General features: G+C 42.1%; 1 protein-coding gene across 2 annotated transcripts; it reads right to left on the reverse strand.

Moving 5' to 3' along the window:
• Window positions 1-4,920: 4,920 nt before the first annotated feature.
• Window positions 4,921-88,675, reverse strand: ANO6 (anoctamin 6). Of its 2 annotated transcripts, XM_063323101.1 has the most exons (21): window positions 87,768-88,675; window positions 86,319-86,868; window positions 59,443-59,519; window positions 49,580-49,708; window positions 40,863-40,928; window positions 38,949-39,227; window positions 38,508-38,621; window positions 36,565-36,680; window positions 35,993-36,127; window positions 34,565-34,670; window positions 33,239-33,299; window positions 29,735-29,880; window positions 28,184-28,261; window positions 26,461-26,686; window positions 25,402-25,571; window positions 24,729-24,826; window positions 21,758-21,888; window positions 20,756-20,961; window positions 10,591-10,790; window positions 10,023-10,128; window positions 4,921-9,060 (listed from the first exon to the last, which is right to left on the reverse strand). In XM_063323101.1, exons 2-21 carry the CDS (start codon window positions 86,404-86,406, stop codon window positions 8,854-8,856), a joined length of 2,739 nt encoding a protein of 912 aa, XP_063179171.1. In that variant the 5' UTR covers window positions 86,407-86,868; window positions 87,768-88,675; the 3' UTR covers window positions 4,921-8,853. The 2 variants fall into 2 exon arrangements, with proteins under 2 accessions (XP_063179171.1, XP_063179170.1); XM_063323100.1 differs by lacking the exon at window positions 87,768-88,675 and having other exon boundaries at window positions 86,319-87,205.
• Window positions 88,676-128,916: the final 40,241 nt, after the last annotated feature.

Below are 128,916 nucleotides of genomic sequence, written 5' to 3' on the forward strand. Positions count from 1 at the left end.
AAAGGGACATTAATAATTTTAATAAGATCATACAGAGACAGGAAAAACAAAACCCGAATCACCAACTCATGTTCACTCATCAAAAACGTCCACAGCTGATGAGGTAAAATAATTAGCAAATAACTTACCTTAGACTCTGATAAGGCTAAACTGGATTGTAAGAAATGGATGAACCTGTGTTTCCAAGCCCCTCCATATGTCAAGTACAGCGGTGAGAAAAAGTCCCAGCACCGTTCCCATATGTACCGTAGATCATATTTTAACTGCTTGCTACTTTGGGCATCCTTCTCCTAGTAAGGTCCCCCGTACTTGATTGAGTTTGTAGTGCGGGTGATACCTCGGTGAGCTATGCACACCTTCTGTGTGCCCGGGACTGCTAAAGGCCGTTGGAGAACTAGAGCAGTCATTGTCTTTGATTTAGTAGCAAAACCTGTTTTCATTACTTGGTCTCAAGTCCTGAGAACAGCCCAAATCCTCCAGCACTGGTGCTTTCAATAAGACATTGTTTGCTCTGCTGCAGCTGGCTGTCAATAAGATGTCATTGCTTTAGCTGCAAGATAAGAAAGGATTTGTTAATGGCTCCTCTTGGGGGATGGTGACATTTTTTTCCCCTTATAGATCACTGGGGAAAAAATATGGGAGCAAGCTGGCAAGGAAAGAAAATCAGTTCACCTTATTTTTTGTATTTATGCCTCCCAGTTAAAGCTTTAAGTTATGGAGGGCACAAATGCAGCCTTTTTCTTTTATTTGTAGTCATGTGTGAAAACAGTGATATAACAAGCAATGTGCATGTTGCACATACCTTTTTAAGAGAAAAAAAAAGATACTTTAGCATGTCTTTAAAAGCAATCTGCTGTGAGCTGTAACAGGTCTATAACCTAACATTAACTGAAGTACTGTACTCCTCAAGAGGCAGATCAGTTTTTGCCTTTCCCAGATCTAACTAAGCAGTTACTAATTAACAGCAGGTACGGCAAAAATTTTTGCTTTGGCATAGCTGTCAGTGCCGTAACCCAGGGGCTGCGCGGCTGGGGATGGAGCTGCCCTCGCCCAGTGACCTCTGCCCCTGGCCAAAACCTCCTGTAAATAGCCCTGTCTGGTGTCACCTGTGCCCCCGGCAGCAGAGCAGGCTTCTGCAGGCTGCCCGTCACAAAAATCCCTGGTCATCGTGGGGTTTGCAGAGACAAGGTGACTTTTTGGCAATATTCGGAAATAACGATGCCACGTTCTTTGCAAAGCCGCATATAAGACAACGGTTAAGGGCCCAATCCTGCCCATTTTTAGCTGCCTGTATAATCTTGTCGTTATCCTGTCTAATCTATGTAGTTAAAGTTATGAGCACCCAGAGGGCCTGTCTCAACTTGAAAATTCTCTTGGCTTCAGGTGAAGCTTGAGCTCAAGGCACAATAGCTACCCCTGAATAGGGATATTCAGAGGACCCAGACCAGGTGCCAAGACCAGCCCAGGCATTTGCAGTTGTGCAGGGGACTCTTAAAGGCACAGCCGGGTCAGACGGATAACCAGCTCAGGCAGGCAGGCAAGTCCCTTCTTTTTTTCAACTCATTAAAATAATCAGAGTGTATCTGATTGTGTTTCAGATTTCTGGGGCTGGAGTCTGCCTTGCTGCTGGGCTGCCTCTCGCACTGCCCCATCCCACTGCTGCACAAAGAGAGGGGTTGGCAGGAGGAGGCAGAGCCCTGCCTGCTGATGTTGGCACAACCGCCAAAATAGTTTTACGGGACAAGTCACCTTAACCCCTGGCTCACCTCTTGGGAGCCAGGCTGATCTCAGATCTGTAAAACACAAGAACGTGAAAAATTCATCGACCCTTGGCGTAGGGGACGGATGTTCAGGGGTGAATGCCAGGCTGGGGGTATTGGTCACTATTTCCACTGTCTTGCCAGGCTCCGGCAAGCGAAGACCCCGCAGTGCCCTTGCCACAGAGGCTTACGTGTAACACTGCTCAGGCTGAGCAGCCAGACCGGTTTAGAAAATGACTGCATGAATGAGCACAATACGGCTGTAACTGGAGACCAAACGGGATCCCAGAGAATGGGGCGGTAAGGTGATAGCTGCAGCTGGCTGTGGCTCCCAGCACCACTTATTTAGCCACTTGTTGCATGACATCCACCCAGAAGCTGAGAAATGATGCGAGAGGCTTACGTGGATATCACATGAATAGCTAAAAAAAATAATCAATATTGTATTAATGCTATCAGAGTTGGCTGTAATTTCCCTCATGTTGTACAATTTAAGAATTTGAGTTGTGCTGTGGTTTGTTTTTTTTTTTTTTTCTTTCCTACAATCTCTCTCTTCATATGCTAGAGGTGGCTTTTTGGTTCCCTGGCCTGTGCTCCCTGCACCATGAAACACAGTGGGATTTTCCCCGTGGTCTGTGTCGTATGCTTTATCTTCTTTTTCTTTCTCTTCAGCATTTAGGAGATTACCATAGCCTATCTATTTATAGACAATAATATATTCTGATACAATTGGATGGAAGACTTTTTTCTTTACTGGAAAAGAGCATCCTGCAGCGTGAGGCAGGCTGGGAGTTACGTTCTTTGCAGCTGGCAGAACACCCATCTGTGTGTGCTTGAAAGAGGGTAGGGGATACGTGTTCACATGTGCACTTCCATACCCTGTGCTAGGACTGCCTGGAATAACCGGAGAATTGAAGAATTCATTCTAAAAGAGAGAGAATTGATTAAATTTCTTTGCATCATTGCTGATGGATAAACTGTAACTTTAATCACAGCGATTGGCATTGCTTTTACAGGATAGTTGTATCAGAAAATGCGATAAAAATTGTAGAAAGGAACCTTAAAAGGCTCTTGTTTTGATGCACTTCCAGCTTGCAAATAAAAACCACTTTCTTCAACTTTCCTGGAAAGAATTTGTCACTATTATCAGGCTATTAAGATACATTATTTTCTTATGAGGAAAGTATTGCCCCAAGCCACATGGAGATTATTTATGATTAACTACAAGCATATCTGTGCTGGTTTTGACTGGGATAGAGTTAATTTTCTTCGTAGTAACTAGTATGGGGCTATGTTTTGGATTTGTGCTGAAAACAGTGTTGATAATATAGAGATGTTTTAGTTACTGCTGAGCAGTGCTTACACAGAGTCAAGGCCTTCTCTGCTGCTCACGCCACCCAATAGGCTGGGGGTGGACAAGAAGTTGGGAGGGGACATAGCTGGGACAGCTGATGCCAACTGACCAAAGGGATATTTCACACCATGTGAGGTCATGCTCAGTATATAAAGCTGGGGGAAGAAGAAGGAAGGGGGGAGATGTTCGGGGTGATGGTGTTTGTCTTCCCAAGTAACCATTACATGCTTTTCTGGAGATGGCTGAACACCTGCCTGCTGGTGGGAAGCAGTGAATGAATTCCTTATTTTTCTTTGCTTGCATGCGCAGCTTTTGCTTTACTTATTAAACTGTCTTTGTCTCAACTCACGAGTTCTCTCACTTTTACTCTTCCAGTTCTCTCCCCCGTCCCGCCATGGGGGGTGTGAGCGAGCGGCTGCGTGGGGCTCAGCTGCCAGCTGGGGTTAAACCACAGTATCTTCTCAGCGTTTTGTGTTACTGATCCATGGTTGAGGTCCATATAAATGCAAATAAAAATGAAGCTCGCAGCCACCAGCGCTGCTCCCCTGTATAGGAAATGCAGCCTTATTTATTAGACTCGAAATGACAGGTGGGTATACCAGAGAAAAATCTAGCCTTGGTGTGAATTGCTGATACCTTTGCCGACATCTCTGGTGATGTGCAGGTGGAGGCGAGGAGGGGTGTACCAGGTGGGGCAGAGCACAGCTTGCCTGCACCAGGCATGTACTGGCTATCCAAAATAAGCACAATTCATCTGCTCTGTGACAGAAAGAACTAAAACTAAGCAGGCATCACCAGAAGTAATATGCCACTTTGGCTATTTGTGTATTAAGTTGAAAAATGCTAAAGCCTGTTCTTTGAAGGGTGTTGAAAAAAAATATATTAGTCAGTTTAAAAACACACCGTCCTCATATAGATTTGGCCTATGATAGTACTGTATCCTTCTGCTTCTAGGACAATAACCCTTATTATGCTTCACCACGAAGTTTCTTTTGTTCTTGCTCTGAGAAAGCCAAATCGACGAAAGAGCGTCAGAACAGCTTGGGTACGGGCATCTGTATGACACATAGCCCTTAGTCAGCAGAAAGCAGGTTGGAAGTGGTAGTACCCCCGCTTCCACAACTATCCTAAAGCTCCTGAAAGCAGATCTTGGGAATCCCTAAGGGAAATAAACCCAATGCACCTCAATGCAAAGAAGACCTCAGTTTAAAATTATTCTCCAACCTTCCTGTTCTCTAAGTCTTAGAAATGAATTTCCTCGAAGTAGAGACAAAGGGTCAGAGCAGAAGCTCATGGCTGGATGAGCTGGGAGAACTCATCCAAACTGATGGCTGGATGTCAGGGAGACACAGAGCAAGTGGACTGCCCGGAGGTGGGAGCATCACAGACTCGATCCAGATGAAGAAATAAATGATGACTTTGAAACATAACACAGGGTTTATCATGACAGAAGTGAAAGGGTATAAAGACCTAAACTATTTATTTGTATGAGAACATAATGGTCCTTGTCATCGACTTGGTGTTGAAAGGAATGACTTCCATCTAGAGGATGCAGAAAAACCAGGAGATAAATTTCAGTACGAGTAACAGTTTAATGGAAAAAGATTGAAAAAGAGGAGGAATATGGAAATTAGACAGGGATGACATTGTAAGAATTTAAATGTGACATTTGGCAGCAGCAGTATCGTTCGTGGAAAAACAAACAATGCTAATCAACATCAGATGTATTGTTATTTTAAAATAGACTTTATTTATTGACAATAAATATACAATCTTAATATTCAGAAACCAATAGCAAACATTCTTAGAAAAAATACAAAAAAATACATTCTTACATTCTGAATTTTATCAACATACACAGAGTCTAAAACAGTGGCGACGGTCTGTAATTTATGGTGCTTGTTAAGGCAATGAAATAGTCATTGGTCCAAATTCATCTTGACTTCAACAGATCTGTATAAAGTGAGAGTCTGGCCTACATATCAAGTGTAAATAAGAGTAAAATTGATTCATAGTTTAAAACAAATGTTAATTTTCCCTTCAAGCAGATGTCTAAGTATTATTAAAGTCACCTAGACTAAAAAAAAATAAAAAAGAAGTTACAAATACTCATGTTGGCAACTGCCCCCCCAGCATTTTGTTCTGATGTCTGTGCAGAGCTCCCTGTGAACAAGCAGAGCACACTTCAGCAGTTGGAGGTAGAGGCTACAGAAATTGCACAGCTTAAATCAAACTATTAAGATGCAATTATTAGGCACACTGTTGGTTTTCCCGTTCTTTCTCTCTCAATCAGAACTGGGCTGTGAATAACACTGTGCACATGGTAAGCTGAACTGAATTCCTGATATGATGGCTTCCGAAATGAAATGTTACAGCTACATTAGCACGGAGTGTGGCACTTCAGAAGCAAATCGCCAGAGCAAAAAGTAGAGGTTGACTAGGTGATGCCCATGCAGTACTCACCGCTCTCTTCAGCCTAGCTCTGGTTTTAGCTCTCTGGACCAAGTGCCTGCCAGAGACCATTAAGTGCATATCTAAAACCTGCCTTCTGGTTCAGTTTGAACCAAGAGGAATCCAGTCCATGTGCCCTGAGACCGGTCTGTGATGGGAAGCACTGCCCAGAAAGTGGGGACAAGTGGAAGACTAGTTTCAAAAGCACACTCCTGATCTGAACAAAAACGGTAATGTAGAAACATGCCCAAAGCTGATTAGGATTTTATTATGGGAGGAGCCCAAGTCATAGATACATACACTTTGCTGATGTAGCAAGTTTTTTAAATCATTATTTTAAAGTCAGGAATGTAAACTCTTGATGACACTCAGGGCCAAATCCTCCTTTAGGAAATGCTGCCAAATGATGTAAAATGGGACAACTGAGAGAGGCCACAGGGACCAAACAAGGAACAGAAGGCACTCCTGAAAATCAGCCTCAAGCTCTGCCACTTCATGGCCCCAGGCAAGGCACTCAATTCCTTTGCTTCCTAGTCTCTTTACCTCTCAAAGAGGGCAATAAATGCTTTCTTAAGACCAAATAATTACCTGAAATGGTCCATTTTGTGCTGCACTTTTTTTTTCCCCTTTATCACAGGATGCTTCCTTGCCTGCCCCAGCCCTCCAACACCGCACCTGATAAGGTATTTAAGGCACACTGGTGCTGTGATCACTGATGGGAGTATGAAAACGGCATCTCTCAGCTGAACACAACTGCAGACCAGGAAGGGCCAGTTCAAAGCTAATATCAAAAGCTCCAAGTCTGAAAGGAGCTGACTGGCCTTTCTAACCAAACTCATTTTGCACAGGGAAGTCCTGAGTACTTCACTAAAAGTTTTCCATGAAACAGATTTTTTGGACAAATCTTGCTTTAAAAAGAAGCTTGGTATATTATGCAGTGACCGGACCAGAGCCAATGTGTACAAACTGAAATACAGGAGGTTCCCTCTGAACAACAAGAAACACTGTGAGGGTGACCGAGCGCTGGCACAGGTTGCCCAGGGAGGTTGTGGAGGCTCCATCCTTGGAGATATTAAAAAGCCATCTGGACACAGTCCTGGGCAGCCGGCTCTCGGTGGCCCTGCTTGAGCAAGGCGGGGTTGGGCCACATGACCTCCAGAGGTCCTTTCCAACCCCAGCCATCCTGTGATCTGGGGAAAAGGTCAAAGGTATTGAGGGGATGTATTTTGATATGGAATTCTGTCTTTGCTTAGAAACTTCTGAGCGTTTGTCCATCCACCCAATTTATATTTGCTTACTGGTAAACTAAAGACTTGTCACCATTCTGATGCAACCAAAACAAATGGCAAAGGGTAGAATTCCCTGTGAAAAGAAGCACTGTTTCAATCACTGCTCTGGTTGACTTGTTGTTTACAGTTACGGTTTATCTTCTTTTTCTGTCCTCCGTCTTTTCTTGCCTCAGGTGATACCTGCTCAAAGTTTTCTGGGCATTATAATAAGTAAGCTTCAGTCCTTCAGTGCCAGAAATGCAAGTGGTTCTCTGGAACCTGTGTTTCTTTCTTGCATCTTTCCTTGATTTTTGAACCAAGCTTTCCCCTCACGTTCTTCCATGCAATCGTGCAAAGTCTCGCTGAGTGAAAGCTCGTGTATCATGACTGCCGAAAGGACTCCCCTCCTGTGCTACCTCTTCTGGTTTAAATGTTGCTGTTTCAAAGGATAGGCTTGAGGTACACAGCAGTCAGTATTTGGAAGTTTTGCTACAAAATTCAGACTTTTGGTTCCTTCTGATTATTAGTGGGATAAAGTACATCTTATAAATGCTATTTAGTTTCTACAAATGAATTTCTTAATATATAAACAAGTATATGAATAATCTGCCTAAAAATTCTGCATATCTATTACATTTATGAATAGTACAAAATTAGAAATGCAACAGTAATCTCCTGGTTTACAAAGTACAAGCATTTTTTTTTTTTTTTAAACACAATTTTTGTTTTCAGAATTTGTAGAAATTGGTCCACTAAAACTGTTAAAAGACAAAGCAAGTAATAATCTGGTATATCACTGCTGCAGACACAAAGCAGAGCTCTACATACATGCTTAATCTGTAATTCCCCAACTCCCAGTTTGCAACCGGAGCCAAAATAGCCAAGCAGATCTGCAGCCTAATTTGAAGATGACTGATGGCTCTAGCGCAGGCATCCACACCTCTAACATCTTTCCTACTTATTTAAAGCTTCATAACATGGTTAAGGCATATTAAATGGTTTATTCCAATCTTCAGTTTCAGTAGATTCATGGTCTCGTCAGAATTCACTTTATCACACAATGTTGTATCACAACAGGTCCAGCTGCACGTTCTTCCTATGTCGAAATATTTCAGGGAAGAGCATGGTGCTTCTGGTGTGGGAGAAATGCAAAAGACAGCCCTCCACAAATATTGATTTTGTACGTGAAAAGACTTTTAACACTCATTACTGCTACAGGTAGGAGGCCTTCAAGGCTATGGTCATTCAGAGCAGAATGGGCAAGTGAACTAATGGAAGTACATTGACTGCGGAAAGATAAAATGCCTGAGTTTTCTACTCACTTGGAGTGCTGTAAAGTCAGTTTGTATGCATTGATTTCAAAGGCAATTCTCCTGTTTACACAGAGATTGATGAACAGGATGGGCTTACAGTCCTGCTGCTTCTTCTGATCCAAGTCCATGATTAATTGAAATATCTTGTTATCCATTTAAGTCTCAGTATGCATAGCTAATTCAGTGTAGCACACAACAGCGCTTAGTACGTCAATACCAATGGCTTAACAACACGATTTTGAGTTGTAATTGTCTTCTCTTTCCTTCATGTTTTGGCTTTTCCTCTTCATTTTAGAGTTAGAGTTTGCGTTAGCAAGTAATCAAAACTCCTTCAGAAGACATGATGGCATCGTTCTTGTTCTTGAGTTTTTATTCAAGTCAAACAAGAGATCTAATAGCTGATGCCTAAATAAAGTGGAAAGCACTCTATGTATTTGAGAATTAATCTGCATCGTTTTAAGATGATAAATAATTTTTATCTTCACATGTTAAAAAAATATGTCCACTAAAGCTGTTTAAAAAGTTGATAACTCTTATCTGAGTCACAGTGGTTGCATTTCTCCAAGGGAAACAGGTAAATGAGCAGGCAACAGTTGCAAGACACAATGTTTAGTAAAGGGAATTAATCCAAAGTGTTTGATTAGCTATTGGCAATATCCGGACAGCTATGAGTTGGCTAAATACTGTTATTCCATATAAAAAAGTACTTATTCAGCTTTAGGTCGGAAAGTGCTGTCAACTCTTTTGATAATTTTGTCGGCTATGTTCCCCATGGTTTTTTTCACAACTTTGAGATCGTTCTCATGCAAGAGTTTCTGTGTTAGGTACTTCTCTCGTTTGACCTTGCTCTTGGTCTTTTGCGATACATCCGGAATTACGTATGAAATAATAAAATTCACAAAGTATATGACATGCTGGGGAAGGTGAAAATGAAAAAATGTCAGTTAGGCTGAACAGGACATTATTATTATTATAAATGAAATGTCACATTATCTCTTAAGACTCTCAGCTGGTTCTGTACCGGCATCTATCACAGTGGAACAGTATTTTAAAAAGTGGACATGACTAATGAGTAGAATAATTGTCCGATAAACAAGAATTTCTTGTTTATCAGAATTGATAAACAAGAATTTCTAATCCTGATTTTAACAAGGACTTCTCTACCTGCTTTGGGGAAACCCCGGTATGCAGTGCTTCCCCCCTGCATGTAAATAACAGTTGCAGTTTCTTTTAAAATTGTTTTAGGTTTGTTCAAATGACTCTGGGGCAATGGGCTTTGCTCTGCTATGGGAACTCTGATCTAACCAGTTGCATGTTTCTGATGACTTCAGTAGTGCCCGGATCAGGCCCTATAAAATTTCATTTTATAATGAAATAATACTTAATATTCCTCTACTTTAATCTTGGACTGACCCCCATCTTTCATAAGCCTAGACCGTAGCTGCAGAGCAAGCAGCAATTGCTTTTTGAGCATCTAGAGACTCACCGCTTGCAGTGACCATCTTTATAGACTTAACTCTGCTGGTGCACATGTATTACGTACACGTATTCATGAGGCTCTGCGCAAACTTTCTCTAAGTATATGTAAAAATGTTTTTGGTCTCACTTTCCCTTCTATTTCTGATACCAAAAATAATTTTACAGTTCTTGAGAAAAGAAACTGCAAACACATGGGACAATCCTCAGCTGATGTCATGACTTCAGTGTCTTTTTCTAATGGTGCTACACCTAATTTATGTCTCCCAAGCTCTTGCCCGTGCTAGCACACATCACCAGCTCTCTGTTAGCAGTGTCGGGACAGAATGTCTTTGAAGGATTTTCTGCGTGGAGAGGTGAGAAATTTAAATAAGTAACGCTCAAACCCCTGTAATCTTACCTCCATGACAATGATGAAAGCCAGCTTGGCTGCAATGACATGCCAGTAGTATATGTTGTGCTCATATTGGTGCTGGTGACCAGCAGGGTAGCGGAGATCCCGGTATCTGAAAGCAAGGTAGGAAAGTCAGGAGCAAGTCTCGGGCATCTCTGCAGTACGGCACTGTGGCCAGAGGATGGAGCAAGACATGTCCCCGCTTAATGCATCCAGTTACTGCACAAAACTACAGTAGTGGGTAAAATCATACCTCCAAAGTAAGCTATATTTGGCTGAAATGCCTTTTTTTTTTTTTTTGCCACTGTATTAAGAATTACTTACAAAACTTTTAAAGTGCTTTTTTTTTGAAGATTATCTATTACGAGAAAAACAAATGAAAGTAGGGATTTTCTGCCTATCCCAAACTTATGGGTGAATACTGCCGCTCAGTTCTGCCTTTCAAAATATGCTGGCTTTAACTGTGCTTTAACATTTCTTACTGGATATTGTTAACTGAATTGGATGATTTGGGTATTAAAAAAAAATCATATTTATTTTTGTCATTGGAAAAGAATGGTTATTTGACACTTGCCTGCACGTCGTTTGGTTCCCAAACCAAGGGGAAAAGGGCTTGCTTGCGTTCTTGAAGTCTGAGATGTTGAAGACAGAAAGTGTACTGTTTATATACCCTTTCATAGTGTGACTGCTGTGACTCCCATAAGGAGGGACCGAAAAGGACCAGTAATAAACCAGACGAGGAATCATGTCAGACGTAAAAGCAATGATCATAGCCTGCATTTCAGAAAAAGAAGACAAAAAAGCAGAGCAGTGTTTAAGAAATAAGCCTTAATATGCACGGCTTTGCCATACACTTAGTATCTCAAAAATTACAGTATGAGCTAAAAATAGAAAATATGTACTTTTCCAGCCAGTGGTTCCCTCTGTAAATGAGCACGTAGCCACTCACAGGCATAAAACAATCCCTTTCTGGAATGTGCACTCCGTATGGTTTGTAAATTACGCTAGCTCTGCTGGATCCCTTAAAAAAGTTATACTATAGTACACTTCTTTCCACAGGAGCACACAGTGGAGGTCAGCAGCCAAACTCACCTCGAAGTACTCAAAGGTAACCTTCAGCAAACGTGCTTGCTATCAGATGTACTCACGAGATGCTTAAAGAAATCCTGCCTGATCAAACTCATGGAAACAACAGACGAGTCCTTCAGTAACAGAAAATTAAATTTCACCAGGAACCCTGAGGTTTGAGTAAAGGCATTAAATAAATTATATATATAGCTGATCCATCTCTGACCCCAGAACCATCCCACTCTTTCTGAGGTGGTAGCCAGCCCAAATTCATCTTGGCAGTTGTTGCCTCATAAGTTTCAATGTCAGTACATGTGGAAACCGCTCTTGATGCCAAGATAATTTTTTTAGTAGCAGCTGCCTAGTGCTGTTTTACATATGACGTGACCACTTGTTTTTATCTTGCTCCCAAGAGAGTCCCTGTCCTACTCAGTCTGCTGGTCACAAACTGGGTAGGAAATTGGATCCGTGGGTTTGTTGTGGGAAGTCTTTTCTAAACTCATAAACTTCCCAAAACATCCTATTGTGGAGGACAGGTTAACTATGTTTAATCCGATCTCCTCCTCTGCTATTGCAAATTCAAAAGGTTTGCCTGCGAAGAAGACTTTCCACTGGCAAGATCTGCAGCTGAGTGCCTAGCGGGAGGCTGTCCGGCCAGCTCATGCCGACAGGCGTCTCTGGCACCCAGCACCTAGGAAGGAGTGACGAGCTCCGCTCCAGGGATGAAGGAGAAGTCTTTTGTCCCACAGCAGGGGGAAAAAAAACACTTGAGAACATGGATGGAAAGAACCAGGGCAGAGACATGGAGGAGAAAGGCGTGAAGTAGGGATCTAATGGGATCACGGGGAGGGAGGTTTTGACAGAGATGCGTAAAAGGGGCAGAAAAAAGCCATAGGAAGGGTGTGGGACAGAGGAAGTGGCAAAGTTAAGCAGTAACGGGTAACAGAGGAGAATAAGAGCTGGTTAATATCTGCATTTTATTCTCCTTCATGCCAGTCTGTGATTCATGCCCTCTGTATTTCCTTATTTTCATGAGATGGGGGAAAAATGGTCCACGCTGGTGCAGCATTGCCAACAAGACAGACCCAACCTGAGGAGCTATTTGTAACACCTGAAAAAAAGGGAAGGGGAGAGAGGAAAAAGGCGTAAAAAAAATACAGACATCTCTTCCACAGTTCCTCAAACACCACTCTGGTGGCAGTGCTAGTAGCTAAAACTACCACCCCCCTCCTGCCTGTGCCCCTAGCAGTTCACTCATGCATCCATGCAGCTGTGCAGCAGATCAGATCACGGCACTGATCTGGCGGGGAATCCTGGCCAGATCCGCTCCCTGATCTGGTTCATTGTGTGTTTGTCAAAGCGCTGGTGCCAGCACAAGACCAGAGACAGCAGCAAGGGGAAAAGACGGGGAAGGGAAAGGGCAAAGAGTTGAAAAGGGTGCGAGACCAACCCCACCTCCAGTAGCACCGCTGCCAAATGTTAAACACTAAAACACGACTTAAGATTGACGCTGTGGTCCAAAATCTATATTTGTTTTTCCAGAATATTGTTACAATTGAATTCAGTTAAAAGAAAGTTAATTTGGCTGATGAGAAAGAAAAGGGAGGTGCCCTAAGACTAAAATAAACTCATTTAAAAGTTTCAAGGATAAGGGTTTTTTTTTTTTTGGTACTGTACTTTGGCTTAAATCAAGTATAGTTGGCATGCACTTTTAAAAACTGTTTTTAAGCATTACATGCCAGTGTGCAATGAAGTGAAAATTATGTGTTGTTTATATTTACACGCAGAGGAGTGGGTGTTTCTTGGCGGAAAAGAAATATATATTACTGTGTCTTTCAGTTGCAGGGAGAAGACCTCACACCTAAATTACCCTGTTTTTAACTGAAGTACAAGCACAGAAAGTTTTAGTTACATATAATTTCGTTCTGTTCATTAGCTCATCCAGTCAGACCATAAGTGAACCAATAGCAACCGAACAGTAAGGCAAAAAAATCCCTTCTCCCTTTGGACCAAACGAGTTTGATGCTGCTTCTGTGTATCACTTAGAAAGATGTTGGAATACGGTATTTACACAACTTAATATTTGCTCTTAGTGAATTTTTTTGCAAGGCCCCAGGTCTCTCATCATCTTAAATCTGAACCCCATCCCACTCTCCTCCCTCTCTCGGAATGATCTCCAGATGTGCTCCAGAGAGCTGCAAGGACAGAAATACGAAAGCTAATCCTACGGCATCCTCTCAAAGGAAAAACTTTTTTTTCCTCCTGAATTATGGTCTTCATTTTAGGGTATTGCACTGGAGAACTACAAACAAATAGCACATTCTCTTCTTCCCAAGCTTTGCTGCGCACAATTTTCCACTTATACCATAACTAATTAAAATCAGTCTCCAAATCAACAACAGATGCTTTGGTATCATGCAACAGCAAGTCCAGCGCCTGAGTGGCAAGTCACAAAACCCATAGTTTTGTGCAAAAGTTGCTTGCAAGCTACTAGCAGGTGTCACAGAGGCAATGCATGAAGGAGAAGATGATATACTACCCAAGTCAAATCACAAGTCACACAGAAGAGAAGAAACACTTTCCGTGTGCTGAGGAAAAATCAAGGCAAGGATGGCAAAGGAAAGCCTGATGACCTATGCTAGATCCTGTATGTCAAACAAGAAAAAAAACATACTTAAAGGGAAGAAAACCGCTTCTAGCATTTGATCTGGTATATGGCCTTATAGCCCACACTTCATTAGCAAGAAACACTGGTCTCTTTGAGGTCCTTACAACACCTGCAGCAGGGCCTTTTGAACATGGCAGTCTCCGGCGCTGTGCCCCTCGCACGCTCATAACCCCACCGCTGTCAGTGGCAAATGCACTACATTCATGCCGACATTAACCGTACCTAACGCGTGAGACCTCCGAACAGGGCGACTCTGAAAGAAACATGCCTGCAGCTAACAGCCACAGGAACATTGGGGTGTAGTGGCTGTCAAGGAGGACAGAGAGTAAAACCAAGCTGTCATATATACTTTGAGGACTTCCCACGGTTTCAGCGATGCTTCAAGGGGTCCAGCACATAAGGAGGAATTTGGAGTGAAAAAAGTCGCAAAGCTCAGATTAGCCTCAGGTGGGCTGTGACTGGGTAGCGGCAGACACTTACTGCTGGGTCATTTTTCTGCAGAAAGCAGGGCACAAATACATACCCAACAGCAGCCTACACATGCCTGAGTCACCGCAAGGTCACCAAAGGCACTTTAACTCTGCCCTGAATATCATAAACACTATGACTAAGGTACACGTAACAATATTTTGAAGTAATCTTAAGATGTATATCCAACTTTTTATTTCATAGTGGCATTTCAGAGTGGAGTCAGATCCCTCCTCGGAGAGGTAAGCGAAACCTCTCACGGTCCCCCTCACCATCCCAACTGCCCTTACGTAATAGGTATGAGGCTCTGGAAATTGAGGACCAGGCGATTGAGGATGGAGAAGCTGATCCATCCAGTGAAATGCACAGTGCCGTCACTCACCCCCATGCCTCAGGACGTCCTCAACAAAGAAAGAAAGAAGGGTTATTGTAGTAGGTGACTCCCTTCTGAGAGGAACAGAGGGTCCTATCTGTAGACCGGACCCATCCCACAGGGAAGTCAGCTGCCTCCCTGGGGCCAGAATTAAGGACATACGGAGGAAACTCCCTTCCCTGGTCCAGTCATCAGATTACTATCCGCTACTGATATTTCAGGTAGGCAGTGACGGAGTAGGTACCAGAAGTCTGAGGGCAATGAAGAATGACTTTAGGGCCCTGGGACGGCTGGTTAAGGGATCGGGAGCACAAATAGTGTTCTCCTCTATCCCACCATTTGCAGGGGTAGATGAGGGGATAAATAGGAGGAGCCAGCAAATTAACTCCTGGCTCTGCGACTGGTGCGTCCGGCAGGACTTTGGCTTTTTTGAACATGGGCTGATCTACAGGAAACCAGGCATGCTGGCATCAGGCGGGGGAAGCCTAACCCGAAGGGGAATAAAGAGACTGGGACAAGAATTAGCAGGGCTTATCCATAAGGCTTTAAACTAGGTTTGATGGGGGATGGGGACGAAACCAGGATCACAAAAGTGGTGCCTGGGAGCAACATAGTAGTGCTCATGGGTAAAAGTGATAGCAAGGTCTTGCAGCCTGTCTCAGCGATGGTGGGGGATAGTGAATTGTGTGTCAGCATAGACACAAGGAGTAGTGATAATTTGGTAACTACAGTAGTGTCCGAGAATGATCAGGTGCAAATCAGGGCCCATCCCCCCAAGAAAGTGGTAGGACAATTAACCCAACTGAAGTGCATCTACACTAATGCACGCAGCATGGGGAATAAGCAGGACGAGCTGGAGGCCATCGTGCAGCAGGGAAACTATGATGTGGTTGCCATCACGGAAACGTGGTGGGAAGACACACACAAGTGGAGTGCTGTAATTGATGGCTACCAGCTTTTCAGAAGAGATAGGCAAGGGAAGAGAGGTGGTGGGGTGGCCCTCTATGTTAGGGGTGGTTTTGAATGTCTAGAACTCAACAGTGTGAATGACAGTGTTGAGTGTGTATGGATAAAAATCAAGGGGAAGGCCAACAAGGCAGATATCATGATGGGAGTTTGTTATAGACCCCCTAATCAGGATGTAGAAACTGATGAAGTATTCTATAAGCGGCTGGCAGAGGTCTCGCGATCATCTGCCCTTGTTCTTGTGGGGGATTTCAACTTCCCGGATGTCCGCTGGGAATACTACACAGCAGAGAGGGAACAGTCCCGGAGGTTCCTGGAGTGTGTGGAAGACAACTTCCTAACACAGCTGGTGAAGGAACCTACTAGGGGAAGTGCCCTACTGGACCTACTGTTTGTTAACAGAGAAGGTCTTGTGGGGGATGTAAAGGTTGGAGGTCGTCTTGGGCAGAGTGACCATGAAATGATAGAGTTTTCAATTCTTGGTGAAGGGAAGCGGGGAGCCAGCAAAACTGCCACCTTGGATTTCCGAAGGGCAGACTTTAGCCTGTTTAGGAGCATGGTTGAGAGTGTCCCTTGGGAGGCAGTTTTGAAGAGCAAAGGTGCCCAGGAAAGCTGGTCATACTTCAAGCAGGTGCTCTTAGAAGCACAGGAGAAGGCCATCCCCATGTCCCGAAAGACGAGCCGACGGGGAAGAAGGCCAGCCTGGCTAAATAGAGAGCTTTTCCTGAGCTGGACCTCAGGAAAAAAAGGAAGGCTTACATTCTCTGGAAAAGGGGCTTAGCAACTTACGAGGATTATCAAGATATAACAAAGCTATGCAGGGGGAAGATTAGAAGGGCCAAAGCTCAATCAGAACTCAGCTTGGCCACTGCAGTTAAAGATAACAAGAAGAGATTTTTCCAGTATATCAACAGAAAAAGGAAAACTAGGGAAAATATAGGTCCACTGATGAATGAGACGGGTGCCCTAGTGGTGGAAGACACAGAGAAGGCAGAGTTACCGAATGCCTTCTTTTCTTCGGTCTTCACTGATAAAGCCGTCCCTCACACATCCCATACCCTGGAGGCAAGGGGGAAGGTCTGGAGAGAGGAAGATTTTCCCTTAGTTGAGGAGGACCAGGTCAGAGACCACTTGGCCAAGCTGGACATTCATAAATCCATGGGCCCTGACGGGATGCACCCGCGAGTGCTGAGAGAGCTGGCAGATGTTATCGCTAGACCACTCTCCATCGTCTTTGAAAAGTCATGGGGAACAGGAGAGGTGCCTGAGGACTGGAGGAAGGCTAACATCACTCCAATCTTCAAAAAAGGCAAGAAGGAGGACACAGGGAACTACAGGCTGGTTAGTCTCACCTCTGTCCCTGGGAAGGTAATGGAGCGACTCATTCTGGATGTTGTCTCCAAACACATAGAGGAACAGGAAGTTATTGGAAGTGGTCAGCATGGATTTACCAAGGGCAAATCATGCCTGACCAATCTGATAGCTTTCTATGATGTTATAACGGGTTGGCTGGATGAGGGGAGAGCCGTAGATGTCATCTACCTTGACTTTAACAAGGCTTTTGACACTGTCTCCCATAACATCCTCATTAGGAAGCTGAGGAAGTATGGGCTAGACGAGGTGACAGTGAGGCGGATCGAGAGCTGGCTGAGTGACAGAACTCAGAGGGTTGTGATCAGCGGCACAGAGTCCAGTTGGAGGCCTGTAACGAGTGGTGTCCCTCAGGGGTCAATACTTGGACCAATTTTGTTCAATATATTCATTAATGACCTAGATGAGGGGACAGAGTGTATCCTCAGCAAGTTTGCTGATGATACCAAGCTGGGAGGGGTGGCCGACATTCCAGAGGGCCGTGCTGCCATCCAGCGTTACCTGGACAGGCTGGAGAGCTGGGCAGAGAAGAATCTAATGAGGTTCAACAAAAGCAAGTGTAGGGTCCTGCACCTGGGAAGGAAGAATGCCAAACACCAGTATAGGTTAGGGGTGGACATGCTGGGAAGCAGCTCTGAGGAGAAGGACCTGGGGGTCCTGGTAGACAGCAAATTATCCATGAGCCAGCAGTGTGCCCTTGTCGCCAAGAAGGCCAATGGCATCCTGGGCTGCATAGGGAAGACTGTGGCCAGTAGGTCGAGGGAGGTCATTCTCCCCCTCTACTCTGCACTGGTGAGGCCACAACTGGAGTACTGTGTCCAGTTTTGGGCTCCCCAGTTCAAGAGGGACAGGGAACTACTGGAGCGAGTCCAGCGTAGGGCAACCAAGATGATTATGGGACTGGAGCACCTCCCTTATGAGGAAAGGCTGAAAGAGCTGGGACTCTTTAGCTTGGAGAAGAGAAGGTTGAGGGGGGACCTGATTAATGTTTACAAGTATCTAAAGGGTGGGTTTAAGGAGGACGGAGCCAGGCTCTTTTCAATGGTTCCCAGCGACAGGACAAGGGGCAATGGGCACAAGCTAGAACATAGGAAGTTCCGTTCAAATACACGGAAAAACTTCTTTACAGTGAGGGTGACAGAGCACTGGAACAGGCTGCCCAGGGAGGTTGTGGAGTCCCCTTCTCTGGAGATTTTCAAGACCCGCCTGGATGCAGCCCTGAGGGATGTGCTTTAGGCAATCCTGCTCTAGCAGGGGAGTTGGACTAGATGATCTCTAGACGTCCCTTCCAACTCTGAAGATTCCGTGATTCTGTGATTACAAGATCCAGCTGGACTGCCCAGGAAAGACAGTTAGCTTATCCAACAATATAACATATTTGTTTTTCTTCCAGGCCACCAGAAACTTTTTTGCCTTTTAAGTTTTCTAGCAGCATAGTTCAAAAGAGAATATGGATGCACCAATAATGTTGCCTCTACTTCTAGCTATGCTTCACCTGGGAATTTGCATCATTTGCTGGGAGAGTTATAATTAACAATGTTTTGCACAAGCACGAAACCAGGAGAGCCCAAAGGTATCTCCGGTGCCACCTGACATTTCTAAAAATCTGAACACGTGTTACCAAAGTTGCATGGCTTTTGTTTTAAATTTTAACACAGATTTACTAGTAAGGCCTTGAATGTTTCATATGCCTATGGAACAGCTGGATTTATGTTTGGTTTGCCGCAGCAGAGCAGTGCAAAACAGCTGGAGCATATGCTCAAGCTTGTTGTCTGTCTTCCAGATTCTTTTGTAAATTTTCCACCCTCAAGTTCCCTTTTTTCTTCCGTCATTTCTCTGTGCTCAATTCTCTGCCTTTATGTTCTCCTGAGTCACCACTCTACATCCTAACTATGTTTACCATACCTGTTGAATTTCTATAGTATGAAATAAAAGTTCTGAACAAGAGTAATGGCGATTTTGGGAGACCTTCAAATAACTGAAAATATGTCTAATAGCGGAGGTTGACATACGAAATTTTCCTAATTACTGAAATCCACCTTGGACTCCTGTTTCTATATGGTACCATCCCTAAATGCCAAAATAATGAAAACAAGCTTCTGAGAAGATGATAACCCAATAGGCAGTCAGGTCATGGAAACTCATCCTCCCTTTCACGGAATCACGGAATTTTTCAGAGTTGGAAGGGACCTCTAGAGATCATCTAGTCCAACTCCCCTGCTAAAGCAGGATTGCCTAGAGCACATCCCTCAGGGCTGCATCCAGGCGGGTCTTGAAAATCTCCAGAGAAGGGGACTCCACAACCTCCCTGGGCAGCCTGTTCCAGTGCTCTGTCACCCTCACCGTAAAGAAGTTTTTTCTTATATTTGATTGGAAACAAGGGCCCCCTCCTTTCAGGAGCAAAAAAAAGACTTTTTCAAGTGGGTGAAAAAAAGAGAGGAATATGTAGGGACTCTCATCTGGGTGTGGGAAGAGAAAGTGCACGAAGCTGTTCCATTATTTCTGAGAAGTAGAACCCCTGAGGCTGAGACCCTAGAACATCCAAGCACCCAATGACTATAGAAGGTATCTGAGATACAGGAAAATAAGTTCATGCCCTTATTTAAATTTGAATTGTTCTTTTACTTGAAATAAGTCCCCGAACTATCTGGTTAGTATCTATGGTAAAGTGCTCAGCTCCATCTCTCCCTCCTCTTATTCAAAGTCTGGCATTCTCCAAACAGGCAGAGCCTCCTGTGAAAGCTTGGGCTAAGATGAACTCTTGTCTTCAGACTCAACTGCTTTCTCCAGAAACTCCCACTGAGCACAATAAGGTACTGTTACCGCAAGGACGAGGTCCTAGAGGAAGTGACCATCTTTAACTGTGTCAGAATGGATCCCTGATCTCACCGATAACAGTAGAAAATGGTGACCTTGTTGAAAAAGGCTATTAACCATGGACAGTCTGAGGTGTTGCTGTCCCTGCAGAGGAAACCAGTGGTCACTGCTGTTTTGAGAGAGGCCAGCAGTGGGAATTTTTTGAAAGACAATACATGTTAACTTCTGTTTAAGAATAAGCAATCAAATAATTCACAGTGGTAAAGTCCAATGGACTATTTTCCTCCCCACAATGCGGCCTGTGTATAAGATCTTGGTGAATTAATGATATGGGAAATTTGAAAGGTCTGAATTTAGAAATAAATTCAGAAAATAAATTATTTTTTCCTAAATATTTTAAAGGAACTCTTTTAAAATGAATTTTAAATCCAACTGAAAATCATATTAATTTGAAAATTTTCATATAATTAATTCTGATCTCAAAAGGTAAGTGCTGCAATTTTGAACGCATGTTGTATTTTTAAGTACAGGAGAAAGAAGCTGAATTTCTGTTTTAAGGGCAAAATTGCTTAAAGCCAAATTCAAATATGAAGGCATTGACATAACAATTGTAACAATTAGAGACAACAATCAATTATAAATTAGCTAAGCTGCAACCTAATTTTTTCAAAATTAATGCATTTAGCTGTAGACTATTTGAAAAGATCTCTGTACTATGCGCTATAATTTTAGGAAAGATGCGCTATAGTCTTCATATGTAATAGATTTTTCTGAAGATTCTAGCAACTCATAGGTAAAATATTTTAGACAGTAGCCATATTCTGTTTCCGAAACACCTGGAAAGTAACAGAGCCTGTTTCGCAGGGGGTGAAGTCTTAAGGGACTGATGCTTGTAATTCATTTAGGATCATTGAAGTGCGACATTGCCACATGCGGTGTTCCCACATTTGGACGTAACACCTGCAGTGAAGGCATTTTACCTTCTGCAGTTGTTGGCTCAGTACTTACATTGGTGACCACCGCCAGAATGGCGATGCCTTGCATGATGGGCTGCCAGGCGCCGATGTCTTGTGCCTTCTGCGGAACCATGCGCCTGAACTGGGTCGTCAGCTTCCATGCGTCCAACCGGATTTCCAACATGTTGTTAATAAGAGCCAGAAGAGGAGCCAGGGGGAACGATGCCACAAAGAGAGTGACAAAGCCAAACTGTATAACTGTCAAAGGGAGAGGTCACATACATTGATGAGGCTTTCGCTTACTGGAGATAAGCATATATGAGCACATATACTTTATATACTCAAACTGTGGGAGAGAGAGACAAGAAAGGGTAGCTGAGTTCCTAGTGCATCTTCTGTATAAGAAGATAGGAGCGCAACAGCACCGAAAAAACCTGCCAGGTGGAGAGGACAGGAAAATATTACAAGTCACAACACACCAAGAGGAGCTACTCTAGGTATTTAAACGTCCATTTCTTTCTCATGTCTTCATCATGAAGACGTGGAAATCTAATGACTATCTGTCTCAGCGCTGTGCTGGAAAGCCTGAACTAACAACCATCTTATTGGTGTCTGGGTGCTGCAACAATTATGCTGGCAATGCTGTGACAGAATGGATGGTGGCAACAAACCAGAGATTTGCCAGCTCCCAAGAGACCAGCGACAAGTCCTGGTGACTCCAGATCCCCATCAGAGCAGTCTGACACAGGGCTCTGCTGCACCAGACCAGAACATGGTCTGCCTTCTGGATGCATTTCTCAGAGGATGGGGCAAAGAAGCAGCAGTTCTTCTTCTTGTATAATCATGTGCTGCTTCCTAGTTATAAATTGGACTGAGGCTTAGCTGCTTAATAAAATCTTGGAAAGCATTCTATAATGGCTCATCAAAACTTGTCTTGGAAAAATATTCATGTCCTCTGTCTATATAGTTATTAAGCATTGATTGTACAAAGATTTTCTTTAGAGCATGTTTGTTCCCAGCAGTGATAGCGAATCCGAACTAAACGGCTACTTACCCATTTCAAGATATTCATAAAACAGCCCAAGTTTTCCAATGGGCTGGAGGTGGTAGTCCTGTTCCCAGCGTGGAACAACTTTTTCTGATCTAGCAGCTGCACCGTATCTTCCAATTAGATTCTTAACCCAACTGTCAGCCAGGGAGAAAAAGACCACTAACATTGATAAAATAACCTAAAAAGTTCAGTAAGTAGAAAAAAAATGACATTTGTGCTGTTATGGCTTTGAACAGTGGATTTAGCTATTCTTGAATTACTGAAAACTTCCTTCAAACCTGAGTATAATCTTCTGTTGCTTTATCCCAAACCCAGTTATTTACAACCATAAATAAGGGAGTAAAAGGGCAATATATCAGAATCATAGTGATTTATACTTATGTTGTACAGGTGAATGACCACATAAAATTCAAGGAAACAAAAAATCAAGTTAAATGCAGGCCTGTGGTTAGATAGATTAATACCTTCTGATCACAAAATTCACAGAATCATAGAATGGTTGAGGTTGGAAGGCACCTCTGGAGGTCATCTGGTCCAACCCCTCCTTGCACAGGCAGGGTCACCTAGAGCCAGTTGCCCATGACCATGTCCAGACGGCTTTCCAATATCTCCAATGATGGAGATTCCACAACCTTCCTGGGCAACTTGTGCCAGTGTTTGTTCACTCTTACAATAAAAAGTTGTTTTCGTATGTTCAGAGGGAACCTTCTGTGTTTCAGTTTGTGCCCGTTGCCTCTGGTCCTGGCACTGGGCATTAGTCACTGAGATTAGTCTATCTATCTCCCTCTTCTTTACTCTTGCCCTTCAGGTATTTGTAAACATTGATGAGATCCCCCTGAATCTTTTTTCTCCAGGCTGAACAGACCCAGCTCTCTCAGCCTTTCCTCATATGTGAGGTGCTCCAGTCCCTTCATCATCCTTATGGCCCTTTGCTGGACTTTCTTCAGTATGTCCATGCCTCTCTTGTACTAGTGGGCCCAGAACTGGACTGGACCCATCACTGTGGCCTTCCCAGTGCTGAGTAGAGGGGAAGGAACACCTCCCTCAGCCTGCTAGCAACACTCCTCTTAATGCAGCTGAAGGTACCATTGGCCTTCTTTGCCATAAGGGCACATTGCTGGCTCAAGTTCAACTTGGGTGCCCACCAGGGTCCCAAGTCCCTTTTATACAAAGCTGCTTTCCAGCTGTGTGGCCCCCAGAATATACTGGTGTATGGGATTGTTCTTCCCCAGGTGCAGGACATTGCCCTTCCCCTTGTTGAATTCTATGAGGTTCTTGTCAGCCCATTTCTCCAGCCTGTCAAGGTCCCTCTGGGGGGCAGCACAACCCTCTGACTTATCAGTTTGGTGTCATCAGCAAACTTGCTGAGGGTGCACCCTGTCCCCTCATCCAGATCACTAAGGAAGATGTGAAACAGGGTGGGACCCAGTAGTGGTCCCTGGGGTATGCCACTAGTGACTAGCCTCCAACTAGACTTCATGCCACTGATCACCACCCTCTGGGCCTGGCCATTCAGCCCGTTTTCAGTCCACCTCACTGTCTGCTCATCCAGCCCATATTTCAATAGCTTCTGTATGAGGCTTTTATGGAAGACAATGTCAACAGCCTTACTGAAGCCCAGGTAGACAATACCCAATGCTCTCCCCTCATCTACTAAGCCAGTCAATCATAGAAGGTTAGCAGGTCAGTCAACCATGACTTCCCCATGGTGAATCCATGGGCTCCTGGACTTTCTTGTCCTTCATGGGCCTGGAAATAGTTTCCAGGATTAGCTGCTCCTTCACCTTCCCAGGGATCAAGGTGAGGCTGATCTTCTCATCTGAAAGGCTTGCATGAAAACTTAAGAAAAGTGATGAATTGGCTGTAGCCATTTTCAGCAGTCAAAGAACCATATTAAAAAAAAGGGGGATAGGGGTGAATGTCTAACAACAGAGAAAAAATGGAAATGGTTCTTTTTATACTTGCAGAGATGCAGAATGAGAGAGCAGTTCCAAAAGTGGTACTCAGCATTTCAACACCTAAATGTTACTTATCATCCTGGGAAGTGAATTCAAAATTCTGGTCAGATGAACATATTTCCTGTACACAGAAAGAGGAATCAGTTGTCTATGGCTGGAGCTGACAGCTGGTGGCATGTTCAGTCTAGGGACCCTTCCGCAGGTAAAAGAAGAGGTTGAAAAGAAGATTGGGTCTATGGGTCCATACCGCAACCAGCAGCACAAACAGAGCATTGGGATGTGGAGGAACGGGATCTCAGCAGAGCACCCTAGCCTCCACCCTACACAGAATTTATGGCACGCTTTGTAGTGGGGTCACTGTGCAGCAAAGGAGCACAATTCATGGGCTTGGAAGAACCACAGCCAGAGGGTATACAGTGCTGCGGGCTGGTGCTTATGGCATTCAGGAGGGCATGAGCTAACTGGGAGTCCCTTACTCCAAGCAACATGACAGGCACTGATCAGCATAAAACACAGAACAAGTCCTGGGGGAAGGAACAGAGTCCTGGATAGTATCTTAACATAAACGAAAGGGAGAGCATTCACGGTTAGCACTTTGCTTATTGTTTACATTAAAACATGACCTTCTAGAGATCTGCCCCACTGAAAGAGAACATATAGGCACTATGAATGTCAAATATGACTGTAAAACTAAATTAGTTAAATTAGTAACTTATGCAAGACTTTTAAAAGCCCAATGTGTAACAACGAATCATTCCACTCAATATAAAGCAAGTCTGATTTGCAGTGGAAGGAAGCATTTCTGATTAGAACTAAAATCAGTCAGAACGACAGAGACATGAGCTCAGAGCTACCAGACCGAAAATATCCAAACTGTCTAAAAAGGCCCCAAAAGACTATTCTTTTAGAATATAATATGCGCCTATCAAATTTAGTGACCAAATGCCTGAACACATCAAGCAAAAGCAGTATCTTTCAAATATGAAAGAGCAGATTAGTTAATGGTTTGAACTTACGGAAGAAGCACTTCTTGTATGTTGTTCCAGATTGCTTTACCTCCCACTATGATGGCAAGCTGAGTTGTGAGTTCGAGGAGACATCCACCTGGGTCACACTGAAGGTTGTGAGGGAGACACATCATGAAAAACTTTTGAAGTCGGGTAACTTTTCAGGCATGAATGAAGCACTGGAAATAATGCATTCCTGGTTTATGATGATAACTTTCTTTAAAGAAGACTATTTAAGCAAACCTTTCCAGTGAGGTATGCAAAAACCAATTGCAGGCCACGTATGGTCACATATGAGAGGCTGATAGGACACCAGTGAAAGAGTGAAATACCAGGCGAAGTCATGCAGCTCTGTGCTGTGCTGTCACCAGGCAAGGGTCACCCAGCAGAACAGAAACGCTGCTAGTGATGTTCTCCCCTTCCCGTGTGCCAATTGACACATGGGACCATGGGAAAATAAGTACGGTTCTGGGTACGTGTAATACATTTCTAAGCCCAACTGGTCTCGTGTCATATTCTTTTATGGTAGGGCTTACTAAGGAGGCAATTGGCTTGCAAAGCAGTCGCTTTTTGAACCCTCAACTTAAATAAGCACAACTATGTTATACACTCCTAATTGCAGCAGAATACCTGGACTAATGGCTCCTGCTGTTTAAAAACAAACACTATCATACATTCTTACCTCTTCATTGCGATACTTTCCTAGCCAATAAACTGGATTTCCAGGGTGACCTACAAATTTACCCTTAAAGAAGGCTATGTAGAAGCATGAAGAATAGTAGTTGACAAATTGGAACAAGAACATCTTTGTGGTCAGACTGTTTTCATAATCGGTCTGTGTCCTTGGAAGCTCTGCAATTAAAAAAAAATAAAATTAAAAAAAGCACCAACCTACAAGTAACCTACAAGCTGCTTTAGAGTCTCAGCTGGAAAAGTACGTTTATGCCTTGTATTCCTTAATATGACTGAGAGCATTATAAATTAGATTGTACATAATCCCCATGTATACTGTAACCATTATGCTAATTCTAAAACTATATGGGTTGTAAAAAAGGAAAAAAACTTTTCCCCTGACAATAAAGAAAAAGAACAAGCAAAAATTCTGATAACTCAGGGAAAAAAAAGGCACCCAAATCCAGCACACTCAGGGAAGATGCAAATGTAACACTTTGAACCGATGGAACGGTATTAAATGAAACTATATTAAAACAGCGCACTACTTCACACATCTAAAGTAAAATAGCTACTTTAATGGTGATGGCCTGGATATAAAGAATAATAATATTTGCGACTGTTTATCTATTTAATAACATAGGAATGGTATCTAGCTTTGGAAAAGTGACCTTATTTCATTTATTTACAAGAAAATAGTTATTTTCCCCATAAACAAAAGCTAATGTAATTGAATGTGTTATGCGTTACTGATCTGTTTTCATAAACCTTGGTTATTATAGTAATTTTCTTTGCTTTGTCTGTTTCACAAGCACAAAACTGTAAACAATTGATCTTTCATGCTGGCTATACAAGGAGTTTTCAGGCAAAGAGCTGAATACCATATTCCTTTGATATCGAGAAAATCTGTATTTGAAAGTTTGCAGGTGGTATTGTGTGATGTGGTGGGAAAATTCTGAAATACGTGGTACAGGTGTTCATTTAGTGGAATGCTTATTATACATATAAATGACATTTTTTTCTTGCTATTTTACCCCAAGTTTCTATGTGAGGTACGGCAGCGGCATACCGAAGTCAGTAATCAGGATTGCCACCTTTTCATAGATGATGTTGAGAACCATAATGACTATAAAGCTGATGAGCGAAGCAGTTACTGAAGTGGCTGTCTGCGGCGTCAGGTACTTGCGGATCGCCTCCGTTCCGTTAATGTGCTGTGACAACGTTGCAGAAAACACCAGGAAAACTGAGAGCCTGTAGACAATGATTCCAATAACTGAAGCAATAATCAAAAGAATCTGCCAAGGGAACGCAAGAAAGATGTTAATATTGAACCGCTGGCTTTGGGAAAAAGTGAGTTTGAAATACTTTTTACAATAGGCAAAAGGAAACTGATTGTGTGCCTGTCATTACGTGCCTTGCACCACCTAAGATGAGTGCAAGGGGATGCTCAAATAATATAGAAGGCAATAAATTTAGAATCCATGAAAGGAGCCTTTTTTTTCATGCAGCATAGTCAATCTGCAGGAGAGAAAAGAGATGGTCTGGTTTATGACTAATAACAAGGTTTGTACTGATGCAAGCAAAGATAATGAGATGTGTAATCAAATCTTACGCCTCGAGGCATGTGATGGAAGAAATCTTTTGACATTGGGCAATTGGCAGGATGGCAAATGTACCAGCAAGTCTGCATTGATTATGGAGGGGGCTGTACCCTCTCTTTCACATGATAATATTACAGGGTACAGACCCCTCAAAGGAATAGACACGTTTTAAGACAAGTCATGTAATCTGCAAGGGTTGTAAAATGATCCGTGCACCCCACCTTGCTTGCCATCTCGTCTCTTTCTGCTTCTCCTCCTGCTTTTATTTCTTGCTAGTTCTCTAGCTATTGTGCAGATTGACGTCCACACAGCTGCGAATCTTTTTTTTTCACTGTCTCTGCAAACTGCCATGAACCCACCTACCTCCCCGCTCCCTGCACATAATAAAAGAGTGCAGCAACACAAATGACAAACCCAGACCAAATCTCTTCCCTTCAACCTGAAGTCCTGCCTATTTAAACCCAACAGCAAGCCAGTGTTCTTTCCTTTGTGTGTCAGGCGTTAACGTTGAGGCTCTCCTGGGCTGACAGCCACCACTCTATCTCCTATCTGTCTCCTATCACCTAGAACGAAGTCTTTTCCAGCTGCAGTTTGTGCTACAGGCGAGGAGGACACACAGCACGCTAAAACACTGAGCTTTTCAAGGAGACCTCTCTGGGCATGCTCACCATGTTAGATATTGTTTCATGGGTGACTGGGCTGCTTTCAAGTTTTAGTTGTAATTAAAGCAGCAGCTCTGGAAGATTAGAGAGTGCCCAGCTTTGCTCTGTTAAGTGAAACGAAAAACCTGAAAGAGGCCCAGGACTGTGAGACACGATATTGAAGCAAATGGCTGGAACAAGTAGGATAGAAGCTGGCAGGGAGGAGAGCATATAGACCAAAGTCTTTCCCCTGCTCCCCCCTCCAAAAGCAAAGACATTTATCTTAAAATAATGAGGGAAAAACCAATGGACCGCATTCATCAGCGTAACTTGCAAGCTACAGCTGCAGGATATTTTGGCATATTTTCTATTGACTGTACGCTACCATCTCCATGTGGGTCCATACCTTATGGGCTTGGTTTATGCATAAGATGGAAATCCAACTGAACCTGCTCCTTTGCTACCTCTTGTTCAGTTCAGGATGATCTTTTTTTGAGACACTTACTGGAGAAGTGAATCCATGAGGTCAAAGAATAAGAGGAGAACTTACCCAGAAGAAGATTGCACTTGCACAGAAAGTCATCCGTATGCACTTCCCACAGGCAGTGTATGGCACATATTCTTCTTGCTGTAAAAGATTTAGAAACAGATCAAGGACACACCCAATCTTTTCTTCATATTTTTTGGGTGCTGCAATTAAACCCGTTATGATATTGAGGGCAGAAAAAAGGAAAGAAGTCTCTAGTTTTGTTTCCTTTCCTGCTTTGTTGTCCTGGAAACTCACATTTCTTCATGATTTCAAAAGTCTTGCCTGATTATATGTGTCTATTTTTTTGCTGCCCATTATAAGATAAAAATTACTTCCCCAGAGGCTGAGTGTCCTCAGCTCTTACTGACTTCAGCCATGACAGGGTGCATAGTCCTTTTCAATGGACCCATCCTTCTTGGCTGATCATGGCATCCAAGGTCATTAGCTTTCAACCTCATTGGCTACAATCAGCAGGCACTAAAATTCTGGTCCCTGATGTCTGTATTTCTCAATTTGTCCCATAGGAACAATGGGATGGCATTCCCAAGGAAAATGCCTACCTCAACATGGTGGTGTGAAAATTCACTGAGTCTTTACAGGATCTCTGAGGATCAAAATCATTATGTTTTAGTATGTTCTTCACTCTTTGAACTGTCTGAAAGGAACTTTCTAGCTATGACTTTATACATTAAGGGTAGCGTAGGTTTATAAGCTTTTAAACAGAACCATTTTCTTTGTGGTACAAGGTATAAAAAGAAGATCTATATAGGATAGTTTCAACTATGGCCATTAATTTTGAAAGTTTTCAACTGCCCTCTAATAAACATTAGTATAATGTGGATGAAATGTGAAGGCAATGCAAATGATCAGATACATGCCAGAGAGATATAGACAGAGAATAATAAAAAGCGAAGCTAAGCTGGAGTGAGCTACAGAAGCTAAAGCTACTCAAAGTGTATAATAAATAGAGATCTAAACTAAGGTCCCCATAAATATGAATCCTGTTTCATTGAAATGAGGATTATCCTTGTCCATGTGAGTTTGCCGTTATTGATTGTAATTGTATTCATGTGCACTTAGCAACAATACCTGTTTATACATGTTTCAAACAGAAACACCTTTGGTTAAAAAAACAGTCTTGGCAGGATATATAATGTAACACCTTTCCCGCTATTTCACCCTTTTTTCCTGATGCATTCTTAGGCAAAGATAGCAAATGCTCAGTGATCTTGGCCTCTGGCAGCAACACTGAATAATTTCTTGGGGGATTTAATAAAGTAGACTTAGTCTCCTAAACTGGGGACGATGCCTACTTCTGTTTATTTATGACACAGGAACCTCAGCAGCGCAAGCTCCTCAAACAGGCAGTTACTTTAAGGTGTCTACAGTTAGGTATAAAATCCCTCCCACGCATCTGTATTTTATAAGTTTACTATTTCCAGGCCAGCTTATCAGCTCTCCTTGAAGCACTGCTGATTTATACAGCTCCAGTGCAGATTCACCATTTTCATAGCATCCTCCCACAACATGTCTGTGGCAGTAGCCATCACCAGTTATCAGAATATTCCTTACCTGTATGATTTCATTCATTACTACGTGAGTGCATCGCGCTTCATATTCCGGGCGAACTTGTTCTTCTTGCTCTAAGTACTCAACTGTGTCCCATTCATACTCCAGTTCAGCTTGCCTTCGCTTCCAAAACTCCAAAAACAAAGTAACTATCCAGAAGATAAACAAAGCGAGCAATACCAGGTGAGTGTTGGACACTGCCTCACCCCCTGGGCTATAACATGTGGCTCATGTTTTCCATACAGATTTCCACAGACATGGAATAAACCCCTTATCGGCTACTGTGATGGTGAAAATAACTGTTATCTACTTCTTTATGCAGCTATTGCTTTGGATACATAGGTACTTTAATAGGAGAAACCTGAGGTAAATGGTGGTGTAAGCACATGCTAAAGAATACAAATAAATTTATTTGCTTTCTGCCTAAGGCTAGAATATTAGCACTTTGGTTTTCATACTATAGACTACTTTTGAAAAAGTTTATCATGGGATGCATAAGAAAGCAAGTTGGTTGGACAGGCGAAGGCAAAATGCTGGAGAGTGCAGGACTTCTAGGAAAGAAAAACTCAGTATTTCAAAAATTGCCATGGGGAAAAGCTCATGTTCATTGTCTGCTATTTTTGTGTGGACAAGTTACCAGTTTGCAGACTACAAGAACCAATGATGGTTCAGGTAAAGTGGCTGAAACATGGCCATCTTTCCTCCTCTGCTGGCATGAATCTGAAGGGGTAGCAGCTCTTTATGCATGGCCCAGAGCTTAGAAACTCCCTGGGCTGGGTCAACCGGTTCCCTGGACTGTGCTCCTACAACTGAAAGCACTGGAGGACCAGGTACACAGAAGCAGTGCTGACTAGACATGGATCCAGCCAAACTCTTTACCTTGGCCTGAGACGTGATGCAGGTAGATCTGGCAGCAGAGGCAATGACAGACCCAGGAGCTCAGGATGATGCTGTCAGTACCACGCTCCCCAGTGCGCCCTGGTGCTTTATTACTGAAGGCAGTGCATCCTCAGATTTAAATGAGTGGTGTGGCTCTGCGAGCACTGCCTCCAGGAGTTAGTATCCCATCACTGCACTCCTCATTACTCCCCTTGTCTGGGAGTAATTAACCCTAAAAGTTTTGGGTTTGTTTTTATTAGTTTGGCCCCTCATCCTGAATGATGAAACATCAATGACATGCAGTTACAAGTTCACACTTTAAAGGTTATTTCCAAAATCAGGTGTGGTCGATAGACCCCAAACTGAAGCATTTAAAAACCAGAAAACTCCACGGGCTGGGCTGTGAGATGACCTTGCCATCCGCACACAGGCAAAACCCCAGGAAACCCTCCTCCCCTGATTGTTCAGGGGCCTCTTCCACAAGGTCTTCTCCGCTACTTCATGCTTAGAAGCACAAAGGCTGTTCTAAGCAGTGGGCCTGAGGATCACATCTGCCTTCTCCTGCAGAGCAAGGAGATTAGTCTTCCATGAACTGCTAACTGCTGGTGGGGGCCCCAGCCCAAACCACAGGAAGCTACAGGCAACACTGATTTGCTCCAGCTGCAAATCCAACTGCTGCTGGAGAGTCGAGAGGTGCAGGGCCTCCTTCTGTGATAGCCTCCGTGCTAACAGCAAAAGCAGGGCACGTAACACTGGGACAGCTCTCTCAGCCCCAACGCAAAGAGAAGTTCTACTCGCGAAAATAAGGCAGCAGCCAAGTTGCGTCTTTCAGAGTAGGGAAGGAGCTGCTGCTGGATTCGACATTTTCCTTTTATTTTGAACCAGCGTTTTTTTAACAGTGAAAACAAATGAAGCTTGCAGATCCGAGGGCTCATCCCACCTCACATTGATAATGTGTGGTGTCCCCTTTCACGTGTCCCTCAACACTGCCATTCAGTATGACCCAGGTATCCTGCTTCTGAAACTATGGCAGCACGGACTGAAAAGCAATGCCTCCATTGGAGGACATCTGTTTGTTTAATTGACCTTGTTCAGGCAGGGGATCCTGTGACGGCCGCGAGGGAAGTGGAAGCTGCTGCTAGAGGAGCTTTGCCAATCTGGTCGTGCCATCACGAGAGAAGGGGTAGAAGCGCTTGTCCAGAGCATTAACGTATAGAGACTTAATTCCTGAGGCCAAATTCCCTCGTGTTTTATAGTGTTTTGAGATTTTTGAAGGGAATATACTAAAAAAATTAAAAATGCAATTATTGAAAAGTGTAGTGCTAATAGTGATGCAATAATATATCTAAAAATCTAATATTCTTTTAGTTGTTTGGACCAGGAGGTCTGTATTAGAGCAAGATGAAAATTACAGCTGGAATTGTACCAGAACCATGGGTCATTTGGAATCAGTACAATTTTGACTGAATTTCTGTAATACAACTCACCTCTTCATATAGCGGACTTTTGATAAGAATACTAATAGACCTTGTAGGCACCGCTATAACTATGCAGCTTAACTTTGTAATTATTACTCTTGGAACCATTCTTCAAAATAGGAAACACAATTTTTAATTAGGAAGCAAATTGCAAATAAATTAACTGTTCAGATGACAGAAGATGAGCACATTAGTATCAAACTTCTAATTTAAAAAAAAAAATCGTTTAGAGAATTTCCTGATAGTATTTTGATTTTAGCATATATTTTGAAAGGAATCTTCTTTTTGAAATGATATGTTTTATCTTATAATTCTCTAAAGCAGTAGCTGTTTTGAAGCACTTTAGGTCATCACAGGAAAATAAAAATACAATATGTTTTACAACGAAAGCAAATTCTGTATTCTTGTAATGAATTCAAAGTGCTACATGAGTTATTATTTTGTCTATAGTACCCTGTGTATAGACCTAACATATAACTTATTTTGGTAATTTCTGGAAAAGAAAGTGCAATAAAAGCTGGTTAACAAAGTTGCTAATACCAGCAAACGAAACTGTTTCTGGGAAAATAAACCTTGCCTAATCCCTTAAATATAGCACCAAGCGGTTTCACCCACGGGAAACATCCTGGTTTCATACATTTTCTCTTCTAAAAGATAAATCTAGTGCTTGTAACTACTACGCTTTTTACAATCCGTTTCTTAAATAAAGACAGGAGGAAAAAATTCCTGGGAAATATAATAAAAAGCTATTTTTCAATTGCTTTGCGCAGTCACACAGCTGTTAATAGGCACAGGCACCTCCAAAACCCTTTGGAAAAAACCCTCAGCTCCTCGGCCAGATATACTTAAGCATGTGGCTGGCTCCTGCTGGATGAAGGAGGCAGCTCTAATCACTTCTCTCAGACTTTTCTCCACGTTAAATGAAACAAAACAGACCCTGAAGACCAACTTTAAGTTCTACAACTTTTTGTTTTGTTATGATGCTAAAAAAGAGTTCCTGTGAATGTACCTATCTTCTACGGAACTACCTACTAGTGAATTCCTGAGTGCTGGAAAACGACGTCATTGCAAATTTATCCATGTTTTGTGGCTGATGCTGGATGCTTAGCCAAAATTAGATGACAAACCACAGTTGTTGAAATCAACTTACCCCATATTCCCATAAATACTGCAAACACCAGTGTTCCAAAGCTATCAAATATGCAGAGTTTCTGGAAAAATGGAAAAGAAAAAAAAAGGCTTACAATATAATTGACCATTTTTTTTTCTTCTACACTGACCCAGAACAGAAGCTGCTTACTGAATGTGTTGATTTTTAGCTTTTATGTAGTTTAATAAACAATCTTTATTGATAGTGTTTGCTCAATTTCTGTCAATGTACACCACCCTCCAGTAAATTAAGGAAATTAAATGCAAAGCCCATAATTAAAAATATAAGCCAAATACGCATCAAGAGGATAGTAAAATGGTGTGCTATCAAACTTCCTTCCATCTGTTGCATAGGAAGAAGAAAAACAGTGCTTCTGGTCTGGGAACTCAGTATAGAGCTATGTATTTTTAATACAGCCGCAAAAAGGCAATGGACACATCTGGTTCTCATGAGCAGGATAACAACAAATCAAGCTGGTTAGTAAAAACGCATTCTGATGAGATACCTCTGTAGTCACAATTTGCCTTTTCTTTCCATCTTTTCCCTGTATTCTTATTTCTTTTACCCTTTAAGTGTGCTGAAGCAACACATGAAAGCTGGGCAAAGTATTTTTGATGAATAGCTGAAAAATCAAGTTTTGGGACTGACTGAATCTATGGGAAGGAATGACAGAAGGCTAACATTAGCCTAGTGAGACAAGGCAATGGAGAAAGAAAGCGAGGTTCCTCTAGACAGGAACTCAGAGCAAGAGTCTGGCTGTGTCATGGCTAACGGGACACGGCTGTGTCACAGCTTCTGCCATGGCCAGCACCAGCCCCTCCTTGTACCCCCCTCCTCCTTGACAACACGGGTCAAATTCAAGGCCCGGATCCAGGTAACTTCTTTGTGGAGGGAGGGGGCAGGATTTAGAAAAGTCAAAACATGCTTTAAACATTTCCTTAGCAAAATTGACTCAGAGCTACTGAATCAAGACTTAGCAATTGAATCTCTTTTTTTTGTTTCCCCCAAAAAAGGAAGAAGCATCCCAAAATGAAACTAAAGTGTTTCATTTCAATTAAAACACCACTTTAGCCCTGTATCAAATATTCGGCAGCTATGTGAAATAAAAAAAAACCCAATTTTTTTCATCTTAGGTCAAATTGGAGCAGTTAATGTTGTTGTTTTTACTTTTCAAAGTTCAGTCGCTATGTCAAAAGGAACAACTATTTGCACAGTTGTAGCAATTCTGCAGGACATTAGAGGAGGAACAACATTGTTTTAGGTGTAGTACTAGAGAAAGTGCAAGTAAAGTTCAATAGCGTGTCTATAAGCTGTAAATGTAGTTACCTTGGACGATTCACAAGTGATGGTGAGGTTCCAGTAGGTACATACTTTATCACACTGAGGGCACATTATGATATTACCTCCTATGTTGGGATCACATACTTCTTGGCTAAAAACAAAACTAGTCAGTCACTCACCAACACTAAATTCTTTAGTCCTTTTTCGCACATGAGTACAGTGCAATAATCTCAGGGAACTGAGAAACAATTTACCAGTGACCTGCTCTCAAGGACTCCCTCCCCGCCCTGGCAACATATCCCCATTTCTGTTCTTAGTCCTCATCTCAAAAATGGATCACATAGGAGGAAAATAATTTCCATCCCTTGTATGTGGTGGTAATTCTCAAAACTGCTTAAAACAGCTCATGAAAAACAAAACAACTTGAAAGATTGCACACTTTTCAATAGGAAACGCACACTCGCATGCTCATATGTGCTATCACAGCAAGTCTGAGGGGAGAAGGAAGAGGAACACTGCCTACCTGAGCAAGGAATATCTGCAGAACCGAAACGGCTATCTAGTCCCTGTGGTCTTCTAAATAGGGTCAGGTTGGAAAACGTGCAGAGGGGGGCTGCTAGGGTGATTCAAGGACTGGCAAATCTGCCTCCTAAGAAATGGCAAAAGAATTGCCACCTAACTGGTACCCACTAACCTAATGTGGTGGAGGCTGCAAGGTGATGTAATTGCTGTCTATAAATACATCAGTGGGGTCAACACCAGGGAGGGAGATGAACTATTCAACTAAATGATAACACTGTCATAAGGCTAAGTGGGTATAAAGCTCTGGCACAGCCCTTCAGCATGTTTTATAACTATAAACACCCTTCCAGAAAGGGTTATGCAATGTGATGGCCAGTAGATGATTTGGCACAATGACCCAGGTGTTTTTCCTTGGGTCGTTGTGCCATGGTTGAATTTCTTCATGTTCTGATGAGGGAATCTGTGTCATGGCTATACCTTTCCTCCCAACGTATCCTGGGCAGCTAAAGCCCCCTGTGCTGTTGCTCTTCCTCTATTCTTCTCTCAAAATAGAGGAAAGAAATTTTGGGGGTTTCATCAAGGTCATTGGATACCTCCTTTAAGGATTATCACCGTGAAAATGATGCATTATGGCAATTTGTATTGACTTCTCTTCGTCACTCTTTTTGTCCTGTTCCTACACTAGGCATGGTGAACTTAGTGCAAAATATAAATAAAAAGATGAAATAACAAACTCTCAGATGTCTACGACCATAATGGTCCATGGACATCCATTACTCTTCTTATCTCATATTTTGTGCTTTTACCTTCAAATCCACAACCATTGTTGTTCTCAGCCCCTTTTCATTTTGCCTCTTTTCTTATGCAGTGTCTTGCAAACCCTGTACAGTACCCCTCTGTAGGGGGCTGATCAAAATTGCAGGTGATATTAAAATAGGCCTGATCAGGTACCTCCATGTGCAGTTGTCCTTTGTCAGGCATCCGTACAGAAAACAGCCAACTCCTACAACCGCAGCCACGATCAGCATATTAGTGTAAAAGCCCAGCCAAGCAAAGTAGATGCCAATTTTCTCTCCGTAGTATTTCCTGTGGAGGGGAAAGTTTTGGGTTTTTTTTTCCTGAAATGCATGTAAATTCACATTTCTTTTTCAAATGGCTCTTTATGTAATACATTTTCTGCCAACTCATATTGTCATATTCCTCTGGTTTGAACTTTGGGATTGCAGAAGTACTGCAGCTGGGTATTTCTATCACCACTTTAATGCTTTCATAAGAGAATAAGAAGGGGAAAAAAAGGAAAAAGAGAAAGATCATACCTTGCAAAGAAAAAATTTAAGTGGTTGCCTTTTCTTGAATTGGCTTAGCATGAAACCACGCTCAAAGGATGCTCCCACGCATGAGCTGATATGTGTGTATGTATCTGCCTTTAGAACTGAGGTATATCTCTCTGACATCCCCAAAACCAGACCTGTTAAGTAAATTCCTAGTCTCCTCTGCATTGGTCCAGCCCCAGTCACACCAACCTGATGAAATCCAGGGGTTGCAGCTTGAAAATGTTTTTAGGATGAGCCCATTCCCTGTAGAGAAGATAGCGCTCGCTTGGGCAGTCAGGATCGGTTGATGGGTGCCTAAAACTAGACTGCAAAGCGGAATGAAATTGAGAAGAAGACACTGTTAATCAAGCAGCACAGGTCAGCTCTAATCTCTGCAGACTCTATGCCATGAAGCCAGAGCCTGGAATAGCCTTTTGGCCCAGTCTCACCGCAAGCCAGGAAAAGAAGCGGGAAGGCAGCTCTGGGATGCAGGATAGGAGTTTATCAGAAAAGCACTGAATGCCAAAGCAAACGCTTTACATGTGCGAGCTGAAAAAATCTAAGTGCATGTCAGCATCTTGGCACTTAGGAATAGAAAATAGAAAAGGATCCATTCTAATTAGAGAACGGGACTGAATTAAAATGGATTTTAAGTACCTCTAACACACTAACATGCTTTGCTTCAAAATAACATTGTGCTGGAATGAAGGCTGGAAAGTCTGAGGGATAAATACAGGGCTTCTAGTCTCTGTTTTAAATTTAAAAGACAGCTCACATGGAGATAATCCTGTGGTTTTTCTAGGTTATTGGAAAACCTACTTCAATAAAGCTTATTTTATTTGAGAGAATTTTCCATTCTGTAACTGTGATGCAACAAGGCAAGTGACATTTGTAGAAATCTATAGGCTACTTTTGATTTTCAGAGTAGCTGTGATATATAATCTTAATTGTCTAAAAAGACAGTCATTAATTACTAGGCATACTGAATCCAAATTCCCCATGCCACGATAGAAATAGCCTGCAAGGCCGGTTTTAAATCTTTAAAAGGAAACCTTAAAAATGGATAGTCACAAATGATAGTAATTCTATCCTGTAAAGCTTTAGGTTACTTACGAGAAACATGATTTGTCTTGATTCTGCCTTAAATATTTCCTTGAAACCCTTGGAGGCCTCCTGAATATTTTAAGCGGAGTCCAAACAGCTGAAGCAGTTACCATTCCTGACCTCCCACGTTCTCAATGTCTTCTCAACAGAACACACCTCGGACACAGAGCCGTGGCTCTGATGGGGAAGGAGGTGTGGGGGTGTGGGTATATAATAGATATGATGCAGAAAATCAGCCCTCAGTCTTTGATTACTCTAAACCATTTGTGGCCTCATACAGAGCTTTTCCTTAGACAAATACTCTGAAATCTGATTTTCTTTCTCCTTCATTTTCTTTTTCTGTGCTATTCCTAGCCTTTGTATGCAAAACAATTTTCAGATAACTTTCTTCTTTAAATGATATGCTTTAAAAATAAAAAGCTTCGGAAGCGTAGTTAAAAAAGCTGGATTTATTATTATTGCAATGTGAAATTCGACCCAGTTGAGCTTTTCTCCACATGACTCTGACGTGTTGGACTGGCCAGACAGAGCCTCCCTGCAGAAACCTGGGTTTCCCTGCATGTGTGTCACAATGTTTGGGAACAGCGGGAATGTTTCTCACTGTGTGAGACTGTCACGCTTCCTGAGATGAGGTCTGTAGTGTACGTCTTTATTAGCAGTGTTGATATTTGATAGGAATTTTAATACTGAAAAATTGAATCCTAAAGAAAGGGACAACGTTAAAATCAGTTTAGAACTGATGATACAGAGCCTCACGGGAACTATCACTCAGGCCAGGCTCTTTACTGAACTACATCTCCCAAAGAATACAAGGTGAACACCTACTAAATGAAATACAGTGTTTTTCAGTTATGGAGCTACATTTTTAGCCAACAGTGCTTCGGAAGAAAATCTGTTTAGCCAAACTATCTCCTGTTCTACTATGTGGATATAATAACCAGTCAAGGAGCAAGGCAATCAATAGCGCTTGTATCTTTTGATATAAACCCCACAGATGTAGTTCAGACCTCTATCTCAAAATATATTTTAGTTACAAGCACTGGACTTACGTCATGAAGGGGAAATGCCGCTTTGTAGATGCCAGTGTCCAGTAATTTGTTAATGCCAAACTTTTTCACATTGTTTTTGGTTGCATATTCCACACGGGACAGGATAAAATGAACCTGAAATATATAAAATATTTATTTGTTTCTTGCAATATGAAAATAATCACACACAACTATACCTGCTTCAGCACATAATTGAGTTAGGAAAGGGTGACAAGTGCAGACAAAATTAATTGCACAGTGTATATGAACCATTCAAATCCCTCCTTTAAATTCAGAAGGAAGAGAAATGGGACAAAAGTAAATAACACAAATGACACAAAACTGTTGTGTCCCAAATACTGCTAATGTTTCAGGATGCTTTCATGAAGGTAATTGCACTGATTTGATTAAAGGAATCTTTTCTTTTTAAGGTGAAATGTTAAAAATACTCCATGGACTTACAATTCGGCTTCTAGTTGCAGGATTAAAAAATGTGTCTTTGTCTTGAATATAAAAATTGGACAAATGTTCCTTTTGGAAAGGGGCAGTGAAAAACTCTTGCTCAGGTTTGATGATATTTTCATCCACTCTGAAGAATCTGCTAAACCAGTTGAAAGCCGAGTCTCGAGTTTTCAGGTCATTGGGTTGCAGAGGCAATTTGATGTGCATAACCTCGGCGTATGTGCACAGCACTTCCCAAGGTGCATGCACTTTCACAAAAATAAGTTTTTCATCCAAAACCTGAAATGAAAGAATAATAAAAATATGTGTGTGAGAATATGAAAGTAAAAGACTTTTCACAACACTTCTTAAACTACCCAGAATTTTCTTTCTCTTTACAGCTCCTAGATGACTTACTCAAAGTGACATTCATTGTCCATCTTAGCAGATATATCATTAGCTTCTGTAAAAGCATGGACATGAGGTGGAAACATGTAGGCAAATAAAGGCATATAAAAAAAGGCAGCTAACTGTTCCCTTAATGCTTGATGTTTACATCTCTGCACAGTAGTTTACAGAGCAAGTTAAGCCTAACAATGCTTCCCCCATACGGGTTCGTTAGGAGCGTTAGCACTTGCAGCCTGGCAGGGCAGCTGTGGCTTTGGAGCTGTCAGTGACTCCCCAGCAGCTCAAGTACAACCCCAGGGTGACATGGCTTGACGGAAGGAGGCTAGGCGCCCATGGGTGCTCCTGGGTAACATGAATTCCCAGCTTCACAGGTAGAATGGGGAGAGGGAAAGGAAAATCAGCTGAGACTGCTGAGAACGACAGCATGGGGCACATTCGCTCCCAGTTGCACGCCCAAACCAGCACCAGTATGCAGTGGGAACCCCGACAGCCACTCTTGTCTCCTGTCTACACATTGCCTGTAGACCTTCTATTGACACCTTGGATTAGTGAGTGTCAGCCACATGAAATTACATTGTGTAGCTCGTTGGCTCAGGAACATGGGTCAGATATCTGACCCAGCCGGGGGAAGCTTCCAGTTTCAAAAGTTTTTCAGTCATGACCGTGGCAGAGCGATTGAAAACTGCAACATGTAAGTATAGCAAGAGGGCCACGTCAGGCTTCCAGCAAGGGGTTTACTTTCTTTTGAATGTGAAGAGCCAGGCTGCATCCTTGGACATGCAGCAGGAGCCCTCGCTGCCGAAATCAAATAAATACCGTGATGCCATGGATTCTGAGCCTAATTTGGGAGGAAGGGGCAATGCGACCTTTTCTGGAGCTCACTATAGACAGCCAAGCAAGGACAAATTTAGAATGGCAGTGACTGTGCTATACCTCCCCGGGAGACCCGGCCGGAGCTCTGCAGCCCTGCAGGGCAGGAAGGAAAGGGGTTCTGAGGGCTCCAACCCTCCCTGAAAGAGACGGCAGCTCTGGCAGCTGGTGTACCTTATCACAGCGCTCTTGAGCTGCCCACAGGCCACATCGCAGCCCAAAATGCACAAAGAACAACAGTTACAATCACTTGTACAGTGCCAGGCCTTGGGAGGAGCAGGGCCACGTGCTGAAGCCTTGTGCTGCTCTTCTGGCAGGGGCATTCTGCCCTGGACAAACCACAGGCTTCCCATGCCAGAGTAGGGGGAGAAGCTCTCTGCAGAGCGTAGCCAGTAATTTTTATCTTCCAAGAGCTGAGCAAACATGACCTATGTAATCTCACAATTTTCCATCTTTTATTTTGCAGCGGAAGGAACAGACACAAAGTTTAAAAGATTTCGCATCAGATCACAGAGACAGTACTAACGGAAGAAAGGTGGGCCTTTTTCTCCTGAGAGGAGAGAAATGTTACAGTAAATTCATATGTCCAGTTTCCTTATTCCCACAGGGGGGGCTTTGTTCTCAGACACAGACGTTCACACAGAGAAGAGCACTCACCGATCTCGTCGCTTCAAGTTGCAAGCCGTTGTTTATCAGGTTTGATTCATATACTTGTCTCTTCCTCTGTTAAAAAGACATTGAACACTGTAAAACATCTGTTCCAAATTTCACAAATATGTATGCATAGAAGAATGGAATTGCCTCCCAAAATGAAGAATCGTTGGGTCGTTATCTCTATAGTCCACTTGACAGCTACTGTGCTGATAGGTACAGTCTTACTTACTAATCCTGATCGGTTGTTTTTGGTCTGATACGCAATATTGCCCTCAAATGCAATTGTGGAGAGTTCATCCTGTTAGTTTCTGGTACATTACAGAGGTAAAAATGTGCCCCAAATTTTGAATTTTGAGAGCAACTGCCTCTGAAACTTGTGATCTCCTTCACCTTTAGTCACAAATTGAACTACTGATGGCAGCCTCCCTCCCCCCATTAATCTGCCCTTTAGAAAGTCTTCACCTCAAGGGCTTTCCTTCCAGCAACCTGTAACTGTATTCTTCTTTCACAGTCATCATATGAGTTCACACAGTGCTTTAAACTGTAGTAGCCCTCTACATTTTAGTCCATGGATAAGCATCCTCAAAGGAAGAAGCCAAGAGCTGTAGCACTTGGCAAGTCAGCGGTGCTATTCTAGGAGCATTCTATTCCCCCAGAAGAACACGACAAGTTTTCCTCAGTAAAGATTAAATTAATGGATCGTTTTAATTTCACTTCACAGTTACCAGCACTTGGCAGGTAGCAAGTTACAAAAAAATCTGAAATGTCTTTGCAATCTTCAATTTGCTTCTCCACACACACAACCTCTCCCCAAAAAACACACTGAGACAAGCAGCCCCTCTCCCCTCAAAATACTAAACATACAACTCCATAAGCGATTTATACGAAATTTTGAAACTTCATGTGAAGTAATCCAATTTAAAAGCTATTTGTATCAACTGCCTAGCTCTCCAATGAGCTATTTGTTTATGTAAGTCGCGGGTGGCCAGCTCTCCCTGGCCTACAGGCCATGCTGCAACATATCAGCATGGGTGAGCAGCTGTAGGCAGTTGGGGCCGGGGGAGGGCTTCTGGGAGCAGTTTGCCAGGAGGAGAGGACATTAATGCACTGGGGACTGATGGATTTATTCTGAACCAGGCTAGACTGCGCATGCAGTGAGGTTCTCAGAGTGACTTGGTGATACTACTTTCTTACTCCCAGATTGCTTTCATGCCACTGGCCAATGTTTTGGTTGTTCATATGCCCTGTGCTTAAAGGATTCTGCACCTACCACTACAGGAACTTAAAAGAAGAATGGTCCAATGGTTTCTGTGACCTGGTTCTCTATAGCTAGACTAACTGCCTTAAGATCTGTGCTTAAGATCCAGGCCTGTTGCTACTGTGAGGTACTAGAGTCAATGAATGACCCTTTAGATAAAGTCTTAGGCACTTTGATAGGTACATGGAAACTGGTCTTCAGGACTAGACCCCAAATCCACTCGCTCTTGGGAGGCAAAAAACAGATGCTTCAGCAAGAAGGGCAAAAATCTTCAGGAGTTCCACAGGAACAGGTCAGTTGTATCTCCACATAGGTTTCATCCAGTTCTTTACTGTTTAAAGACTGTTGTAAATCCCCAAAGCAGAAAAAACCAAATTTTCCAAAACTCTAGCAAGTCTTGGGATTAATAATTATAAAATTGAATAATAACATAAACAGCCTACCCCATTTATTCTTTGTTAGTTCTCAGCTGCAGTACCTGCATGGGGCAATGGTCATGATGGACGAATTTCATATTTTGTTAAAAGGTGTTTCTTTTATCTGTTTTGGGTTTTCTGCCTTTTTATTCCAGTGAATACCACCTTCTTCTCAGGTTAGGGACAGGAAGAGCCAAATCTGTTTTCTACTTTAATCAATACTTATCACATTTCTCCTTATTCCTCCCTTTTCTCCGGATAAAACCACAATCCCAAACTTTGATAGCACTCTTCATGGAGGTATCTCTCCATGTTCCATTAACCCACTTGTTTATTGGTGGTAGTATAATGCTCTTTGTATTTTTTCACTGTGTATATAACATTGTGTATATATATGTAATATGCACATTTATAATATATTGTATATATGTAATACTTTCTATTATCTAGGATTTTGATGGTAGCTGAACCTTCAAGAAGACACTTAATACAGCCATTTCCTGTGACATCTAAGTCTCTTCCTTGTACTAACAATGCTAACTTAGAATTCCAAATGTGAATGAGTTTTTTCCTTGCAGTAATATATTTCCTTGCATTTTTCAACATTTAATAGGTAATAGTGCTCTCCATTCTCCTTCAAAGCTAAAGGTTCAGAGTTATCTTAGCTTCTGAGCAAACTACATAATGATTTCCTCTGCAATTTTTCTTATATCGTAACTCAATCCCCTTAAACAGATCATTAATAGAGGTAGTACACAACACAGGAGGTGTTTGTTACTCCGCTATTAACTCTTCTGCCATTTCATCCTACCTCTTTGCTTCTTCCATATTCACATAGTTCTATGTATGGTGAATAATACTAAACCATGAAAATATTTCAACATGAGTTTTGCCTTGTTTAAGCAAATAAAAAAGGCAGAGGGTTAAATACCTGCTTTATTTTTTCCTAAGTAGCACAAAAATGAATGCAGGGCAACTGTGATTTGCAGAAGTCTAATACTTTTTTTTTCAATCTTACCATTCAGATTGCTTTAATAATTTATTATGGCAAGGAGTTCCCCAAATTAATTTTGCCCTCAAAATCTTAAAGGAATGTTGACAATATTAAGGTTTCTAATAATGCATTAATGCAAGTAGTGAGAAACGAAGCCCCAGGGAGGCTTTGCTAATTAGGGGCTTTGCTATTTTATATAAATGATTGAATTACGCGCATGATGATCTATGGAGGAGCTAGACTTTTACCCAGAGGAATCTATAGTGGTTTTGTGTTGACTGGGGAATACAGCATAACGTTATGATAGCTTATTAGGCTGGAAGGTGGAGACTGTCCAAAGTTTATTTTGGTATCCGGCATTTTGCTCAGCTACCCGCAAGGCCAAGTTGTAATAATAATGTAATCATGGTAATGCTGCTGATCTAAACCTGACATAGATTTTGATGATTGAATGGCTAGCCAATAGACTAAGACACTACGGGATGCATAATCATATAAAATCTTCAGAAAGTGAAAGCATAGTGTAAGTAAATGCCAAGTATTACAGGCACGTAGAAGGGTTAGCTCATGGGAGCTGCTTTTTCACCATGATGCTTTCAATGTCTGGTGATTGTCTTGCCCAGCTGAGGAGACTAATAAGATTGTGGGTCTGGAAATTGGTAGCAGACCACTAGCAGTTTTTTTCTCTGTGTTTTGTAAACGCTAGGGCGCACTTGCTTTGATTACAGTGACAGAAGAATGCCAACTCGTATCTTTGTTTAGTTTTCTTTTGTGCAAAGTTAAAAGTTCCCCACAACAATATCCGTGTGGCTTCAGGGGAAAAATCCTAACAAGGTCGGAGTGCTTGAATAACCACCTTTGCCTTACCTGACAGGCAACAGATAAATCACAGTCAATAAGAGAAAGAGCATGGGGCCCAAAGCCTCCCCCATGGAAATCGGCTAAAGGGAGTGGAGAGGATCACTGTATCAATATTATCTGCCAACTCTCACCGTTTCTTTGAAGGTATTTGAAAGCTTTTCTGAAAGTCCCAGCTGTCAGCATCAGGAAATTAATCGATTGAGAAGCTCTGCTTCTGTAAGCTTCTTTCCCTTATCTTTGAAGATAATCATAAAAATGTGAAGCAGAATATGCTATAAAGGCTGACAGAAAGAAAGTAAACCCAAAGAACTCCAAATATGTATTTTCTGAGATACCCTCTGATTTTAAGCCAGCCTGGTGATTTTCTGAAACCTGATTCATGACCACAGAGAACTGGAAATACTGCAGTCTAGCCCTGCTCTCAACAGTGGCCTCTCTTCACCCTGTTAGGAAAGACCTGTTTCTGGTCCTATGAATGTATGCAGTACCTTCGGAGTAACTCCCTCCTTCCATTTATCTTCCCATCCTTCTGTCATCTCTCCTTCCATCCATTAGGCAAAGAAGTAGAATTTGGGTTTGGGGTTGCCTCAGGAACAGAGATTTTATTTCAATGAGTTCCTGCTTCAAAAACCAACCCATCCATCAGAGACCAGGGCAGGTGTCGTTGCCCTCCTCCCAGTTTCAAAGGTCCCTTTCATCTTTGTTATCAGACTTCCTGGATAGGTCGGCTGGGCACACGGTGGCCATGTGGAGCTTGCCATCCTCTACTGCCTCAAATCACCGCATAAAATGGCACCGAGGTTCCCCTCTTTCTGTAAACCCAAGTATTGTTCTGTTGCCGCGGGTGTGATGCATGCTAAACAGCGGGAGAAGTACAATTAGTTTTTTAAGTTATCCAAGCTTTTTGTTTGCCGGCTATGTAAACTAAACAAGTCCAGAGGCAGGAACTGTTCATTGTTTGCTTATGAAGACAAACTTCTCTAGCCCTGCTGAAGTTCTCCATAAGACCGTATGTAAAAAAAAAAACCAAAAGTATGATGTATGAATTACAGTTTTCATCTAATTTGAAAAAAAAAAACCAACCCACAAAAAACCCCCAGCTATTTATGTGAAGCACAGATTACTTCATGGTTGGAAATGAAGGTTTTGCCCACATTCCTACTTAAGTTACTGACGGTCTTTCTGTTTATTTCTGTTGGGGGAAGCAGGTGGACTAGAATGACATTCTGCATCGATCTATTTTTAATTCGTCTTTCCGGTGCTGACCCTTTAACTTTCAACAATGAGCTCCTGGAGGACCCCAGTAGATAAAACTGGCATTTTGGAGCATTCCTGGAAAGACTGGTGATATTTAATTTCTATTCTGATGGTAACCTATCCTGACAAATAGGGTACATAAGTTGTAGATTTAAAAAACATGCTTTGGGCAGGGATTTTAATTGCTTGCAAGGTACAGTTTCTGGAATCTCCTCCTGACGGTTTGATTTTTGCTAGTGCTTGTAAAATTAATTGTATACCAACTTAAAAAGGTTTGGAGTTTGAATTGAGTTGCATATATGAACCTTCTCTGCTAACTTTTGAATCTGTAAATTATATTAGAAACTTCCACAAGGATATTATTTCAGGAGTTTGACTTTACCTCCTTTAAACCAGATTTCAGAAACACACGAAAACATGAAAATGAGGGAAGCACAGCACAGCTGCACATCTGCAAGTGCTTCAGAATCCCATATTTTTGTTTCTTCTATCCAAATCACCCCCCATGCTTTTAGTTATTTCCTTCTCTTCTCTGAGATGTTTCCCCAAGAATGCCGCTAATTAATATAAAGTAATGCTGGGACATTTTCTCAGTTACAGTCACGCAATTCTCTTGAAAAAGGACAGAAAGCCATTCAAATCAAATATGGTGGACCCAGGACCCGATTTTTCTCTTGCTGAAGAAGAATAGATGGATCTGTGCCCCGTTTCTCTGAATCCAGTCAATTGGCTATCTACGTTGAGGTCTGATTTTCAGACCCTTCTGACCTCAGTGAGGTGAGGGTTTCACCTTAGGAGAACAGACTTCACTGGATCTGCTGTTCTTTAATAATCTGGAATTTCCAAATTCTGTGAACAATAAACCACTGGGTAATAGCTCTATAAAACTGTCAAGAGAGTCAAAGAAAGAGTAGCATGAGCGAGGAACCTATTCAGGCTTAAAGCACCTTACACAAGATGCTGCTTATAAAATTTGGCATTTTCAGTTAATCATTGATCAGAGACAGACAGTGACGTATGCAATATTTAAAGCTGACAATAAATGGCAATACTCCTCATTTTGGTATCTTGTATATCATCATAAGGGTAGAAGTCTTTTGCCACAGAAAAAAGCTATAACCAAATAAAAAATGGTGTCAGTAAAGACAAGCTATCAACTAGGTTTTACGTCAGTACTGACAAAACCTGTATGTATCTTGGGCAGCATCATCCCCACACCATTCTGGGAATGGTGATAGGTCAAAATGTTAATTCTCTCCCTGGAATTCCAAGGATGCAAAACTGTACCATAAATGTCATAGAATCATAGGGTTGGAAGGGACCTCTGGAGATCATCTAGTCCAACCCCCCTGCCAGAGCAGGGTCACCTACGGCAGGTTGCACAGGAACGTGTCCAGGCGGGTTTTGAATGTCTCCAGAGACGGAGACTCCACCACCTCTCTGGGCAGCCTGTGCCAGTGCTCTGCCACCCTCAAAGTAAAGAAGTTCCTCCTCATGCCATCTTCCTTTCCACCTCAGACATAAGGTATATGTGATTTGTTTCTTCTTTTCCAACGTTCTATTCACATTTTTTTCTTTTGTTACTTCTCAGTTTCTCTCCTTTTGCTCCTAGTATGAGTGTGAGGTAGATCCCAAGGCAGTGTCCCGCATCCTGCTTGGGAGGAGATACAGGAAGAAAAAAGTTATCAGCGCTGCCAATGTCTGTGCAGCATTTGCTTGGGGAATGAAGATTTGCAGCACATACATACAACTTCTTCCACTTGCACAGCAAGCGATCTCAAGTGATATGAAAGACCTCTCTGTCTTTGAGATGACTAAAGTGTTTGTGTGCTTGGAGCTGACCTGCACCTATCCCATCCTAGAAAGTTAGAAAGCTTACATCTATTCTCATTTTTAGAAGTCTGTTCCTGCAACAACAGCTAAAGGGAATGCATTCCTAAGCTGATGGCACCTGTATGCGAGGCATTAGAGAGAGGGAGTCAGTACTTCTGAGTCGTCTCACAGGAATTTGGTTAAGACCAGGTGACTCATTTCAGCTTATGTGACAGACTCATTGAACAAAACCCTCTCCTTACTCCCTCTTCTCCTTCCTCCACCTTTCAGTGCCCTCTGGTACTTTACCCAATGTGTAACATTTTGTCTGTTTCATGGTTGGCTTTGGATTTTTTCATTTGTTCTCCATCTCAGTGTCATCACACTTGTATCCTTTGTTCTTATCCTTGGAAGACCTCTGTAACTGCCATTTCTTCATCCTTGTCTCTTTCTATGCTTTCTACTGCCCTTTCAGTACCGTATGCATTCCCAGTATCAAAATTCTTGCCTACGTCTTCCACAGTACCCTTACGGCTTCAGATTCTCCCTGTCCATGGAAAACCTGGCTCTGAAAACTGCTATCGCTGCTATTTTCAGCTTCCTTCTGACACATCCACGTCACCCTAATCACATCTCTCAGTCTCCTGGCCGTACTTCTGTCCATACAGCCTTTGTTGGCTGCCAGGCCACACAGACGGCTCTTGTTCAGCTTGGTGTCCACCAAGACCACGAGGGTCTCTTCCACAGAGCTGCTCCCCAGCCACTCAGTCTTCACCTTATCTGATCATTATTTTAATACACTCTTGTTCTCACACTTGTTGCGTGTAGGTAGACAGTAGACTGCTTCCTCTTCCTCAGCACACCGCAGACTCAGTGTGGCTGCAGATCTTTGTAGGACCGAGACCTTTGAAAGTAAACTTTTTTTTTTTGCAAGCACCTAGCGCATTACCCACGATTTCCTGGTCTAATTATTCATGGTTTCATTCTGGCTAATGTCCTAACATTAATGCTGCACTAAAAATACTAATCCATTGCTCACACTTAATTTCCATCACTGTTTGGAAAAGACACTCATTATATTTTTAAGTACTTTTGGGCAATGTCCAAATATTACAAACATAAATGTTAATTGATAAAAACAATTGTTTCCAAAGGGGCAGCTTTTTCTTTCTAATTACCTCTTTCAATTAATTTTTATTGCTGATCCTGTGATCATGTGTAATGCAATATCCACCCACTGCAGGACTTCCTCAAACCCTACTAACGACACTCCTTATGGCTGCCCTGTTAATGCCAACGACAACACTGTGTAATGAATATCAACCAATTTAGCTGCAGGCCTTTTTACTCCTACTCTTCTCTTTCCTAACTGCAAATCATTATTGGTATATGAGCTGCTTTCAGCAATATCTTTGTCCTTGCCTGGCTCTACCAGAGGGTGCTGCTGGAATGTGGAGAGTTGCTAAATCAAAGAAGGAAGTGGGTGGGTGGGAGACCGCCGATGCCAAGGGAACTACAGTCCCATGGATGGATATTTCTCAGGCAGCTCACAATTAAAATAGCTCATTAGCACGGCTGAGCTTGTTTTTGTGGCCCTGGGTGTCATAATGAATGTAGTCCACTGATAAACTTACTGGAATAATTAAAAACTAACAGTTAAAAATAATCTGTGGTTGTCACTCATAGCTGCTAAGGAGCATCAAGCAGTCACTGGCTTGAGTCAGAAATTTTTTGCAAGGTACTAGGGAGGCCCAAGCTGTTGGAGTCTCGAGGGAAGGAGCGCTAGTCCGAAGATCTTGATGTCTAATTCTAACCGGGAACCTGATACCAGATGTTTCTGCTCACATCTCCTGAAGGGTTCCCTCCCAGAAGGATGCTCTGAGGTCACCTAGAACACAATGACAGACACGACGTGCAGTGCTCTGCCCATTTACACAGCAACCTACTGGCTTGAGCTCACCCCTGTTCCCTGCTTGGTTTGATGGACTTCAGTCTCCCAGCTCCCAAGAGTACTCCAAGGACAGGGCAATGCAATTGCCATTCTGGGTGAGGGCACGGTCCTTTCTGTCCATTGCTCTTAACACCCAACAGGTAATTCAGATTTATATTGAAAATAACTTACCTTTTGCTGTTTACGACCACTCCTCTTATGAGTCATTTTTTTGCTTTCATCTTCATACACCAAAACAAAGTCAATTCTTCGCTGCCCATCGCTGAAGAACAGGGAGTCAGGCTTATCTTCAAAATCAGCCTGGAAGGCAAGTAGGATAAGTTAATATGGAGAGCTCGACTTGCTGGTTCCTTACTCAGTTCCTGTTACACAATATTTCAGCGAACAGAGAAATTCAACATATCAGACTCATATAAAACAAAGACCAAAGTGACAACAAAAGTAGCACGGAGTAGAATGGAGGGGGAAAAAAAAGTTTGGGAGGTCTCTGCATGACATAAGAACAGCAGAACTTTGACCTAATTTTGTTCTTTCAAAATAGCATATTAGCTTTTGGCCATGGGAGGAGCGTTGGGATGCAGCACCATCCCCAAATAGTGCATCTGTCAAGCAACTTGCATGCCATCATGGATACAGTGTTAGATAGTCTGTCTGTCTAAAAGATATGTTGTTGCCTGATGGGGGTCTCAGAATTAGTGCGTTCCCATCTGTCCCCTTACCTCCCAGAAATTTAAGCATCTCTACAATTAAAAAACACCCAAAATAAAAAGCCCGATAGCTTCATGCACCCTAGTACCCAAACCCACCATTGCCCAGAGAACAAAGAACATGACCAGGCTGCAGATGAACTCTCAAAATGGACACATCCTATGTGGATTTATTTCTCTTTTTATCCACAACATGTCAGCAAGCAAAGAACATTGTTGTATGTCACATACCCATCATGTCATAATATATGGCCGAATCAAAAGGATTAATATATCCATAAGCCATTATCTAGTCCCCGGAGGAAAACTGGATAGATTGTCATATCTACTAATAGCACCTTAATGTGTTATTTCATGTGTGAAACAATACAGACACATTGATGACAGGGGAACCTGAATCCTCAAGTAATGATTTTGTAGTTTCTTAAGAGTACTCTGAGGGCACTATCACATGTAACAACCCCTCCTTTCAGGCAATATACAGCTGTAATGTTATCAGAATTGTCATGTAATGAGCACCAAACTCTCAGGTACTCGGCCAAATCCATCCATGCTGTTAATGAGGGCAGTGCCACCAAAGCTGACAGATACCAAATGTCCAAAATGGGAATCAGCATTGCATTAGAGATGCTAAGATCTCCAAGGCTGGCAAGACCCCCATACAGAACCGCGGAGGAGGCTTGGCTTCCAGATGGCTGTGCATGCAGGGTGGCCCAGGGCAGGAACAGGCCAGGCAAAATGACCCAGAGCAATCTCTTGAACACGCTGTGCCTTTGAGGACATGGAAAAGATTCCCAGATATCCTTCCTTGAAATTTCCCTGTCAGTGCAGACTACACTTCATGAGGGATGCCAGGTCCAGTTTTGGGAGCTTTTGGGAGCTCCGGCCACACGGAAATGTGGTTATGGGGTCAGGGACCCCTCAAGTGCAGACTGAAATGGTGGTTCTTCAACTGTGATAAAACTGAGAAGAATGCCAGTCTTCAGTCTGGAACACCCCAGTTCCAGGGAGCATACAGTGTTTTAGGAAAAACATTTGTCAGTATTTCCAAAACAAAAATTTCCCAGGAGTTTTATTCTAAACCTCTCCCTGTAGACTATTTTGTTACTGTTTATTGTCTGAGTCAAAACAGTCAACCAAGATGTGTCTCCCCATAATTATGACAAAATTTCCATATTTTAAGTAAACTCAGGGGAGTTTAAACTCTCTATTTTTTTATGTTGTATGTGCAAAGGCCAGGTTCTGCTGCAAAGAGGCCCTGTTAGCTTAGTTCTCTTTGAATCCCACCTGCGCCTAGAGATTTGTGACAAACCTGACAGCAAGAAGCTGCCGACGTACATATAGGCACATATCTATATGTATGTAGGCTGACATATGGCAAATATACACATATATTCTACGTTAATTTCACAACCTGGCCTAGGATTCATAAACTCCACCAAAAGCCACCAAAGCAATTCATAAAAGCCACCAAAGCCACATACAGCTGCACACTGTGGATAAAGTTTTAGGAAAAAAAATGCTTTAAACTTTCAGATGGCATCACCAGACCACAATGACACGGAGTATCTCTATCACCCAAAGCACGGGAATTTCTAAATTCTTGAGAGCTGGAGGTGGCATAGTCCCATCAAGCAATCAGGCTTGACCCTGGCAATTTTTCCTCCTGCTGAAGACTAGCCCTGGGTGTAAAATGCAGCCCTGCTGTGGCCATTTCCAGCCTTATTTAAGATGTAATCACGATGATTTCATGTTGACCAGACTCCCATCGGGAGGAAAGCATCAACAACAACAGCTGACAGCCCCTCTTGGGAGACGGCTTGGGAGCAGCAGCGGCAGCAGAGAGGAGGTGGGGAGGTGAAGGTGGCCAGGCACAGAGCCCAGCCCCGTGGCCACCGCTCTCCCCCGGGACCCCCCCAGGCTCCGGACAGGGCTAAAATTGCTCCCTGTCGCAACGCTGGAAACACAGAGCCCAAACCTTGTGGTAGTGAATAAGGAGGGGAAGTATTGCCACTGCATAAACCAGGAGATTATTTTTTTTAATAGGGCTTCTTCATTTTTTGAATCGTAGAAACAGCTTTATAATAACTTCCGTTTAAAGAGACAGAGTTTCATTGCGAAATGCAAGCACTTGAAAGCATAAAAGTAGTAACAGCTTTTGAGGTTTTTTTCACTACAACCTTTAGCTCTTTTTCCTATATGACCTATCTACAGGACGGAAAAGGAAGAAATGGCACACAGCAAACGTCAGATGAAGTTTTGATCTAACAAATTTTGACCATAATTTGTAATTGCATAACTCCACTGCTTAAATAATTTTCCTTTAAATGTAGTTTCCTTTAAGCTTATAAAATTAATATGCAATTTAGCCATGACTGGCTTGACTGGATTGTCAATAAAGACTGCCTGTTAATCAGTATTCTGACTCATGAATTTACTTACATGATTTCATTCACGTGAGTATATATGCTACCATATACATACACCTTTCTATACATATATATAAAAACCAAACTATGCATATATATAATGGAATATAGTTGAAAGATTAATCAATACTGGACTGCATGAATCTATATGCACAGAAGTTCATACTTACGAAGCTGACTTCTTAAATGTAATCTCTATTGCTTTTAATCACAAGGGCGTTGTTCAATTGACCTATCCATAGACCCTTTATATATAAATAAAATAATAAAGAATCAACTCATTAAGCCTGAATACTTAAGAGATCAAGATAAGACCCACACAAATAAACTGTAATGGAACACTAAGTGTTGCTCAATTAAAAGTAAGAAGTAAAATGTGAATGGGAATGTAATAGTTAAGGTTCTGACAGCCACATTAACTGAGATGTGTGGTGTATCTCATAATCCCTACTGGATATCTTGTAATGAAAAATCATATATTATTCAACATAATTACCAGGGGAAAAACAAGACTGGAAACCAAAAAGATGTGCTGTACTCTGAAGTTAATAATTCCTTTGAGACAATGTTTGTTTTTTAAAAAAATACAATTTGACAGTATTACAAATGTTATTATGATACAAATGCACACCAGCCTGTCTGCATAGACACATAAGTTAAGGGGTCTGAAATTCCAATACATTATTTTTCTTAAGTATTGGTAGCAAATGATAATCCAAAATAATGAACAGGCCCATTGATACCTCTTTGTTTTGGAAGAAACAAACACGGGGTCTATTTACTGCACTTCCTCATTTTCTTAACCTCAGCGTAATCGCATTTTAAGTACTGATGGAGGCAATCGGTTGTGCACTCTAATGTTATAATAATACCCTAGTGGACAGCAGGTTAATATTGATTAACACCATTAATAAATAAATAAAAAAATATAATACATTTAGCTGTAAAATACTCATTACATTTAGCACATACTCTGAACTCTCCAAGTGCTGTACAATCAACTGCGTGCCAACCACCGAGAGACGGGGAACCATTAGCTGCTTTACTAACAGAAGGAATCCAAAGGAGGGGAGGGCCTGGCTGTGGATAAAGCTTTTTTTTGGAACACTTAGGTTACACCCAGAGGCAGCACGGCCACGTTCATGCGGGTATACCTCTGCCCTTCAGTTCAGAGCAGGGTCAGATCAGGTGAGCATCCGTGGCTCTTCACTCCAAGGAATGAGGCTGGAGGCAGCCTGCCGTAGTAAAAAGCCCAGAAATATGTATAATGCAGCCACCACCTCCTCAGCACCAAACACCTAGTTCTACAGACCCGCTGCTTGGGTCCTCACCACCAGGTGATGAAGGCACAGCTGGTGGGGTCCTGTTGGAGCTGGGCAGTGCTGCACTGATGCAATGACGCTGAAGGTCTCCGGCCAGCCCTGAGCAGCCTCTGCCATGCACATCCCCCTGCTCACACACCTTCTTTTCATCCTCCCTGACTCCGGCCCCCCGCAGACACCTTGGCAAAGGAATAAGGAGCTTCCTGCGCTCTTCGTTAATCCAGCACAAGCAGTCATTGGTAAACAGCATCTGCTCTCCCAGACCTCAGGACAGAGTGGCACTTGGAGAAGGGACAAGTGGAACACAAAGACAAGCTTGCCCCTCCACATGGGGCTGTAAAAGCTGAGGTAACTGGCTTGGCTCCAAGTGACCACGTCATGGAACCAACCCTCAGCTTCTTGACTCAGAGCTGCTTCTCAGGAGGGAGACTACCGTCTGCTCCTCCCCACATATAACCAGCCTTGCTGGTAGCTAAGCGGAGGTGCCATCTCTTGCTCTTGAGACCGTTCCTGTAGCCATGGCTACATGTGACGCCTGCAGCAGAAGATGAAAGGAGACCACGCTTGTGGGAAGCTCCCTTCAGCAACAGCGATGCTCCACATCAGGGGAGAAAAACTAGTGGCATGACAAAGAAACCTGTCTTCACTTTTCCAGGCTTCTCCAGGCATTACATCGTTAAACACACAGCGGGGATAACGGTGGGAAGGGCAGCATGGAGACAAGCATGAAGAAAAATATGTGCACAGGAACTGCAGTTATTTATTGTTTACTACACCCTGAACAAGCACAGTATTGTAAGCTGTTTTTTTAAAAATAACAAGAGATCCTGCAGGAATGACTTATCTAACTGGAAGGATAAAAGAAGTGCTTTATTTTGTCCGCTTGAGCCTTTGGTGTGACTGCCAATAGCACCAAATGTAATCATTATTGGAGGGACAAACTACCTCTCTGTGACCTCACATAATTTTCAGATAGGCTTCAAAACAGGTTCCTGCAGCATGCCAGGGAATAAATCAGTACTGGGAAAGAAGAGAGCCGAGCAGAGCCTGTGTAACATCGCCTCTGCTGACAGGCACCAGCAAAAAAAATCCTTGGCTGGAGCACGGCGACGGCCTTCAGGGGGACCCGCAGGTTACGCTTCAGTTGTGGGTTTTACGTAGGTGAAAATTTCAGAGTCCCTGTTTAGGAGCACAGTTATTTCTCGCTACAGGCCTCAGGAAACTTCAAATCAAGTAAATAAAAAAGAAACAAATTATATTACCAGGATATAATGAAACATGATTATTTGTAAAGCGCTTTGAGATCGTCTGGAGAAAATGTTACAGAAATGTATAAAGTTCTTACTATCACAGTTATATAAAACATCCTTTTATGTTCTAAGTGATCAATAAAGACAACTTTCTGACATTAAGACCAGGACAAGGATTTCTTTCTGGAAGATATATATAATATGTAAGATACTTCAGGAAGATGTAAGTTCATTTGCATACCGCATACTAATGCTGGTCTGTTTCCATAGGGCCATAAAACTGTTGTACCTTTAACATTTTTCCTTGTGACTCATATTTGCTAACAACAACAGAGGACTGTTTTAGTTCTGTTTTTAGCAACAACGAGATTATTAGCAAGCACTTAATCAGAAGAAGGTGGGTTGGTTTTGGTTTGTTTTGGGTTTTTTTTTCATTTCCTCAACATGCAAAGAAAATTTTTGATATGTAACAAACCGAAATAAACTGAGACTAAAGACACAGAGTAGAAAAATGCGGGGCGTCATTACGGTCATACATTTCTGTCAGCAGAAAGCGGTTGGTAACCGGCCAGGCATCGGGATGCCTCGTCCCCTGAGCTAAGTTTGGACCAGACACCCACTTGACTTCCTGCCCGCGTGTCACGGCGCGGCTGGCTGCGGAAGGAATTCCAGTCACTCCTGATTAGAGAGAGACCACATGTCCCTACTTTTAAAGAGAGGTGAAGGCAGGACTCTGCTGAAAACCTGCTTTTCAGCGCCTCCCATCCTTCTCCGGATGCAGGAGCTGGGAAATGCACTCTTTCAGACTTCCCTGAAGCCTTGTCATGGCAGAAATTGTATTTGAGGGGCAGCAGTAATAGACAATTTGAAGAAGTCATCCCCTCCTCTGCAGATACTGACTCTCAAAAAAAATCCTACTGTTACATCCAATTCAAACTATCTGCCTGTAAAGCAGGTAAGACTGCAAAATGAAACATCTCAGAGCTGGAAAATGCTTGAATTAAGGCTGCCTATGCAGTTTCGTCTTCCTTGTATGCATTGTTTATGATACATTACTTAATTGCACAATCACACGCCATACTTCTACCCTCCTTTGTAGTAGTTAGGGAATAGTCCTTCTTATCTTCTTTATTCAATGTCTTTTTGTTACACCTCACGTAAATAGCCCACCTAAAATGGGGATTTCCCTCACACTATGCCTAAGGTACTCTCCTCGTATAATCTCAACATTCTACAGATGTTGAGAAATTTAATTTCACAAGATCCCCCAGGAGAGAAAGTAACAGTCTAACCCTCATTTTAACTGCGGTCACATAAGGCACCCAGAGATCAATGCCAAAACCTGTTGACTGTCTCCTAAATTTGGAGTTCCAGCTTGAGACATCAGGACATCTTCCCACAGAGCTCAGCAATTCTCTCTGTTCAAAGAGCAGTACACTCACTTTCAGGTCCGTATGTGACTATTTGAAACAAATGCAAAGAGGGTCCCAGATGTTCCCCTTTGACACGTGGTACCAAAGCTAGATGTGACTTCGCAAGTCTTGCACAGAAACCCTGTAGCAGAAGCAGGGATAAAATCTAATTATCTAGGACTGCATTCAGTTTCTCTACGCATACGAACCTTTCATTTTTTCCCCTGTGATTTCCTGCCACATTTACACCTTGCTGAAGTACTGCAAACAACACCCTTGCAGAATTTGGGCTTTTTGGAGATTAATGTCCTACTTGTGTGCTGAATGAGGCAGGGATCTTGCAGCAAACTTAGCATGTGATCCTCTAATTAGACACAGCACCAGAAGTAGAGCAGGACCATTTCTATTAGCCAATAACTTACTCAGTTTTGGCTACTCCAGGACGACTTGCAAAATCAAATCAAATTTCCAGAATACTTCCAGCTGCAAAGCACGATTTAAGTTTAGACAACAGGCTCAGTACTTCCTTTCCCGTCAGTTGTTTAAAGTCAGGCTTCCTATTCACTTTCCATTTCTAGCTACAGTTAGTACTCATCCATTTCACAGACAGGCTCACTAGATCTCAATTTTATCTTTCTGGCCCCTCCAACCCACTGAAACTGCCCAGCGGCTGACAAGGAGGACCCGACATGGAAGGAGCAGTGCAGAAAAGATGCTGCTAAAACTGAGCAGAAATTACAACCGCTGGCAAACACGAGGAGCCAAAAAATAAAAATTTATTTTAACGGTTGATTTTCAGTAGAAATAAAAATAAAGTCTACCAAGACTGCTTGGAGGAGACTGTTGTAACCACAAGGTATATGACATTCCAGATGTTTTGATGCTATTTCCCTGCATATAAATACATAAAAATTTTTTTCATTGAACCACAAGGAGAGTCTAAGATGGATTTTTATAATGTCCTAGTCAGGGCACTCAGTTGGGAAATGGAAGCTCTTGGTTCCACCTCATGCTCCAAAAAATGATTAAATATTTTTCCAGACACCGAATCAGCTTGCAACCAGGAACACCCTGCCACAAAATGCTGGGGCAGGGGAGGTGATAGCATCCAGCTCCCAGAATAAAACTTATTTCCTGGTACTTTGGGTACTTGTTTTCTACAGCAGAGGCAGGAACAACGCCCCCGACCCATAACTACAAGTACTTTGCCAACTAAGCTGCTAGAGCAGCTCCCCCCAGGGCGCTGGTGCACCTTGGCGCAATGAAGACTGAATCCTTCCCTTCGTTTACACTGTTTTCGAAACGCTCTGCTACGACAGCAGTCCTTTGCCTCTGTCTTTTATGATTCTGTTTCCCATTTCAGTCCGACATGAATCAAAATAGCTGCCAGTTTGGTGTCCAGGCTGGAAAATAAATTATCTAAACATCTCCACTCATAATATCTACACGTAAGACAGCACAGGCTTAATTCACCCCCGTGAATTTGAATGCTTGATTTGCATATCTTAACTTTTTAGCTCATTTTTCATTGTATTGTATGTTCTTTTAGATATATGAAGAAAACAATGTATTTCCTTACGGACAGAGAAATCAGCAGGGCCTGGACCTCCTCAGTCGTAACACAGACCTCCCCTGTACAAGCTAGAGGGATAACTGGTAGCAGCAGTAGCCGGCTGTTGTTTCTGGAGTAGGATCTAGTGGACAGCAATGAAAGAAACACACGGGCAGGTACACAGCTATGTGTAAATAGCCAATAGCTTAAATGTCCCCTTGGACTGGGCTGACTGGGAACCAGCTCCAGCTCTCATTGCTTGGTGGCACCATTACAGTACTCTCCCGAATGATTTCTCTATATGAAAACTGTCACGAAGCTCTTAGGTGCTCACAAGTAATTGGTCCAATGAGCAATTCTTGATACTGTTGAAACTGTTTCTTTATGCCTTGTTCTCCCGTAACACTGATCCACATGTAGAGGCACTTTGAGTAGAAAAGACAATCTATACACCCCCAAAGCCAGTGACACTAACCTCTGTCATTAGAGTATGAAAACACAGAACAGGCTTTTTTGATTTATATGGAGTTGCTCTATCAGCTTTAGGATAAGTACATGATTTTTACACCTTTTTAAATCCAGGCTTATAGCTATCTCCTTGTGTAACTGCAGACCACACTTGTACCTTTCCAGGGGAAAAAAAATAAAATTGGACTTCTCAGCATGCCAGTTGGGCATCAGGTTGGTAAAGCATGTGCCACGGCAGGGCTTGTTGGGGTCAACTGGCCAACCCTTAGAGATAAATGAGATCTGATGAAGGGGATCTTGAGCTACAGCCAGAAGCCTATTAGCTGCAGAAAACACTAGGTGTGCTGGGGAACCTGAACTTTGGATAATGGGAATGGATACCTCCAGGTCTTTTTTCTTCTTGACACTTAAGTCTCTGATTGGAGTAAGGAATTTCTTGGTGTCTCCAAGCTTTCTGTAAACATGAATCCTGAACTCGTATGTCAGTCAACTAACAGCTGGGTGTGTATGAATCTATAGGGTATGTGTGTTTATATGTAGGGTGTGTTCATAACTATTTATCCTTGCATACACACACTGAAATCCTATACATGCATGTACAAAATTATATATAGAGAGGAGATGTATATGCACGTCTCAGTTTATAGCAAATATATACTGGTCACTTTTAATTGAGTCCAGTGCCCGGGTCAACCTGCACTTTCACATCTGAGTCAATGACTTCAGGTGCCTTGCAGGAAACAGGGATACAGCAGCTCAGATTCAGTCACGCGGATGAACTGCATGTGCTGCAGATGCAAAGGATTGCTAGTCTTCTGGAACAGCTACTGATGGCTGCACATCTATACAAGAAAAAATTACAGGTAGTCAGAGTTAAAGTAAAGAAGTACCCACCCATTCAGGAGTATGAAGGTTTTGCTGATCCGGCACAGTTCCATAAGTGGGAATAACCACCTGGTTCAGTTCCAAGACTAAAAATAAACATAAAACATAAAAAAATTAAAACATTTTAGCATTTCGTGTGGTAGGTGTTTTTTTAAAAATTTTATTAATGGTTTGTGGAGAAGCTACACTTCCCCACAAATTGCGCTTATTTAGTGTTTCAGAAACGGAATGTTTGTGTTTCACAGCTCAGTTAGTTAGTTATAATCAGCAGGTGGCAAGAGAGCTTGTTAGCAGGATGACAAGCTAATGCTAGGAGAGCATTCTGACCGAGCTACAGTGATGCAAAGCATCCCTTTGCTAGGATGTGTTATTTAGTGTTTCAGAAACTCTGACCACACTCTAGCAGTAGTTACGTTTATCTTTCAATGAATACGGGTACCAGAACTGGCTCCACCTGCACAAATAACTCTAGCTTATGTTGACTGTACTTGTCAGGCAATAACAAATAAGAGTGCCAGGGAATTCTTCAGAAATCCTGGAATGGGTGTGATAAAGGCAGTGATGCTGTAACGTTCACTCTACAACCGGAATGGTTTTCACATAACCTAATAACTCACCTACAAGTTCAACGTGTATTGAGGTCCCAGTGACTCCTCACCCATTTTGCCAATATCTATTAAAAAGCAACAACCCGCAAACTTAATTGCTTTGCTGAAAATACAGCATAAAATAAAAATGATCTTGTGCAGTATGCTGCTCCATGATGCCATTATCAAGCACACTGGGGAAAACTGACCACCAGATCAAGCACTGGATAACACACAAATTCACCCTAATAAAGCTGCCGGAAGTAAGTGACAGAAGCTCTACAATCGCTGCAAGGTTTAGCTTCTTAACAAACATTTTTGGATCTTAAGAAGAAGTCAGATAACATCCCAAGGCTGAAGATAACATCACGTGGCTGAAGGGAAAAGGCTGCTTTCTGCCTGTGCATGGCAGGTAGATGGACCCCGTGTGTTATTTTTAGATCCTTAAAATAGAGAGGTGTCTCAGCCAAGTCTGTCCTGCACTGCGGAAAGGGTCATGGATATCAATGGTAACTAAATGCCAGTGTTGTCTAGAAAGGATAGTCTCAACTTATCAAAAAATACTATAATACTATAAAAGAAAATCCCCCAAACTCTAAAATAATCTATATTTTATCTATTTAATCTAATATAAAATATTCTATAGTACTCTTAGAAGGAAAGCTAAACATGCATTAGGTACAATGCCAGGACAAACATAACTGATACGCCTGTTTGTTTGTTTCGGGTTTGGTTTTTTTTTTTTTTGGCTTAAAAGCTTCATTGATATGTGGCCAAATTCTCAAGAATTTTTAAGAAGCTTTTTTTCACTGATGATGCTCATTTATACCAGCTGAAGATATGTCAAAACACTTAGAAATGGAGCACAACAAGACTGCTCCTCACAAATCAGCAGAATTCTCTCCCGGCCTCTAAGCAGATGAATTCTCTGGTTTAAATACTCTTTCGTAGAGTTTGGTAGGGACTTCCTTCCAGATGTTGAGCTGTCAGTTTCCAGATCTCTACTGTGGTGATAGTGTATACTCTCGGGAGGAGACAAAAGCAAGTCCATGAATTTTTCCATCAACATCCCTTCAGAAACTTTTGAGTCATAACCCAAAGGTTGTCCCAGTTGAATAATCAAAGTCCGTGAGGTCTCAAAAACATTAAGAAATGTTTGCCAGCACTTAAAGAGAGAGCAGGAAAATGTGGACTAGTGTAGCGCACAAACATCACATGCTGAGACCATAAGGTGAGGACTCAGAAAACATGAGTGTATCTCAGCAGCTACTGCAAGACTGCTGTATGTGCACATCAGTATATTTTAACATGTTCGGCTCAGACTAGTGCGAGAAGGGCAAATACATACCCTTGATGTCAGTGTAATGGGGCATCACCCTGCGTTCCTTAGGGCATTCCTTATTCTCTATCTGGACAAAAAGACGCCCAGATACGAAGTGCTTCTGAAAACCCACAGAAGAGGGAACGTTTCTGCCCGCATATAATGGGGAGGGTGAAGGAGAAACATAAACAGCTTGCTTTGAAATACAAACATCTGCTCTGAAACTCTGGGTGCCATTACGCGAAACAAGCAGATGTGGCCACAGACGCGAAGATTTCTGCCAGCCACTGAACTGCAGTAACGAGAATCGTGAGTTAAGATGGCCTTTTTGCTCTCACGATGTGTAACCACACACCCCTCATCACTGCTGTCTAGAAATCCCTTCAGCCAGAACTGAAGAGAAGGGGGAAACGTCGCATTCACAGCAGGAAGGACAACTCCAGTTCTCCCAAATCCTGATGGATCTGGGACTGGCCAGGAACACCCTCTGGAGAAATTTATGCATGAGTACAACTTGCTTCTGCTGCAGTGTCTCAGGCCCACGTATCTTCCCCATGATATGGTAAGTGTCATGCACGCTTTACCATTTTATCAATATTTAGCATCTTAACACATTGTTACTTTAAATACCGCTCAGTACAGTCCCCGGGCCAGTGGTCCAATGAAAGGACTCATCCAAAAGGGACCTGCCACTCTCACTTCTTATGGGGCATCAGCCCAGAACTTCTCTCAAATGAAATACAGATTAATGCTTGTGTGAAGCCAAAAATACAAAGCCTTGACACTACCTGAATGTGTACCTAGATAACATTTGTTCTGGCAGTGGTTTGCAAGGACAGCTGTGCCAATTTGTGCGGTTTTTAGCTGGAAAAGAGCACTCTAGTCTCTCAGAAATACAAAAATGCTACCTGCAAAAACTCAGCTTTGCGAGAAAAAGCTGCAGCCACAAAAAGTGCTTTCCCTACCCCCACAGACACTTAATCTGTTTCTCCCACCTCCCCTACAGCATTATGGTAAGGTCAGTTTTAAGTATGGAGGAAAGGAAAGAAAATTGCCGCACAGAAGTTTGAGGCTGGACATTAGGAAAAGCTTTCTAACAGGGAGAACAGTAGAAGAGACTGCCTGGGAAAGCAGGTGAGGTCATGTGAAGCCTTCAGTTTCAGAGATTCTTCAGTACAGATTAATTAAATACCCTGGAACAATCCAGGCCAAACTGAATCTGGCATGAACCTGAGGGGGATGGTGCAGATGAGCTTTTGGGGTCCTTTCCAGACCCAGTTTCCTCTGAGTGTAAGTGGGGTCCTAGTGTTCTCATAGTTATGTCCAAAAAAGACCACTGTGCTGAGATTTTATATTAAAATAATAGTTCTGCTTACCTATTTCTTCTTCAGAAGCATTCTCACTCCTGTTAATGTTTGGGTCGGAGAACTTCAAGTGTAGATGCTTATGTTCTACCACTCAGCCAAGCAAAGCAAAGAAGGTGTAAGGGAACAAAGAAATCTCTCGGATTTGTGCTGGCATACTCTGATTTTAATTGATTGATAGATCAAATTCTATCTTCAAGCAATCCTGGCAACATATACTTTTTTCAGAACACTTTATCTCATTTCTTTGAATTGTAATCATAGATTTTGAGTTCCTCCTGAGTGATACCAGTTGGTCTTTGATCTAGTCCTTACAAAAGATGCTGTTGTAAAAACTTGAAGTGTTGAATCTGTGCATACTACTTTACAAGTACGCCCCAGTGGTACCCGAGCTACCAATATACCAGTGGTATTTCCAGCTGCCTGGAGATCATTCTGCAGTCCAGGACACTGAATTGCACTGTCAGCATTTCACATCTTGCCTCAAATATGCCTATACACAAGTACTAAGAAGTCTATGTTAATCCCACACTGCTTCTTTATAACCTGTGTACATCCCATGCTTTGGGACAGGCCACGGGAGATGAATCCTCCTGTTTTCTGAAAGGAATCCACTGAATTCTACCAGAGATTTGTTTTATGTACTTTCTCTATGGCTTTGCTTTCTCACAGGCTGGCTGGCATTTCTGACTGGATTGAATAAATTCCTTGAGAGCAAACGTAAAATGTCCAGTCTTTTGATTAGCTAATTGATATTGACACTGAATAGTTTTGCAAGTTCAGTGATCTCCCCATTGAATAATTCAATTTTGAAGGCTTTCATGAACATTACTAGTAGCAATCTCTACATACTGCTATGGCAGAGGTGAGAGGCTATGGCACACTGATAGGCACGGAAGCCGCTCTTCCTTTGGAATAAATAGAAAGAAAAATTAAAACTTTCCTTGGAGTCTGAATTGTGAAATAATAGAAGCTGCCCAAAGCACAGGCAGTAGGGATGAAACAGTTTTTTTGAGACTGTAAATTAAGAGGCCTGAGAATGGAAAAAAAGCAGTATCCAGAAGTGAAAAGAAAGATGCTGTCCAAAAAACATTAATGACAAGAAAACCACAAAGATATTGGATAAGCTAATGTTTGAAAAGACCACTGGGCTTGGCTCTATAAGCAAGGGCATTGCCAAACATGCCTGAAATTGCCAAAGAAATCCTTGGCTACCATCTACTTTCTCTCTAATGGAAGTAATCAAAGGTGAAAAGGGCAGCAGCGCTCTTTAAGCTTGTAAATCACCTATATAAGCCAAATTAATAGGCACAGAATTATTCTGAGAAATCAAAAAGGTTTTACAACACTACGCTCGTAGTACCTGGCACTTCACTTCCCTCAACAAACCTGTGAGGTTTTGCAAAGGACAAGATCTCAGCCCTGGCACTGAACATGGTACCTCATGAGCAATCATGAACGTAAAGCCAGAAAGCGATGTCTGGGATCCTCCAGGGTCTCCAGGCATTGCTGCTTTGCTGTACATATCACATCACGTATTTGTAAGTGTACTGACTGTCTGTCACGGAAGTTTTAAAACGTGTAAGGCCCAAATCCTGTTCTTAGCGAGGGAAAAAATAAATTAGTAGAATATTGTGCTCTCCTAAGTACAAACTGATGCGCTCAAGCATACCTGCTCAGCCCCTCAGTGGGATTCGCCTGCTGCATGGGCTGCTTCCTCCATAAGCAGGGAAGTTTACAGGATGGTTCCAGAAAACGAGTTGCTGCAAAGCTAGACTACAGTGCTGGGGCACATGAACTTCTCTGCATCGCCTGGCTGCACGCACGCACGATGCCGTCCCATGGCCAATGCAGGTGGAAAGCAGGGGAGGAAAGGGTAGCAGGCATTTCCCACAGGACAACACTGAATAGGTGGTGTGCTTCAAACCCACACCCCAGCTTAGCTCACAGCACCGCCCTCGTGGAGCCGTGCCTCAGACAACGACATTCACTGCATATAGAAATGTAAAAACATAAGTACACAATTAGACACGGTTCAGTCTTTTAGGCCTCAATTGGATTGCAAAGAAAATTAAAACAGTAACAAAATACTTCACCGACTGGAAGATATCATGAAATATTTACGTGCAATTTTTATCTGAAGTGACACATTCCCTGAAATGTTAGTTTGACAGCCCTGTCACCACATTAGAACAGAAAAAATAGTCATCAGTCAAGTCTATCTGTCCTAATGAAAATCAAATGAGAAGATCATATCTGGCATGCCACCGCGAGGCTCAGGGAACTGGATGGAGTCAGATTGTTCCCAACTACTGGCGTAAACACGAAGATCCAAAGACGGTGGGGTTTGCCCAGATACTGCTTTCCAAGTAGAGCTGATCCTGCGCCACACACCTCCTCAGAAAACAAACCAACACTGTGGTAGCATCTCCCCATCTCGGCAGGCTGCAGTCATGCTAGCAGAAGATCGGTTTCATGATACCATCACGCACGGCACCCAGGAGGCAACCAAGCAAAAAGCCCCACCTCACAGGCACTGTCTGAGAAGCCACGAGAAAGCATGAGGTAAAGTACTGGATATGAACTGAATCCTGGAATGAACGAAAACGACTCTGAAGCCCATCATCTCATCAAGTCAAATTACTTTCACCTTATTTCATAAAAAAGAACAAACTACTGCTGTCTGGAATAAAACTAAAATTTCAGAGAGATCAATCTTCTCAAAAAGGATTATTGACACATCCAAGAGAGGGTACCATGTGAAGAAATGTCAAATTACTGTATCGAAACTGAGGAAATAATGAAGGGAGAGCATCCTTAGCAGGTGGATCAGTCTAAAGTTCCAGAGTCATCCCTGACCATGAGCTGGGGACTGCGGTAAAGCCACTGTCCTGAAAGGGACTTTACGTAGATGTCAGCTTCCTTAAGAATGTCCAGCCCTCTGTCTCTTGGTCCAAAAATAATAAAATTAAGGTACTGAAGTACATGATTCTATCCTGGCTTTTGGGGAGAGAAGGGAGAGAAATTTATGCCATGTTGTTTTAGATGCCCCAGAAGATCAAAAAGGCAGATCAACTGACAATATAAAGGAGTTTCCCTACTGAGCAAAGATTTTGCTTTTCCAAAGCCTAACACTTACCCAGAAAGTGAAGATATTGTTATAAACATGACTACAAGTTCTGGGGCTATGAGCAAAAAACATTTTGAATATCTGCTATTTAGACTAGACAAAACAACTGCTTTCCTTCCTGTTAATTTATATCAGATTATTAACATATTCATTTTATATATGTATACATAAAATCTAAAAATCACTCTAATAGTTATTACTAAAAAAAGCCTATCAGAACAGGTCACAACCTGTTTTAAGGTTGGTTTTTTTTTCAGTTAAATGTAACCTATTCAAGCCAGATGTAATATTTGCTGAAAACTGAAGTGAAGTAAAACCTTTGCACAAGTGATTTTTTCTGGAAACAGAAACTGTTGGACTGATATACTGTTTGTTGACAGCCACAATCTCTTTTGCTGGTGCAGAATATTTCTTTATTGTAATTTATTTCATATGTTCAGTTCATTGTATAGGAGTACTCTCAGAGCTAAGAAACTATTTAGGAGCTGAAAAAGCAAGAATATGTATTTTCTTTTTTAAATCTATGAACCAAAGAAAGAAAGAGACAATGAGATCCACAGCTCTAAACCAAAATTAATCAAGGTCATCAACTTCTTTGAGCTGCTTCCTTCGTTAAAAAATATGGTTTTAAATATAAAATCCTTATGTATCAAGCCACATATAAAATAGTTTCATTTAATTAGTTAAACAAATTTAAACAAAAAACCCCATCAAGTCCTCCTTAGCTAGGATGATATGTTAACCTAATTTTTTTTACTTTGCAGAGTAAATGAATAAACACAAAGAGTTAAGAGAAGCACGTCTCAGGTTATCCTTCCTAAATGTAGGTCTGATCTTTTTACCTTGCTCCTTGTTAGGTGGAGACATTATCTTTTTGTTGGTTAAAGGGCTGCCCGGGTTGAAGTGACTTTTCCAGACCAGCTCTTCTCTGGGACACAGTCTCTTCTCCACTCACACAGGAGGGCAGCCGTTAGATCACAAACTATCAATGTCTTCACCTCATTCCACCAAAATACTATCGGCTTGCATTTAGTAGCATTCAGTCTTTTAAGTTCAGTTATATGATTGGAATGGGAGTAAATTAGTTTTATGTCGTACTGTAGACCTTATCTGAAGAATACATGCTACTAAACCCCATAGTCTTCATTTTCTGAAAAGTTATGCATTTGAAGTGAAATTGAATTATTTTTATAACAAACTACACTTAATAACCTATTATTTATAGTTAATAAGAGATCTACACAGCTGCCTTCCGTGTGAAAGTCTTGCTCTCTTCTAATGGTTGCCTGCAGTCTTACAGTACATGAGAAAAACAATGACAATTAGTAATGCCAAAATGGCTTTCCAGGCTGTCAATAAATTACAATCTCTGTGCACTCAAACAGAGCAGATCTGCAGGTATCATCAACCCCAAACCTAATCTATGCCCCATAATAAGAAAAACATCGATTTTAATTTCAGACGCCCAAGCATACCCAATATGAAGCTACAGACGCTGTTGGATCACAAAGGAAGTGAAATGGCTGTCTCGGAAGATGATTCTTTCTTGTTTGAAAGACTATTCTTTCCATTAAGTTATCTTCTCTTACAGCTGTGCAAACAAAGGATTGGGAACATGTGGCATGACTTTCAAAAACAAATACTCTTTCATGACTAACCCTAAACAGGAAAACGTTCCGTTGGGAATATAATACAGAGTATTGCTCGTTTCAGCACCCCATGTCATGAAACAGCCAGCTCAGAGTCAGGGTAACTCACCAAAAATAATAAAATAATTAGCAGGCAGTCACAGAACAAGAAATTGGACTTTGTGGAAATGATTCTGCTGATAGCAGTGCCTAAATATTTAAGAGGCACAGAGCTGGAAGGTTTACGGGGCTCAGTAACCAACCTGTCAAACAGTTCTTATGTGTCCAGGGCTCGAAGTGGGACACTTGCCCAAAACCTATGGCAAAAACCCTGAATCGTTTCAAGGAGACCTGGACATGCCCCAACTTCAGTTTCGAAAACAAACACCGGGCTAATGACTTTTTAGTTACAAGTCTGTGAATCCAGACTAATCCCCTGAAATGCAAATGCTGGCGCTGCTGCGATGCACGCCACAACCAACCCGTCTGCATCCAGCCTGCACATCGGACACCAGCTGACTGTAAATCACTGCAGAAATTCAGTTGCTAATTAGACTATTCTAAACCCTTTTCCTGAAGATAAACAATTTACCCACCTTCAGCTGAAACGGCCGTCAGAAAGAACTATTTTGGCTCTCCTCTGCCGATAGGTAATAGATAGATATAGAAACCATTTTTGGTTTTAGAACATAACACACCTACCTGCTATAATTTTAAAACAATATTTGGTGTGCTTTTTGTTTGTACACTGAATGCATACATGTCAAATAGCTAGCTAGCTTTGTCAGAGTATAAAATAATGGAATAAACTAATTAAGTCAGAAGGCTTCAGACTGATAATCTTTTTAGGCATTAATCTTAGGTTGGAGTATGGGCTTGAATCGTTCTTTCTTCTCCACGTACACCTTCTTATAATCTATTAAGTAATTTAAATATATTAAAATGATGCAACAAATGAGCCTTCTTCAGTTTTTCAAGTAAGGGCTGCTTTGTTTTAATTATATATGGAATCAGGTAGAAAACTGCTGTAATGTTGCCTGTCAAATAAGCCTGTTAAATTATTGATTCAAACTATGTCACATTGTTACACGCTGAAGCACACATACATACATACTGTATTTCTTTTGTTTTTAACAATAGTGTAAACATTGCCATCCCTACTGTCAAAAATGCAAGTTCTTGGTTTCTAGAGTTAAGAAAAATAACTATCTCAGTCGCATTAAGAACGTAAGACATAAGGGATCAGCTGGGTCACTGAGTCAGCACCAGCTTACAGGCTACTTTGATTTTTAGTTTTGTTAGTATGTTTTAAGAGAAAATTTTCCTTACATGGAATAATCTGTTTAAGTCTGAAAAAGGGATCAAGAAGAACAGGCTGCTGTTTTTCTCTTGCGGTGAAGAAAATCCAGGTGGCAGAGGATGAGATCCACTAATTCTAAAAAACCCGAAGGGCATTAGGAGAGATTTGCAGAAGGTGTTAGGCATATAAGGTTACAGATAAATTCCTGCTGAGGTATTCAAAAGTGTCCAAGCAGATTGACAGTTTTTACGCCAAATTATATCAAACACAGCATATGGCCCTTAGTGACCAGAATCAATCCATCAATTTCATTAATCGAGCCATCAATTTCATTAACTAGAGTTAATATTTCCCTTGCTTAATAAATTATGTTAAATGTGAACTGTTTTATAAACACCCTTTCTTCTTGTATACAGCGTATTTAAGATAACTAATAAACATGTTTGCACACTGTTTTTCTCTATGGTTAATTAACTCTACTTACCAACAAGTTACATCTAAATACAAGTTCGAGTTCAGGGTAAATAGTTATTATCTAGCAGATAAGAAAGAAGTCATTCCACAACAAATTAAAAATCAGAGTAAGTGTGCATTGAGCTATACACCTGCTGAAATTAAAACGTGTCTATGGAATTAAAGAAGGGATGTAGGCACCTAAACCAGCATTTGTGAGCAACCCGAACATTCAGGTCCAGAAGTACAAACCAAACCCACGGCTGTGCAGCCGCTGGCTAACAGGAGCCTCCTGCATTTCCCTGGGGGTCACCAGGGACCAGGCTGGGTGAAACCCCTGTGGTGCCCTCAGCACTGTCATTATTCAGCAGAACGCAAGGGGTTTACTGTCTCAGCTGCTCTATCATTCAACAAGAAAAAAACCTCTTTCCTTTAAAATAAAAAATCAAAACATCATTAAAAACTCTATATAGTTTACTACATATTACAACCTGTAAATTAAGTCACTAACTTCAGTCATTCTACTTTGGTTAATACTGCTCTACATGGTAGAATCTGGTTTTCAGGGCTCTTAAAAAAAAATAGAAATTTATAGCTAAATGCCGCAAGTGAGCAGATCAGTAAGACTCCTAATCGCAGACCCTGGTTCAAGATTGTCAGCACTCATGCTTATTTTAAAGAAGACAGAGGACTGGATCTTGGTCTTCCCGTTTTAGAAGTGGTTCTTACTACATAAAAGGTAAAAAGCGATACCACTTGATCTAGCACAGGAGCTGCTGGTGGATTTTAAAGCAAAGGAAGTAATTTTTTATTATAAAGCCCAAATTGTTATCCTTTTTTTCTTCAAGACCCTACCTCCTATAAGATAGATAAGATGGGGCTGCAATGAGAATGACTCCAGGGCTGGTCAAGGAGGAAGACTTGTCCACCTAGACTTTTAACTTGTTTTTGCAAAAGATGGATAGGCTACAGAGACTGTAGGAAGATTGAAAGGAAGAAAGATTATCTGATTGTTGAAGATTATCTGATCGGATTATCTGTCCAAGATTGTCTTCGGTCTTGGAGAAGTGGCTTATGCCACAGCCTCAGCATCTAGTAGATGTGATGGTGAGCAAGATACCTCAACAAAGTTTTGCCCAGCTTGCTTCCCATCGCAGAGTTTTCAAGCGCAGGGTGTTACAGCCGGGAAGCTCAGCGCTTTTACAGCAGAGCTGGCCATTTGTCACTAAGTTAGCTGGAGAAGTATGGTACGGTACTTGGAATTAGCAAGCTTGGGAAACGCTCTTATTTCTGAAAAATCAGTCCCAAAGCTTTTGTGATTGATGAGCATTTTTTTGACAGCTTCATATGAAACACAGAGAGTTTATCAGCCATAAACTCAGAATGGCGTTAAAACCTAATTGTACAAAAGCGGTTGAAAACGAATTGTTTTCTCGTGTCCCTGCTGCAGACGTGGGCTGGGGAGGCTGGCGGGTGGGATGGGGGTCTCTCTGTTCAGCGCCTTGTCTTTGCACAGCCCATTCAGAAGTGTTTTACATTCCCCACATCTTATCACTTCAGCAGCCTGCATTCCTACCACAGGGCTCTGGATTCCTGAAACTCCAGCTCTCCCTAAAAAGGGAGTTAAGGCAACCTGACACTCGCGTCCCCTGTCGGATATACTGTCAGATGTGGGAAGAGCACCATAGAAACACAGAGGGGGAAAGGAATGAAAATGCGCAAGGCTCAGATAATTTGAGTTAAACAAGGCTTGGAGCCATGCTCTTAATGAGGAAGATAAAAAGAAATCTGCAATTACTACCAGTTTACTGAATGAGGCAGCAAACTTAAGAGGAAAAAAAGAACAGTATGATTGTGTAATTAAAAACTGTAACATGCGTGCAAGCAAATGGCAGGGAAATTGGAGTTGCCTGGGCAACGTTAATGCTGACTTTGCCCAACTTCTAAGTGCTTGACTTCACAACCTTAATGTTAACGTTTTTTAGACATAATACATAATTAGCCGCAGCCAATTAGGGATGCTATGGCTCCTGTTGCTAACCGGTAATATTTACATTTAAATATGGAGAAAGATTACTGCTGGCTATAGTGTATTATTTAATTATACAGTCAGTTTAGAAATGAAATTACATCTGAAGCATTTGAGAGATTCCCTTGAGCAGAAGTGATGGAACAATTATTACTGCAATTTGGCATGAGGAAACTTTGCTGAAAGTCTAGAATTTCACCTAATCAGACAATTTGATTAGTGATCCATGTGTAGGAGCACTCTGTGCTGCTGATGAGTAATTTCAAAAAGCACTGTAAGAAAAGTAATCATAATAACTATGGACACTTTTCCTTAGCAACTTGCATATCAAATTTATTAAGTTTTAAAAGTCAATTCAGAATAATGTAATTAGTGTAAATTCAGTACCATGATGGAAAAAAAAACCCAGTGTATTTTAGCTTATTACAATCACTATGAATAAGAAGTTCTGGTTTCTGCTGACAATTCAATTCATGATGCCCAGCAACTACAGCTGGTCAAGGTCTGACAGCTTCGTGCCAAACAGCTGTGGCTTTGAAGACACAGAGGTTTCTAAATTACTTTCTGGGAAAAGAGGCATTAACAAGAAGGATGCCTGTGCGTACACAGCTTTCTAGAAACAGTAATGTGGGCAGACTGATGGAAAATAAGAATATGCTCTCTCCGCCTGGCATTGAAAAGTCGACTATGCCACTAAAGGAAAAAAAAATAGATGCATGTGAAAATACCAGCTCAAGAAACTTAGACGTACAAACACATTTGGAAAATATGGAGGCAATAAAAGCAAACTCCAGAGTGATCACAAACATTTTTCCCTGGACTTTGAGAACCTGGAAGTAGCAGGAGGTAAGATCTCAAGAGTTATTCCAGTCCTCTTATAAGACAAGGATGGAATAATGCAGTGGATTCCTTTGGCGAGAGAATGCTGTGTTGAAGGTCCCGGTCATTTCAGCCACTGGTAAAGAGCCCCCAGTTTTAAGTGACATGAATATGCAGATCAGTCATTGCACACTTACCAGACCAAGCCTTGAGCTTAGGCAGGGTTGGTAATGCGACCAGCTTCCCAAGGTAATGCTGCCATCAGACCACACCTTCGGCTGCAAACAGCCTCTTGCTGGGATGGGCGATCTGTGATCTGGCTTGTGAGCCTGACTGGTGGCTTGTCCTTTCTATTGAATGTATGAAGGAAATGCACCACTCGACTGCAGTCATTCAGCTGCAGGCCTTACCTCTAGCGCCTGGCTTTTGTCCTTGGACAGACGGCCTGCTCCCAGTCCTCAACTTTATGTTATCATGGAGTCTTTGGCCTATGGTCTGCCTTCTGTCCATGTTCTTGCCCTGCCTTTTGACTGCAAGGCTGTTCACAGGTTTCGCACAATGTCAGTGACTTTTAAGAAACAGAGTGTATGTGCAGCCACAGAAGAACAAGGGCACGTAAGAACACAAGACCGTGCTTATGGATCATCTCAGTGGTCCACCTAGCCCCCTGTCCCCACGAGTGACCAATGGTGGCCTGGGCCAAAACCATCATTCAGTGTTCTGAAGTGTAAGATGAGGGCACGGGGGCAGTGAAGCTCCTATAGTATGTGATCAGACAGAAGCAGTATATTTGTGGTTTAGATCACATGGCTTTTTAATTCATCAATTTCTCTCTACAGCTTTTGAACCTGCAACTGCTTCTTCCACTTTTTGGCACTGGGAAGAGCGAGGAGCGGTAAGTTTTTATTCACTTCCACAACGTGAGGTGGCACATCAGAAATCTTCTCAGGTATATTACATATTACTACACACTCTGAGGCAGATGCCACAGATACCTGAGGAAAAGTATCAACAGTGCTGCCGATGGGACAGCAAGAGCTTTTCGACTGCTTGGTGTGCAACGATGTTAATAATGTACTGGGTATCCAGATATTACGTCACCCTAAGATATGTGCTTGTCAGCAACACATATAGAAGGATCATTCCCTGGATAATGTCCTACTTCAGATTTCAGCATGGTCACCCACCACTGTTGTGAACAGGGTTTTCAGAGCGGGAACAGTGGAGGCAGCTTTAGACCCAACAAAGTAAGCACATGATAGTGCAGTGTAAAGTGCCATTTCTAGACTTCTCTAACTATTGTTGCACCTTCCTAGAAGATTAGCCACCCCAGAGGGAGTAAATTCAGTCTAAGAACTTGTCAGAAAGAATGCAGGTGAATTTTAAAGCACAAGTCTCCTTTTGATTGGCAGGTAGCATAAAAATGTGGAAAATAAGTATTTTGATAGCTTATCTCAGAAGGAAGCAAAGTCAGGACTATACACTAATGACGCTGATGAATAATGACTGGCTTTGAGTCTTAGATACCGTTCAGCTATAACAAAACCAAGCAGCAAGAATAATAAGGAGGAAAAAGCCAAACAGAAATTCTCTTCCTCCTATCTCACCTATACCACAGTGTAATTCCATGGAATCTTAAAAAAGGCTACAAAAGAGGAGATGCAAGCTTTGCTTTGGAAAGCATGGGAAGACATTTTACTTTGGTATCTACCAAGTCCTGCTGATCTGTTTTACGATGTTATAAACATACCAGACGGCAGTAACACAGGAACAACCATAGGGCTTGCTCCTGTCGTACAACATTACAGATCTTCGTGGGAGTACAACCAGTGCTTGAGAGACCCAGCCATACCCCTCTCCACAAAATCATTTCCACTGAGATTCTACTCCATATCTCCAAAACTGTGGAAGTGAGAGGATGTAAAAAATCAGTTTTCAGGTGAAAAAAACCGAGCAGCCTCTACAGAGCTGTTTTTCGTTTAAGCTTCGGTAAGATTGCTTACGCATCTCAGGATAACAATAGGGAAAAGCAAGTGTGATGGTCTGTTAAAAGGCTGGTCATAATCCCTTGACATTGGCTATGCTGAGTTTTGTTTTATTTGTTAAGAGAAGACCACGGTGGCTTTACTGCAGATTCTATTTTTTGTTTCAAGGAGAAAAAATATGACCTTTTGAAATGTGTGAATCCAGCTCATAAGACTGTAAGGCAAGAAGTTACCAACAAGGTCATCCAGGCTGATCCCTGTAACACAAGCCTGAGGATCTGACCATCCTAGCTCTTGTGTCAACTCCAACTTCTGGCTAAGGTGAATAAACTTCTCAGTTCCAAAGATTTTACTGAACTGAAGACTGATGGACTGGTATCAAGGAGATCTCTTAAAAAGGACAACAAATTAGGATCCAGTAAATGCATCCAGAAAATGTTCTCTCTGTGCCGTACATAGCACTAATGGGATATGTTCATGCTGAACTCACACAGCTAGGATTTCGATGATCACCTTTCCTGAAGCCACAGACTTTGGTTTAGTTTGGTATCTGCAAAATGGAGCAATCCCTAAACATGAAATCACCGAATGACTCCTCTCTCTCTGTTTGCTGGAGGTTGGCACTTTGGCTGTGCAGTCTGGACCCTGAGAGCACCTTATGTCACTTCTGAGTGACATTTCTCTTTCACCTGGGTCAGGTCTGCTCATATGGAGTGAAACTCAGCACTCTGAAGGCCAAGAGAATCACTGACCCTAAAGGTGGCAAAATAAAACGGTGAAGAAAATACCGAAGGGGATTAAAAAGAACTGAAAGACTTCCTGAAAGCAAAAGGGATTTCTCTGGAGCTTATTTTTGCATGCAAGGTGTTCTTGTGGTGTCCTGAGGAACATCCTGTTGAGGAGAAGGGTCACTGGCTTTTTTCAGTGAACTGTACGCAGTGAGAGATGCAGAAACTCCTCTGATAGACACGTTTGGTCTTATCCTAGAGTGCAGGATAAACATCTATCCCCAAAACATTTAATTAAACTCAGAGGAAACAAACAAAAAAAGAAAGGTGAGGATACACCAGCCGCAACCGATTGATGGAGTACCGCTGTTTAGACAGATATTTATCCTTCCACCATCAATAGCTTTGGAAGATAAACCACTGAAAAAACCCACTGGAAAACCCCACTCTGAACAGCAATATACAGTCACTGGGAGCTGAGGCTGCAGCATTTACACACTTATAACTATGGATGCTGATGGTTCCACGTAACTCAAAAGGATTGTTCTCGTGTTTGTGTCATGTTTGGCTCCTAATAACATCCCTACATGGATTGGTGTGCAGAGATGAGCGGCAGCTTGCTACCTCAGAAGTTTAGGCTGTTGTGTGAGGACTATAGGATCAAACTCCAGGTAAACCTGTAAAAATCTGGATTCCTGCCATGGGCTGAGAGGAATACGTGACATTTTGACAATGTAAGAACTATCACAAGCACTACACAACTTGGGTCCAAACATCATAAAATGCCACTGTTTATATGTGTTTTCTTTCCCTGAGAAATTTCAGATGAGTTGTTAGTGAGATTTGATTTAACTCAGCCCTGCTAAACTGTAATATTGCTGATATTTTGAGAGGTTCAAAGGACCAAAACGAGGAAGCAGTGCAAGCTGTTTATCGTTTTTGTGCAAGCACTCTGCCTTCCCTGCCTAGATCACGTGCGTGCCCAGAACCTGGCCTAATAAACATGCATATCTCTGAAGGCTGATTTGCTGAAGGACTGTGACCTAAAGGTTCAGTGGAGAATTAACCCTCTGGTCAAGAGTATGATAAGCTGTTTTTTCACCTGCTCCAGCACTGAAGCACATCATCACACAAATGCACCCGGACTTCTGCCAGTCCCTCAGAGCCTTCTTGAACCTGACGGAATTTTCCTTGCTTAAATTAACGTGAGATTTATTTTTTGGTTGGTTTTCTTTTTCCTGTCCCAGAGCAACTGACCCAAATCAGTTGTCCTTAGGCAGGAAACATAAAGAAGACAAACCACTTTTGCTTTTGCCATGAGATGGGCTTGCCAAGATCAACCCCAAGCACACTGTCGAAATTCCTGCCCAATTGCACGGGGAAGGAGCGTACCCTGCCTTCCGTGGGTTTTACAGGGGGGCAGCCCATGCGCAGCGCTTGCCCCAAGCTACAGACACAGCTTTTTTAGCAGCCAAGCTGATCCCATGGTGTTCCTCACCAATGCCAAGCCTCCGGGCAGCTGTGAAGCCTTTTCATTGGGAACTGAAGTGATTAACCAAATTGTAATTGCAGATCGCTGTTTGGTTAGACTTCAATGCCTGTGGATCAATGAGCTATCTAATTAGAAAACTTAAGTTTGAAATATGTTTATAAAATTATACCCGTTGCTCTTAAATTTACATGTCTCCAAGGAGAGATATTTGAATTTCTGTAATGAGTTTCTCAGAATGTTTGCTTTAAAGTATTTCCTACGCTCAGCTGTTATGCAGTGTGTTTACAAGAGGGTCCCAAAAAGATACTTTTAATTACTTCGACTATGAAAATATTAAGTTTAAAGTCAAAACCTACAGGCATTTTTGAGCTACTTCATGCATGTAGATGGAAAGGCTCATGTTTGTAAGCACTCCCAGTGTCGAACCCAGAGTTTAGAAATAAACTGTATACTTTTGTTTCCTAATTAGAAAATATTTCGTAGTTTTAGCAATTGAGGGACTCTTCATATTTTTCTTCTAAAAGCTGCGGATTAATAGCCCGCTTCCACCTAAAACCACCTTCTTCTGTGCATAAGAAGTCTGAAAGAGAGTTTTGGTCTTCTTGCAAACACCAATAAACTTAGAAAAACCTCTGGAGCTCTATTTGGCCTGACTGCATTACCCTTGAAGCTTTTTCTCTCCTAACTTTATTATCATCAAGGAACAAGTTAAAAAAAAGAAAAATACAGCATTGGCTCATTTATTCTTCAAGTCACATTGATTTTTTTTTTTTTTTTTTTAAATAATACGTTACATGTTTAAGTCTTACCAATTATTGTAGGAGTTTTTGCTGGGCTGTTTGCCTTTAGCACAGCCATTACTTTATAGATTAAACTGTCCTTTTGTGCAAATTCCTTCTTGTCTTTTATAGACAGCAGAATAATTAAATGAATTTAATTATTTTTCCTAGAATAAATCAGTATATGCAGAGATGATGAAAGATTTAATAAAGATATTTCGTCCATTAGGGACTAGTTCTGCATTCTTTACTATGAATAGCATTTACAAAAATAATGCTATTCCCACTCCAGTCAATGGGACTGCTCACAACGGTGAAGTGTGCATTGTTTGACCTCATCCTTGTTCATTAATGCCTATAAAAACTCCATTAGACTACTTAAGGAAAAATCACATAGAAAGAGAACACTAATAATTTTACTAATATTGCACACAAACTAATAAAACTCTCTGGCAATGCTAGAGCCCTCTGGATCATCATCTCTGTCTTGTTTTTTTAAACGTCATTATCTCTAACTGCAGTGCCAAACCTAAACCAGTGGAAATTTCTTGCAAATAATTAATGGTATAAATATAGCCCTTTTTTTCCTGCTGGATAAATTACCTATGAACACATTGTGATTTTTACTATATATTAAAAATATGCATGCAAGCACCAGAGATTAATTATTTCAATTCACTGCACAAGTTATATTACCTGAGTCCCTCACCGTACCTTATTTTCCTGACGGACTTGGAAGAATCTTTATGCCACTGCTTATGAGTTCCTGACCAGATAAATAGGTGAATAGCTGCACTGGTTGGCTTTACCCTTACGAATGCTGTCATGAGTTCTTCCTCTTTGCCCTTTACTTACTTACTTTTGTAGTCTGTACCCAGGCCTCAACAGATATTTTGCCTTTACTTCCATCTCCTCACTCTTTCCATGTCTTCAACACTTCTTATTTTACCAGACCCTTCAGTCACGACCCCAGTCTGTGCTACAGGGGTCTCTCCACTGGTCTAAGTTCTAGGCTTTGGTGCTTATCTCAAGCTCCCTCCACTGACATCGACAGACCCCAGCTTCTCCGCAGGCAGGACGTGCTGCTTCTTCCACTCCTCCACTGTGCCAGATCACAGCAGCATGTCCTTGGATTACGAATATCAGTTCCCAGCATCTTCAGCAGGGTTGCTACACCGACAACATTTTATAGTCAGCTCTCATACTTTCCACCCTGAGCTGCAATCCAGGCGACATTTTCTCAGTTAAATATTCCTCCCACAAAGGAAGAAATCTTTCACTCACTGAAAAGTCACTAATCTCATCTCTTCTCCTCACCAAAATGCATTAGCTCTGGCACCGCCACAGCACAGGACATTCAGTGCATCTCAGCTCAAGTGCTTCTTGCTCCCACTCTTCCTTCCAAATTTTCTTACACACCCAGTTAAAATTCCTCATCTGACTGCAATTTCCCAAAGTAGTAATGGTTGAGGGACTCATCACGGGTCTCTGCGCCAGCAGTGGAGCAAGAACCAAGATCTTCCTGTAGACGCTCTCAAAGCCAGATGCCTTGGCAAAAGATCCACCCAAGTTAGAAGCCCACAGGACAGAAACCCACCATGGACACTCAAGATATCAGACATTTAGCTGCTGCAGCAACTGCTCTCAAACAGCACTTGAACAGAACAGAGGTGGTGGCTGCTGCCTACAGAAGAATACTGGTGCAGCAGCTCATTCTGATGACTGTACTGTAAGCAGTCTCCTATGCAAATATTTAATGTCCCGTGATAAATCATATCTAAAAAATGCTGGAGAACCTGACTAACCAGATTAGTGGGGTCAGGGGAAATCCATCAACAAAAAAAAAAACAAAAAAAAAAAAAGAAAGGAAGGAAGGGAAACTATAAAAGCAAAGAAAAATCTGTTATTGGTGGCGGTTCCTACAAAACTCCGATTTTCAGTTATGTATAAAGAATATTGATGATTAGTGGTATAGCTGGAAATTATTTAATGTAAACACTAAATTGAAGGGTTCAATCTTATTCAGCCTTTATACAATATTTTGAAACTAAGCTGCAATTTCTACCACATGAGGCATAAAATCAATTAAAGAATGTTTATGCTCCAACAGACTTGTAACTACACTGCTTAAAGTTCAGTCAGTTTGTGTTTTGAGACATTTTTGTTAATTTTCCAACACGAATCTGGTAGTCATTAAAGATGTTTAAATATGGTCTCTTTCCAAAACCGTTTGGTCTTCCTGGTTCTTCCTGCTGGTCTGAATCTCACCCTTTTACAACCATAACACACACGGTTTATTAATGTGGGTATTGCCATTAGCACAACTATCTGGGCTCTGCCTATTTTGCATTCAGTAATATTACGCCCTTCGACAGGTCACGTGCTGCACAGGAGATGGGCCATCTAGATTGGTGAGGTTTGGAACTGAAGGCTTGTGAAGAGGAAGCTGCTCTGACACGGATGCAGGATAGGAGTGGGAAAAAGGGATTATACTCCCATTTGATAGGACCACGCAATGGAAGAACATATGCCAGGCTGCCTGATGCTAATTAAAGTGTAAGTCTTCTCCATTCCCTACCCTTTGGCACTCCGCAGCCCATCCCTGACAAACCAGCAACTGCTTTAGGCGAGTTATCTTTGCACAGGCAGAGAACTAAATCACGTGTGCACAAGCGGGGGGCCTGAGCACACCTCTTGACTTCCTTAGGGAAGGTACCCCATGGGTACATGAGGAGGTTGGGGAGTGATTCTGAACCCTGCAGAGGAGTGGGGACAGCTCAAAGATTAAATCAAGCCATCTTGAGGTTGAGGGCTTTTTTTTTAATTAGCTCTAGTGATGCTTCAGGATCTTGCTTCTGAAGCCCATGCAGGGAATTGTGCCTACATGTCTACTATTGTTATCATATACTAAGTTTGGGACAGGTCAGAATAAGGGGTAGAAATTATTCCATTGCACTAAACAAAAAATATATTTCGGGTGCCTGTATAATTCCTCAGGAAGCAATCAAGACACTCATCCTGTCACGAAGCCTTCAGATGGATGTAGGATACCTGAGTAAAGCATGAAGGGTGGAGAAGATGAAGGATTCTGCACTCAGATGTTTGCTTTCTTAGGCTGATTATCAAACAAAATCCATTGTTTGATGGCAATTTGCATGACTGCCAGTTTTCATTTCCCACAGAAGACACTGGCGATAAGAAAGTAAAGGGTACACTGTCCTTCTCTGTAGCTTTGCATTCCACTGACACACCCCAATGAAAAATAAGGCCAAATGCCACGAAGACTTAAGCTGCTGCTGTAAGGTGCTTGTGGGGAATACTTCTTTTGGTAGCCAAGCCAATTTACGCTGGCTTGACAAGTTTGTGACATTACAGCCTACGGCTTTCATTTCAACTTCCAGATTCATCAGACTTGAACCCTAACACGAAATGTTAACAACGTCCCAGCGGGCTCTCATCGCAGCCAGGGCAGCAGATGAACACATACGCTCTTCGGTGGGAAAACTGTTCCACCTACATTCACACTGAGCCTGGATTTGAATCAAACCCCCCTAAAAAGTTGACAAGTGATACTAGGCCCATGCCTTGGTGAAACTATTTTTTGATGTCATATTAAAGACATAAATCAAATATCAGTTTAATAACATGTATATTCTACAGAGCAATGCTTCAGACTGTTCAAAAGGACCATGCCAGCGCCATGCACTGAAGCGACAGTGACAATCCAGTAAAAGCCAACTTATTTTTTCTGTTCATTAGAACACAGAGCTCAGCACTTGCATAATATTCCTGTCCTCACCTTTGTTTTCTGAATCTAAGAACAATAAACAATCCAAACCCACAGCACCATTCTTCAGTGTCCTCCTCCTTGGCATTCACACCCTGTTAAATGCATTATCCTGTTAAACACACGCCTGCAGCAGCTCCAGATGCTTAAGGCCTGCAGCACCTTTTCCAAAGATCTTCTCATGTCAAGCATGCGATACTTTGATTTATTGTTTGTGCATTATTTATAATGCACAAAAATATGCAACTCTTTTTCCTGACCTATCCCAGTCAATCCCAAACTTAGGCCACTGCTTTTTTATTCGACTTTCTGGGGGGTTGTATAGGAATGTGTTATCTCAAACTAAGAGAGTAAAAGAAAAAAAAAATCCATTGCTCTTTACAAGGGATAAGCTGGAAGGCATTACAAAGACTATTTAATTTATGACAGTCAATTGCACTCATAGAACTCACCCTTCTGGTTTTCGTTTTTTTTTTTTTTTTTACCACGGAAGAAAACACCAGTTTTAATATCAGTTCCCCCTTGTGGTTTGCCACACGTCTAGTGGCAAACTAGACCTTAATTCCACAGCATGCTACCCATCATTTCCTAGGAAATGGCAGGTACCAAGAAACACTAGGATGAGGTGATTTAAATGATAACAACTTTATTGAACTTTCCATGTGTATAGTAACGGATCTTATTCATAACCCTTCTCTAATTACTTTTTCTAGGGTCTATTTGTGCGACCCACAGACTGACGCGACGCCTGTTATGGGATGCACAGATCACCCCTTCCAGGCCTCTGGTCTTCTGAAATTCAAGCTCTCTATCTGCAATTTGATAGAGTGCCTAAATTGCAAATCAGCTGATACTAGGACATTTTAGGGGAGTTGTTGATTGCGTTACTTTCAGTAAGTGTAACGCTACGGGACTGCTGGAGTTCTGTACCATGTAACACAAGCCTGGCTGTTTCCTACGTATCAATTTTAATAAGTTTTCTTTTTTACAAATGATAATGCTTGAAAAGTCATTTTAAAAGTCCCAGATATTGAGCATAAATGGGTGTTTTTCCTTTTAAAGGAACTTGTGGGCTGTGTAAATAGAGGAAAAACTTTAAGGAATCACCTCCAGACTTTATGAATTACAAATAGCTGCAAAACAGTAATTATATTGTAGTTAAATATTTATACTCTCACTATGTGATTTTTAGTAGTTTTGTAGAGAAATCATTAAATCAGCATTAAAAAGTGAGTGATACCAGCAGTGTACTCTTCAAATGCAACCATACCAGGTAACAAGGCTGTTACTCCTGCCTGGCTTGGATTTGGCGAAAGTGAAGTGGGAAGAAAGCAAAAAAAAAAATAAAATTACTGAAACACGAAGAGAGGAAGAAATGTAGGTAAACCATCAGGGTAACAGATACAAGAGGAAGGACATGAAAGGTAGTTTAAATTTTGAGCAGTATTACGGGCTGATGTTTCCCGGACCTATACAAGTCCCAGTTCTCCATGAAGAGTGTCTCACCGCCTCAACTGTAAGTCTGAATAAGTGAGACATACGTCTACCTTCCTGCTTGCTCCTGTTCCTCGTCTTCTAGATGCACACATACAAGAACGGTGACACAAACAGAGCACACAACTGGGGAGCAGAAATTCTTGATTCTCAGCTCATCGGACATACCCATCCCAGTCTTCTGCAGGACAGTGGGTGACTGAAATGTGCCCCAATAATTTTTAGGTCGATTCCAAGACAGAGAAGAAAGAGAGGAGAAAGCCAGGTGGGATAACAGTGGAACTACTCACTACTGTAGACAGACTGAAAAGCAAGATGTTGTCCTTTCAGAAGCAGAATTACATTTTTGTTAAAGAATCTGCTTATAAAGCCTTCCATGTTATAAAATTATCAGATCTGATCCTTACACCTACTGCCGGGTAGACGACTTTTAAATTTCCCACAGTGCGGGGATTACAGTTAATAAATAGCAGGACAAAACCACATTTTTCAATCAAGGAATCTAATTGTTGAGACTTCCCATTGCCTTGAGAAGACTTCTACAGAAAACTGACCATTTCACAGCATCATGAAGACAAACACTGGAGTAATTTGTAGAACACTGTTGATATGCTGTACATTCATACTGGAGTACAGTATATGATATCAGTAATATATGTAGGGCCATATGAGAAGCAGGTCAAGTTAATAAAACTAGTGAATATGAAATAATAGAAGATCTAGGCAGGCAATATGATAAAATTCAGCATATGCCATGATGAAACAAGCAGAGGACAGAACAGTGAGCAAAACTAAGGAGGTGAAGAATAGCTACACCTGCTTTTCACCATTCAGATTATCACATCACCCCTTAGGACACAGTTCCAGTTGTGCAGTGGGCTGCACAAAACTGGTTATTTCAGGTTGCAACTCCACGAATGATGTTGCTTGAGTAAGCCAGTACTGTTGTATGTTTTTATTGTACCTGGTAAAAACGTAAAAACTTATTCAATACTTGGTTAAAAAAGCATGAAATACTTTTCAGAAAGAAGAGCTGGAATCCTCATCAGCACAGTATCTATATTGTGTGACAAGAAAAAGGTTAACGAACATCCATTCTTTGGTCACCTATAAAGCATGGCTTGATAATTACTGCAGCAGTGTCGAAAGACGGGAAGATCTTGTACGCTCAAGGCTCAAGGAACAACTCGGATGCCAACATATCCCAACGAAGAGAAAAGTATTTCACGCGGAATGGTTAGCCAGAGCGGATGTCTCTGGATATTGTCTGCAGAAGTTAATTTTTCTGGAGAGCAGACTCAGATATTCTGTAAATCCCCAAACACAAGGAAACTAATTTAGACATGGTATGAGGTTTGGCACCAGGGAAAGAAAAACTTTACAGTTTATGGAACTGTCTGACAGTTTCTAGGCAGAAAATAATGGGTTTGGAGAATTTTAAATGCTGTGGCAACCACAGGTCAATGTCCTTCCCACCATTTCTGCCTGGTAACAAGACATCTCAGAAACAAATTGATGTCACCAATGTAACAATCCTCTTGAAAACAGTCGGACTCCAAAAGAAAATGTTGCCCATCTTATTTAAGCACTGGGGGGAAAAAGGTTTTCTGCTTGTCAAAAAAGCCTAACCTTGGGACAAGACTTTCTTCCTGAAGCACAAGTCTGACCGAAACAATCCATTTCGAAGCCGCATACGGCCAGCAGCGCGACTGTGGTGCTTTCCCGTGGACTGGGACTCCCAAGCCTGGCTCCTTCTCTGGACTCCTGCCTACGTCTGCTTCTGACGTGCGTGGTTTGCTAGTCATCAGCGTGGATAACCATAACCAACTGTATGCCAATACCAGCCAGAGCACTGCCTTTCTGTGCCATGACTACAAACTCTGATATGCCATGATAATGCCTGCCTGATGAGCTATAAACACTTGGGACTGATCTTTGGATAGAACCGGAAAGAGTTCAGAAGGCAGCCTGCATACTTGCTAAAGCAGGGATGGCTTTCTTGGGAAAAATGCAGGTGGAAGTGATACAATAAAACTGGCGGTAGATGGACGATTTACAAGTTTCTTAGACTAATAAAATAGCTCTCCTGTAATTATACCTAACGTAAAAACCTCAAGACTGTTAACCATGCATTTTGCAAGGCAGAATAGAAAATGTGACAGCGCTGGTCGCTGCGTAACAGGCTTTGCACAACAACTCACGAAATCCTCCTTGCTCAATTTTTACCCAGTTTTGCCACACAGCATGCGTTGTTCCAAACTGCTGGATCCTGCAAGCAGAACACGTAGCTCGTGATTTGCTGCCTCTGGGAGCTGAACTAACCCCAAATTTGATAGAGAGTCATGAGTAGGAAAAAATTTAGTTGTCCTCTGGGTATGGAAAGAATGGAAAGAAAAAGGCACGTGTTGATTAATACATTGCAGTGCTGATCCACCCTTCAATTTGGGGAGTGGAGTCAAACAATTCCTCTGCCTCACTTCATATGGAAAACTGAATTAGTCTTTGGACTGTTACTGTAAAGCAAGGGATACTCCCACAGCATCTGAAACAAAGGCTAGTAATGTTGGAGGAAAGACATTCCCTGATTTCCACAGGCATTGGGTGAGGCTTAAACTTTACACACTTTTGGAGTGAGCTAACTGAATAAATGAGGGTAAACCGTACTGGCCATTATTAAGGATTAGTATTTAGAGGCAACATAAGTATCAGAGACAGTTAATGCCATTAGAATTTTTTACTAATGCAGAAATTCAGTCCCAATATTAAAAAAATATAAAAATTCTGTACTTATCACTAAAATTATTTATAACCTTTGAACACTAATGAGCAAGAACCCTTTTTATTTGATAAAATTTATATATACAAATCTATCTTCTACTCGCTTGTCGAGTTGACATTTGCCTGCATTCTTTGTTTGTCAGTTCCATTTTAACAAGCTAAGCAGAATAAAGGACTTCAGAATATCTGGGGTACTGGAGCTGAAACCAGCTTCTGAACTGGAGTAAATCTGTGTCTTTTTAGTGAAATGAATAGAGCCCTTATAGTCTTGAACCAGCTGAGAACCAACCCCTTTTGGGCTGTTTTCTGGAAATACTTTAATAGAATTCATTCCCACAGTGAATACAAATGTCATTGTCCCGGGCTGCCGCTTTTGGGATAAGACGGAACGTACACTGTCTTTGAATTTAAAACTCTCTGGTCATTTTACTGTCTGCATTTCTGGCAGACACAATATGCATTTTTTTTTCCCCCCAGCAAAATTACCATCTACGTTTTGCCAATTTTCTCCCCTTACTTTTTTCTTTTTTGGGGGGTGGGGTGTAGGATGGGGGTGTAATTTTTCCCCTCCTTTCCTTGGCTGTCAAATTAAATTCCGGCAGTGCGAGAAGAGCTGGCTGCTGTCCCTCGAAGCTGATGGCAGCCGCCCGGATCAGCCCAGGGGGATGCTGCAAGCTCGGGGGTGTGAGGGGGCGATGGCATTCCTCGCGTTTTCCAAGGGAGCGAGGCACTCCGGCGCAGGCTGTGCCGGTGCTGGGCCATGGGAGCTGCCACACCGAAGGTCTCTCCAGCAGAGAGAGAAAACGAAGCGCTGCTTGGGTGTCACCTCAGGCGCCTCCCTCCCCAGGTGAGGGACAGGATCAGGTAAAGTTTTCGGTGCCCCTCCGCCAACTCAGCCGCGCTGGCGCTCTCGGAGCCGCGGCCGCTCCGCCAGGCAGCCCCGGCCGGCCCGCCCCGCCCGCGCACGCAAAGGCTGCGCGTGTTTTCCAGGGGAAAAACCACCAGAAGTTGCAGCAGGAGGAGGCGAGCCGTGGTGCATGCCCCGCTGCCTGCCAGCCCCCTCCGGCCACCGTCCCGCTCGCCGCCCGGGGGGGCGGCGACAGCAGGTGCCCTCCCCACCCGCGACACCGGCTCCGGGAGGAACTTCCCCACGCCGCAGCCCCGGGAAGGGGGGGACGGGGACACCCTCCCCGCGCCAGCCCGCGACTCACCGGTCTCCCCGTCATCATCATCATCTTCCTCCTCTCCCTCCTCCTCCCCCTCCAGATCCAGCAGCACGTCTTGGTTCTCCGCGTTCATCTTCCCGAGGCTGGGACCCCCGCGCCCGCTCTCCCGCCGCCGGGGAGCCCGGTCCGCCCCGAGCCCTCCCTGCCCCGGAGGCGGAGCGGCGGCGGCGGCGGGGGCGGCGGGGCGGGGGGCGGGCGGGGCGGCCACCCCCACTCCCCGGCGGGCCAGTCCGCCCTTGCCCGGGCGAGCTGAGCGCCGGGCTGTCGCCCACAGCCCGTCCCGGGGCTCGCCAGCGCTGAGCCTCGGGAAGGGGGAGCTGCGGGTGCGATTCGAGACAGGCAGCGCTGGGTTTCCTTGGTCCTTGCGGCGTTGTCACCTTGTAACGAGCAGTTTGCTGGAGCCGTCAGAGAAGGGAGAAGGCACCTACCGATCTTCGGGCAGAGAGGGGCAGAGATGGTTATCCGAGTCGTGCGCTGTAAGCAGGCACGTTTATTTACTTCATTGGCAGCATCCTGGATGATTAAGAGGGGGAAGCTGGAAAAACATTATAGTAATCATTGTGCATTTTGTTCTGGTTTTTGCAGTTTCCCATATGGCAGAATTCATGTATGTGATCATAGCATAGAATCATAGAATTGTCTAGGTTGGAAGGGACCTTTCAGAACATTGAGTCCAGCCATCAACCTAACTCTGACAAAAACACCACTAATCCATGTCCCCAGGCACCACATCTACCCATCTTCTAAATACCTCCAGGGATGGCAATTCCACCCCTTCCCTGGGCAGCCTGTTCCAATGTTTGACATGGACAATGTCGTTCTTCACCTTTAGGTGAAGAAATTTTTCCTAGTAGCCAACCTAAACCTCCCCTGGCCCCTCCCTGGGGCCTCTTCCTCTTGTCCTATCATAAGCTGATCAAACGCCATTTTAAAACTAACTAGGGAACAGTTTCTTAACAGGAGCCAGGATGAAGATTGTTCAAAGATTTTCATGGTTTCGTCCGTATGTTTACCTTTTGAAAATTGGGTCAGGAGTAAAACTCCTGAGTCTTTTTAAAACATGTCAAATTATGCACCTAAACATTGAAGGACTCACCGTTGCTAAACACTTCTGAAAATCCGAAGCTCACTTACGTAAAAAACCCCAAACCAGGAAGTATTGCAGGGTTATTTGGAGAAGGCAGCAGAAGTTGGAGGGGGAAGGCTCAAAGGCTGAATAAAAAGCCCATCTCTAGAGCTCTATTGATGTATTCAACTCAGTTAACCGTTCTACAGGTGAGAGGCTGTCGTCATCTCTAACTTCATTTGCAGATACAAACCAGCAAAATTTTGCAATACAGGGAATGCAGAATTGTCACTACGCAGGAATGCCAAGGGGGCAGAAGTGCTGACAAAAAGGGATTTGAGTGCTCAGCAATCTACCAATCTACTCACATATATACTGGTTCCAGGGGAAAAGTAGAGAGTTCCTGAAATGGAAAGATGTCTGGAGGGGTGCCCAGAGCTTGAATGGACTGAGCTCGAATAGTGGGAAGAAACGAAAATAAGACTGAAGAGATGGATTCAAGAAAGGGGGGAGTCCTGTTTGGGGAAAGGAGAAAAGAGCAAGGTAAACTTTTTTTTTCTGTGTAAAGCAATAAATACATGTAAGCAATCTATTTTCAATCTCTAGTCTATTGCTGATACCAAAATGGCCTACAGGACTCATGATGTCTAAACTGTACAGACAAGAATCTGGACCAAAAGCCACTTGTCAGATAAGCTTGTCACTTGCTAATACGGTTATCTGTTGTCAAGCAGCTGCGGTTTAGGGTCACGACAGTACAGCGAGTCTAAGTGCAGGCACTTTCAGACAAAAATAAGTTGAGAAATTTAATTGGGAAGTTTTGGAGCAACTATGCTTAGCAAAGACCCACTGACACTGTTGGCTTGAAAAGAGAAATAGTCTGCAAGGACATGAGTGAATTCATCAGAACAGAAACTACGTCTCTCGACCTTATTGATGACAGCACCGGTATTAGCAAACGAGCACTATCTGTACCATCTGACACCAGGCATTTTTCTCACCCTGTTAGATAAAGAAAGCAGCACAGAGCTGAACAAGAGAAGGAAGGCAGTACGATGGGGATACCTGGTAGAGGGTAATGATGCATAGTAAGACATGTTTTCTTGTGTCCCCAGTTTGACTTACAGCGTGCTGCCCTGTGACACAGCCAGTCTGCCCCGACCACCTCAGCATGTGCCTTACTCATTGTCACGACTCCTGGCCAGGTTTCACACTTAGTGAGGCTACAAGGGCCGAGTGAATTACCCGGCTCCTTGCCAGGAGCATCTACCCCAGGCTGACTCAGCCACAGGCACCTCATGGTTTCCATGTGCCCGGCAAACAGTTGCAGTGACATCTATGTATATTTGGATTGTGCAATATTCAGGTGTCCTCCTTCCTTGTGGGTCCTCCCCAAACTGTGGTCCCGCTGGTGACATCTTATTTCCTAAATGATGGGAGGAGAGCGGGGATTGTTACAGACAAGGTACAGCTTATGACTGTGATGTGAGACTTGTGCACTCCCGGATACACACCACGGACATCATTGTTACCTTAGTTACCTGCCTCCTATTTTCACATTTCATGAATGAAAATGTAATAGAAATGCTGCAAAGTGAAAAAAAAACCAAGAAAAAACAACAAAAAAACGTAGAAAAGAGGAGCACTTCAAAACCAGACTGTACACAAGCTATGTTTTTTTAACTTCAGCCCACTAAAAGTACAGGTAGAGGATCTACCACTTCAGTCCGGCTCTCACTATAAGATTTCTCCCAGCAATTACACAACATAAAGATTTTGTAGGCTTCATTCATCCTTCAATACCTGAATGTTCAATCTCATAGCTTGCTTTAGAGCCAAGTTTTGCAGTTATCTGAAAAGGCCATGGGAGTACTGTGTTCAAAATTCCCCTGAAACATTTTGAAAATGCATAGCTATTTGGGTTTTTTTTAACTTTATACCTGATGCAAATATTTCCATGTGTACTTTTGGCAAACCACCAAAGCTTCAGAAGCTCGGTTTGGTTACTCCTGAAAAATAGAGATTAAAAAAACCAAAAAAGCAAATGAAGAGAAAAATGCAACAGCACCACCCTGCTGCCATCTCCTTGTCAGACAGATAATAACAAAAGATCTGCTCAAAGAATTGCAGTTGTGTAACATCTTGCCAACAAATAGAGTTTTTCAAAAGACAGCTGAAATGAAAAAGTTAGGCTAAAACAAATTCCCTCCCCCCTCCCCCTAGTTCAAGCATAGCTGTTTTCAATTTTATTGAAAAAGAAATAAAAATGTTTTAACATTCCTGGTAGTGAGAAACAGAGCAGAAGTCCACAGAGCCAGTGGAAAAATTGCTTCCATGAGTAAGGGTTTCATAGCAACCATAACAACATAGGTCAGGAAGAGACTAAACGAGATTGTGTAGCCCAGTGGTGACAAAACTTTGGCGCAGGCACCACGTCTCTAACTGACATGGATCTGGGCTGGCACCAGGGTCTCCGAGTCACAGGGCCTTTGGCAATAAATCTGGCACCGAGCACCAAAAACGCGCTGTTGATGCGCGGTCTGGTCCAGCCCCCAGCTGTAAGACAGATTTGAACGCATCCAGACATTGGTGACAAAAAGCTGGTCACATGCTTCACGGTGTCTGGTGAGGAGGCCGTAAGGTCTCCCCAGGTAAGCTCTTGCCAGGTTTTCACTCCTGTTGATACTCAGACAAAATCGTTTTGCAGCAGCGACTGAAGCTGTTTTCTTTTTGTCCTTCTTCCAGCATCCATGAGAACAGCTGGTTGTTGTCCTCTTAATAATAATGTAATACGTATGGAAAACTATCACCTTAATTCCTCTGCAGCTTTTCTCATCCAGGCTACACAAACCCAGGCCTTTCAGCCTTCCAGCACGTACCACTGCCTGTGCTTTCCTCTCTGCTAAGAAGTTAGTGTAAAAAAACTCAGTGTGAGACTCTATGGAAGGAGAAGGTGATATTATTTTACAAAATCTCTAAGTAAATTGGCTTTACCTACTCACTGTCATTTTCTCAATGTTGTATTCACTTAACACTCTCACATCCACGTACTCACAAGAAACAAGACATAAGTGTTGAGGTGGTCTGGCCTGGGCCACTTGTGTCCAACACAAAGGATAAGGGGCCATGGACTCTCCATCCTTGGAGATATTCAAAAGCAGCCTGGAGACCGTGCCTGGCAGCCAGCTCTAGGTGGCTCTGCTTGAGCAGGAAAATTGGACCAAATGACCTCCAGAGGTGCCTTCCAACCTCAACCCTTCTGTGATTCTGTGAAGGGACACTAGGTGTCAGGTCCTCATCACATCTCTTAAACAACAACAAATTACTTTTTGGACAGGTCTTTTATACTCAAGAGTCAGAAATTACTATGGCATGATCCTTTTGCATCAGAATTTTGCTAAACTTCCACCTCCATCAATTTTAGGCAGGTCTGCTCTACATTCCTTAAGGCCATAGTCTGAATTCCAGCTGGGCTGAAAGGAAAGGGAACGGCATATGTGATGTGCTGTAACCTTCTTCCCATCTTCATTGTGTTAGAGTGTAAGGTCTTCTGCTGACAGATAGGCTGTGGGTGGTTTTACTGGAGTGCAGGCCTCCTGGGCTTAACAGAGGCAACAGTCCTCAATTGTACCCTTGTGGACTACGTCCATATTTATGAATATAGCCCATTTTTTACATTGTTCTGCTGTTTCTTCTTGTGTTTACGCAGCTATATCCGCTCCTACTTCATTTCTGCCGCCTTAATAATTTCCATTACAAGTCAGTACCTCTGTACACCTTCTTTCATTTCCTAACCCTTTATTTTAAGGTATAGCGCCCAAAAACAAATACTGTATTCCAGGTAAGAACTCACCCACAGTGAATAGAATTGCTGTACTGTTTTGAATGTGATGCTCCTTCTAACATATCCCAGAGCAACAATTACTTTTTTTGCAGCAGTATCACATTGTCATCTCATATTTCTGTTGCATTCTGCAGAAAGTCTTAGATTAATTTCTGCAGTTGAGTTCTTTGTCAGGCTGTTTCCCCTTTTGTATTTCTGTAGTTGATTTTCTGCTTCTAAGCGGACATTTTCCCCCCCTTGTTTTTGTTATATTTCCTCATTTCATCAACTCTTTCTCATTTGTCAAGATAATTTTGAATTCAAATGTTGTCTTTCACAGCACTTACAAACTGCCGGGGGACAAAATCCATACTGTTTAAAACATAGTCATAGCCAAATAAAAACCATGAACATCAAGGAAGCAGACAGTCAGCAAATGTGGACGACTGGTAGGTCAAGTGTACTTAAAAAAAAACAAACTTGGAGGGAAAGAGTTTGGTGGAAAAGCTATCAATTATTGAAAGATACTGTATTAAGGCTGCTACAGCAAATTGTATCAGTTAAGGCAAAATTTGGGAAGAATAGCAGGAGACAAGTATCCCTGTGTGAGGAATTCTTTAAGGATACGAAGGTCAAAGTGGTGGGATTCGTTGCAGAGCAGAGAACACAGCCGTCTTTCTGTTCTGCATTCTTAGGTGGAATGAAAGAAGTAATTATCCCAGAGACCAAACAAAGTCTGTTATTTCACATTTCATAAGACATTAGACTTTTTAATAACCGCTGGGATATTATACCTTTGTGTCTGAAAGCAGATGAATTTTAAAGTGTCACTGAAAGAGTCTGAAGCTCAGTAACAGAAAAGAGACCCTTTGAAATGCTCTATTAGAGAGCCTGCAAAGCCCCCGTTCTAATGGAGAAATAAAATCAGAGAGAAAATAAAAACAAATAAAGTGGTCATTCCCCACAAGAAATTCCCTTAAGTGCACTGAATTATTCGGAAATTTGCTGCATTAAAAGTCAGCAAAAGAAAATGTAGGAGAATGTGCTTCCAGTTCACCAAACCGTCTATTTTCCCGGTACTATTAAATTAGTGCTTACAACCTCTTCAAGAGTAGAGAAAAATGACTGAGAAGAGTTTGGAGTTCATTTTGTTTTACCAAGCTCTTGTGTTTATTTCAGCGTGATTCACAGATAGGGAGAGCAGTGAGGCATTAAGGGAAATTAAAATTACCCAAACCCTGTACAGCTCTAGTATTTTTCTTTTATTTTGGTCATGTTTCCGATCCTATGTAATCCTCCCAGATCTCTTAATTCTCACTCTTGCATGCAACCTCCAGCCTGAGATGACAACTTCAGTCTCTTTTGCCCTCTGTTGAAGTGAATTGGTAATAACAATCGCCAATAAAAGGTGAGCTACAATATATAAAAGAGGATATAAATAATTGATCTCAGACCAGTGGCGTGTGTAATTACTTTATGTAGAAGTCTCGTAAGTGCTGCCAAGTCTTCTGCTGGCTCCTGCCTATGTGTTCATTTTACCTTCTTTCACTAGCTGTCCTTAGTATGGGGTGTAGACATGGTAATTATATGGCAATTTTTTTGTCTGATATTTCTACCTCTTTAATACAAAGCTTTTAATTCTTAGGAAATGTCTATATGTGGCCAATGGATATCTCAGAATAATAGACTCAGAGTTCAAATAGTTTTATTTTTCTAACACAAATGTCTCACCTCCAGTAGTTCGGCATATTTAAACTTCAGGGTGTTAATGGGGTTATTTCACCAGGTGAACTATGTACAGTCGCGTACAATTATTTCATTTGCAGTGAGCTGTGCTAGTTTTACGGTATTTTAATTGTACTTACAAAAAACCAATTTAGTCCTTTATCTGTCTGGATATCCCCAAGTCACAGGAAATGACTGTGGTGAATCTTACTCATTCTTCAAGAGAGAGCTTGTTCTCAGTCATCCTGCCTCACCCTGAAGTGCTCAGTAGACTACAGACATTACTATAGGTAGGTGGTATGGAAGGTAAAGCCACCCACATGGGTTAGTTAGTTCAGGTGTGGTACATCAGTAACGTGACTAGTCCTTTCAAAACCTGCGCTAGTACCTGTGCGTGTTGCTGCCCTTTGCATGGGGATACACCAAGCTGCTCCAGATTGTCATAGAATCATAGAATGGTTCGGGTTGGAAGGGACCTTAAAGATCATCCAGCCTGGTCTTGAACACTTCCAGGGATGGGGCATCCACAACCTCCCTGGACAACCTGTTTCAGTGCCTCACTGCCCTCACAGTGAAGAATTTGTTCCTCATATCTAATCTAAATCTTCCCTCTTTCAGTTTGAAACCATTACCCCTCATCCTATCATTACATTTCCTGATAAAGAGTCCCTCCCCATCTTTTTGTAGGCCCCCTTTAGGTACTGGAAGGCTGCTATGAGGTCTCCCCAGAGCCTTCTCTTCTCCAGGCTGAACAACCCCAACTCTCTCAGCCTGTCCTCATAGGAGAGGGGCTCCAGCCCTCGGATCATCTTCGTGGCCCTCCGCTGGACCTGTTCCAGCAGTTCCATGTTCTTCTTGTGCTGAGGGTTCCAGAGCTGGACACAGTACTCCAGGTGGGGTCTCACCAGAGCAGAGTAGAGGGGCAGAATCACCCCCCTTGCCCTGCTGCCCACACTTCTTTTGATGCAGCCCAGGATATGGTTGGCTTTTTGGGCTGCAAGTGTGCATTGCCAGCTCATGTTGAGCTTCTCGTCCACCAGCACCCCCAAGTCCTTCTCCTCAGGGCTGCTCTCAAGCCATTTTCTGCCCAACCTGTATTTGTGCCTGGGATTGCCATGACCCAGGCTGCAGTATCTGGGCATCAAGTTGAACTGATGGAGAAGGTATGTCCCATGCTTGTGAGACTGCAAACTGATTTTGTCTTAGCATGCAGAGAAGATGCAAAGAAAGAGCTACATTTAGTACTGACCTGAACCCCACGGAAATCATAAAACTCATTTGAGTGTAGTGCAGCATTACCATGTCCAAGTGCAGGTACAGCCTGGATGGGAAAGTAAAGGAGAGGAGTAGACACAACCATGTTGTATAACTGAGTGTTCAGACTACACTGGGAGGGATATCCCACTATAGTGGGATATATATATCCCACTAACGGTGGGATATATAATCTCAGAGGAGCAAAAAAACTGAACTTACCTTGTAATAAATATGTATATGGGAGTTTATCGATGATAAGGTTAGGAAGGGTTTTCTTGGCACAGCCTGACTAACTCATGCGGGTTACATCCCCTCCCCTCCTCGTCACCACCTCCCCTTACTGCGGTGGCCGATGCATCCCACATTGCAGTTAGTGTTCATTTCTACTGTACTTCCACTGGGGTAAACAAGTGCTCCCTCCGCATGCTTTCAGAAAGGCTCAGTGTTTGTGGTGAGCAAAGTGCTTTCAGCAACTGCTATTGTACATCTCCACCAATTGCAAGCACAGATTTTCCATTAAAAGTTGAAGAGAGGGGAAGAAGAGGAATTCTGAAAGCAACCCCACAATTAGATAAGTGAAGACTTAATGTCAAAATGCTTCACAGCACTTTTAAGGATAATTTGGTTCTATCCTGTGGCCATGAAACAATCTTAAAATAACTTGTCAATAACCGTATCCTGCAGCAATATAATAGGACCTTCTGGCGTTAATGAAAAACCTGGCAACCAAGCTTCATAAGGCTTTACTTATAGCTGAAAGCACAAATATAAACACATAAGAAAACACTTAGCAACAGTTTGATTCATGTTTGCGATTTTGACACTCAGCAATTCCTCCCGACAGGTAGAGGGAAGCTTCAAACTCCTTTGGCTCCTTCTCTTCCAGCAGAAAGGAAACAGCTTTCAGCTCTTTCCGGATCAGACTTTTTGTGTCAGGGTGGGTAGCTCTCCTGCTGCGGCTGGTCTTAATTTGCAACAGTTCCTCATCTAAGCTTCAGCGACATCCCTGCTGCTGGGTTGTTCCGCTGTTAGATGCTGTGTCTGTACTTGCTTGTGGTCATGTAAGTGGTGTACATCAGTAGACTCCACAATTCATGACGTGAGAGCGTTCTGTGACAGGCTTTAATGCTCGCGCAGAGTTGGAGGAGCACATATGTCTGTCTGTACGTGCACATCTATGCCGCTTCCTCTCTTCTGCAAAAATAAATGGTTTGGTCCTTCCTCCTTCTCCACTCCGTTGTGTGCACCTCACCGTATTTCACCTTTGCTCCAGGACGGAATTACACTGATAGGCAGATAGGGAGAGTCCTGATCCTCCTGAAAGACGTGGAAGGAGGTGTTCTGCTGTACCCTGGTTTGGAGCCTGATTTGAATACCCATGTGCTCTGCAATGTCTCCTCATTGCACTTCAGAGAGAAATCGATCCTTTTTCATATATCTTCCATGCCTTGCAAAATGCAAGATAGAAAACCACTCCTATTTACTACTATGAAGCATTAAAAATAAGTGTCTACAGAGTGTGAGAATTTCCTAACCTCAAGGCTCTTTTCTCTTTCCCCATATCATTTTTCTCATTTATTTTCTATCAAAAGTGAGCTTATATGAGCCTTAAGATGTTAGTGGGGTAAGACCGATGTTCACCAGACAGGAAAGGAAACAGATAGATGTGCGCGGAAGCTGGGACCACAGACTGAGTTACCCATCCTTTGCTGTGGTGAAAAAAATCACCTGCGGTGACTTTAAAGTGAGGAGTTTGCTCTGTTTGTCTCTGTGGCTTCAGCCTCCTCAGCACGGGCTGCTGCATGGCCAGGAATGTGGATGCTTTCTGCCGCCAGCCCAGGATCCTGTTTTGTTACTGCTTCCTCCTTTGGCCTCTTGCCAGAAAATCACCTTGGAAACCCAGGCACCGGTTTCCATGGTCACTTGGAGGAGCATACGTTTCCTTCCATTGCGTTGGGTATTCGGCAGAGGAAACCCACAAGCTTTTTTTTTTTTTTTTTTTTTTCCCCAGAGTAAGTTTGTTGGGACTGGACTCAAAGAGCTGCATCCTGACCTTATTTCCTTCATCAAATCCCCAGCAAAACCACCGGAGCTGCAGAGTGTAAACAAGGGCAGAACGTGGCTTTACATGAATGTTCTCACACCAAGCTGTGAAACGACCTCTTACAAAAAACTTGCCTCTGACTTATTACCAGCCCAGAGAAACTCGAGAGTGAGATAAACCGGATTAAAATGGAACCTTGTTCTCCCCCCAAACACAGGTACATAAAATTCCATGAACAAGAAATAGATAAAAGCCTTTGAAAGCACTCACCTGATAGCTGAAGTGAAAACCAGCAGTAGCTTGTCAAGCTGAAGGTATGACGGCGCCAGTATCCTGCACTCAGAAATGCCTTGGGGATGGTTGTGGAAAAAAGTGTAAGAAATTTACCTGACTGCCAGGATCATGGAATCAGCTAGTTGGGTTCAAGCACCGTAGGATCCAAGGCTAACCATCCAGATGAGGAACTTGTTGACTTCCTATAAGAAAAAGTAAGGATGTTGCTCAAGCTGGTGAGTGAGGACCTGAAGCTCCTCCCCGTTGTGACCACACAGGCTGCAGCAGAAACATCCTCACATCAGGTATTTTATTCAGGTCAGAGGAAATACAGCAAATGCATCATGCTCCTCTGTGGCCTCAACTTTTCCAGGTAAAGGTTGTTACTCCTCCCTTTCCACCTTAAAGCTGTTTTCCTTCTGAATGGTGCTATACGCATCTAGTTCCTTACAGGAACACGGTGCCTAACCAGGGAGTCCAGGGAGCTGATGAACTGGTAGATCACAAAGTGATCAAGGCCGCGTTGCGATCCTCCAGAGTACCAGAAGATCTATTTAACACTTTGCAGCAGTTTTCTGGATCTGCAATTTGAAGCCATTGCAATTGCTTGGTGAACAGTAACTCTGCTCATCGCAATTGGGAAAGAACGCTTCAAAGCAAGAAATCCTCCCCATTTACAGGCGTGACCATTCTCAAGAGTGGATCTGAGACACCAAATCGCTACAGCTCCCACTTCTTCATCCTTATTTTTCCTACCCGTCTGTTCTGAAGGAAAATTATTAGGGAAACAGTAAACCCAGAGCTAAATACCACAAGAATATTTTCTGTTAAATTCGATGTTTCAGTGTGGGGATGTGAGTGGAGACACATCACTGCCAATGCACAGAAGAGTGTGAACAGATTTGAGCTCATTTTGCCCAGGCTCTGAGCTGACTCGATGCCAGCCAGCCAGTCCAGAAGCTACACAAACACGACAGCATGCCTGATGTGTTGCTATCTCTCTCTAAGCCAATATGCCCTTGCAACCCAAAATAGCCCTGCATATTATTTTCCACATTATACTGAAGTATGCAGACACTAAGTTATAGGATCGCCGCGGCCCTTTCAAAACTGGTTTAAAGAGAATCAGTTCAGCAAATTCCTGTTGTTTGGGGCACGCTCCATCCATGCTGGATAGCCCATTAAATCCTGCTAACTCTCGCCACAACACATTCGTGGAAGCTACTGTTGAACGATCGGTTGGTTCCCCGTTATGTGATATCCCCTCCGAACGGCCGGGATGCTTTTACTGCATTTGTATTGCCATCAGCAACTTTGATTCCCCTGAAAGCAGCTGATGGTTTTCAGTAACCGCAGCTCAAGTGAAGAGTTCACCTCCGCATTGATCAGTTCTGCACGTACCCTGCAGAGCTGTGGATAGAGTTACAGCCTCTTACTGCTAACGAGCGAGAAGAAAATCAGCTCTGCTTCTATTAACTTGCACGTTCACTTCAGAAACACCTATTTGCACCTTCACTGTGGACTTACTTGCAGTTTCACCACCATATTTTATTATTGCAGCAATGACGTTCAGTTTCTAAACAGATACGGTAAATTCTGTGGAAGTAGGGCAGCGCAGCCTTCATCTTACCAGGGGTAGGGTGCAATGAGAACTGGACCCTTCCCTGTGCCTCAAGACCCGCCCCCCACAAGAGGTTGTGTTCACTTTTAGTGATTTTTTTTTGTTGGCCGTACACTCTGATCGCTCTGTACATGAACTGCTCCAGCAAAGTCTAATATTAGGCCTGGCTCACTAACCTTTATTTACTTCTTTTCTAGGAGATTACATTCTTTCTAATTATCCGTGCCTAAACTGCAAACATCAGTTTCTTTTAACCTCCCTCCCTTGACAGGACAAGACTAATATTAATTCTGTTAAAGTTAATTCCTGCTAGAATTGTTTTCAATAATCCATTATTTTCTAGTGCAGTTATTTAAGCAGGAGCAACTTGGCTTGGCTGTAGGCAAGTGGCGTGTTACACTACTCTATTTGTCACTCTTTCTAAAATGACATTAAAAATAATTAAACAACATGAAATGGCTGCAATATTAATTGAGAAGCAAGTAGGAAATGCCAAAATGCTGGCTGTCTGCACATCCTTAGTGGTTTTACCCAGTGTGCTTTACTTTGCATTCTGTAAAGCAGCATCATTTACTTTTTTCCCATAAGTCTTATGGGAAAAAATAATAACAACAACATCAACAACAGCAATAATAATAACAACAACATAATTACACATAATTATTACATGCACAAAAGGTCCACATACTAACTAGTGCTCAGGAATGCCGGCTGAAATAAGGTAATCTTAGAGCCCTGCAATGGGAAGCCTTATGGATAAGCGCTTGTGACGGAGTCACTTTGGAGAGGGAGCGTCAGAGCAGAGCCCGTGGGAAATGTAGTTGAACACAGCCCTGGTCAAGGACCAAGGACCTGGTCAAGGACCACGGCAGATGCAGGGTAGTGTGGCTAACCCAAAATGCCAAATAGTTTCTTCTTTGAGTGGGTCCTACTTTCTGTCTGATGTGTAATGCAAGGGTTCTGTGGTGAAAATAATGTTTTATAATGTAACTGCAATTAGCGTCAGAAGGGAAGTTGCAAAAGCCTTTTCCAACTTGGACATCCCTGACCTTACAACTGCCAAGTTTTTTCTTCAACAGCGGACTTTGTGTGTGTGTGTGTGTGATACAAACCAGCTTATATTGTCCATACAGTATTTACATCATTTGCAAGAGAGAAGGAAACTTCTATAAGGTAATTTCCCCGATCGTGTCTGTGAGTGATGGATCTCTGCCACTGAAATGACACAGAATATATTGCATCCAGCTTTATTCTCAGTCACTGAATATAAGTGTCTTGGTCCACATTGGACTAAGTTGCAACTGCACGGTGATTTTTCTGCTTCCAAATGTGACCGGCAGCTCTTGAGAAGTCTCATTGAACAAGGTACGCGTGCTGCAGCTACCTGCGGATGCAGCGCTATTAACTTCCCTCACATTTGCCAATGCATGTTTATGTTTCGATGGTTGGTAAGACTTTTTTTAACACAAGGTCAATCACTAGAGAAGAAGGCATTTTAGCCAGGCAGACGGACCAGCAGTGGGCTGCCTTGGTAGTGACCTACCCTTTGTATTTGCAGCAAGAAGCTCCTGCTGAACCACCCCCCCTGCCCCCCGCAGTCTCCAGTCCATCTCAGCACAGGTAAAATGGATTTTGATTCGGTTTGTTTGGGCTTGGTTTAAAACACAGAGGAGGCTGTACAAGCCAGAAGGAAAAAATCCAATTGCTCTAGTCTGGAGGGCTGTGAACAACACTCCAATATTTCAGGGAAGAGATGAGGATTTTAAACCTTCAATGCCATTCCTGGGAAGTGTAGGAATCTATCCATCTCTCTGTTAGCAGGGGTAGGAGAGGGAGGTCATGTCTCTACGCTGGCATGAGGGAAATCTGGTCCCTTTTCATGCCTTCCATGCATGCCTCTCTCCTTACGGCCCTGGAGATCCTTCACATGTTTGTGGTGCTTCTGCCTTTGGAGATATCCCTCTCCTGGTCCCACAAAGGGCCCTGTACGTGCTTTTTCCCACATGTTTGTGGGGATCATCCTACCGGTGTGACCTTCCAGAGATAAGGAACAGTGATGCTCTGCGAATGCGAGAGACATCTGAGTGTGCTGCCACACTAAGGGACATCAGACAGCACTGCTCTTTACCATTACAGCCGGGCAAACCTGGTTGTGAGCCGAGACTGATGCACTGATGGGTAGGCTGATGGTGGAAGGAGCCCATTGTCAGAAAAGGGTCTCCTGTGGTCACGAGGGGAAGAAACTGAGGGGCTGAGCTAATTCCAGCTATACACCCAGAATGCCCAGACCAGCCGCAATGTCTGCCTTGCAGTAACACAATACAGTATTTTGGTTTGGTTTTATATTTCTTTTTGTTAAAGAAGAACATTTCTGACCCTATAGTCTGAACTTTCAACTTCTATATATCCAATTAGCGCAAGAAGTTTTCTCTAGGAACCTCAGACCTTTGTAAAGGTCAAATCTCAAAGTCAGAATTTCATTCTGAAAGATGGTTTCAGTGAGGGTTAGGGTGCATTAGGCTAGGGCTTGGACAAAATCTCCTTGTAGCAGTTAGTCCTAAAGCTGTTTTTCATTCAGAATAAAATGTAAGAAACAGTCAAGCCCCTTCATGGAATTAGATAGCTGAAACAAAAGGAGGCATTGCCAAGAACATAGCAATATACACCATTGTGAGGATCCCAGATAAAAGAGAAGGTTTTCTTTGGGTTGAATACAAATGCAGAGGTGTGGGCACGGTTTGATGGAGCTAGATGTGAAGAGAAGCAGCAAAACTAGCACAGGCTGACACGGAAACATCAGAAAAGCAAGGAGGTAACCAGAGCAAGCATCAGGCACGTGGCCTCATAAAAATTCTATGGCCAGAGACAACTTTCTGTGAGGGCTCTGCTGAAAGAATTTTGAAATTGGGAAGAAAGTGCTTGCCCTTTTTTGATAACTTTGGTTTTAGTCTTTGTAGGTAAAAAAGGACAAAAGTCAGAAACAGACCTGACTTCAACATCAGTTTTTGTTCCTGAAAGAAACTTCCAGTAAGACTCCAAACAGTGAATAGCAGTTTGTATCCAAAAAGGAAAAGCATCTCTCCCCAGAATTGTGCCACTGTTCCAGCAGGCTCTGTGCGGGAGGTGGGGTCCTGCCAGGTAAAGGGGAATTCAATTTGTAACCATTTAAAAAATGTAAAGCATTGTTAAAAAAAAGGTAAAAAAATTAAATTGCATCTATTAAAAAAAAGGTGAATTTCCTTCAAGGTACCGTGCCATGAATAGTTAATAGGACGGTAACAAGAGCAACAGATAAATATCATTATAGCCTGCCTGCGTTTTCTACCTCAACTAGAGCGACCCCACCTCTCCTCCCCTACTTTCACACCAAGCTAGGAGAGATCAAGGGGGCAGTGGTAGCACTTTTCCATGGAGACGTGCTGTGCCAAGCCAGCGGGAGCAGGGTGTCTCGCCCATGCGCCCCTACCTCCATCAGCCTGGAGGAACCCCCTCTGCCCCTTACTGTAGCGCCGTTTCCAGACTAACTTGCTTCAAGTAGCACTTGGAGACTTGAGAGCCAGGAATAGAGAGTCCTTTTCTGGTCCCACAAGAAGCTATAGCGGGTCATGGAAGCATCATGGAAGGCCAGCCACTAGGTTTAACCGAGTTTGAGCATTAGATTCTCCTTCTTTGGTGGGCTTCTTGCCTGTACAGTAACGTATTTTCCTACATAATCTGCAAAGCTTCCTCATAGCTTCCTCAGATGAGAAAAATCTTCCTTTCCTGTGAGGTCAAAGGGCCAGCACCCGTGGAGCATCCTTTTGACTCAACCAGTCAAAGTTCAAAGCAACTCCATATACCATGATGTGTGAAAAAAGAAAGAGTAGTCGTAGCAGAAGGCCTTCAGGGGGTTGTGCAGACAAAATGAGTCACCAAGGGAAACTGTGTATTAAAGTGAAAGTAGGTAGGAAGCTCAAGCCTGGAAGCGCAGCTCCTGTGAAGTTTGCTTGTGCATTCGTTAGCCTGAGCCTTGTGGGACTAGTTAGTTCTTTAGTGAATTCCATTTCCTAGAGCTCTTTGAAACTTTCTGTAGTTGCATTCATCCCTGCAAATCCAGGCTAGGCTTAGTATTTAGAATGTGTTTACCATTTTTGAAGTGCAGAGTATGGGAAGAGAGTGTTGACACCAACAGGGTACAGGCAGAAAACGAAGCAAAATGATAATTTTCTAAACATATGCTTTCATTAAGAATGAATTACCAGATGGTTCTGGCAGCTTTAGTTCTGGCCAGTGGTACAATGCACTCACAAATTCAAAGGAGAGCTGCTATCTCTTGTGAATAGGAGAATAGCTTAGTGGAGGAATTATTCCCAGAATAAATACCGCCAGTACAAAACAGAAAAAGGCTGCCCATTAGCTCCTAATAAAATTAGAAAATAGGTGATTGTTTTAAAGAAAACAGAATGGCCCTTGAAATTTGTCTGTTTCTATTTACATGTCGATATGGGTATGGCCATACAAATGTTATGGGCTTTGAGTACCTGGACATTGAGAAGTTGCCTCTTCAGGAGAGGTGCCCATCAAGTAAGCCAAACTGCTGGGACCTGTCTGGATTTTGTGAAGGGCGTGGGAAGGCAGAGCAATGGGCACAGGCAAACCATGTCTTCTGGCTGCTTTCAGGAGCTCGGGGCCCTTCAGCCGTGCATGTCAGCATGTAGGAGCATTATGCAGCTGTCCCCATTCCCTGCTGTCACATCGGCCACCTTCAGATGGCCTCGGAGTTCCGTGAATGAGCCAACTGTCTACCTGGTATTGATGGACATTTGGGGGTTTTAAGGGGTCTAGATGAGTTATATTGCTAATCAGAACTATAGATGAGTCCTTTCCCCAGTCATACCTGGGATGGCTTTTCAGGGAAACAGAGGTAATTTATTAACTAGTGTTCATTAGGATCCATGGTGAAAATGGCATTTGTAAGCTGCTTCACCCCTGTAATGTCACTCACCACTGTGGGAAGCAAGCTGTTACTAGAAAGCCTCAGCAGATGTTATTGCACTTTCTGGGGAAAGGGATGCCATTAGGCATTTCGGCTGGAGGGAAAGGCCATTATGCTTCGGAACTCCTTTCCAGTCCCACAAAGATTAATAATTCCCAATCACTATTTAGTTGATCTTGATCTAAGGTTTATAAGACACTGCTGGGCTAAGAAGCTCTCTCAAGATCACAAGACAGATCACCGATATACCAAGGAATGCCAATGGAAAGAATCCAGGTTCACAGATCAGTGAAGATGAGTATGTTTTATTTACAGAGTACTTGTGCCTGTTCTATAAAAATGGATCTTTATGGAAAAGGTTAGCTGAACAGTCCAGGATTGTATAGTTCGATTCTCTAGGAAAAAAACACAAGAACAAACCAACTCCTCATTAGCTTTGGATAAAGTATTTTTTGATGTATAAATTTTTCCACAAATAACGTTAAATAAATTATGTGAGGGCAGCATGTAGCTGTAGTACCAGTGTTCTTCTACGGAGAAATTCTTAGGCAAAGCTCTTCAACTGATACATACTGAGGTAGCCCCAGTGACTCCAACAATTGCGTTCACAGACTTACAGCTGCCCAGTATGTATGTGTCTGTAATCTACAGATGCACTTAAACTGCTACTGAAAGTAACTGAAAAAAAATAACAAATGCTAATACAAATACAATGTTTTACTAATAAGCTAAATAATATCAATTTATGGTGATCTTGTAAGAAAGAGTACATAGTTTTTTCACCTGGGCACTTCTTAGTTTCCCCATCCTGGTTTGAAAGAGTCACTGCTAGTGGGGAGGGGTTTCCACCGCTGTATTTAGCACTATGTGGCAGTCATGTTAGTGCAATTAAACACACATTCAGTCATGCGTGCCCAGTGTAGGCACTAATAGCCGCTTAACTAAAGTCACTTTTAGCCATAATTTATATGCAGCCCTAGGGTAGCTCATTAGCTCTCTCTCATTGCTATTTATATACCCACGAGCTCTGTGGAAGAGCTGGCGAATGTGTACGGCTACCTGGGAGGCAGGAGGCAGGGCGCTGGAGTGAAACCAGAGCAGCCAGTCCGCCTGCTGGTGGCAGCAAGCTCTCATCTACCGCAGTGGTACCGAGCTCGCTCGCTGCCCTTATCGAGGGGAAAAGAAAGGAAGAATGGAAGAAAGAAAGAAAGGGGAAGAAAGGAAGAAAGGGAAAGGAAGAAAAGGAAGAAAGAAAGGAAGAAAGGGAAAGGAAGGAAGGAAGGAAGGAAGGAAGGAAGGAAGGAAGGAAGGAAGGAAGGAAGGAAGGAAGGAAGGAAGGAAGGAAGGAAGGAAGGAAGGAAGGAAGGAAGGAAGGAAGGAAGGAAGGGAAAGGAAGGGAAAGGAAGGGAAAGGAAGGGAAAGGAAGGGAAAGGAAGGGAAAGGAAGGGAAGGGAAGGGAAGAGAAGAGAAGAGAAGAGAAGAGAAGAGAAGAGAAGAGAAGAGAAGAGAAGAGAAGAGAAGAGAAGAGAAGAGAAGAGAAGAGAAGAGAAGAGAAGAGAGAGAAGAGAAGAGAAGAGAAGAGAGAAAGAAAGAAAGAAAGAAAGAAAGAAAGAAAGAAAGAAAGAAAGAAAGAAAGGGAGGGAGGGAGGGAAATGAAGAAAAGGAAAGAAGACGAGAGAGAAAGAAAGAAAGAAAGAGAGAGAGAAAGAAAGAAAGAGAGAGAGGAAAAGAGGAAAAGAGAGGAAAAGAGAGGAAAAGAGAGGAAAAGAGAGGAAAAGAGAGGAAAAGAGAGGAAGAGAGGAAGAAAGAAAGAAAGGAAGAAAGAAAGAAAGAAAGAAAGAAAGAAAGAAAGAAAGAAAGAAAGAAAGAAAGAAAGAAAGAAAGAAAGAAAGAAAGAAAGAAAGAAAGAAAGAAAGAAAGAAAGAAAGAAAGAAAGAAAGAAAGAAAGAAAGAAAGAAAAAGAAAAGAAAGAAAGAAACAAACAAAGAAGGAAGGAAGGAAGGAAGGAAGGAAGGAAGGAAGGAAGGAAGGAAGGAAGGAAGGAAAAAAAGGGAAGTACTACACTTAAGTCGAAGCAGTTGCCAGAAGAAATGGGGTCCCTACAGGACCCTATGGGGTCCACTCTGGGACCACATTTTGCCATGAAAGCGATCTGCTGAAGTTCTGTGTGTTGAAGTAAAGTAACTGGATTCAAATTGTTTGCCTTTTTACAGTCTTCTTCCTCTACTGTCAGCCACGCGAAGAAGCATGTTATCTCCATTTTTGCTGTGGCAGACTGGTACTTAACATGGCTCACTAGACTGCAAATCCATATGTGAATAAAAGGAATTCAGATAGGATGCAATTATTTTACAGGAGCGATTCAGATGTTTGATTTCACCGACGAGGGAAATGCTGTCTCATGGGCTGTACAAATAGAGGACAGTTAATGGTGCTAACACACAATCATAGAATAGTTTGGGTTGGAAGGGACCTTTAAAGGTCATCTAGTCCAACCCCTCTGCAATGAGCAGGGACATCTTCAAGTAGATGTGGTTGCTCAGAGCCCTGTCCAACCTGACCTTGAATGTTTCCAGGGATGGGGCATCTACCACCTCTCTGGGCAACCTGGTCCAGTGTTTCACCACCTTCATGTCCTATGGGGTGTCTTAGAATCCCCGCAAAGCTTCCCTCTAGCACAATACAAAACAGAGATGATATACTGATGTGATGATGCTTCAAGTGTAGAAGTACGAGACCCTTCTGTACTGGGAAAATATTTGTTGTTACACGTTTTGCACCTTTACACTAGGAAGAACAGATCCATTATTCCAATCATTCAAGTGTAAAGTTTTGAGGACTTGCCTAGGTTTGAGACTGGAGTACTTATTCTTCACTTTGTCACTGGTTTTGTTTTAATTCTGTCTAAGCAAATAACTGTTAGTTTACAATTAGCACAGAGACAATCTAAGCCCAGGACAGTGACTGTTAACAGGCAGGCATTCCCCCCAGGTTACCTGTACTCTTGGAAACACTTGTGGGCAGAGCTCTTGCTACCATTACTATACTGAAAAATGGTGTTTTTTCACAATGAAAAACCAGATTCCAGTATACCATTTTGGAGAAATCACCCTCTTCCTGTAACAAATCAAATACAGGAAAGGATATTGGTAATTTAAGGGTTTACATTATAACTTTCAGCAGATGCAAGCCTTTCAGTTTGAGCTCGCATCTACTTGTACTCTTGACTGTTCTGAGTTGAGTTTGAAGTAAGCTGAGTTCGCCTTACCCTACGCATTCTTCTCCACCTGCCAGATGCGGTGACAAACCTGCCCGCAGCCCTGCATGGTTGGTTGCCAGCTGATCTGTCTGTTGGCATTAGTGCACAGCCTCATGCGAAGGCTGTTACTGGAAATGCATTTACCGAGCTCTGTCGTTGCAAAGGAATGTAAGAGGATAACAGGTTATGGCTATATTTTTCTTCTGCCATCTTTGTCAGGTAGAAGATTGTACCATGTTTGCTGTCAGACTATTGCAAAATGGCATATGTTATTAATCTAAGTCTATTAATATGAGAATATACATTAGACACTACATCATTCCTGAGGAAGGTTTCCTACAAAGCTAGAATTGTGTGTGCTTCTGGCTTTTGCATCCTGTTTCTGTTCTCTCCATCACCAGAAATGAGATATACCACCTCTGATAAGATCTGTCCTGGACTCTGTGAGCTGTTACAGTGCTTCTTGGATTCCTGACAGTAAGAAAAAATTCAGCTAAAAGCTGAGCGATACATTGTTGGAATGAATATTTACAAACTAAATACAAGAGATTTCAAGATCCAAGATCTACAGCAGTGCATGTTGTGGAGAGTTTGCTCAAGTTGCAGAGTTTGTTAGATCTCTCTTAGCTATTTGTAACAGTATAAACCCAGGTAAACAATAGTTTTTTGTATTCACAGTAAAGCAAGATAGAGCGGCATCTGGCTAAGTGAGTTTTGTTATTATTATTAGTAGTAATACAAATGTTAAAATATAATTCAGAAGTTATGCAGCTCCTGAGAGAGAAAAAACCTTATAAAAGCATATTCCTTGCCTACAAGTGGGATGTTCTACTTCTGTTCCATAAGAGACTATGAGTGTGTTTATACTCCTGCTCTTCAGAGCCCTGCATAGTATAACAGATTTTCAAAATAACTATTTCCTTTTCATAACTTGCATAGACACATAGGTCAAGCCCTCATACCTAGGCAGTGAGATATAGACCGGAATAAAACTTAACATATATAAACTTCAGATTCCCATATTTTGCAAGGTTTGTATTTTTTCTAAGTACGCTTTACATTTTTAATATAGAAGTTTATATATATGCACACATTGTTCTTATTCCTTAGGAGGGATTTTTGTTCCTCGTATTGAAGCTGGGAGACAGACAAAGCAATTTCTGGAGTCACCTCTTTTGGAGTTCATGATTTTTATATTTTAAGTGCAAGTCTGCTGCGTACTAGACTGATGTCCAGTCGAGTATGTGCCGCTGAGTATGGGTTGTACTTCTTTATTGAGTTAGAAAACCTGGCACACATGGTTTTCTCTGGAAAACACCAGTGTCTTCAGACCAAATGAGAACAGCAAGAAGCCACATACGATGCTAGCCTGAGGGGCCTCATGATTAAAGTAAACTGCATGGTATGAAGTATCAAACAGAAATGAAATTGGCTGACCGCAGATCTAACCCTCATGCTCCAAAGACTGTAGAGTCTGGAGATGTTAACTTTTTCCTTAACTACTGCATCATCTACGCCAGACTTCATGAGACACGCAGTCTGAACCAGATTGTGAAAAATAAGAGTATAGGTCCCCATTCAATCAGTGCATCACAAACCTGAAATCACACCTGAAAAGTGATCTAGAAGACCTAAATGATGAGCAGGAAGCTGTCTAAGCTTCACCAGTGAAAAACACATAATAGAAAAGCCTAAACCCCACTACTTGCCTCTTTAGCTAAGGATTTTTTATACTCTCATGTATGCTCATATTTCATATACTTCACAGAACGCTTGTTCAAGAACTGAGAGCGGGTTTCAAGTCTTCCTCTGAGTTTGTGTTACATAAATTCATGACTTAATGCACACAGTGGTTCCTTGATGATTTCACCCACTGCTCAAAATAATTTGTGACTTCATAACATTTTATTTATACAATAATTACTTTGATTCTGATTAAGCTTCATTCATAACTGGATTGTTTCATGGTAGTTAGTTTTCCTAAAGTTAGAATAGTTTGGTTCAGATTTTAATTAACTTTGAATTGCTGAGTTCATAATTTTTCAATAAAAAGCTTAAAATCCTGCAGAGTTGTTGTTTTCTATCAAGCCTGCAACATATGTTCACCAACCATGGATGGTATGAAGCAACCTCAGATGATAAACTTGAAAGTCACTTTGTTCTCCTTCTGATCTGCTAGTCTCTGGTCACTTCGTTCACATTGCAGTGTGGAAAAAGGCACCTACTGTCCTGGATCTCTCCGTAGGCCCTCACTGACAGATGGAGCAAGTTTTTTTTTTAAGTGCCCCAGTCAAATTCAAAACAGAACAGAGTCCTAAGTCAAAGAAGATGCTACTTTAATTTCACTCAGTATTGATAAAATTTAAGCTCATAATTCACGCAGACATGCATACTCCTGCACTAGAGCTGCATGTCCATCCAGCATGGTGGTTTAGCAGAGCCCCATCTTCTTGACTACAATTTTGGTAGCCTTGTTGCCAGCAGTGCTGCTACTGGAAAGTGCCAGGTTCAGGGCTTCTCCATGCAAAGCTTGGAGCTGTACCAAAGCCCAGGAAATTATATTAGAATATGTGAGTTCAATAAGCTTTCCTTCCCTATTCATGAACACCGAGTTCAAAGTTTTAAAACACAGACAACCTTTCATTTCAAAATAACGTAAGACTAACGATTATTATTTCAAGGATTATTATGCTTTATGATGTTTTAATGATTAAATGAAATGTTGAACTACTAGCTTTCAAAAACGGAGGATGAGCACCGAATACTTCTGTGAGGGGCAGCAAATAGAAAAGTCAGTAACATTAGCGCTCTTTGGGTGCCTTGGCAATTACCTTGGTTCCCCATCTTTCTCTAGCAGTCACGAGAGAGAGGTCAGCGAAGCAATTTTTCTCCTTGCTTCTCATGGCTTCCTCCTCCATTGTAGAGCCTGGCTTGCTGTCCAGGCCTGAGAGGTCTGGAAATGCAGACAGGCTCATCAGTTGGCTTTTGAAACACAACTGTTGTGGGCTCAGTTTTTTGGTGCAGTTTCTGCTGCCACCTCTGGATGTTGAGCCAGCCCAGCTCAGCATCTCCGGCCATCTCCCTGGCCAACTCAGGGAACGCTCATCAGCGTGCGAGTCATTGTGGGAATAAAGGCACCCTTGGAAGAGGACCTGTTCTCCATCAATCTGTTAACCTTTAATTAACCCCAGAAGGAAGAAAAAAATCTGTATTTTAGCAACCTGTTTGCAACTGTCCTACGGCAGAAAAGCAGGCAATGCTGCTCCATTATCTTCATTTGCTCACCAAGAGAAGAGAGCAGCCCTCCAGCTCCTCTGGAGCCCCCAGCAGGTCGGGGCCATTCTTCATTCCCATCACCTGCAAGCACATATTGGTGATGTCAGGCATCTACACCTTGGAAATTGTCTTTTTTTCAAGGTCAAAATATTTTTTTTTTATTTTTGTCAACTATAATTACTAACTTTATCAATATTTGTTTTGCTTAATTTTTTTTTAATTTCCCATTTCAAGCACCATATATCTGTGTGTAGTCTTATTTCAAAGGGACAGTACACACTCCTCATAGAGTAGCTGCTCCTTGAAGTATATTATTGGAAAGTATTTTGCTCTCAGTCATTAAAAGAGAAAGTGAACTCTGCCCAATGAAAAATGTTTTTTTTTTTTTTTTTTAGAAATGCCTTTTTGGCACTTTCAGAAAGCTCACCGAATCACTATTTATATCTACATTTTAATTCTTCTAACAATACAAGGTGGAGACAATAATAAAGGCTCCTTATCCACAAATAAAGTTTAATATAGGGCTATTTCAAATATAGTGTTAAGCAGTTCTGGGCTTACATACATATGCCTATGAAAAGACGTTAAATAATTATTAAATAAGCTGTTGAATTACTGATCCCTAGTGTTCCTAAATAACTGTATTTATTCCTTTGCTTTAATTGGGGCTTTCATTAGCACATGCTACTTTATTGTTTCATATAAAAATTAATGTTAAGAGACAAGAAGGCTCAGACCTCACATCGGTTCATAACTTAGCATGAATTATCAATTAACTTCATTAGTCAGATGAAACATTATTTGCACAAATAAACATTTCAGGGCTAAACTGAAAGTGAGAAATCTCATTCACTTTCCAATAAACCCATTGATTTGCCAGCACTGGAATCTCGGCCACTGAATGAATAAACTCTTTGCTTCTCATATGCAAATATTCTCTTACTGCAATCTGACAGATTAGAGAGGTTTTCTTAAAGGCAGGTTTTTCAAGGTCTGAGATTAATGAGAAGTTCATATGAATATTATTGGCTAGATATGACATTTAACACACATTAATGTAATTAATCATTTAGGGCACGTAGGTAAATTCTGGTGTTTATAATACAAGGACACATTGCGAAGTTATTTCATACATGGGGGATTTTCAAAGTCCCGCATGATGACATTGATATAGTGCTACTACTCTGTTATAATCTTTGTATATTATTTAAGTGTAACAAATACTTCATTCATTGCCTGCCCTAAACTTTGCATTTGGTGACATTCTTGCTGCTGTGTTAATATCGGGTCTATTAAGCTGGACCTCATGGTCCATTACCCTTTCTTTAGGCCTGACCCCATGAAGTTTAAGGGTCTTGAGCACAGTGTGAAAAAGCAAAGGGTTTCACTCTCACCCAAGGAGCTCATTAGGACTTTATAGAAACACAAAAAATACTCACACAGTACCAACATTTGCACTGAGGGATACTCACCAGACAAACAGCCTGGTGTCAGGAGGTGTTCATTGTTCTCTTTTTCCAGGCCTGCACACCAATTTAGCAGGCTAACTAAAGGGATCGCTCATTTGTAATCCCCCATTTCAGCCTTTGTAGCAGAGATTCATTTGCCAGCATCTTTTAACTTTGCTTCCTTGAAATTCCCGTTTCACTTAGGCCAGTGTATTTGAAATGAACTGGAATACGCTGGCTAAGGTTACACTTGCCAATTGCTATAGTGGGATTTGGAGGTTGTCTTTGTTTGCTGCCTCAAGGCAAGTAAACAGTCATTCACAGTACGTTTTTAAAAGACCTTTCTGCAAATCACTTATTGACTGAGGGCCAGGTTCTGCTCTGTTTACCTGCCTTGAATAATGCTCCTTTTCTCCTGGATTGCAGTTCAGTTACTGAAGGAGTAAGGCACTACAAACGCAGCAGAAGGCTGTCAGACTCTGACCCTAACCAAGATAAGAACAAAGAACTGCTTTTCTGCCATTAACAAAACAAGTTTGCTCTTCTTGGGCCGTAGTCCATCTGTCTACCTGTCTCTATAAAGTGACAGCGTCTTCGGCAAATATCCTGTGCGCCATTAGTGGACGATAACACAGTTCACTGTGGCTTTGAGTTCAGTATAAAACATCTCCTTGTACAAGACAGTGGATTGTTACGGCTTTTGCAGCATTCAGCCTCTGAGCGCAAAGATGTAGGTAGTGTCTCGACCACATTCTAAACTGCTTTGATTTTCTTTTTTTATATTTAAGACTCTGACATAAAAACCTGAAGTACTGATTTTTTAAATCATTTTGCTTTCTTTGAAAGTGGGTGCTCATTGCCTTCAGTAATGAGCCAGGCCACAGCCTTCACTATCGTTTTCAGAATTTCCGTACTTTCTGTAAAGACAGTAACAACAGATTTCAAACCAAAGGGATCCACTTTACATCAAACTCTAAGGGCTTTTTATTTTATCAGGAAAATAGGAAAATTGTGTAGAAAATTTTGCCTGGCAAAGATTCCTTTTAGTATTTCACAATAAGGTATCTTTCCATTAGGAGAACCTATTTAGATTCCTGGCCATTTCCTGCATTCACTGTGGGAGGTGCTGCTCTAAGAAAGGGCAACTGGCATTAAAATAACTACAGCTTTGGGTTCGGCCAGCTGTGGGAAGCTGAAGTAAGAAAATTGCTGTTTGCAGATAAATGGCATCTAGGTGGGGTAATCCTCTTATTCCCTTACGTTGCTATACATTATGCTATGAAATCAGTGCAGAAACATATGGCAGGAATTTGTTACTCTGTTTTAAAATAACAGCAAAACAAAATATAACATATATATTATTATATAAAATATATAATAAAATGTATTTTAATATAACAGCAATACTGCATGACACCTGTGTATCTTCACTGTGAGAAAACCTAGTTTTGTTAGTCAACGTGGAATTTTTCTACTTTAAAAAGAGCTACCATTGTAAGTCAATTTGGCACCATCAGTGGATACAATGAAAAATAAATACAAACAAAATTTGCTAAGGAAACGTCATATCCCTTCAGACTCACCAGAATGGATTTGGGTCACTAGCACAGCGCAGGAATGCTGTACATTTGCTGACAAATAAGTTCATAGTCAATTCTTGGTCAATGAACCCTGCCTGGCAAATCAGGTGTGATTTATTCATGATCACTGCCTGTGCCCGGCTTGTTTGAGAGCCATTACAAAGCAAAATCCCGGGATTTCCACAGAAAGCTTGGTTATTTTTTAGTTACTATGCCATCTCCATGTAATTGCCTGAACTCATAAGATTACAACTCCTGGAGTTCCTCAGCTCCGGCCCAAACTGTTTCATCTCAGCTTACCTTTAACTAAGATGAAACAGTTACTATACTTTCGAAACGAATTATGGGGAGGAGGAAAGGGCCAATGGAAACTTCTGTGCTTCATTCCAAGGCAACTGAAAGAGTGAAGGGAGATGATGAGAAGGGTGCACTTAGGTGAGGTGGTAGAAAAGGGAAGGAACCACTGGGTGTCTGGGTCACACGCAGTATGAATGCGGAATTTTTGAAGATAGCAGCCACCTACAACTTCACGGTACCTTCGACAAGTGGGAGGGACAAAACACGAAACCAGTTGACAGCAACTTCAACATAGCTTCAAACAGCAGCGTATGCAAAATGGCTCACGTGAGGACTCAATTCTTCATTGCAAAGTCACTGAGTTTATCCCAAACAGCTTTCCACAGCAGATTAAATTTATCTGATATTGCTGACATTTGGATTCGGGAAGAGGCAGAGCCACTTAAGCAATCTATTTTGGCATCTCTGCTTTGGGGATGCAGAGAAAGGGGGCATGGGGGGGCGCAGCGGCATTTAAACAAGCACTGTCATTTCTGCAGTGAATGTCTGATTGTGGCCTAGGATTTTGGCCTTTGGCCTCCAAATATATTTAATCTGAGACATGCTCAAGACACTGTAAACAGGAAGGCTCCTCAAGCTATCACATCAATAATCTGGGATTTTCACTTTGTTCTCTCAAGAGCAGCGCAAACAAACAAATGCAAAAACTGGTCTTCCAGCTGCCGTTGTTTTTAATTACAATGCAGAGGAAAAGTTAAGTCAGCAGTTAATTGAACTGAGTCCGCTAAAAGCCATTGCTCTTTAACAGCAAAATTATATGTCTTGAAGGCTTGTTAGATAAATTGTAGCATAAAAATCACCAGTAGGTCATTGACGATTTTAATGTTTCCTGTATGGATTTATTAGCATTCTTAAACAGGCAGAGCCTGTGTGTAACATTATTCTTTCAACATTTTTCAGGATAGTATTTTTATATTAGATGAAATTGATACTTGGAATAAGCTGTATCTTTATTCTGGGTTCTGTTCTGTTCACCAGAATTCACTCCCAGGTGCCCAGGGACAAGCTCTTGGTGAGAGGGATGAAGCTGAAAACAAGTGTCTGCTGCACACCACCACAGGTGCAAGAAATAAAATAATAATGTATTAAAATCTTACAAATAGCATGGGACTCTTAACTGCTGTGTTTCAAAGGTCCAAGCTCTATCTGATAGTACTGCTCAACTCCAAAGTTTCCTTCAGACTTACCTGAAACAGAAATGGAGGTTTCTAAGTGCTATCAGTCAGTTACAGCTCTTTGTGCAATGGACCATGAATAGCTGATCTCTAGACTTTCCCATTGTATTACCACTAATAATGTAAAAATAATGTAATATAGCAAGTATAATAACAGTAATTAGGACAACTAGAAGAGGTGTAAAATAAATTGATTCTTTCCATTGTTACCTCTATAAAAAACAAACCAGATGTGCAGCACCTATAAAGGATCATATGTGAAATTGAACAGAATGCCCTACAACGGTATGATCCCGTACAGTGATATAAGAGTGGCAGGCCTTCCCAAGTGGTATCAAACGGCAAAAAAAAAATATAATAAAGGCAGGTTTAGCTAAGACCAAAGAAAAGGGTGATTGCATGAGACCTGAAAAGAAAGAGAGATTTATCGTCTGAGGTGCAAAGGTTGGGCAGGGGTCTAATAAGGGCAGATGATGCGCAGGTATTACAAACGCCTCTTCAAGCGGAGTCACGAAAGCATACTAAAGTAGAGCTATGGGTCGGGTATCTAGGGGAAAAGCAAAGAGGTGACTGGACTTTGAACCATAACAGAGTAACATTTTTGTAAGTTAGACACAATAGTAAGAAAATCCCTACATTGCCAGCAGTTGATGAGGTGTTGCCTGTAAGTGTCAAAGAGAAGATCCTCTAGAGGTGACTGGCAATATTATATTCCAAGTAGCTTGAGAGAATAAAAACTGTCCCTCCCATTGAAGCTAGCATGATGACAGCCTTAGACCCTGCAAGTAATCTATTTCATGATCACTTCTGACCTTTCGGGATTGCATTCCCAACTGGAATAATAACTTGGGACATTACCATTTCCTACAAAGTGAAATTTCAGGTAAGTGTTGCCCCTGAAATATGTAAATATTTTTACTGTTTCATTTTGACGGGAGTGATTACTCAGGATTTTAGCATCAAAACCGAGTGCCAATAGGAACAAAATGTAAGTTTTCAGTTTTGTTGATGAACTTCTAGTAAAAAATGATTGTGGTATTTCCAAATTAGTGTTTTGCAACCAAAACCAATTTGTCAGCAAGTGTTTGACTAGCTGTAATGACTTCAATAATGAAAAGCGAATGGTTTTTACATGGTACCATTGAGATATTACTCATTCTTCTGCAGAGTAAAAAAATAAGACATTTAAATTACATGAGTGCATGGGGAAGAAAGAAGAAGTAATTGTATACAAGGGAGTAGGTGCTATGCAAACACCTGGGTAGATTACAATCTACCTTAATTGAGTAATTGATCACATCCTTTTGAATTCTATTTCAATGACCTGAGAAGAGGGGTTAAATAGGGGTTACTGGGGGAAGTAATGTGCTTATAGACAGCTAATGCAGAGTCAGACTTTAGGTACCTAGGACAGACTGACTGACAGTGATAGGTTAAATAACACATGGTAAACGTGTCAGAGGGCCATTCCCTGACAATTACATCTCTTTGTAACATTAGGATATCTCCTACATAATTTCTCCCTGTTGGCCCACTGTTACAGTTAAGTGATTTAGCAAATACATGCTACCTAGGTACAATTTGCTATATTAAAATACAAGAATCGTTTCAGTAATTATATGGAAAGATAACTGGGAAACACATGAAGAGTTACACAGTAGTCAGCATGGATATATATATAAAGAAAATTGTTTAACTAACGTGATTAACTTCTTCATGGGAAAGAATGAAAACTGACAGGAGTGAAGTAGGAAACATCTGAAGTTGACTACAAAGAGGCTTTTTAATTTAGCATCACATAAAAGATTGATATGTAACACCATCAAATGTGCTATTGATGGTGACATGTTACACTGGGGAAAAATGGTTCCTTAAATGAAATAAGAGAGCTATATTAAATGGATATAAATTGAGGGATGTCATAGGAATTGTAATTGGGTATAGCATTTCTTCCAGTAATACAGAAACACTCTGAAACAGATGCGCACTTGTGCAAAGCAGAAAAAAAGTGTAAGGCTTTTTTTCCTAAGGAATTTTAGGGAAGAGAAAGAAAATGAATTGTTGAAAGTATTGGAAAATATCACTATTTTAAAGTAATGAATCTTAGATCACATTTATTGCCAAAATTTATTCTCACATTTCTGTGAAAATAAGCAGAAAAGGGTTTTTAGAGTAATAACAGAAATTCAAATACATCGCTTGATACTTGTTAAAAAGGAAAGGAAATAGCTTCTTGGCTATTTGTTTGCTTGGAGAGCAAAATGTAAATGAACATCTACAGCTTGGTATGGTAATTTGGCAGCACATTAAAAGCAGACAAGTGAAGAATGCAAAAGACACCAAGCACAGGTAATAACAGAGAGTATCTCACATCTGAGGAGCTTCTGATCTACAGAAACAACAATTCTTTTCATGACAACCTGTAAGGTATGAAAAGAAGAAAAAGATGATTTCTTATATGCAATCCTGTGTCCACAGCACAGTTTTATGCATACAACCTTGTACCCCATGATACTCTGAATCCCATCACTCTTAAAATATTTAAGGTATAACCTTAATCTTAAGTGAAAGCTTAGCAGTATTAACACATGCTTGAAATGGCGTTCCGTGTTAGGAAAAGTCATCAGTTCACCAAGACAATGAACACTACTCTAAGTTGAAAAGAAGTAGTCCTAAAATAGATACCAATCTTTTCGCTAATTTTGACTTACGAATTTTCTAAGTCAAATGCCCACATTGGGCAAGACCCAAAACAAAGATGAGAAAGAACTTTTATTTTTATATTTGACTTCATAAAACTTGTGTAACTACGTTACTATGTTTTGTCCTAACTATGGTTAGGACAAAAAATACTAATGATGGTTCATACTGCTTATAAAATAGTTAATTTCCAAAGCCATGAATACCCTCCTATTGACTATAAACATTTGAGCTACGATTAGGTACAACAGAAACCTTGGAAATTTTAATCATACGCTTTCAACCAGATCCTTATCAGATATAACCTTCTAGGTATGATTACAGGCCCCTGTGTCTATGGCATTGGCCCTACCAGACTTCTCACCAGCTTTTGGGCAACTACAAAATCTGTATTTTCGATAGTTAAATGCACCATGGACACCGAGTTCTCCCACAGCCCATGGGAGTCAGTCATCACCCCCCCCACACCTCCATCCATGGTGGAGGTCAGCACCCCGGTGTCCATCCCAAGCCTAAGCCTTCCCTGGAGCCCACATGTAGGTTTGGTTTTGCCAACAGCTCTGGAAAGAGCCTGTTTTGTTCAGCAGAATCCAGATGTGTATAACGGATGCAAAACCTTAAGATTAAGTAGTTAGGGCCTCTATTAGCAAAAATACATTCAGTGAGAAAGAAAATATTCATTTTTTATGCTTTAGCCACATGTACAGCTAGGCAGCCTCAGGCCAGCTGATGCAAAATCTAGAAGCAATCCCACAGCAGAACACAAAAACTTGTCCCCAGGTCACAGAGAGGGGCTTTTCCCAATGCCTTCTCTCATGCCCTGCAGAACTCCTAGTCCTCGCTGTGCTCAGCTTAAATGCCATGGCCTGTGATACACAAAATAAAAAAAAATAGTATTTTGATCTAAAAAAAGAGTATCTGCAAAAATAGGAGCTTACAGTCTTTACCCAGAAGATGCCTACATACAGAAGGACTTATGGTTTTGTGGATCCTAGTCTTATCCCAGTATAAGGACCCATAAGTAAGGGCCGTAGAGGTTCTCCAAAAAGATCTAGGAATGTTCTTTCTTTACCACCTTCTCTCAGCTCAGACAGCTCTCCCTTGAGGCCCAATAGACATTGTAAAGCCTATTACATGGAAAATTCCCAATTACACCACTATCAAAAATTGGTTTGATGTTGCAGCATAGTTTACACAGATCCGTCGTCAGGAACTTTGTTCCTGTACACAGGAATAGGCTCATAGGATAATTCAGGCTGGAAAGGACCTCAAGAGATCTCCAGTTCAACCTCCTGCTCAAAGCAGGGTCAATTCTGAGCTCAGAGTAGCTTGCTCAGGGCTTTATCCAGTTGGGTCTTGAAAACCTGAAAGGATGGAGCCTGCACAACCTCTATGGGCAGCCTCTTCCACTGCCCAACTGTCCTCATGGGGGAAAAGGTTTTTCCTTATATCCAGTCTGAACAACTCTTGTTTCAATTTATGTCTGTTGCCTCTTCTTCTCTCTCCATGCTCTGTTGTGAAGAGCCTGACTCCATCTTCTTGCTAACCCCCTCATAGGTACTGATAGGTACTGATAGGTACTCATAGGTACCCCCTCATAGGCTGTGTTTGCTTCAGGCTGAGCAAGCCCAGGTCCTTCAGTCTCTCCTCACCGGGCAAGTGCCCAGTCCCCCTCCAGCTTGAGGGCCTCTGCTGAACTCACTCCAGTTTGTCAATCTCTTTCTTGCGCTGGTGGGCCTAAAATTGGCCGCACTATTCAGATATGGTCTAACAAGTGCTGAGAAATAGGAAATAATCTCTTCCCTCATTCCAAAGGCTGCATCCCCGTTTGTACAGCCCAGGAGGCTGCTGGCCATCCTTACTGCCAGGGCACAAGGTCTGTGCTCAACTTGACCTGGCCTGTGCTCAACTACCCATCAGGCCCCCGGGGCTGTTCCTCTCAGCCTGGGCTGCTGCAGGGGTGCTTCCCTCCTGGGGACAGCACTTTGCATTTGTCCTTGAATCTCACAAGGTCCTCTTCATTCTTGTAGGTCCCCATCTTGTCCTTTTTGGAGATGGGTACAACATTTGCCTTGATCCAGTTAGGGACTTCTAAGTTCCTATGACCTTTCAAAGATGACAAAGAATCACGTTTTATACATGAGGACATAGTTAAATACAATTTGCTCCTATTTGATACAAGAAAAAAATTGCTTTAACACTGTTACAGAGACATTATTTTTTTCAGAGACTGCAAACACAAGGGTAAAATCTTGGCTCCCTGGAAGCCTCTGGCAAAGCTCCCGTTGCATCCAGAAAATGTAACGGGAAATGTAATGGCATTTATAGTCCAGTTAGGACTTGGGTTTCCTTGGTCTGAAGCTGTATTTGTCAAAGTAATCAAAAGCAACTTTTATTTTTTGAAATGTACTTTTGTTTGCTCTAAGCATGACTCAAAGCCCCTCCCTGACAATGGAAAGACAATATTTTTTTAGTGTACGTTAGATCAGATATTTAGTATGGAAATTTCTGTAATTAATTAATCTTCTTAATCAAGGGAAAAATAAAAAATCTGCAGGGAGCTTCTAGCTGCCATACAAAGTTAGGGGGGTTAGTACTGCTGTACTGTGCTCTATCTATCATTGCTATTTTGCATTATTTTAATTACAAGAACAGAGGAAATTTTCAGAAGAGATTAAATTTAAGCAATGGGTCATTTTTTCTAATTAATCTTAGGAAACTATGCAGATTTTATTGCTGCGGGAACACTTGGGCTAAGTGTACTTATTTCACTTCGTCTAAATCTAAAAGTTACTTTATCTGAAATTGTCTTTCTACCTGACAATCAAAGAAATTGTGGGTTCCTGTAGGGATTAAGTCAGGAAGCAGTTTTTAACAACAACAAATTGAAACGTTTACACAAGGAAGTGTTGCTTTTATAAGTGATGGGAAACTTCAAATTTGATTACAAGCAACCTTTGGCTTCCTATCTGTTCAACAATAGGCCATGTTGTTAAGGGCAATTTCCATGCACAGCATGTGGGTCCCATTTTTTCATCCTTAGACATGGTTGTTTACTGTTCAGAACTGTTTATGCATTTTAATCAGGCTTATTCAGCAGCCCTTAATAAATCACCACTAAGTGAATGTACCAAAACAAGAACTATTATACAGGATTTGTTCCCCTTATGCAGTATTTGCTGCCCTCAGGTTCCACTGGATATAAAAATAAAGAGTAAATGGGTAATTGAGTCAAAGGAATAATTATGAGACATATGATTTTAATGCCTTTTGCTGAGCCATTGCCTCCAGCAACTTCCGCTAGCTACAGGAGCCTGCCTTTAAATTCAGCCCGGGCCAGAATGACTTAACAATTGGAACCTGCCTTCAGCTCATGGCACTGGAAGGCTTTTTGATGGGATGAAGCTGACAGCCCAGTTCCTGCCTGGCAGACGTTCACATGAGACAAGGCTGAAGTCATATAGATAAGCACTTAAACATTCAGGTATCTTGAGCTCTGGAAACAACAGAGGAGAGAATCGTTGGTAAGAAATTGGTACACAGAAGCAAATTTATATTTTCTGTTATTCGTATGAGGAACGAGCCAAAAAATATTTTTTTTCTGTAGTCTGGCAAACAAAAAATTTCCAGAGGAATTTTAATAAATGCTAATGGTTTTCTGTGATAGCTCTCGTTTACTAAAAATAGTTTCCAGAAATGAAGTTATTTAATTTTAAACAAACTATAAAGTTTATTTAAACTATAAAGTGTATTTAGTCTTGAAAGATTTTTCCAATCCTGCTTTTACTGGATTTTGCTGGATTACTATCTCTTCCTGTGAAAAACAGGGAAAAACAGGGGAATTTTACAGACCTATAGATCATGTGCAGGAAAGATGTGACACACATGGCATGGTGCCCTATGCGTGTCAAAGAGTTATGTCTGGGAAAAACAAAGTAAAATGCAGTAACAAAAAAGGCGTGTACCACATAGGGCAGACCTTCCCAGAAACTACTACTGAAATACCATTTTGGAGATTATTTAGCAGGATCGTTGCCTCAGTCTGTCAGTTTGCCCCACTGAAGCCACTAGGAGGAATTAGGGTGGGTATATTTGAGCTCTATTCTCTTTGCTTACAGAAATGCTGTTTCCCTTTGGGTCAGCGTGCTTGGTCAGGCTGCCCAGTCCCTACGTTGCTCGTAGCAAGAAAAGCTTTGTCTGGCAGTCAGCAGCCATGTAAGATTCCCCACCTACTCTCCTGCTGGACCATAACCCCTACTGCAGCTTCGAAGACCTTTTCTTCTCTCTCCCTGCCTCCTAAATTGTTTGTGAAGCATTTATGCTTGTTTCCTAAGAAGCAGGATATTTGGGGGTTTTGCTTCAATCTGTTATTGTTTACCATGATAATGAAAGGTTCCTTTGTGAGCAGAAAATTGCCACAGCATAGCAAAACTCTGATAGGTAAATAGTGAGATTTCCTTTGGGAAAATTTAAGGCCCAGTTCTCCAAAAGCCTAACTAATATGAATGGTCATCTTGACTTCAGTGGTGCTCAGCTACCATGATCAGCATGGCATGTAACCTTTCAGCTAGCTGGATCAGGCAGGCTCAAACCTTTCAAGAATACCACACTGAAACACTACTATTTTCTTCAGTAATACCTTGGCTAGACCTACACAAAAGATGGTTCCTGAATTGTGCAGGCAAAATGCTCAATTACTAATATCAAACCAGCAATTGCGCCATTCTTCCTTTGAAAATAGATTACAGTCATTCCACCTGCATAAAGAGAAAAGATGGTGTCCTTGGATAAAGGAATGGCTATATTCAACAACAATGCTGGTTTATTTAATTGTTTGTTATTAAGCAAAATGTGGCCAAGCCTCCGTTTCTTGTGCACTATTTGCAAAGCGTGTCCAGCTCAGACCACATTGTCCTCCGATCTAAATTTAGATTTTCTTTTTGTTATTCTGGTAACAGCCTTGCTTCTCTTGGTGAAAAAAATACAATCTTCACAATGTTATGATGGTGTGCAGTGAAGAGAAACTGCCACAGGAAACTAGTCCAGTACTTTCTATGCAGTGTTACCTGAGCGGGACTTTTGCTTGACTAATGGACCACGTAATTGTATTGTAAATGTTGGGTTGAAACCTAGCTGTCAAGATTTTACTTCTTTCACAACTGCAGAGGCTATTTGTGTTTTTCTTTGCCTTGAAATTTCATTATACTACCTAACACTTCAGTTAGTTAGGAAACACCAGAGTCATGCAAGTCAGCTATTTGGGACGTAACTAAATTGTGAACTTTCACCTCTGAGGGTAAAATGCTTCTGAATGCAGTAACCCACCTCACGTGCTCCCTTGCATTACATTACAAAGTTTAAAAGAAATTAATTATGTCAATAAGTGGGCAAATATTCTCTTTTCCATAGACACTCTCCTCCCCCCGCCGCCCCCGCCTTGATTCTCTGCTATTTTTTGGGAAACAATTATTTACAATTTTTAAGGAACAATGTTCAAAAAAATTACTGAATTTGTTCTTTTCAAAGTAAGCACGAGGAGGGTATGCACCCTCTGATAACGTGACGGTGACTGATTTTTTACAGCATTATCTGCACGTGTCTTATTGTAGGGCCCTTCTAGGTACAGTAAAGAAACTACTACAGTAATTGAAACATACGTAGGGAATAGAAAAAAGCCTGTCCATCTGTCCCAGTTATTTTGAGACAGACTCACCTGTGCTGGAGCCATGCAGCAGCATGCTGTACCCTCTGACCTGAAGATGTTAAAGCTTTGGAAACTGGCAGCAGCCATAAAATAGGATAGGGGGAAGATGAACCATCGGAGAGAATGGGCAGAGGAAGCCTCCTGGAAAGGAAGGGGGAATAAACTACTTAAATCTATACATGGTTAGAAGGACATTTAATAACTTAGTCTTTTGCTAAAAATACAGCCTGAAACTATGACATGTGGGAGGAGCACAGTGCTCTGACCATAGAAATAGCTGGTGCTTTCGATACTTACTACATGGATTTCAGCTGGTTAATCCAACATTGAAAAACATTCCTTAAAACAATTACAGAAGTCTCTAACACTCTGACTTTCCCAAGGGGACAAAGGTACACAATAGAAGTTATGTGCAATACCCAAGACATTCAGAGAACACCTTGCTCTGTTTTTTATATCACCAGATGCCTGAAGTATCAGCACCGCTGTAAATCATACCAAGGTATAGAAGACAATGCTGGACAGACTATTGGATAAGCTCTGTATTTCACATCAGCAGGGTTGTAAATATGATTTATTCTTAGGAATATAAGTCATCTTCTGAGAAATCACTGTATGTTTTATATACTGCTTTATGAATCCTTTGTATCAGAGCGGGAGCAGTAGATCCTGCTACTGTCTAATTAAATGTGAATTACAAATTGCGTTATATAAGCTCTCTTTCATATACTCTGCTTTATTCCTGATACCTCACAGAGGTGAAAAAATATCCAAACTATGAAAATGCAATTTCCAAGTAAAATCCTGTAGGACCGAAGTTTTCCATGCGCGGTTTCTGCAGGGAGAAGCATAGTTTTAAAAGTTTGAGTCACATCCATATAGCTAGCTTTCAACATGTGTTAAAATCATGCATAAAAGTCCGGGTGCATGCTGCAGTAAGAATTTGTGCACATCTGCAACGTAACTTGACAGGGAATCAATTTCTTTTCACACTTCAACATTTCACTTCTATGTATTTTTTTGCAACTTGCTGAGACCTAATGCCAAGCCAGATTTGGCGGAAATGACTTCAGTCATTTGAAACTGAGCTCTTGAAGCTTTTTATGGAACTGGATTGAAAGAATGCTAATTCCATCTGTGTTTGTTCAGAATGATGGTGATTCCTAAGCACAGCAGAGTTTCCTGGTGAATGGTTAAGTTCAGCTGGGAGTGCTGTGAAACGCTTTAGCTAAATCTAGACTTCTCAAAAGCCTGACTAACCTGGCAAAGTTTATATTGCTTTCAGGATGTCAGGACTGTAAAAAAAAAGCCCAGCAGGAGGTAGGAAGAGAAGTAAGTGTCGAGGCGAACTGCCTCCTCAGAAATTAAAATGGCAACAACAGGGTGCCCCAAATCTTCTAATGTTGTGGGCTGGATGCCAGTTTTGCTCCTCTCTCATAAAGCAGCTGTGGCTTGCAAGGTTTGGGAGGCTTGCAAGTGGCTTGTGTGGGCAGCTACAGCGGAAGCCCATATCAAACACAAGCCCACCCAGGCTCTCCCTGAGGCTGCCCCTTGCTGCTGCATGCAGAGCAAGACAGCAGTGGAGCTTCCTACTCCATTTTCTGAACTTCCATTTCCTAGGTCTCCCAATGCAGAGAAAATATCTCCAAATGGAGAAAATACTGAGCTGTCACATGACCCCAGCCTGCCCACAGAGTACAAATCTAATTTTCCTCTCCTGGCATTAAACACTTGTCCAGCAAAAGTCTGCACAGTGCAAGTCACCGCAACATTTTTTGGTGTAAGCTACCCTTAAGAGGTCAGCTTATAACACATTCATGCCTCACATCTTGCAGGTGTCATACTTTCTATTTGAACTGTGTCCTAAGGTTCATGGTACACAAAGCAGCAGGTGTAAGCCAGAATAGTTTGTAGACGGTACAAGAACAAAGAAATAAAGTTATGGTCAAAACTTAAATCCCTCCTGCAGAGCTGGAGCTTTGCTCCTAGTTTGCTGAGTACCTGCGGTACTTCTATCACTGCTGTTCTGTGGTGTCTCTGGGTTGGAGATAACAAGAGTAGCTTGCACCCAGGTTAGCATAACCTGACAGTGAGTTGCCTTCTCAGCCAGGACACTCAGCCTCCCCATATATGATGATCATCAAAATGTCAAGGGAGTGATTTTTGAGTGGAGAGGGGAAATTTAGAGCAACATCTGCCTAGAAGTCTACAGCAGCTCTGCAATAATGACACTGCCCAGCCTGAGCTTGCCAAGCTTGTTATTTTTTTGAAGAACATACTTTTGCAGACTGTCATCTACCCTGCTGAGGTTAGACGAAACAGTGTGAGACACCTACCTCCAAGAGTGTGGAAAATGCATCTAACTTAGAAAATGGCAGATAATGATGTTATTAGAAGTGCATTTTGATGCGTAAGTCCTGGGCATTTTTTGCCAGAGAACTTCAGGATCAATCTCAAGAAGTGCATGTACACTTTGGCAGGACTCATGTCTTTATCTAGATTATCACTCCAAAGCTTACAAGCAGAAAAGTAGAGGGAGTATGGCATTACTTTTGCTGGAAAAGCAAAGTTGGAAATAATAAATGAGTGAGTTCAAATAGATGTCTCCAAAGTGTCATACACAGAATCCAGTAAAATTACGACTGGGTAGAGCTGCCTTTAGCATGCTTAAGAAAAGAGAGCATTAGAAAAGACCTGTATTCAATTACCTCATCTCTGTCTACTGCAAGCGGGCGTCTGTTTCTCTGTAAAGAACCTCATTCTTGGCTATATGGAATCAAATGGCAGTAATACAGTTTGAGCATCCCAGGCTGCCAGAGAGGAACATTGTTTGGAAGCACAGAGGCAGACGGTTCACACCATGTGAGGTCTTCATACCCAGAAATGGCCAGTGTGCTGAAGTTTTTGTGTACCTGATTTTAATAGAATGTAAAAAGCATTTAAATGACTAATTTAACTTAAATCAATTTTAGGCATTTTATCCATGCTGATTGGAGATGCTTTTGGGAAAACTCGTAGTAAGAAACAGCACAGCGTGAACTTGCCCTGAGCTAGGTAGGACTCTTCCCCCTGTTTACATGCTTCTTTTCAATTACAAGGCTTTTCAGCTGCTGTTGTTACAAGGTCCTGGAAAATACACCTTTTCCTGAGATACCTCTGCTACCAGTTTCCAACATAGCTTATGCAGTAAAATAAAGGGGCCTCCAGGAGCCTCCCCATTATGTTTTAGATACTTTGGAGTAATTTACTGGAGTGCAGACCTAAACCATAGCTGCTTAAACCTTAAGCAGCTGTCGTAGCCAGGGAGGTTCTCCTTGTCAAAAAGGGCTTGCAAAAAAAATTACATGTATGTAAATATGGCAAATAATGCGGATGCTGATTGAATCTGGTAGAGCGTAAAATAAGGAAATGAATAAAGAATTGTTTCTGTTATTTGGGTTTTGTGGTTGACTGCTGCAGCTTATGACTAGCCATATATTTGGCAGCTTTAGAAGAAAGTAAGTAAAACGTCAACAAGTTAGTAAGAAATTGCTGTAAAGAAAGTTAAGAGGAACATCTGATGCCTAATATGCATGCTTCCCATTAAGCAATGGGAACGTTTCTAAGAAAAGTTTGAACTAATGGCAGGATTCAGCTTAACGTGAATTGCTACAGGGAAGGAGCTGCAAGGGAGAGATCCCCCAGCTCAAGGATGGAAATGCCATCTGAAAAAGGACAGAGCTGATGTTAGAAGAGGGATCATTAGGATCATTAGGGAGACTTTGATTTAGCTGCACAGATCTGTTGCTTGGTATGTTAAATTAATTGTCTGCCTTGGCAGTAAGACCGTACCCAGGACTCCCAGTGGGGAAAGCATAAGAGAGAGTGCTGAGCATTTCAGGTATGTTTCATGTACCCCATTTTTTAAGGTCTGCCACCCAAGAAGTGTATCTTCATGTTTTCCAATCACCCAATACAAGCCAAGATACCCAGTTAAGGCAAACCTTCTTTAGTCTGGTTAAGGTAAAAGTAAATTAATAAATTGTCAAAATCCAAACACAGAGTAAGTACCTTCCAATTTTGCAGAACCAAATGAAATGAGAGCTATTCACCATGCGAATAACATCTCTACTTACTGTATGTATCCAGGTAATACACACGCAATGACTTTCCAGGTGCGTGGCTAAGGATCTGTTTGTCACACATTGCCAGGCTGCATTCACCGGAAAGGATCTGGGTTTAGGGATGCCACTAGTTTTTATACTCAAATCAGTTCCTACTCCAGATCTGAATGAAGAACCTATACTTTCTTGTACTGTGCTTTCCAGCTTTTGACAGGTAACATCTCTTGGGTCTGACTGTAGCTGATTATCACGTGCCCAGAGGATAAACAGAAGTTGCTAGCTACCGCTCAGCAGGGCTACGGACATGTGTCCCAGAGACAAAGTGCTCAGAGGCTGCCCTGCTCTAATGAGTTCATTCAGCTATTCTACTCTACCACCCTTACTTAAGCTCACACAACTGGTTTCAGGTCTGTACTGGGAATCTCTTGAAAAATAGTATTTCCTGACTGTCTTATTTAAAACCTGGATGAGTTCTCTGATCTGGTTCAAGGTGCTTTGTTGGTACGGCTACGAGAGTGCAGCCAGAATATGAGTGAGAGGCCACTGACAGATGAAAGTGGGAGAGAGGAAGGGAGCTGCTTGAACCCACATTGCAATGAATGGGTTGCACTCTAGAGCAACAGATGAAGCCTGACATGAGTTGTTAACCAATCCTGTGGCAACTGATCACTCTCTTCCATGGAACACAGCAAATTGTCAAATGCTACGTGCGTTGGGCTTGTATTTCACAGAAATGTGCAACTTGCTAATCACACTTTACTGAACTACACAGCTGAGATTAACACAATAACACTTTGGCATGAGAAATGGCTTTGGAGGAAACCAAACCCCAAGCCTGTCTTTGAAGGCTACTGTCTTTGACAACCATCTTTTCCTTGGTGAATACCTTTGTTATTCATCCAGCACAGCTGGATGGACTAACTATACTTTCCCAAGTACTGAATTATGGTTTTCAGTATCTCAGGCCCTTGGGAACTCTGTGAGAACTTGGTCAGTGAAAGGAAAGACAGAATAAATCCTTAAGCGTGAATAAATTTATGAAGGGTAATTGGAAAGGCAGCAATGCTCAAAAGCAGGTGCCCTCCTGGGAAGACTCCCATTTCTGCATCTTAATATTACAATGATGGATATTACCTTCAGATGTACTCTGGGATCCGGCAGCCTAGATGCTGTCCTTTTCCATGGCAAGAGGCAACTCCGGTCTCAAAATGCTCACAGGTAAAATATTTGCATTAATATCTTGACTTTACAAAGATGAAGGCCTTCAGATCTGTAAATATAAGTACTTAAGATAAGAACGGTCAGAGGATGGGAGTGTATCAGGGCAAAACTATCAGATACGCTCATCATGGTCTTGCTCTTCCTCACACAGCCACTGCTAAAGACAGAATGTCAGACTACATGGGCCCCTGGCGTGAAGCATCCTTACCAACTCTTAGGTTCCCGTTCACTGCAGGTAAAAACATCTTGGTGCCAGCAGAGTAAGTGCCCAAACTCTGGAGGGCCAACCTATCAAAGGACGTGAAGGAAAGCTTAGGACATCTAAGTGCTAAATTCACATGTCCCAAGGTACTACTTAGTACCGCAGCAGTTAAACCATCCTTCCCGTCTGCTGTCTGAGGACATGGATGCTTCCACTTCGCCAACTGGCTTTAGCTATGAACTACCCTGATGTCCAAGGGATTATGTCCCTCCTGCTATACAAAAATAAGGGACACACCTGCTCCAGAGGATTTTGCAAGGAACATCCTTCAGATAACACTGGTGATTTTGAAATAAAAGGATTTCTCCGCAAAACAGGGAGATGCTTTCAGGTCTTTGGGAACAGCATACGATTTTAACTTTCTGCATGTGTGTTTGAACAGGAAAATGAGACATCTTTGCCACATTACATGGTTTGAAGGAAAATAAATAAGAATACGTGCAAGGAAGCAGAAACAGTCAGAGCCACCCCTGCCAAAGGATGTTTATGCCAACAGAAAGCACCGTCCCACATCTCCAGGAAAACATGATTAACAGCGCCACGCTGATCTTAATCAGATTTATTGAGACAAATGTTGAAAATCCAGCGTGCGTGTGTGCATGCGGGGGGGAGGAGGGGGGAGGGGGGGGTAACTAAAGGAAAAAAAAATAATAAAAAAAATAAAAAGGCCAGATAAAAATACCCAGAGGGAGTGAGCTAATGACTATCTTCCCA

The sequence above is a fragment of the Chroicocephalus ridibundus genome, chromosome 1 (assembly GCF_963924245.1).
Source record: "Chroicocephalus ridibundus chromosome 1, bChrRid1.1, whole genome shotgun sequence".
Lineage (NCBI taxonomy): Eukaryota > Metazoa > Chordata > Aves > Charadriiformes > Laridae > Chroicocephalus > Chroicocephalus ridibundus.

Coding starts and splice junctions, on each gene's coding strand:
- ANO6 (XM_063323101.1), bottom strand. CDS start 86,406: ATGAACGCGGAGAACCAAGACGTGCTGCTGGATCTGGAGGGGGAGGAG. Junction 36,128..36,564: donor CAACCCCTGGATTTCATCAG/GTTGGTGTGACT, acceptor TCCCCTCCACAG/GAAATACTACGGAGAGAAAA. Junction 21,889..24,728: donor ATACAAGAAGTGCTTCTTCC/GTAAGTTCAAAC, acceptor CCTGGCTGACAG/TTGGGTTAAGAATCTAATTG.